Below are 117,856 nucleotides of genomic sequence, written 5' to 3' on the forward strand. Positions count from 1 at the left end.
GTAAATCAATGCATTGCTTCCTTCCCTGAGAAATTCTTACTTTGAAAAACAAGTCAGCCAAACTAAACAATGCACTTAGTGATATAAGTGAGTTACTTTCTGGTACAAGCTTCTTACCTCTTTGCAGTCCTGTCCAGACAGTTTAGAGACCATGCTTGGAGTGGCACTGGTTTAGAAAATGTCAAGTACATCAATTATCACATGGAGGTAATGAGTGGTGGAGAAAGAATTCCAACCCAGGTTAGACTGGGCTTTTCCCCAATATTGCACTATCTTCTTAGTATTCAAGGAGTGAGATGATGGCCTCAGCAAACAACTCTGCAAAATTTTCTCTCTCCACAGGGCTCTCCCTCCCATTCTTTGCAATAATTTCCCAGTACATAAGTTATATTAGAAAAACAATGACTACTGTAAGTGTTCTATTAGAATTTTAGAAGACAGGCCTGGTGCAGTGGTTCACACCTGTAATCCTAGCACTCTGGGAGGCTGAGATGGGTGGATTGTTTGACCTCCAGAGTTTGAGACCAGCCTGAGCAAGAAGTACCCTGTCTCTAAAAATAACTGGGTATTGTGGTAGGGGCCTGTAGTCACAGCTACTTGGGAGGCTGAGGCAAGAGGATCATTGGAGCCCAAGAGTTTGAGGTTGCTGTGAGCTGTAACGCCATAGCACTTTACTGAGGATGACAAAGTAAGACTGTCTCAAAAATAAATAAATAATAAAAGAATTCTAGAAGACTGTGATATTGATACATGGTAATTCACTAAGGTGAAAGTAAGAAATTAAAATATTGTCCTCCGAAAATAAAACAAATGAAGCCTGCACATATCATGGATACCCCTGACCATCAGTAGGCGTGAATCCAGAAACTGCACGAATAAATGTGTGGTTAAGAAGTGTGGAAACGGGCGGCGCCTGTGGCTCAGTCGGTAGGGCGCTGGCCCCATATGCCGAGGGTGGCGGGTTCAAACCCGGCCCCGGCCAAACTGCAACAAAAAATAGCCGGGCGTTGTGGCGGGCGCCTGTAGTCCCAGCTGCTCGGGAGGCTGAGGCAAGAGAATCGCTTAAGCCCAGGAGTTGGAGGTTGCTGTGAGCTGTGTGAGGCCACGGCACTCTACCGAGGGCCATAAAGTGAGACTCTGTCTCTACAAAAAAAAAAAAAAAAAAGAAGTGTGGAAACACCCAATACACTACCTACAGTGACCTGGCCACAACCCCAGGGAGACAGGCTTGGTTGTCATTTCAAAGCCCCAGTCTGCTGTTTTGTGCCCTGCATGGGTTGACTCTGTGCTTAGAATGGCAGTGATCGGCCTAGTGTGGGAAAGGAAGTCAGACACCCAGACTTGGCCGTGTTCATCCAGCGCAGATTGTTCTCAGTTGAGAGGCAATTGTGAGTCATCAGGCATTCCAGAATTCAGTGAAATATCTCTCAAAACTATCCCCTCAAGCCTGGAACGGTGGCACATGTCCGCAGTCTCAGGCACTCAAGAGGCTGAGGTGGAAGGATGGCTTGAGCCCAGGAGTTTTTTTGTTTTGTTTGTTTTGGCCGGGGCTAAAAACCGGGGCTAAAAAAAAAAAAAAAGAATGAGGAATCAGATGGCATGAAAGTCGAGAAAATTTAAAAAAATAAAATAAAATAAGGCTTGGTGACTGTAAAATAAATAAAAAATAAAATTAACAAAATAAAAATTTTAAATGTTGAGAAAATAGTAGCCTGTTTGTATTGCTCATTCACTTCCAAAACTAATGAATATGATGTCAAAAATGGCATAAATTAAACACTTTGCAGCCTTTTCCTATCCTTAAATTTGATATTTTCAGTGTAGAATCTGTGTAAGTAAAAGTTAAAAAAAAAAAAAAGAGGGCGGCGCCTGTGGCTCAAGGAGTAGGGCGCCGGTCCCATATGCCGGAGGTGGTGGGTTCAAACGCAGCCCAGGCCAAAAACCACAAAAAAAAAAAGAATTGAGAAAAGAGGTTGGGCATGTTGGCTCAAACCTATAAACTCAGTACTTTGCGAAGCTGAGGTAGGAGGATCACTTTGAGGCCAGATGTTCAAGATCAGTCTGGGCAATATCATGAGATGCCATTTTTTTAAAAAAAATTTTAAAAATGAGTCAAGCATAGTGGTGCCTAGCTACTCATGAGGCTGAGGCAGGAGGATTGCTTGAGTGCTGGAGTTTGAACTTGCACTGAGCTATGATTATGCTACTGCACTCTAGCCTGGGCAACCGAGCAAGATTTTGTCTCCAAAAAAAAATTATCATCATCATCATCATAAGATACAAAAGAAAATTGAGAAAATAATAGGAACCACATGGTTCAGAAAAGTGGCAAAAGGCAAGAATAAGCAAAGGCTTTGGAAAAGAATGAAAGTAAAACAATGTTGGAGGGTGACGGGGAAATTTTTACGGTGTAGATGGGAGACACTGTCACATAGTGATAGGAGGGCCCAGGAAAAATCAGAAGTACCCAAGATGGTCAGTGTTAAGAAACCGAGGCTAGGTAGTGCCTATGGCTCAAAGGGTTGGGCACTGACCCCATATGCTGGAGGTAGTGGGTTCAAGCCCGGCCCCGGCCAAAAACTGAAAAAAAAAAAAAAATAAATAAATATATAAAGAAAAGTTAGTTTTGGGTGGCTCCTGTGGCTCAAAGGGGTGGGGCGCCATCCCCATATGCTGGAGGTGGCGGGTTCAAACCCAGCCCTGGCCAAAAACTGCAAAAAAAAAAAAAAAAAGAAACCGAGGCTAAGGAGTGGGGATTAGGAAGGTAAAAGGCTGAAATTCAGTGACATGAGGATAATGGCTCACAGGCATGAAGGGGTTAGCATTTTCTTTCTTTCTTTTTTTTTTTTTGAGACAGAGTCTCAGTATGTCGCCCTCCGTAGAGTGCTGTACTGTCACAGCTCACAGCAACCTGCAACTCCTGGGATTAGGCAATTCTCTTGCTGGGACTACAGGTGCCCACCACAGAGCCCGGCTACTTTTTGTTGCAGTTTGGCTGGGGCTGGGTTCAAACCCATCACCTTTGTTTTTTTGTTTTTTTTTTTTTTAGAGACCAGAGTCTTATTTTGTCGCCCTCGGCAGAGTGCCTTGGCGTCACAGCTCACAGCAACCTCCAGCTTTGGGCATAGGTGATTCTTTTGCCTCAGCCTCCCAATAGCTGGGACTACAGGCGCTCATCACAACACCTGGCTATTTTTTTGTTGCAATTTGGCCGGGGCCAGGTTTGAACCTGCCACCCTCAGCATATGGGACTGGCACCCTACTCACTGAGCCACAGGAGCCACCCCCACCACCCTTAGTATATGGGGTCTGCGCCTTACCCACTGAGCCCAGGTGCTGCCCAGAAAAAGAATACCTACCTATATTCTAATGATTTTGTTGAGTGTTGAGAAAAATAGATGAGAAACGGATTTTTTTTGTCCTAACAAAGCTCATAACGTACTTTATAAAAAGTATTAATAGAATACACATGCTGTGGCTGGGCGTGGTGGCTCACGCCTATAGTCCCAGCGCTGTGGGAGGCCGAGGTGGGTAGATTGCCTGAGCTCAAAGGTTCGAGACCAGTATGAGCAGTGAGCCAGAGTAAGACCCCGTCTCTACTAACATCAAAGAACTGGATATTGTGGTGGGCGTCTGTAATCCCAGCTACTGGGGAGGCAACGGGAAAGAGCATCACCAGGGCGGCACCTGTGGCTCAGTGAGTAGGGCGCCGGCCCCATATACCGAGGGTGGTGGGTTCAAACCCAGCCCCGGCCGAACTGCAACAACAACAACAAAAAAAATAGCTGGGCGTTGTGGCGGGCGCCTGTAGTCCCAGCTACTCGGGAGGCTGAGGCAGGAGAATCACATAAGCCCAAGAGCTGGAGGTTGCTGTGAGGGCAGTAAAGTGAGACTCTGTCTCTACCAAAAAAAAAGAAAAAAAAGAAAGAGCATCACCAGAGGAAGAAGAAAATGAATAAAAAAAAAAAAAAAAAAGAAGAGGGCGGCACCTGTGGCTCAAGGAGTAGGGTGCTGGTCCCATATGCCGGAGGTGGCAAGTTCAAACCCAGCCCTGGCCAAAAAAAAAAAAAAAAAAAAAAAAAGAAGAAGAAAATGTATTTAAAAAAAAATGAAGAAGAATGAACAAGCAAGCTGAAATTAAAAATAAAATTTTTTTTTCTAAATAAAAAAGAAAGAATACACATGCTGTAATGGATCCTTTTCCCTTTTCTATTGAAGGCAACTTTCTTTGTCTGGAGTGTCCCTTCCATGAACTTGGTGCCAACACATCAGGTAATAGCAGCAATTATAGAGTAAGATTTTTTCCCCCCGGTTCATTAAGCTGGAAATGTTACATTTCTCTTTCATATCTAAACTGTGTTTTGTTTCCTGTCTAATTATCCATGTTGATGTTTTAAAGTGGGCAGAAGAATAGATTTTATTTATTTTGTTTGCAAATCTATCATAAGGGTAATTTCTTCTCGAGTAGAAAATGAGACATAGGACTTAGGAACCCTGGTAGTTTTCTGTCTAGGTTTGCCAAAAACTAAATATGAGTGATCAAACATCTTCTCATTGCAACGAGTTGGATTAGGTAATTTTTTTTTTTTTTTTTTAGAGACAGAGTCTCACTTTATGGCCCTCGGTAGAGTGCCGTGGCATCACACAGCTCACAGCAACCTCCAACTCCTGGGCTTAAGCGATTCTCTTGCCTCAGCCTCCCGAGTAGCTGAGACTACAGGCGCCCGCCACAACGCCCGGCTATTTTTTGGTTGCAGTTCAGCCGGGGCCAGGGTTGAACCCGTGACCCTCGGTATATGGGGCCGGCGCCTTACCGACTGAGCCACAGGTGCCGCCAGGATTAGGTAATTTTTAAGGGCCCTTCTTACTCTGATAATCTACATGAAGTGGACTAACATTCAAAAATCAATGACCAGCGGGCGGCGCCTGTGGCTCAGTGAGTAGGGCGCCGGCCCCATATACCGAGGGTAGTGGGTTCAAACCCAGCCCCGGCCAAACTGCAACAACAACAACAACAACAAAAAAAAAATAGCCGGGCGTTGTGGCGGGCGCCTGTAGTCCCAGCTGCTCGGGAGGCTGAGGCAAGAGAATTGCGTTAAGCCCAAGAGTTAGAGGTTGCTGTGAGCCGTGTGACGCCACGGCACTCTACCGAGGGCGGTACAGTGAGACTCTGTCTCTACAAAAAAAAAAAAAAAAAAAATCAATGACCAGCAACTTAAAAAAAAAAAAAATTCTACTATAGTGATGGAATATAGCCTTTTTTTTTGGCCAGGGCTGGGTTTGAACTTGCCACCTCCGGCATATGGGACCGGTATATGAGGCCGGTGCCCTACTCCTTGAGCCACAGGCACCACCCCTGGATTAAAATTTTAAATGCTTGAGGACTTAAAACACCAAAGTTAATATAGGATGTGTACATGCACTTGGATTATATATGTTCACTAGACAAAATCAGGCTGAGAATGCATCTAATAAACTTGGCACAAAACATTTGTTGAAATAGGTGACCTGTCTTCTCACTGGAACATGACTTGTCTTCATGGCCATTGCTTTCTACTGCACAGCCAAATTTTCTTACCCAGATTTCCTTACAGGCAGTGAAAGATTTACAACTCATGAGTATTATTTGCAACACCATTGACCAAAAGAAGCTTACAAGTGTAACTATCACATGGCCTCTGGAATCTAACTTAACAATGCTCTAAGGCTGGAGGCACCTGTAGCACAGTGGTTACAGCGCCAGCCACATACACCAAGGTTGGAGGGTTTGAACCCAGTCGGGGCCAGCTAAACAACAACCACTGCAACAAAAAATAGCCGGGTGTTGTGGCGGGTGTCTGTAGTCCCAGCTACTCGGGAGGCTGAGGCAAGAGAATTGCTTGAGCCTAAGAGTTTGAGGTTGCTGTGAACTGTGATGCCACAGCATTCTACCCAGGCGACATAGTGAGACTGTCTCAAAAAAAAAAAAAAAAAAGAAAAGAAAACAATGCTCTAAGGCAGTGGTTTTCTAAGTAGCAACGAAAATAATTTTATCGTGGGGGTCACCACAACATGAGGAACTGTATTAAAGGCTCGTAGCATTAGGAAGGTTGAGAACCACTGCTTTAAGGCAAGCACGATTCTTGTAAAGATTGAAAATAAAATGTGACACCATGTAAGTGCACAGCCTACAGAGGGAAGTGCAGTGCGGTCTGGGTCCTGTCACTATGTTTTGGTCAACAATGAACAGAAAATACAATGGAGGCCAGTGATGTAGCTATTGTAATGCCCTAGCACGATTACTTCATTTCTTTAGAAATTGAGTGCAGCCTAAGGGTACTGTGTTTGTGAAGTCTCCAGTAAGGCACAGTAATGTCCTAGGCCTTCACATTCACTCCCCAATTACTCACCCAGAGCCACTTCTAGTCCTGAAAGTTCCATTCATGGTAAGTGGCCTAGACAGGTGTACGATTTTATCTATTATACCCTATTTTTACTGTACTTTTCCTTGCTTGTATATGTTTAGATGCATAAATACTTTGTGTTACAATGGCCTAGTACAGTAACATGCTGTATAGGTTTGTAGCCTAGGAGGAATAGGCTGTGCCAAATAGCCTAAGAGTATAGCAGGCTATTCCATCTAGGTTCACGTGAGTACGTGCTGACGTTTGCACAACAGTGAAATTGTCTGACGACTCATTTCTCAGAGCACATCTTCTTTGCTGAGCAACATATGACTGTATTTCAAGATCTGTCACTAGTGATGGTCTTTCTGTTTAAGGGACAGAGAAATCAGGACCAGAAAGTTTTAGCTAGGATACATAAATTTTTGTTTTGTTTTTGTAGTGACAGAGTGTTACTCTATTGCCCTCAGTACAGTGCTGTGACGTCACACAGCTCACAGCAACCTCCAACTCCTGGGCTTAGGTGATTCTCCTGCCTCAACTTCCCAAGTAGGTGGGACTACACGCAGCTGCCACAACGCCTGGCTTTTTTTTTGTTGCAGTGTGGCCGGGGCCAGGTTTGAACCCGCCACCCTCGGTATATGTGGCTGGTTCCCTACCCACTGAGTCAAGGCGCTACCCAGGATACATAATTTTTTTTTTTTTTTGTGGTTTTTGGCTGGGGCTGGGTTTGAACACGCCACTTCCGGCATATGGGACCGGCGCCCTACCCCTTTGAACCACAGGAGCCATCCAGGATACCTAAATTTTTAAGAGTATCTCTGGGATGCTGGGTGTGGTGGTTCATGCTTGTAATCCCAGCATCTTGGGAGGCCAAGATAGGACAATTGGTTAAGGCCAGGAGCTAGAGGCCAGTGAGGGAACATAGAACCCTGTGTCTACCAAAAAACCAAAAATAATTAGTCCAGCATGGCAGTGCATGCCAGTAGTCTTAGGTACTTGGGAGGGTGAGGCAGGAGGATCCCTGGAGTCCAGAGTTCAGGGCTGCAGTGAGGTATGATCACATACAACTGCACTCCAGCCTGGGCAACACAGTGAGACTCTCAAAAAAAAAAAAAAAAAAAGTAACTTTAAGATGTGAAAGAAAGGAGAGGTAGAGGGAGGAAAAAAAATTAACAAGGAATTAATTGTGGTGCCATGTTTATGAGAAATATTATCAGGATTTGAAGAAAGAAATAAAAATTTGTAGTTTTGGGGGCTACCAAAAAGCATGACAAATAATTTAAAGACTATACTTTATACTGAAATATATTTAAAATTTTATGTAAAAATGTTTATTATTACTTTTCTTCTTTAAAACTTGTAGATTTGATTTAATGTTGAAAGGGGTGGCAGAATGTGCCACCCCAAAATATGCCACTTTGGCCTGAAGATTATTTTAAGCTAAAGGCATTTGAGAAACAGCAGATACAAGAGGGTCACTCTGTCCTCCCTGTACCAGAGGAAGTGATATTCTTGTCAACAGAGATGGGGAGTCAAGGCTGAGAAAAATTTGTACAAACAGACCTTGTTAAAGTAACTCTTATCTTCCTTTAGTTTTCCCATACACTTTAGTTACTTTTCCATGATCACCACTCTTTGTTGAATCTACTATATCAGCATTTAGGTTTGCCACTTCTTTGGGTCTTCATGTTCCTGGGGGGAACATGTAAAAATCTGTACCTTTTCTCTTATTAATCTCGCTTATGTCAATTGAATTCTCAAATCCAGCCAGGGACCCTACCAGGGGAGAGGTAAAGTTTTGCCTCCCTTACAATGTCTGTTTTTTTAAACAAAAGAAACAAAATCCATCCCAAAATATTGGTGGCAAATCATTTGACAATTCATGTCCCCACCCATAAAATGAGGTGTCTGGCTTAGAGTATCTCCACAGTCCCTTTTAATCTAATATTGTGTGTTTTGCCTGGAATGGTGAAATTGATTAAGTATTTACTCACTAAACAATTCTTTTCTTTCTTTTTTTTTTTTTTTGAGACAGAGTCTCACTTTAGTAGTAATGCCGTGGCATCACAGCTCACAGCAACCTCCAGTTCTTGGGCTTAGGTGATTCTCTTGCCTCAGCCTCCCAAGTAGCTGGGATTACAGGTGCCCGCCACAACACCTGGCTATTTTTTTGTTGTTGTTGCAGTTTGGCCGGGGCGGGGCTTGAACTTGCCACCCCCGGTATATGGGGCTGGAACCCTACTCACTGAGCCACAGGCGCCGCCCTAAACAATTATTTTCATACTTATTTATGTAGTAGCCACTATGTCATTACTATGGAAATGAAGTGGGGAACAAGAAAAAAATGATTTTTCATTGACCTAGTTTATTGTCAACTGGAGAAATCAACTGAGTGGGGGGGACTGAGTATTATAACAAATAATCTCCACAAAAAATGATGAAAATGTAGCTGTTAGGACAAAGGTAATTGTCTCTATGAGACAGACAAGCTCCGTTGCTGTTGTTATTAAAGAAAAGTAGTAAGGCTTTCCTATTTGTAAAACGAAATGGAGATCCAATTCAGAACACCTTTAAATTCTCTGAAATAAGATAGCTGTCAGTCACTCTCAGGATGCTGGGATAACATTAAAATATTTTCTCAAATAAAAAAATTCCAGGGTGGCGCCTGTGGCTCAGTCAGTAAGGCGCCGGCCCCATATACTGAGGGTGGCGGGTTCAAACCTGGCCCCGGCCAAACTGCAACCAAAAAATAGCTGGGTGTTGTGGCGGGCGCCTGTAGTCCCAGCTGCTCGGGAGGCTGAGGCAAGAGAATCGCTTAAGCCCAGGAGTTGGAGGTTGCTGTGAGCTGTGTGAGGCCACGGCACTCTACCGAGGGCCATAAAGTGAGACTCTGTCTCTACAAAAAAAAAAAAAAAACAAAAAATTCCAAATGGAAGCATGAAGATATGTTTTAGTTATAATTTTCTAGGCCTTTTATCAATATAACTTATGACAATATAGGTGAAAAGGGAATAAGGTTCTGAGCTAGATACATACTTCCCTTTAATTTTTCCAACTCTGTTGAGGAAACAGGCTCAAAAAAGTGAAGTAATCTAAATAAAGTCATATTTTGCTAAAGTGGTAAAAGGCATTAAAATCCAAGTTTGTCAGGATATAAATGATTACATTCTTGTCACTATACTTCTTCCAGTAAGGAACATTTTTGAAGCTGTGTTTACCAAAGTCTATTTTGTGGGACACTAAAGAGGCAAGATGTTCCACAAACATAAATAGATGTCATGGTCAAATAACTTTGGGAAAGCCAGGCCTATTAAAGGCAGGGAAGTATTACATTAAAAAAAAGTTCAATTTTATGTAACCACGCTTTTCCCCAAACTCATTTGAACATCAAACCCACATTTTTTTTCATTTAATTCTTGTCAACTTTTTGTTGTTGTTGTTGTTGTTGTTGCAGTTTTCAGCCAGGGCTGGGTTTGAACCTGCCATCTCCATCATATGGGGCGCTACTCCTTGAGCCACAGGCACCGCCCTCTTGTCAACATTTTATGAAACCAATTAAAATAATCTGGCATATGCTCAGTTAAATGACTGAAAGAAAAAAGGATTAAAACAGAGCTTTAAATTCAGTTTGCAAAGCAACTAAAATAAAATAGTTATCAGGTATGAGAGAAGCATTTTAAAAAGATACAGTCTGTCCTCCCAGTGTAGCTGGGAGATGGGGGTGGTGGGTGGATAAGAGTCAGAGGAAAAAAGGGAAATAATACATACAGCATATTTTCAGCACATGTTTTAAGCAATTCCTGTGGGCTGAAATTGAAGGAAAGATTTGGGAAAGAGAAGAAGTTAGAGTTGGCCCTGAGGGATGTTAAGATTTAGATGGGGAGAAGATGGCAGGAGACACTGAAAGGCAAAGCATGTCTGCAAGAGAGAAAAGAGAGGATTTTTAGGAACTAGGTAGGCAAATAAAATAGGACAGGTAGAGTTGGCTTGGATTATAGAAATCATGAGGGAAGGAAAAATCTGAAAAATCACGTAGAAAGTCAATTCATCTGGACAAGTGTGATTGAGAAAATTTTTGAATTTTACAACTGGAAGGGCTCCTGGAGCAAAACTGATAAATGTCTGTCTAACGAAATAGTCGATTCTCCAATGCAGTACCTCTTACCCTAAAGACCTGAGAACTAAAGCCCAGAGAGGTCCTAATGTCTGTCACACAGTTCACGAGAGCAGACCGGAGTTGATGACTCATGGCTTCTATCGAGAAATAAATTACTCACGGATTGAGCAAAACCGGTGCCAAAAAAAGGAAGTGTGGAATGTGGAGCAAGGCAAGGATATAAATCAGCACATCTGACAAAGGGATGGTTTCCGTTTGAAAAAGTCTATTTAAAATAATTAAGCGGGGCGGCGCCTGTGTCTCAGTGGGTAGGGCGCTGGCCCCACATACTGAGGGTGGCGGGTTCAAACAAAAAATAGCCAGGCGTTGTGGCCGGCACCTGTAGTCCCAGCTACTCGGGAGGCTGAGGCAAGAGAATCGCCTTAGCCCAGGTGTTGGAGGTTGCTCTGAGCTGTGTGATGCCACAGCACTCTGTCTCTACAAAAAATAAAAATAAAAATAAATAATAATAATAATAATAATAAAATAATTAAGCAACTGATTAATCCTACTGCAAAAGCGGTACTCTTGTGATTGTTTCCCTGCCACAGTTTAGCCCCATACCTATTGCAAACAATAATGATATATTTGGAGGTTGCTGCCAATAACAAAACAAAAATTATAGCAGAAAGAAAATTACATTTCTAAAAGGCAGCAATATCTCAGAAAGAATATGGGGCCAGGAACGATGGATCATTCTAGACTGTAGTTCCAACTACACAGAAGGCTGGGGTGGGGAGGATCCCTTGAAGCTGGATTTCCAGGTACACACTGCTCTCTGACAGTTCCTGTGAATAGCACCACGACTCCAGATTGGGCAACATGGAGATCCTGTCTTTAAAAAAGACAAGAAATAATAATAAATATATTTATAATTATCATTTAATATTATTGTTATAACAAATAATACAAAATTTAAAAATCACATGGGAAAAGGTATCAGAGAAGTATGACCTTTTCCCAGTCTACCGTCCATTAAAATCCTTTTATTGCCTACGTAACAATAGGGGCACATTCCCTATTAATATTTGTTTGAAACGTGCTGGGTGCTGGGACTAGCTTCAAAGGAGGATAGTAACAGCAAATAAAAGAAATTCCACAGAGAAACCCAAGGATGATCAATAAGATAACATTCATTTGGGGTTAAAAAAAAAAAAAAAAAAGCCAGGGCCGGGTTTGATGGGGTAAATTTTTTTTTTTTTTTTTTTTTTTTTTTTTTTATAGAGACAGAGTCTCACTGTACTGCCCTCGGGTAGAGTGCCGTGGCGTCACACGGCTCACAGCAACCTCTAACTCTTGGGCTTACGCGATTCTCTTGCCTCAGCCTCCCGAGCAGCTGGGACTACAGGCGCCCGCCACAACGCCCGGCTATTTTTTTGTTGCAGTTTGGCCGGGGCTGGGTTTGAACCCGCCACCCTCGGCATATGGGGCCGGCGCCCTACTCACTGAGCCACAGGTGCCGCCCGATGGGGTAAATTTTTAACAAAAAACGAGGCTAGGCTGCATGAGCATCGGTGGCCGTGAAAGCAAAGATATTGAAAAAACACAGGACAGGGATGGGGTGGGGAGCGTTTCTCCAGAAGTCTGGGGGTCCATTTTGGCATAAAAAGTTGGAGCACAGAACAAAAAACAAAGACCAAATGTAGCAGCCAGTAGGGAAAAATATTACCTCTTGGTCGCCGGCCGGCTAATCGCGCCCCGGGTGCAACCTCCACTCCCGACTCCAAACAGGGCGTGTGGGCGGGGCCGCCGGAAGGGCCCGCGCGCAAGGCACTATGGGATTCGTAGTCTTTCTCCTCCGCAGCTCCTGGTTGGAGAAAACTCTATTTTATGTAAATAATCCGCCCTCCCAACTTCGCTTCCCTCTCCTCCCTTTCCCTCCCCCACCTTCTTTCACAGAGAGTTTGAAAATTCCCGCGGAGCCGGCGCCCGATCCCGGAACCGTCGCGAGAACTCAGGGCTCCGCAGGCCGCGAATTCCCTTCCTTCTCCCCTCCCTCTGCGCCCTCTCCCTCCCCGTCTCTCTCCTCCCCCTCTGGGGCGTGTGGGATTCGGTCTGTCGGCCCAGGGTAATGCGCGCAGCGGACACGGCGCTGTCCGAGGCAAACAGCCCGAGTTTTAAAGGGGAGGACCCGGCACCGCGGCGAGAGCAGCGACTGCATTTTAACCGCGGAGCGGCCTGCGTGCCTGCAGCGGCGAAGACATTCTCGAGGAGGGCCGGGGGTGTGGAGCTGAGCCGGCCAGGGAGGTCGCAGGCGGAGGCCGGCGAGCGGAGCAACAGCTTCAGCGGGGCGGAGGCGGGGTGAGCCCTGCCGGTGGCGGCTGCGTCTCCCGGGAGATGCTGTGACGGACCCGCGCGGGAGGAGCTCGTGCCCGGCCTCGCGCCCCCCTGGACTCGGCCTGCGGCGGCGCCGTCTCCCGCCCTTCTCAGGTAGGGGGAAGGGCAGCAGGGAGGCTGGGTCCGCGCGGCGGAGGGTGGAAGGCAGGTCGGTGCGGCCTGGGCCGCGAGCGGCGGCTCGGCTTCTCCCGCCGCGCAGGGCCCGCCTCGCGCGGGGCCTAGGCTTCCGTTCGCCTGCCGAGGGGGCAGCCGTTGCCGGACTAGCGGGTCGGGCTCGAGGGGGCGGTCGCGGGCGGCGGGCGGCACCGCACGCTCCGGGGCGCCAGAGAACGTTACATAACGTCTTTGGCGCTGGAGCGGCGGCGGCACATGGCGTCTGCGAAGCGCGGCGGCGCTCACCTGGGGGGGTGGCCTCCGGGTCCTCTGCCACCCTGGGCGCACCCGGACCTCCGCTCTTTCTGCGACACGTTTGAAACCTTGGGGGACCTTTCCGTGGGGTACGTTACTGCGCCGTGAGACCACCTTACATTAGTATGTGCTGGACATGTTCCTGGGCCTGGCCGGGGTGACTCCAAGGCGGGGGAATGTGACTGGTTATTAGAAGTGTGCGGCACAGTTCGGTGGATCTATCAGATGAAGGAGGTTTAAATGAACAATACATCTTGGAGTGGGCATTCATTTGCGCCCACCTGGGAAGTTGAGGACAATTACTTTTGCCACTGGTTTACTTTTTTTTGTTGTTGAGGGATAGGTTAATTTTGTTGTCAAAGCCAACGAGGTTCATACTAGCTGAGTATAGTTAGATGGACGCTATTTTTATTTCTTTTCAAATAGTTGGGGATTTTTTTTTTTAAGAACCAGGTTAATTAGAACAAAACAGGTCTTTTGGAAACTCTAAATTTCAGTTTATTGTAAAAATATCCCAAAGAGCCTATGGATTTTTTTTTTTTTTTTTGCGGTTTTGGCCAGGGCTGGGTCTGAACCCGCCACCTCTGGCATATGGGGCCAGCGCCCTACCCCTTTGAGCCACAGGTGCCGCCCGAGCCTATGGATTCTTAGAACCGTCCTTTGTGAGCTTTTTACTGGTAGGTTCTGCAAGGAGCTAAAAAATTAGAGTGGGTTTACTTGGAGGATTTGACCAAAAATGACAAGCTCAGTTAAATTTAATAAGTGTATTATTAATTTATTAATACACTTAATGAATACACTTAAGTGCTATAGGGAGTCTACATTCTCTCTGTACCAATTCCCATTTATTTATTTATTTGTGGAAACAGAATCTCACTTTGTCGCCCTCTGTAGATTGCTGTGGCATCACAGCTCACGGCAACCTCCAGCTCCTGGGCTTGGGCGATTCTCTTGCCTCAGCCTCCCGGTGCCCGCCACAACGCCCGGCTATTTTTTGGTTGCAGTTTGGCCCGGGCTGAGTTTAAACCCACCACCCTCGGTATAAGGGCCCCGCGCCCTACCCACTGAGCCACAGGTGCTGCCTCCAATTCCCAATTTTTTAAATGTAAAAGATTGTTATACAGCAATTGTGGGCAAGACACATTTTCATTTACGGAAATACAATGTTTTTTTTTTTTTTTTTTTTCACTTCTAATGAATGTTTTTAGGGGCTCCGGGTTTTATGTTTGTTTTTCCTAGAATGAAGTATTGTTTCCTTTGTTAGCTCATCATTCCTATAGTAAGTCTATTCTGTCTAGCCTATGTGTTCACAAATCTTATGCTTCAGCTGTTTCAGAATCATTGCCAATCTAGGGCCCATTCTTTTGATTTTTTTTTTTTTTTTTTTTTGAGACAGAGTCTTGAGCTGTCACCCTGAGTGCCATGGTATCATAGCTCCCCAGCAACCTCCAACTCTTGGGCTCAAATGGGATCCTGTTGCCTCAGTTTTTCTATTTTTAGTAGAGATGGGGGTCTTGCTTTCTGCTCAGGCTGGTCTGGAATTTCTGAGTTCAAGTAATCCACAGGCCTTTACCTCCCAGAGTGCTAGGGTTACAGGTGTGAGTCACCTTGGCCCGGCTTTTATTTATTTATTTATTTATTTTCGAGACAGTCTTGCTCTGCAGTTCTAGTAGAGTGAGATGGTGTGGTAATAGCTCATTACAGTCTCAAACTCCTGGGCTCAAGTGATCCTCCTGCCTCATCCTCAGTAGTTGGGACTGCATGCGTGGGCCACCACACCTGGCTAATTTTTTCTATTTTTTGGTAGAGATGGGGGTCTCGACCGTGGTTCTGGCTGGTCTGGAACTCCCGACCTCAAACAATCCTGGCTTCTACTTTCCAGAGTGCTAGCATGGTGCATGGCTGCTGATGTTAAGCTCAGAAAACTATCTTTCTACCTTGCTTTCCCTTCCCAATACAGTGTTTGAGAAGTAGGGAAGTTTCTGAGTCCACTGATAGTTCACATTTAAATAATAGTTCTTAGTCTTTTTATTAGTCAAAAAGACCAATTAGAGTTCTGTTTTCTGAAGAATTCATTTACTTTGGCAATGTGTAATTTATAGAAAACTGATTTATAGTACTTATCTGTTTTAATATCTGCCCTAGTAATTTTGTGAATTTTGTTTTGCTTAATATTGAAACAGTGTATATTTAAATATAAATTGGGCCCACTATTGAGTATTTAAAAATTTACTGTATTAACATGTCTAGTCCATGTCCCTGATAGTATCCTGCAATATAGTATCCTGCTGTCCTAATTTGTACGTGTTTAGACCCTATTAGTTGCAAGACACTGCGACCTTGTGGAATAATGGAGAATGAGATTGATGATTTTTGCCTTTTTGGAGTGCATAGGGTAGTAGAGAAGACAAACACAAGTAATGGTTTTTTAAAAATCATGTTTAAGGGGCGGCGCCTGTGGCTCAGTCGGTAGGGCGCCGGCCCCATATACCGAGGGTGGCGGGTTCAAACCCGGCCCCGGCCAAACTGCAACCAAAAAATAGCTGGGCGTTGTGGCGGGTGCCTGTAGTCCCAGCTACTCGGGAGGCTGAGGCAAGAGAATCGCTTAAGCTCAGGAGTTGGAGGTTGCTGTGAGCTGTGTGAGGCCACGGCACTCTACCGAGGGCCATAAAGTGAGACTCTGTCTCTACAAAAAAAAAAAAAAAAAAAAAAAAAATCATGTTTAAGGTTGGTAACCAAAGTGAAGAGCAGTGAGCTCAGAGATGAGATTACACACGAGGAAGTTAGAATGATGCGTGGAACTTTGGCTAATGGTTGAGGAAACAGCATAAATAAAAGAATGAAAGTGCTAGGCAGTGGCAGAGGTAGTGAAGGAAGAGATTTTAGGAGACCAGACTGAAGGTAGCCTGGGCCTGGCAGGATATGGAGGGCTTTGATTGCCTGTGGCTAAGGTATCAATATGTAGGAGGGAGTTACTGAAGGTTTTTGAGGAAGGGAATGACATAATCCATCTGTGCTTTATCCAGGTGATGAACAGTTATTTTCTTTTTTCTTTTTCTTTTTTTTTTTGTAGAGACAGAGTCTCACTTTATGGCCCTCTGTAGAGTGCTGTGGCCTCACACAGCTCACAGCAACCTCCAACTCCTGGGCCTAAGTGATTCTCTTGCCTCAGCCTCCCAAGTAGCTGGGACTACAGGCACCCGCCACAATGCCCGGCTATTTTTTGGTTGCAGTTAGGCCAGGGCTGGGTTTGAACCCGCCACCCTCAGTATATCGGGCCGGCGCCTTACCGACTGAGCCACAGGCGCCACCCCTGAACAGTTATTTTCAATTTACAGCTAGTAGAATGTTCCTGCTCTGCCTTGTCTAGACTTTGGAAAGGAGTTGAAACTTTGTAAATTATAGAGGTTGCCAGTGCTACCATATTAAAAATGACTCTACTTGATTTTGTATTATATTGAACATAAATGCTTAATGTGTGTTTATGTCTTATGTCTTTATATGAAATATTCTTTCTACTATTTTAGCTTTTAGAAGTTCTTTTCAGTTGTGCTTAAATTTGAAAAATTTTGCCCTATAGATTCTAAGACTAACTTCTAACTTTCTAAAGGGTTTTTTCATTCATTGAACATTTTTTAAAATGTGCCAGGCATTATGATAACTTTGGAGAGATAAGTAGTCCCCTTTTCTAGATGCTTGAGTGTGAAAGGAAGGAAGATAGAATGTAGAACTGCAAGATTACAGGTATTAGTAAGTGGTAGAATATGGATTCAATGCCATTTATGTCTAATTCAGAGTTTGTGCCCTCCAATATTCTGACAGAGCCTGTGGTTATTGTACAACTTGCTATTTCTCAGATACTAAAGGCTTTGAGCAATTTTTTGCTCCTTAAATAAGGCATTGATATAGCCAAAGAAACTGCAAATTTCTTCGGCTAAGTAGAAGGCAGATCCAATTAAATTGTAGGACCCAGAAGTGAATTAAAACTGTTTTCCCAATACCAAGAAACAATAAAGTAGAGGGGAATGGTATGAAGGTAGGGGAACAGTTAGGGTACATACTGACAGTAGAGGGAAGCTGTAGTCAGCGTTTTTGTATGTCTAGCATTTTAGAATATAGTAAGCATTTTAGTATTGGTTGAATGAATTCAGAAATAGACTCAGAGTGATGAACTCTTATTGAATGTGGGAGACAAGAAAAGGGATTCACTAAGAAAGCAGAGCAGCTTTAAGAAGTCTAATTTACAGTCTTCTAATTTCTAAGTTTCTAAGGATGGCACTTGATACATTGATAAAATGTTAACCTTTTGGGATGTATTTATGATTTGGGTCATAGGCCAAATCTGTAGGTGTGCTTGGAATTTTTAAGATTTGAAAACATAAAATTTGGTTTAGCTCATAGCATACTGGTGTAGCATACTGATGTGGGTTCTATTTCTGATGAATCAATGCAGTGAATATTTCTGAATTCATTTTGGCAGAAGATACCAAAGAATACAATGAGAGACCTACTCACTGGTAAATTCAGAATTACAAATGTTTCACATAATATTATAGTTAGTTCCTTTCATTTTTGATTAACTATGGGTTTATAGAAATTCAGTTTCAAGCCCATCCTTCCCCCAGTTTAACAAGTTCTTGTTTCTTCAAATTGCTATCTCCTCCCTCTAAGGTTATGTTTTTTTCCCCTTGGATTTCTTCTTTCTAGCTTGACCATTGTTCCTTTCCTCAAAATTTTTTTGTTTCCATGTGTCAGTTTCATCTCTTTAACATTTATCTTTTGGGGGTAGACATTGAAGCAGTTTTTTCCTTGAAAGTAGTGTAGTGTGCTATACTCCCAAAGTGGTGGTACCATTGATAGGTGAGGTGGTCTACTTAAAACCACAAGACAGGGAGGCGCCTGTGGCTCAAGGAGTAGGGCGCTGGTCCCATATGCCGGAGGTGGCAGGTTCAAACCTAGCCCCAGCCAAAAAAACAAACAAAAAAACACAAGACAGATACCGGATCTGTCGTACTTGAAGATTTTAGTCTGATTAATGCCTACGATGTGGGCATCGTCTTCGTGGATTATAACTTTGTCCTTTTTGGGACTCTTTTCATCCATCTGTAATTTGCTATTTCTGTGTCATATTGAGGAAGGAATTTATTTTGTTTTTCAGAAGGGGTAAGTTTGTAATTTTCACCATGATTTGAATTATCTTTGTTGTAAGTTAAATAGTTAAGTTTCTGGTTATTCCTTTTTTTTTTATTGTTGAATCAATTAGAATCCTAATGTATTTATTATTTTAGTTTTGTACTTTGCTTTGTACAAAGCAGCCGTCATTGTTATTTGGCAGGCCTGGGCTGGATTCGAACCTGCCAGCTCAGGTGTACGTGGCTGGCGCCTTAGCTACTTGAGCCACAGGAGCCGAGCCTGCTCCAGCTTTTTAAATTAGTGGGAGCATGGTGTATCTTTACTATGGTAGTCATTAATTAGTAAATTATGGTAATACTGGGTTTAAATCTATCATCTTTCTATTTTTTTTTTTTTTTTTTTTGGTAGAGACAGAGTCTCACTTTACCACCTTCAGTAGAGTGCCATGATGTCACAGGACTCACAGCAACCTCTAGCTCTTGGGCTTCTGCGATTCTCCTGCCTCAGCCTCCCGAGCAGCTGGGATTACAGGCGCCTGCCACAACGCCCAGCTATTTTTTGGTTGCACTTCAGCCGGGGCTGGGTTTGAACCCGCCACCCTCGGTATATGGGGCTGGCGCCCTACTCACTGAGCCACAGGTGCCACCCTCATCTTTCTGTTTTTTATTTGTTTCATTTCATTTTCTCCTTTTGGCAGCCAACTTTTGGATTAACCTTTTTTTATGATGATATCCTCGTGATTGATTGTCTTTTCATTTTTTGTGTGTCTGAAAAAAATTCTTTATTTTGTCTTGATTTTTAAAAGGTATTTTCACTGGAGATAGAATATTAGGTTGACAGCTTTTTCTTTTTTCTTTTCAGAACTATAAATACATTGTTTTCACCTCTTCTGGCTTGTGCTGTTTGCAAAAAGAAGTCTCACATTCTTATCTTCATTTTTCTATGCTTTGTACCTTTTTCTCTGGCTCCTTTTAAGATCTTCTCTTTTTCTCTTGATTATGATATGTCTCGGTGTAGTTTCTTCATGTTTCTTGTGCTTGAGGTTTATTGAGCTTTTAGATTTGCAGATTATAATTTCCATCAAATTTGGGGAATTTTTGACTAGGTTTCAAATATTATACCATTACTTTTTCTCTCTCTCTCTCTTTAGAGCCTCTAGTTACACATAACTAGGGCACTTGAGGTCACCCCATAGCTCACTGATGGTGTGTTCTCCCAGTCTTGCCCCCAGAATCTTTTTTTCCCCTCTGTGCTTCATTTTAGTTTCTATTGTGGGTCTTCAAGTTCACTAGACATTTAATACGTTTCTAACCTATAGAAATTTGCTTTTGTCTTTTTATGTCTTCCAAATCTTTTCTTAACATGTTTATGTTTCCCTCAACCATCTTGAACGTAGCTCTTATGGCTGGAATAACAGATATTCTTGTGTAGTAATTCTAACTTTTGTGTCATTTCTAGATCTCTTTGTCAGTGGATTTTTTTCCCCATGTTGTGATTCATATTTTCCTGCTGCTTTGCATGCCTGACAGTTTTTGATTAGATACCAGACGTGATGAATTTTACCTTCCTGAGAACTAAATATTGTTGCATTTATTTACATATGAACTTGTTTTGGGATGTAGCTAGTTACTTGGAAATAGTAACTAGACTATATAGTAACTAAACTTGGAAATCATTTAATTCTTTTTTTTTTTTTTCTGAGACAGAGTCTCTCACTGTCACCCTGGGTGTAGATTACTGTGGTGTCATAGCTCACAGTAGCCTCAAACTCTTGGGCTCAGGAGATCCTCTTGACCCACCCTCCCAAGTAGCTAGGACTACAGGCACCCACCCCAGTGCCCAGCTATTTTTAGAGACGGGGTCTTGCTCTTGCTCAGGCTGTTCTCGAATTCCTGAGTTTTAAGTAATCTACCTGCCTCAGTCTCCCAGAGTGCTAGGATTACAGGTATGAGTCACCATTCCTGGCCTACATGTATTTTTTTATAGCTTTTATTGCTTAATAATATATTGTGATTTTGATTCGTATATATTTTTTTTTTGTAGAGACAGAGTCTCATTTTATCGCCCTTGGTAGAATGCTGTGGCGTCACACAGCTCAGAGCAACTTCTAACTCCCGGGCTTAGGCGATTCTCTTGTCTCAGCCTCCCGAGTAGCTGGGACTACAGGCGCCCGCCACAACGCCTGGGTATTTTTTGTCGCAGTTTGGCCAGGGCGAGGTTCGAACCCACCACCCTCAGTGTATGGGGACGGCGCCCTACCCACTGAACCACAGGCGCCGCCCATGATTCATATGGTTGCATAAAGCTATAAATCATTCTGATTGCTCCATTGAGTTTTTCCCCTGATGAGTTTTAATTTTTTTCTTTTTTTCTTTTTTTTGGAGACACCATTTCTTTGTCCTACGTGAAGTGCAGCAGCGTCATTATAGTTCACTGCAACCTCAAACTAATGGGTTTGAGTGATCCTCCTGCCTTAGCCTCCCAGATAGCTGGGACTATAGGCGCATGCCACCACACCAGCTAATTTTTCTGTTTTTTAGTAGAGATGGGCTCTCATCCTCAGGTTGATCTCAAACTCCTGATCTCAAACAGTCTGCCCACCTGAGCCTCCCAAAGTGCTTGGATTACAGGCATGAGTGAGCCACTGTGCCTGGCCTAAATTTTACTTAATTTTTAAAATTTAGAACTAATGTTTTCACATTTACTTGATAATTTTCTTCATAACTTTTTCAGTTTTTCCCTCAGTAAGTTAAATTTTTGATTTCCACATGTTAAACATTTATTTTCTGTTCTCTGGTAATTTCAATATCTGAAGTCTTTGGTAGTCTGATTCTGCTGGTTGTTGATCCCTGGTATCCTTGTATTTTTTTTTTTTTTTTTTTTTGTAGAGACAGAGTCTCACTTTATGGCCCTTGGTAGAGTGCCGTGGCCTCACACAGCTCACAGCAACCTCCAACTCCTGGGCCCAAGTGATTCTCTTGCCTCAGCCTCCCGAGCAGCTGGGACTACAGGCGCCCGCCACAACACCCGGCTATTTTTTGGTTGCAGTTTGGCCGGGGCCGGGTTCGAACCCGCCACCCTCGGTATATGGGGCTGGCGCCCCACCGACTGAGCCACAGGCACTGCCCTTTTTTTTTTTTTTTTTTTTTTGTAGAGACAGGGTCTCACTGTACCACCCTCAGTAGAGTGCCGTGGTGTCACACGGCTCACAGCAACCTCTAACTCTTGGGCTTACGCGATTCTCTTGCCTCAGCCTCCTGAGCAGCTGGGACTACAGGCGCCCGCAGACGTCCAGCTAATTTTTTTTTTTGCAGTTTGGCCGGGGCTGGGTTTGAACCCGCCACCCTCGGCATATGGGGCCGGCGCCCTACTCACTGAGCCACAGGCGCCGCCCCTTGTATGTTTTTGTTATTTTGACCATGAGCTCATTTTCTCTGGAACATCAGCTTTAAGAATTCTTTGAAGTTCCAGAAGGTGTATGGTTATTTCTGTGGGTTGCTTGCAGTATTACCAACCTGAGACTAATTTATAATAAATTATTCCCTTGAGGATTTTCATATAACAGCTTGAATTCTGGCCTCAAATTTGAGTGAAAGAAAAAAATTTTTTTTCTGAATAGAGACTCAGAGCTTTGGTTGTTAAGGTGGACAGCTTTATTACTTTCCTGTCCTGCATAATGAATGTTTCTCTTTCTTACCTTTATTTAGGGTTGTGACATATAGACCTATAGAATATAATGAGACTGATGGAAGGCTCTCACCAGTTCTCTTAACTCTAAGCTTTATCTTCTATGTATCCCAGAGTGCCTGAAACAAGATCAGAGACACCAGGATTGGATTTGGTAGTTAACCCATAAGGCCAAAGCCAGTTCATATGTCTCACAGAATTCCTTCCTTCTCATCACTTTTAGTTTTGCCAACTCAAATTCAGAAAGATACTTTTGTATTTTTTTTTTCTTTTTTTTTTTGTAGAGACAGAGTCTCACTGTACCGCCCTTGGTAGAGTGCCGTGGCGTCACAGGGCTCACAGCAACCTCTAACTCCTGGGCTTACGCGATTCTCTTGCCTCAGCCTCCCGAGCAACCGGGACTACAGGCGCCCGCCACAACGCCCGGCTATTTTTTTGTTGCAGTTTGGCCGGGGCTGGGTTTGAACCCGCCACCCTCGGCATATGGGGCCGGCGCCCTACTCACTGAGCCACAGGCGCTGCCCATGTATTTTAAGCAACATTTTTGGTTGTTGATAATGGAAAGAGTCATTCAGGGAAGCTAGTCTTCTATATATTAGAACTGACAGATAATTTTATATTTTTTCTATTCAGTGAAAGATATATACCAAACTCTATTTCTGAGGTTTCTGTGGATTTAGACATTTTTTAACGGACTTTCCTCCCCTTTTATTGAGTTAATTTCTTTTTTGCTTTTCTTTTTTTTGAGATAGATTTTCACTATGTTGCCCTTGGTAGAGTGTGGTGGTGTCACAGCTCACAGCAACCTCCAACTCCTGGGCTTAAGCGATTCTCTTGACTCAGCCTCCCAAGTAGCTGGGACTACAGGTGCTGGCCACAGCATCCAGCTATTTTTTTTTGTTGTCCTTGCAGTTGTTGTTTTGCTGGCTGGGGCTGGTTTTGAATCTGGCAGCCTGGGTGTATGTGGCTGGCGCCATAACCACTGTGCTACAGGGTCGGAGCCTGAAGAGTTAATTTCTAATGTATATCAGTTTTTTCTTTTGTGAGGAGTGATGTATTCCTTGGAAGTAAGTTAGACAATAAGATGAATTGCAGCGAACCAATTTTCAAAGACTCTAGGGAATAATGTATATCCTTAGGACATCTGGCTTAATGAATCTTCACTTTCCTAAGGCTGTTTGGGAAATATTTTCTTAGGAGGGAATACTTTAGACCAAGGTCCACACAATATGTGTTTTGTAACCAAATTTTAGTTTTACTTTATTTTGGTGTGATGGATTTTTCTTTTTTTTTCTGGTTGTAGATAAGCAAAATACTATAGCAAAGTATTATAGCACGAATGTATCATAATAATGCTATCCTTTAAAAATATTTACAGTGGAAGTATGCGTGACTTAATTGCTCAAGTGACTAGTCGTCTCCTGCATTTCCCAGAAGTGACTATTCAGGCCCTTGCAGAAGATGAAATAACATTAGATTCTGTGCTTCGTGGGAAGTTTGCTGCAGGTAAAGATAATGTTATGTTGCTGAACATTTACTAATATGATTGATTTGCAAGATAAGTAATATGTATATATTATAGTTTATTTAATGTAGAAAAATAGAGAAGAACAACCTGGATAGAGTGGTCTTATTTAAATATATAACATCTATAATTACATATTACAAACTTTAGAACACATCATCAGTGAATCTCTGGGGGTTAAATTTTCCTTATTAGAAATCCTGGTAACAGCCTAAATGCCCGCCAACCCAGGAATCTATTAACAAGTTGTGGTATATGTATACCATGGAATACTATTCAGCCATTAAAGAAGATGGAGACTTTCCATTCTTTGTATTAACCTGGATGGAAGTGCAACACATTATTCTTAGTAAAGCATCACAAGAATGGAGAAGCAAGAATTCTATGTACTCAATTCTGATATGAGGACAATGACCTAGTACGTGGTGGGGGCTGGGAGTAGGGGAGAGCAAAGAGTGGGAAGAGGGTTGGGGGCTCACGGTGTGTGGCACACCTTTGGGGGTGGGACACAATTATAAGAGGGACTTTACCTAACAGATGCAAAATCAATGTAACCTGGTTCTTTGTACCCTCAATGAATCCCCAACAATTTAAAAAAAATAAATCCTATGTATTTTACATCTTTTAGTGTTAGATATCAATATTTAGAAAATAGAAATAACATAACAGTTGTTTTTCTTCATCATAATCAATAAGTTTTATTGATGGTGAGTTTGGATTAGTACCTAAGTAGTCTTATGAATAGAACAGTCTGACTATAGGGCTCTAGGTAATACAAAATTTTCAGAAAATCTTACTTTCTAGTACCATTAATCTGAGCATGATCTAAATATGTAGTTTAGATTGTATAGGGCAGAAAGGAAGTGTACTAAAGAAGCCTTTCATTATAGATTTCAGTCTAATGAGGAATATTGCAGAAGGCTTTTCTAAAAATAAATTTTATAGCCATCTTCTCAGGAGGAAGGCAGCAAAGCATATGTATGTACCAGTCATTTAGCTGTTTACAATGCTATCCTCTGGAATGTTAAAAGTAGCAGTAATACTTACTAATTTCAGATACTGTAATGACTTTTCATTAAAGCAAGTGTAAAACTTTTCTACACAGGCACTGTTCTGTATAGCTGAGAATCAAACAGGTTAAGTAACTTGATCCCAATTACACAGATGGTGAGTGGCAGAAAGGAGCTTTGAAGCCTGGCATTCTGGGTTCCCACTGTGCCATCTTCCTTTCTTAAACTATGTAGCTTCCCTCACCTAGTTGGATGCATGATGGACATCTCAAATTTAGTAGTAAAAGTTACTACCATTCATCTGATACCTCAAGCAAAAATTAAGGGTTTGCTCTTGCTGCTTCTGTTATACTCACCTCTTTATATCTAATTCTTCGGCAAGCACATCCTGTTAATTGTTAATTGTACTTCTAAGGAATCTCCAGTCCATCTTTTCTCTATCCACACAGTCACCAACAGGCATCATCTCCTTACTTCTTTGTGCTCCTCCTGGTGGTTCATTCTTTGCTTAGCAGCTGGAGTAACATTTAAAAACATAAATCAGGTTGTTATTGACCTGCTTTACACCCACTGCTGACTTTATATTACAGGCAGAGTGAAATGAGTAGTGCGTTCTAAAGGTTCTAGTGTTTCCATTTTTATGCTAGTTGTGTCTTATCGTCTCAGTTAAATTGTGAACTCAGGGGCGGCGCCTGTGGCTCAAAGGGATGGGGCGCCAGTCCCATATGCTGGAGGTGGTGGGTTCAGATCCAGCCTCGGCCAAAAACCACAAAAAAAAAAAATTGTGAACTCAGGGATAGTCTCATGTATTATGTTTTATAACTGCCATATCTCCTGGCTTTAATCTTTTAGGGTATGATTGATATAGTAAAAGTATGCTTTCGAGTTAGATTTGGGATCTACTTCTGGCTGTGTTGTACTTTGTAACTGACTTTGTGCAGATTAAACTCTTTTAAGCTTTAGTTACCTTATCTCTGTATTGAGAAATGATAGGAATAAATGAGATAATTATTTAAGCACATAATGTGGTGCATTTACCAAATGATTACTTGATTATTGCAATAGTAGTTGCTCAATTTATTTTTTAATTTGAGGATTACTCTGTTCCATAAATGCTTAGATTTCAATTTGGGAATAATATGTAAAGTTTTATGTAATGAACCTGTATTTATATTTGTGTGTGTGTGTATATATGTAAAAGAGCTAACTGGTTATTGATTTTGTTGTGTTTGGACAATATTAAAGTAAGTAATATTTTTGCTTTTTTAATTTTTTCCTAGGAAAAAATGGACTTGCTTGCTTGGCTTGTGGTCCACAACTTGAGGTAGTAAATTCTGTAACAGGAGAGCGGTTATCTGCATACAGATTCAGTGGAGTGAGTGAACAGCCTCCCGTAGTTCTAGCAGTGAAAGAATTCTCTTGGCAGAAGAGAACTGGTTTATTAGTAGGATTGGAAGAAGCAGAAGGAAGTGTTCTTTGTCTTTATGACCTTGGAATATCAAGAGTGGTTAAAGCAGTTGTTCTTCCTGGAAGGGTAGGTATTATTAAAGGTATCTGGACATTGCACAGGTTGTTTACTTTGTGAAAATGCATTAAACTATACATTTATAATTAGTGTACTTTTATGTGAATGTGTAAAAGCTCAAAATAAAAAAGAGGTTAAAGATACATTATCCAAGAAACTCAACATTTAAAATGTTTAATTTTCTTTTTCTTTGTTCAAAAATTCCAAAGTAAAACTAGCAGTGACATCTAATGTTCTAATATGCTTTTTTGTGAAAAGTATCATCTGAGTCTTGTTCTTATCTCCAGATGTGTTTTGTGATGACACACACAATTTATAACATGTATTCATTGCTATGGAATTTTTAAGATGTTTTTTCTGTGTTAATTTGAGCCTGTAGTCTTGGAGCTATATGGAAAACATGTCACTATTGAATATGTTTGTATTTAAAAACATACTTAAATAATGGGTTCATTTATAATCACCATTAATTTATTCTAACATATGTGAGCTTTCCATATGCCAGATACCGGATAGTAATTATAGAAGTACTTTGAATTCTGGTTGTTTCTTCACCAAGTTTATTGCTGCTTTTCTGTACATGGTGAGAAAAAAGTATATGCTTAGAAACACACACACAACTGTAGAAGAATAGAATTTTTTCTTTCCATGGTGGGGGAAAGTGTGTACTTATACATAAATATATGTATGTATGCATTATGTAAGGTATATAATTATAGAATATAATTAAATCAAGTTATATGCTAGATTCTGGAGATAGATATATTAATTGAACTTGATCCATGCTTTTGAAAAGCTTATAGTCTAGTGGGAGAAAATAACAAGATTATATTGTAAATATAATACTTTGATTAATTTATGTATTTGGAACATGGAGAATATCTGGATAATTTTATTCTAAAGAAGTGGACATTTTAGGTAAAGAGAATGAAAAAAATAGCAGTATATGGAGCATTTGGGAAAGTAGACTTAATTTAAAAGGCCTAGGTAGAGGGGGAAGAGGAATTAAGGCCAGAAATGGTGACAGTTCAGATTGTGAAAGATCATGTTTATAATTAGGGGTCTTCTCCTAAAGTCTGTGGTGAAGGAGGCTGGCCTGGTGGCTCATGTGTGTAATCCTAGCACTCTGGTAGGCTGAGGCAGATAGATTGCTTAATCTCAGGATTTTGAGACCAACCTGAGCAATAGCAAGATTCTGTCTACTGAAGATAGAAAAATTAGTCAGGCATTGTGGTAGATGCTTGTAGTCCCAGTTACTCAGGAGGCTAAGGCAAGAGGATTGCTTGAGCCCAGGAATTCGAGGTTGCTATGAGCTATGATGCCACAGTACCCTAGCCTGGGTGAGAGAGCAAGATTCTGTCTCCAAAAAAAAAAGTAAAGTCTGTGGTGAAGTAATTATAAGTTTTAAGCAGAGCTCTCATGTAACAAGCTCCCTTGGATTGGGTTGGAGAGGGTATTGTGAGAATAGAAACCAGCAGACTGTTGTGGTACAGGTAAATAATGATGAGGAAGTGAATATCAAAGAGAAATGGAGAAGTTGGGACAGAGTCAAAATATATACCAAAGGGAATATGATTGGGGTTTCTTGATCATTTGGCTGAGTAATTGAGAAGAAACAAGTTTTCTGAACTGGTTGCTCAGTTGAATGGATGGTTGGTATCATGGAAATGGGAATATAACATCAGGAAAATATTGGGGAAGTATTGATAGATAACTTTAAAAGAACTGCCAACTAGCTTTAACTGTCTTCTAAAATTAGGAAATGTTATCAGTCACTTCTTACAGTGTTTGTATGAGGAGTGCAAACTGAGATTCCATACCCCTGACTGGGGATTTGACAAGAATATGCCATAGTGTTTATGGACATTATTTAAAATAATTAAAAAGGGAAAAAGTTGATGAAGCTATAGCTTTCAGAATTAGAAATACTATGTAATGTAAAGAGCCATTCTTTTGTCTGTAACAATAAATTATGGCCTGAAAAAAACTTATTTTGGGGGGGGGGGGGACAGAGGCTTACTTTGTTGTCCTTGGTAGAGTGCTGTAGTGTCACAACTCATAGCAACCTCAAACTCTTGAGCTTAAGTGATTCTCTTGCCTCAGCTTCCCAAGTAGTTCGGAATACAGGCACCCGCCACAATGCTGGCTATTTTTAGAGATGGGGTCTCGCTCTTGTTCAGGCTGGTCTCGAACTTGTGAGCTCAGGCAGTCCACCTGACTCGGCCTCCTAGATTGCTAGGATTATAGGCGTGAGCCACTGCTCCTGGCTCTGAAAAATATATATATATATTTTTTTATAGAGACAGAGTTTCACTTTGTGGCCCTAGGTAGAGTGCCATGGCATCACATAGCTCACAGCAACCTCCAACTCTTGAGCCCAAGCGATTCTCTTGCCTCAGCCTCCCAAGTAGCTGGGACTACAGGTGCCCACCACAACACCTGGCTATTTTCTTGTTGCAGTTTGGCCGGGGCTGGGTTTGAACCCGCCACCCTCCGTATATGGGGCCGGCACCTTACCAACTGAGCCACAGGTGCCGCCCCTGAAAAATATTTTTTATTTTTTTTTTTTGAGGCAGAGCCTCAAGCTGTAGCCCTGGTTAGAGTACTGTGGCATCACAGCTCATAGAAACCTCCAACTCCTGGGCTCAAGTGATTCTCCTGCCTCCATCTCCCAAGTAGCCGGGACTACTGGTGCCTGCCACAATACCTGGCTATATTTTGGTTGCAGCCGTCATTGTTGTTTGGTGGGCCTGGGCTGGATTCAAACCCCAGCTTAGGTGTATGTGGCTGGCGCCTTAGCCGCTTGAGCCACAGGCGCCGAGCCTGAAAAAAACTTTTAATGTACAAATCTTGATATCAGATTTTCTCTTTTCCTTGTAGTACGTTCATTAGTACCAGATGAGAATCCCTGTATCTGAAATGCTTGGGACCAGAAATGTTTTCAGATTTGGGGTTTTTGGACTTGGGTATTACATTAATAGTAGAAATCAAACAATTTATTTAATCACCATGTTATCATATCTAATTAATTTTCGTTAAATGCCGCGGACTGCCGGTCGATGGGCCTCAGTCCGAGGGTGCTCAGGGAGAACGGTACAGGTTGGTTGAGAGGTCGACGCAGGAAAATGACAGTCTGCACACAGCACTTGGTGAAGTAAGCAGCTGCAAATTTTATTGAGTTTAGAAGTTGGTATTTATACATTTTCTTCCCAAGGTTCAAACAATGCAATCTTTATTTTGCTTATGCTTGTAAATTATCTTTGTGTCTGCATATGTGGTTTATCATGCATTACATGTTTTCAAGGTTTTGCTCTCCGGAGGGAGGTGGTTTATCTTTAACACCTGGTTACTTCCCCTTATCTAGGAATGTCAAGGCTTGTGACTTCTCTCAGCTCTGTAATTGTTCTCAGTTTCTTATAATTTCTTTTAAAAATAGCTGAACATATTCTTTTACGTATAATGCTTGACTACTTCTATATATATTTTCTATATATTTTTACTCTTATTAGTAACTATACTTTGATTCATAATTAATTGTTTGTTAAACATTAAACTACTCTATTGATTTGTATTACATATGAAAATTAGTGAAGTAAGATGTTTTTCTAAGTAAAGTTTTATTGCAGGTGGTGATAGTGTATGTTATGTTGGAACATCTTGTTTGCTGTGCCTGCATTGTCTCAAGTCACTGACATTTATGGTAGGGACGTGCTGTTGTGCAGGCTCTCTTGGAGCCACTGAGTCTGACACAGCCATTCTTGCTGGTTTTAACCTGGATCAGTAAATCACTGTGTTTGTTTAAACTCTCATAGTTCATTCTGACAAGACAAACAAGTATTCAACAAACATAGAAAGGTTTGTTACCAACGTGCCATAGTTCTCTTGACTGATTGCGTTCATACAATAGTATGCTAGGCAACATTTCTGTCGCTGTGCACACTGGAGGTGCTGGGGGCTTCGCTCCCGAGAGCACTAACCACCTTTCCATGCGTTTTACAACGCGGACAGCGCCGCCTCGCAACGGCCACTTGCCAGGAAGCCGGCAGTTCCAGTTGCCGTGGGTACGGCAGTTAAAGTAATAGGAAACAGAAAGAAAGCTAAAATAAATTGTGGACGATTAGGTAAACATTTAAAATTTGTCACGAGATGATGGAGAAAAATGTGACTCCATAAAGTAGTTAAAGTAATCATACTTTAAATAACACAAATTGTTATATTAGTTATCTACTTACTGCCAAAGCTTATGTGAAGTCCATTAGAATATCACCCTTTTGGGCCAGGTGCAGTTGTTCACGCCTGTAATCCCAGCCGTGGGGAGGCCAAGGTGGGTGGATTGCCCGAGCTTATAGGTTCAAGACCAGCCTGAGCCAGAACGAGACCTCATCTCTGAAAATAGCCAGGTGTTGTGGCGGGTGCCTCTAGTCCCAGCTACTTGGGAGGCCGAGGCAAGAGAATCTCTTAAGCCCAGGAGTTGGAGGTTGCTGTGAGCTGTGACGCCATGGCACTCTACCAAGGGTGACAAAAAGAGACTCTGTCTCAAAAAAAAAAAAAAAAAAAAAAAAAAGAATATCACCCTTTTAAAGAATGTTAAGGCATAAACATCACTTTAAAAAATCTTGTTTTTTATTTCTTAAAGGGTAAACAGTAAAATTTTCTGCAATGATTTATTTGTTTTTACTCTTAGGAGAAGCAGCTATATATACAATCCTAGAGTAGCTGGTTAAGGGCTTTGGAGTGAGAACAGTTTAGGTTTGAGTTTTACACTTAATGATTGTATGGCTTCCATAATTCTTGGCTAATTTTTCTAAACTTCAAGTTATTTTATCTTTATTTATTTATTACTGTTTTTTTTAGAGACAGGGTCTCACTCTGTCACCCGGGCTGGAGTACAATGGCACAGTCATAGCTCATTACAACCTGAATCCTTGGGTTGAAGCAATCCTTGAATGTTGTGAACATTAAATTAACCAATTAGCACAGTGACTGGCACATAGTTGGCTCTTAGTAAGCATCAATTATTTTTCCAATTATATGATTTTATGTGTATTGAAATAATGATACAATAATTTATTTGAAGATTTCATTATATTATTCAAGTCACAAGAATCAAATTTAAATTTATGATTTTGTATTTGATTATGTTTATATTTTGTATAATGAATAGCCTTCATATAATGGATAACCTATTTACTTTAACTTCAAAAATTTTTGTGGTGTTAGTTGTGTTTTCTCGTTTTGTAGAAGAAAAGCAAATCATATATTCTGTTTTCTAGGTAACAGCAGTTGAACCTATAATTAATCATGGAGGAGCGAGCGCAAGCACTCAGCATTTACACCCAAGTCTGCGCTGGCTTTTTGGTGTGGCAGCGGTAGTAACTGATGTTGGACAGATCCTTCTCATTGACCTATGTTTGGATGACTTGTCATGCAGTCAGAATGAAGTAGAGGCATCAGGTAATTAGTAGTAATTTATTAGAAACCATTAGTTGAGCACCTGAATATGCACTTTTTAAAAAGTAGCTGATTTTCTTTTTTTAATATGAAACTTACTTATGTATCTTTGTTTCTTTTATTGTCTGAACCTGGGTATTGTAGATACTTCTTGCATGAGATACTCTTATTTTGTTGATAAAGTGTTCATAAACTAAAATAGGCCTTGGGAAAGATAGTGATACTGATTTGTTTCCAACTGTATACTTGAATAAGATTATTCATAAGTAAATGCCAGAACAAAGGCTAAATATAAGAAAATTTTGTCTTTATCAGCCAGTTTATTTTCCAGCCATGTAGATTTTAACTTAGTGTTTCTGGCATATTTATATTCCTCTGGTAAGGCTAAGATAGGAAAAAATGAACTAATTAAGAGATGACAGTAATTGAAAGTCCTTACTCACAAAATAAATCCTAAAATATAACTGATGCTTTTCAAATTTTATAAAAAGTGAAGAGAGATAATTTTTTTCCCTGTAAATGCTTATTATTTTTGTTAGTTTTTTTTGAGACAGAGTTGTACTATGTTGCCCTTGGTAGAGTGCTATGGCATCACAGCTCACAGCAACCTCAAACTCTTGGGCTTAAACGATTCTCTTGCCTCAGCCTCCCAAGTAGCTGGGACTACAGGCACCTGCCACAATGTACGGCTGTTTTTTGGTTGCAGTTGTCATTGTTCTTTAGCAAGCCTGGGCTGGGCTTGAACCTGCCAGCTTCAGTGTATGTGGCTGGCCCCCTACTCACTGAGCTCTGGACGCTGAGGGTATTTTTATTAATCTTTTTAAAGCATATTCAGTTTTGTTAAATTATGAGACTGCTTTAAGTAGAGAGGAAGAGCTAACCTAAAAACTCTAAAAAAGTGTGTATTTTACTTCTAAGTTTTTAGTAAAGAACTGTCCTGGAAAAGGTTTTGACTTTGAGGGCATTCTTGATTTTTAAAGACAGCCTAAAATATCAGTGTAGATCTTTTCATTTATGGATCAACTAAGAAAAAGATACAAAACTATCTCCCTATTTGCATTTTATCCAGTTTCTAGTGAACATAACTAATAGTTCAGTATCGGCCAAGTGCGTGGCTCATGCCTATATATTCCCAGTACTTTGGGAGGCCAAGGTGGGGATTCCTTGAGGCCAAAAATTTGATACCAGCCTGGGCAACAGAGCGAAACCTTATTTCTACAAAAAATAAACAGTTCGGGGGAATGGTGATATATACCTGTAGTCCTTGCTACTGGGGAGGCTGAGATAGGCACCTAGGATTTTGAAGCTACAGTGAGTTATGATTATACCACTGCACCCTAGGCTGGGTAGCTTAGCATGACCTTGTCTCAGAAAAAATTGTCAGTGTATAACAGTTAGGGCGGCGCCTGTGGCTCAGAGGGTAGGGTGCTGGTCCCATATGCCGGAGGTGGTGGGTTCAAACCCAGCCCCGGCCAAAAAAAAAAAAAACTGTAAGTGGGAGGAAAAGATAAGAACTTAACAGTTATGAACACTATTTGGGTGATAGTGCACTAATACCTCTGACTTAAGTATTGTAAAAGCAGTCCACATAACAGAAATATTTATACTCCCTTAATATTTTGAAATTAAAAATAAGCTGAAAGGGTAAAAATTATATTTGACTAGAAATCACTGAAGAACAAAATCAGTCTGTACAAAATTTTAATATGCAAAATACGACCTGTATAAATTGGACTTGGCAGAAAATCCTCATAGTGATAAAAGATATATCTTAAAATCTGGTATTTATAAATAAGTTAATATGGTTCTAGGTATAGTTTAAATGAAAGAATTGACTAGCAAAAACAATAAACCTTACTTTATAGAATTTTAGAAATGGCTTGACTGCTGTTCATAGAAAATTTAATCGAAGAATTAAATAAGCTTGATGAGCTTTTGTTTTAGAGTATGTTTTGTGGACGTTATAGATAAGACTAATTAAAATGCTTTTAGTCATAATGAGAGAGTACTCTACAGGTCAATATGGTAGAGATTAAAACATCCTTTATTTCAGAAGTCAGTAACCAAAGGCTGCGCCTGTGGCTCAAAGGAGTAGAGCGCTGGCCCCAAATGTCAAAGGTGGCGGGTTCAAACCCAGCCCAGGCCAAAAAATGCAAGAAAAAAAAAAAACAGAAGTCAGTAACCAGTAGGTACATAAGTATAATTTCATAATGAAAGTCTCTGGGATTGTGATCATAACTAATTCTGAATTTTGAGAATTAGAAAGCAATTGAATTTTGGGCAGCGCCTGTGGCTCAGTGAGTAGGGCGCCAGCCCCGTATGCCGAGGGTGGCGGGTTCAAACCCAGCCCCGGCCAAACTGCAACCAAAAAATAGCCGGGCGTTGTGGCGGGCGCCTGTAGTCCCAGCTGCTCGGGAGGCTGAGGCAAGAGAATCACATAAGCCCAAGAGTTAAGAGGTTGCTGTGAGCCGTGTGACGCCACGGCACTCTACCCGAGGGCGGTACAGTGAGACTCTGTCTCTACAAAAAAAAAAAGAAAGAAAGAAAGCAATTGAATTTTATAGCACAAAAATTTTAGGGTTTAATGTAAAATTTATTTTTTTGTTTATAAAATGTATTATCACAACTATTCAGACTTCACAGAAATAACACCAACACAGAAAATGAAGGTCTAATATAACAATTTTTCTTTTTCATCTTTCTAAATCACTGCATATAGAGTCTACCTTATTCTTTTGAATAAGTTTATAATACTCCATTATGTGAACTTTTTATTTTGGCCAAATGTAATCACTTGTTATTCTCCAAATAAATTACCCCCCTTCGTAACAAGGGAATCTGCTCTTACGCAACTTTTATATCAACATGGGTCGAATTATTTTCGTTTTTAGAAATTTCAGTCCTTTTCAATTAGATAAAAGAATATAAAAATTCCTAAATATCTATCGCCCAAATGCAGGTTAATTTTCAAGATATACCATAAGTGTGTCTGGTTTCTTTCATTTTTTAATTTCCCCCTTTCTTTTTTCCTCTGTTAATTTAAAGCAAATATGGAGGCTGGGCATGGTGACTCACATCTGTAATCCTAGCACTCTGGGAGGCCAAGGCGGGTGGATTGCCTGAGCTCAAGAGATCAAGGCGAGCCTGACTTGTCTCTACTGAATATAGAAAAAGTAGTCGGGTATTGTGGTGGGCACCTGTAGTCCCAGCTAATTAGGAGGCTGAGGTATGAGGATGGGTTGAGCCCAAGCGTTTGAGATTGCTGTGAGCTATGACGACATCACAGCATTCTACCCAGGGTGGCAGAGTAAGACTGTCTCAAAAAAAAAAAAAAAAAAAAAATCAGCAAATATGGAGGATATTTTACTACATAACCATAATGCCATTAATTCCTAACAACATTAATATTAATTATTTGGTATAGTCTAATATCCAATCCATAATCAAATTGTGGTGATTTTCAAAAACATCTTCTTACATTTGGATTGAAATTCAAACAAGAGTCACACTGTAATTATTTTTGACAGTTTTATCTCAGGTCTCCTTGAATGTACAGCAATCTTCTTTCTATCCTCTCTTTTTATTTATTTTTTAGTGCCATTGCCTTGTTGAAGAACTTAGTTATCAGGTATAGTGTCCCACATTTTGGAATTAATTACATGTTTTCACGTGATGTCGTTCATATTTTCTTTTCTCTGCAAATATAAATTAGCATTAATTATAGATTAAGATTTAACATTTTGGAGGTACTGGGAACTTCTTGTTTTGTCATATCAGGAGGCATAGTCATAGTGATCAGTGGGTTCAGTTGCTGACAGCATGATCCTTCCTTTTTTAAAGTTTTCTCATCAACCTTTTAAACTAGTGGTTCTCAGTCAAGGATGAAGTTTGTTATCTAGGAGATGTTTGGCAATGGTAGAAGACTTTTTTGATAGTTACTGTTGGAGTGAGATGGTGGTTCTGGCTGATAGTAGTCTGAGACCAAGCGCGCTGTTAGTATCCTACAGCATATAAGATAATCCTTCACAGAAAAGAATTATCTGATCCAAAATGTCAGTACATAGTCCTTAATTATCATTGATGAATATGTTCCAAGACCCCTACTGGATGCCTAAAACCTCAAATAGTACAGAACTCTATATGCAGTTTTTTTCCTTATAAATAAAGTCAAGAACTTTCATTCACTTTTTTATTTTACTTTTTTTTATGTTTTAGTTTTTTGTTTTTGTTTTTTGAAACAGAGGCTCACTGTGTCACCCTTGGACTACTGTGGCATCACAGCTCACAGCAACCTCAAACTCTTGGGCTTAAGTGATTCTCTTACCTCATCCTCTCAAGTAGCTGGGACTATCGGCACTTGTCATAATGCCGGCTATTTTTTTGTTGCAGTTGTCATTGTTGTTTAGCTGGGCTGGGCTGGAACCTGCCAGCTTAGGTGCATGTGGCTGGCACTGTAACCACTGTGCTATGGGCACCGAGCCAGTTTTTTAGTTTTTTGAGACATAGTTTCACTCTGTGCTCTGGGTTTAGTGCCATGGCATCCTAGCTCACAGCAACCTTAAACTCTTGGGCTCAAGCAGTCCCTTTGCCTCAGGCTCCCAAGTAGCTGGGACTATTGGCGCCTGCCACAACACCTGGCTAGTTTTTCTATTTTTATTATAGATAGGTTTCTCTCTTGCTTAGGCCGGTCTTGAACTCCTGAGCTTCTGTGAGCCACCACGCCTGGCTTCACTTTTTTATTTAAAGGAAGGACTTTACAACTTCTTGTTGGGATATCCAAATTTTGTGCATCTCTACCCTTATGCTTTGGGGCCATTATTAAATCCAATAAGGGTTACTTGAACACAAGCACCGCAACTCTATAATAGCCTGATAACTTAGATGGCCACTAAATAAATAAGGGTAGTAGCATGTGTAGTATACGTAACACTGAACAAAGGGGTGATTCGTATTCCATAATGGTAGGAGATTTTATTATGTTACTAGGCAGTGTGCACTTTAAAATTCATGAATTATTTCTGGAATTTTTCATTTAATATTTTTGGATTGTGTTTGTCCACAGGTAACTGAAACCGGAAAGCAAAACTGCAAATAGAGTAGCAAAACTGCTACTGTATTGCCAAGATTGAAAAACCCTACTTGTAATTGTTTCATTTGTTGAGATTGTTACATGAACTTCTTATTTCATCAAGGGCTGCAAAATGATGATTTTTAAATTCTGTCTGAAGAGCTTTCTCACTAACTAGGGCTGTTGGTTACCCCGAAATCCAATGTGTACAGAAAAGGCAAGATAAATATTTACTAAAAGAAATAATACTAGTAATACTAATTTTTTAAGATTTTTCTAATATTTTATTAGAAAATTTTTCAAACATATGGTACAATTGAAAGAATTATACAGTAATCACCTGTATACCCACCACATACATTAAAATTTTTTTTTCTTCTTGGGAGCATGTAGGGAATTTGTAGGGAAGACACAAGTTTTGTGTCCCTCATCACAGTGACCCCAGATTCTTGTTGGGTGTATTATAAACAGAGGAGCCATTCTTCAGGCCTCCCTGCTCTGAGTATACCAATAGTATTCATTTGCAGAGTCAGAGGGTGATAGCAAGTTCCTTCCAGTGTTTCAATATAAGGCCTTTAGTAAATGAGAGTGAGTCTTCCCCTTCCCTCATTGGTTAGAGTATCACGAGTCCATGAGGTTTAACATGTTTAATGTCCTTCATTCATTTTCATTGTTTTTGATGCTCAAAATGTCCAGTCTCTGCTAATGAGAGCGCCCTTCATACTATTTGACACGTTCCCTCTAGCCTTTAATAGCATCCTAGATTACTGGCATAACGTGTATCAGGCTCCTGTCTTACGTGTTTTCTTCCCCAGACCTGGAATCAGCCCTTCCACCAAGAAAAGTGTTTAGGTTGTACGTCTAAATGTCAATGAAGAAATAATCAGCTTTATTTGTAATTGTTTAAGAAATTGTTTAACCCTTTAAAAAAAAATTCTGCCTTATATAATATTTGAGATGTATTGACCTTTTAAAAAATTACAGAATTAAATTTATTTTTTAATCATAGCATTTAAATAGATAAGGATGGCTGTTTTCTAGTTCGGCATGCTTCGTTATCGCTAATCCTTTTATTTTAATTGAGTCAGTTGAGTTTGGGGCTTGAATAATGGATGACACATTTGCTTTTATTCCATTCATAGTTTTTTGATGTTGTTTGTCTAATTTTTGTTTTTATTTTTAATTTTTTTAATTTTTGTTTTTAGATCTTGAAGTTATAATTGGTATCCCAGCTGAAGTACCACACATCAGAGAAAGCGTGATGAGAGAAGGGCGCCATCTGTGTTTGCAGTTAGTAAGTCCAACAGGAACGGCCATTTCAACTCTTAGTTACATAAACAAGACAAATCAGCTTGCCGTAGGTTTTTCTGATGGCTATCTAGCACTTTGGAACATGAAAAGCCTGAAAAGAGAGTAAGTATATCTTTTTAAAAATGAGCATACTGAGAAGAGTAGAGTAGATTGACAGTTGAATGACTGGTTGAGTATGAACAAATTTGATATAATAAGGAGTGACTTAACATGAATTTAGGTTGATTCTTTTTAGTGTTATTTAAAAGTCACTGTATTTTGTTTGCTAATAAAGCATGACTCTGAAGATAAACTACTATATAGTCATGGGCCACATATGTGAAAGGGATCCCATAAGATTATTATTGTTTTTTTTTTTAGAGACAGGGTCTTGCTGTGTTCCCCAGGCTATCGTACAGTAGCTTAGTCATACTTTCCTGCAGCTTTTAATTTTGGGGCTTCACATGATCCTCTGATCTTCTGTCTCAGCTTCCCTAGTAGCTCTAAGATAGATGACCTTTTTTATATTTAGATACTCAAATACTTACCATTGTGTTACAGTTCCCTACAGTATTCAGTTATAGTGACTTGCTATATAGTTTTGAAGCCTAGAAGAAACAGGGTATATACCATCTAGGTTTGTATAAGTGTATTCTATGTGATGTTCACATGGTAACAGAATCGCCTAATGATGCATTTCTCAAAATGAATTGCTGTCCATTTTGACACATAACTATGTGTATAGTATGAGTTCTTTCAGAAAGGTTCTCCCTATAATCATCTATGGAAAGTGGCAGTTTAATAAAGTTCTCAGTTGATGGAAAAATAGGACTTTGAAAATTCAGTTATAAAATATGAATGTTCAAGTCTCACTATAATTATATTGATACTTCATCTATGAAGAAAATTGCCTATAACACTGAGAAAGGTGGCAAAGAGAGGTATTAGTGTTTTGTTTTTTTTAATTAATTTCGGTTAAGAATTAGGTTACCTAATTCTTTATTTGACACTTAAGTTGTGTATTTCTGTTAAGAATTAGGTTATCTAATTCTTTTTTTTTGGCCAGGGCTGGGTTTGAACCTGCCACCTCTGGCATATGGGGCCGGCGCTAACTCCTTTGAGCCACAGGTGCCGCCCTGGTTATCTAATTCTTAATTTGGCACTTAAGTTGTGTATTTATTTCTCCTTTTCTCTTTAGGCGTATTGGTGTACTTTCTTAAGTAATTTATCTTATAGGAAGTTCTTCATAACTCTGCTGTTAAACATTTATTAGCTTTTGTCTCTGAATTGCTCCTAAAGAAATACCTGAAGAACCGGTCTTCTACAGCAGTGTTTTCTCCTGGCTAATTATGGGGGCTCCTGGGAACTCTTCAGTTTACAACTCATCTTCTCTTTAATTCGTGGGGAAATTGACTCTAAAACCCAAGTGACTGGAATGGAGTATTATGGCAGTATTTTCTGTCTTTGTGGGGTACCACTCGTGGGACAGCAATACATAATTGTTGTAACTCTTTTTTTTTTTTTTTTGTAGAGACAGAGTCTCACTGTACCGCCCTGGGCTAGAGTGCTGTGGCGTCACACGGCTCACAGCAACCTCCAACTCTTGGGCCTACGCGATTCTCTTGCCTCAGCCTCCCGAGCAGCTGGGACTACAGGCGCCCGCCACAATGCCCGGCTATTTTTTTTTTTGTTGCAGTTTGGCCAGGGCTGGGTTTGAACCCGCCACCCTCGGCATATGGGGCCGGCGCCCTACTCACTGAGTCACAGGCGCCGCCTGTTGTAACTCTTTAGGAACCAGTTTACACATACATACATGCATGTACATTACACGTATACATGTAACTCTTCTTGGTTCTACCTGGCAGGCAGATGGGTGCCATGGCCACAGTGGTGATGTCTTGTGCCCTGTGCAATTTTGAAGATAAGGTGACTTGGCCATGCCCCTCAAATCGCTTAATTGGGGGAGTTGTATGAATAGTAGTTGCTTAACCAAAATTCTTACATGAGGCACCTTCTTCCTTTTCCATACAATTATAACTTACAAATATGAAATGTCCTAATTTTTGTTGGTTTCAGATATTACACACAATTGGAAGGTGGAAGAGTTCCTGTATATGCTGTTACTTTTCAAGAACCTGAGAATGATCCTCGTAATTGCTGTTATTTATGGGCTGTTCAGTCTACACAAGATAGGTAAATGTAATACATACATTAAAAAAAAAAATCGTCGGCTTGGCTCCTGTGGCTCAAGCGGCTAAGGGGCCAGCCACATACACTGAGCTGGCGGGTTCAAATCCAGCCCAGGCCCACCAAACAATGACGGCTGCAAGTAAAAAATAGCCGGGCGTTGTGGTGGGCTCCTGTGGTCCCAGTTACTTGGGAGGCGGAGGCAGGAGAATCGCTTGAGCCTAGGAGTTGGAGGTTGCTGTGAGCCGTAATGCCACGACACTCTACCCAGGGCAACAGCTTGAGGCTCTTTCTCAAAAAAAAAAAAAAAAAATCATCAAAACTGATACAATAGTTATTTTCTTTTGCAAAGCTTTGTTCTTGTCTTTTTTAGTGAAAGCAGTATAATTGAGTGGATTAGTGAGTGGTAGCTGAAATTATTTTAAAAGTTAAATGATTGATTCTACTTGTTTGAGTAATTCTGAAATTATCAGTAAGAAGGAGTTACAGAGTAGGCGACTTCTTTTTACCTTGGGCAATTTTTATGATAGTCTACTCATAAGAAAGAACATCTTTTCTTATTTATAATCTCATTTCTTTTTTTCTTTATTATAGTGTATTCCTCTTTTATATTTGTTTACTTCCACTTTGTTTTCTAGTCTTACTTAGCTTTTACAGTTTATATCTAGTATTAATTCAGTTAATCTTAACCTGTCATAAGCTCTAATTTCCTTCCACCTAAGGGTAGTGAGAAACCTCTCCTTTTCACTTTAATTTCTAACTGGTTAAGCTTACTTATTTCCAGTGCTAGAAAACAAAAGTCTTGATATTCTCTTATTCTTTGGTATTTAATTTTTTGATGATGAAACAGTTAAGTTTGAAGTGTAAATGCTTTGTTTGAAGTGTAAATGCTTTGAACCTCCGAGCTCAGGAAATCCACCCGCCTCGCCTCCCACAACGCTGGGACTACAGGTGTGAGTAGTATATTCTTTTCCTAAGTCCATCCTACTGTACAGATTCTAGGTACCTCAACTATAATCAGGTTTGGTTGTGTGTTGGCTGCCCCTTACTTTTATGTTTGGTCTTACCCAACACCGTAGTCTGTCAATGAATGAAGACTTGCTTTGCCACTTTTGAAACTTATCAATCTGGAGAAAACTGAAATGAACATGTAGAAATAGTTACTGGGATTCACTTCTTTGAGTTATATCCATATTCCTAGCAGGAGTGGGGAACTTGCAGCCTTCTGATTTCAAGATTGTTCTTATTTATTTATTTGCTTTCAATTTCAACTGGCTTTCACTCTTCTTAGTTTGAAGTAGTTTTTGTTGTTTTTCTGTTCTTCCTTTAGCGATTCTCTTCCCTTTTTGCCTCCCAGGTAGCTGGGATTACAGGTGCCCATCACGACGCCCGGCTTTTTTTTTTTTTGGGGGGTAGAGATGGGGTTTCACTCAGGCTCACTCGTGCTCATACTGGTCTTGAACCTCCGAGCTCAGGAAATCCACCCGCCTCGCCTTCCACAACGCTGGGACTACAGGTGTGAGCCACCACTCCCGGCCAAAATTGTTCTTTTTTAAGCACCAAAGGAAGCAAGGAAAGAAGCTCTATCTTTCTCTGCTGCATCCTGCAATAAAAGGATTTGTTCATAGCCGGGCGTTGTGGCGGGCGCCTGTAGTCCCAGCTGCTCGGGAGGCTGAGGCAGGAGAATCGCGTAAGCCCAAGAGTTGGAGGTTGCTGTGAGCCGTGTGACGCCACGGCACTCTACCCGAGGGCGGCACAGTGAGACTCTGTCTCTACAAAAAAAAAAAAAAAAGGATTTGTTCTGTAAAATTTGGATTCAGTCAGAAGGCTGTAGTTAAGGACCTAGAAGGTCGTATGTGACCTTAAGCCTACAGATTCCCCACCCCTTAAGACTCTATATCAGCGGTTCTCAACCTGTGGGTTGTAAGCCATAGGAACTGTTTTAAAGGGCCGTAGTTAAGGACCTAGAAGGTCGTATGTGACCTTAAGCCTACAGATTCCCCACCCCTTAAGACTATATCAGCAGTTCTCAACCTGTGGGTTGTAAGCCATAGGAACTGTTTTAAAGGGCCATGGCATTAGAAAGGTTGAGAACCACTACTCTGTATGGTGGGGAATGAGGGATAACTTTTACTGAAACAATCTCTGCATTCATTTCTTTTTCCTTGCAGTACTGTCTCTTGGGGTGATAAGTTCTATACATTTATTATTCTTTATGGTGGGTTTTTGTTCTCTTTTACTTTTTCCAGATTCCCACACTAAAGCCTAAAGGGGTTCCCACTTACATTTTGTAACATGGTGTATAAGTCTATATTCACTTTTACCATTCCACTCTTGATTTTATGGATTTTGTAGAGTTTTAATCTTCTTAGTTGTGTAGGTGATGCCCACTCTGTCTTAAAAGTGTGTATGCATTCTAAGCACAGACGAATTACAATGTTAAATATAGGCAAGTAGTTTTCTGTTTTGCTTTTGGTGATGCTCAGTACTAACTTACTCTTACTACCTGTAACACATTGAATGATTAACATACTGGAACAGTTTGAATTGTAAGTTGGATTGTTTATTCCTAAATTATTTACTTTGCATTTGTCAGTACTGTTGATGTGAGGTTTCTTTTGAGATCTGGTCTTTGGTTGAAACCCTTGAATTAGCGAGTCATGCACCTCATTGAAAATCTGGTGAAGGCTCTGATAAATATTTGTCTGTGTCTGTGTATATATGTAATGTGAATAACATTGTGTACAGTTTAAGGAAGCTCACAAACTGTCCTAAGTCTACCCATCAGACCTCAGATTAGAATTCCTGCTTTGAATCATTCTTAGACTAATCTCTTTTACTTTATGTATTCCCCTTTGGTCATTAAATCTCCAGTACCTTATTGGTATTAGTAGATTAAAATATAAGTATCTATGTTTAGGTTGTAAGTCTTAAATCAGGAAGACAGGTGGTATAGTCTTTTTTCATCCCCATCTGAGCAATCTTTTGAACAAAATAAAAGAGGAAGAAAAAATCATTGTAGAGTGAGTGTGTGACCATAAAATTATATGGGTATAGATCTTAAATTGTTGCCATAGTGCTCATTAATTATAATAAAAGCCACATTTAGTTTCATAATATGGAAAAGTGAATGAAACTGATTGGTATTCCCTTTCACCTTGTTTGTATGGAGCCTGTCCTATTACTTGGTTTTAGAGGCTATTTGTCTTTGCTTTATGGCCATGTATTTATGCATTTAATGCAATTCTTGAGCATCTACTGTGCACCAGTAATTGTTTTAGGGAATATAGCAATGCATAATAAGACAGATAAAATTTCTGTTCTTTTAGAGCTTATATTTCAGTGAGGAAGAAAGAGTAAATAAACAGACCAATACATTTATTTAATATAATTTCAGGTAGTGATGTTAAGTGCAGAAAAATAAAGTTGGGAAAAGGGATATAGAGTAGTGGAGTAGAGGGTACTGCTGTTTGAGCTGATGTAGCCAGAAAGACTTGAATGAAGTTGGAACAGGGAAGGGGAGAGCTATGGAAAGATCTGGAAGAGAAGGACACAACAGATCTTAGTTAAATGTCTCAAGAAAAAGTAAATCCAGTAAGGGTGGAACACAGAATAATTGTAGATGAAGTCAGAAAAGTAGAACTTGTTTACATATAGGAATATGTAGGCTAGAATAAAGAAAGTGTTTGAATTTGGTCTGGTTATCTCAGGCCAGTTAAGTTAATTTGTGATGGTAAGGCCTAAGCATTAGTATTGTACCAAAAGCTCCTCTGATGATTCTGATAATAAATAACCAGGGTTGAGAGCCAGTGGCCTGGATGAATGAGAAATACAGAAAAGAAGACAGCTGTAAACTAAGCCTTAAAACCTTCCAATACTTAGAGATACCTGGAGATTGAGAGTAAGAGGGCGAGGTAGCCAGCAAAGGACTAGGAGGAGATAGTATGGCAGGAGGAACGTTAGGAGAGTATATGGTGTGTGAGAAGCCAAGTAAAAGAAATTTTTTAAGATGGATCAGCTAGTAATAAGAATTCAGATTTATATCATGTGGCTCTAGAATCTGTGCTCTTAACACTTACTATATACTGTATACTTGAGTAGTACAAATTAATTTGGTATCTTTGCTTTGTGCCTTTATTATATAGCTCCTGTGCTCATGGCCCAGGGGAACATCTTCATTTAAGCAGAGTAGCAAGATGGAAAAGAGACCAGGAAGAAGGAGCAAAGGACATGTTGCCTCTTAAGAATAGTTCTTTGTAGTTGGCATGGGCTAATTCTGTTATATCCCATTGGCCAGTACTTGGCTGCAAGGCTACTGCATCTAACTACAAAGGAAACTGGGAAATGTAGTAGATATTTTTGGTAGCTGTGTGTCTAAAACATACCTGTTAAAGAAGGAATATTTGAGAAGGAATATTCAGTTATAGGCTCTGCCACATAAGATATCACCTATAGCAGTGGTTCTCAACCTTCCTAATGCCACAACCTTTTAATACAGTTCCTGTGGGTCACGACCCACAGGCTGAGAACCGCTGACCTAGAGTATATAAGTAACATGAGTTTAGCTAATTAGAATCAATGAAAAGTAAAAATCATTGTTTCAAAGGATTAAATTTTATGAAAACCAAATAAAGCTAAGTTTATTACAGTGATCTTAGTGTTAGACAGTAGGAGATGTTTAATGTATTAATATGATATTTAGTGTATTTCCTCTGTTTCTTTCAGTGAAGGGGATGTTTTGAGTTTGCATCTGCTTCAGCTGGCCTTTGGTGATAGAAAATGCTTGGCATCAGGACAAATCTTTTATGAGGTAAATGTTAATTGTATTATGGGTTTATATTACCATTTTGTTCATTATTTCCTGATTTTAAATGTTTCTGTTTTCAGATATTGAAAAGCCGTTTTTAACATTTAAGTTAATACTGTTCATAGTATAGTAGAAGTATTAAATTAGGGATCTTCTCTAGATCAGAATATCTAATGCATTAGAGGTCTGTTTTAACTGTTCACCATGGTGGCACTCTTCCCTAGGGATCATTTTTCTCTACAGTGAAGGGAATGGACTGGTCTCAAGCCGGTGGCTTTATTGATACTGAGGAAAAGTAATCCCACTTTGTTGATGTAATATATTGAGCAGTAAGTCCTGGAGTAACTTTAGAAGAGAATATATGCATCTAGACTTTTAGATGTCTATCTATTTTTCTGGCTGAATTCCAGAGGAAATAGTAGGGGTGCTGTTAATAGCCATATTTTGCCAATCCTTACATGCCTGCCTCCAAAATAGGCTTTTTTTTTTTTTCTCGAGACAGCCTTAAGCTGTCACCCTGGGTAGGGTGCTGTGGCATTACAGCTCACAGCAACCTCTAGCTCCTGGGCTCAAGTGATTCTCCTGCCTCCGTCTCCCAAGTAGGTGGGATTACAGACACCTGGCTATCTTTTTTGGCTGCAGCCATCGATGTTTGGCGGGCCCAGGCTGGATTTGAACCTGCCAGCTCAGGTGTATGTGGCTGGCGCCTTAGCCGCTTGAGCCACAGGCGCCGAGCCAAAAAACAGGCTTTCTTAATCTAGGTTTTAAGGGGTATATTGTTGGGTATCACATTATTCAAGCATCACATAAATCTCTGAATTATGTATGACATTTTTGAGATCATGCATTTTTCTTGGGATAGACTCATAGCCTTTTGTCATTCTTCAAGGGATCAATAAACAAAAAAAAAAAAAGCTTAAGCGCTATTCTAGAACAAGAATTTCAGTAAGAACACAGGAATAGGTTTGCTGGCATGAAGTATGTGCATATGTAAATTTGGTGGTTATTCCAGTTTACACTCCAGCTGTTAGTGCATTAGAGTTCCCGTGTTTGATAACAACTTTAGAAGGTTGGTTAGTAATTATTTTTGGGAGACTAAACCTAACTTAAATTTGTGTTTGAAATTGTGTAAAAATTTAGAGCCCTTTTAAGTGATTTGTTCTGTTGATCTAAATTTTTCTATTTCTTTGTATTGTTTGAAGAAAATCTTTAAATTTGGAGAACATTTGATTTTTATGTTTTTGTTTTATTTATGTTTTTTACTGGTGATACCTTTTCCAGGTATTTAATTTTAGAATGACCTTTTGCTTTGAATCCTATTAAGATTTATGTACATTTTATGATACAGGGTTTGGAGTACTGTGAAGAAAGATACACACTGGACCTGACAGATGGCATGTTTCCTTTAAGGGGACAGACAAGTAACACCAAATTATTGGGATGCCAGAGTATAGAGAAATTTCGATCTCATGGTGACAGGGAAGAAGGCATGAGTGAAGGTTGGTTAAAAGTACTCTGTCATGTGAAGCCTTGATTTATCTTAAGATTCATGCCAGGTATTGGTTTCTAGAGTTCATACTGCTGGTAGTTAAAAAGAATTAGAATACTAATTAAGGAATTTATTGAGGTCTGTATGAGATACTTGTATTTATTGCTCTCTAGATTGGTATGTAGAACTCAAGAATTGAGTAGATTAGGGCAATGACGGACCCTTTTACTTTAATCCAGCTGTCACAGTCTTAACTAATGCAACTAGTTTTGTTTTGCTTTTTTTTTTGAGACAGATTCTCACTATGTGGCCCTCGGTAGATAGAGTGCATGGCATCATAGCTCACAGCAACCTCCAGCTCTTGGGCTTAAGCAATTCTCCTGCCTTCGCCTCCCAAGGAGCTGGGACTACACGTGCCCGCCACAATGCCTGGCCATTTTGTTGTTGTGCAGTTGTCATCATTGTTTAACTGGCCTGGGGCGGGTTTGAACCCACCATCCGTGGTGTACGAGGCTGGTGCCGTGACTGCTGTGCTACGGGCACTGAGCCTAATGCAACTAGTTTTTGAATGATGTTTTCCTTTGTGTATTTTTCTGATCATAAATGTCAAAAATGCCTTGATTGTTATGAATTTTTTCTGTCTTTAATAGTGTCATCCCTTCTTCCTGATAAAACATGCTGGCATAGTAAAAGTTGCATAGATGTTTGAATTCAACATTGATTCAAATTCCAGCCCTGTGTTGACCTGTGACAAATGAACATTTCAGAGTCTTGTTTCCCATCTGCAAATAGGATAATACAATTATATCTTTTGCAGAGGGTGAATATGAGGATTAAATGAGATAATGTGATATACTGATATCGTTTTAAGAATGCTCACCGGGGCCCGGGTTGCATTTGTGTTCTTATTGGAATTCTTCTTTTTTTGAGACAGAGTCTCACTATGTCGCTTTGGTGGAGTGCTGTGGCGTTACAGCTCACAGCATCCTCAAAGTCTTGGGCTTAAGTGATTCTCTTGTCTCAGCCTCCCAAGTAGTTGGGACTACAGGCACCCACCACAATGCCTTGCTGTTTCTTTGGTTGTAGATGTCATTGTTGTTTGGCGGGCCTGGGCTGGATTCAAACCCGCCAGCTCTGGTGTATGTGGCTGGCATCCTAGCCGCTGAGCTATAGGTGCTGAGCCTTGGAATTCATTCTTTTTTTTTTTTTTTTTTTTTTTTTTTGCAGTTTTTGGCCAGGGCTGGGTTTGAACCTGCCACCTCTGGCATATGGGGCTGGCGCCCTATTCCTTTGAGCCACAGGTGCCGCTCTGGAATTCATTTTTACAGTGAACTCATCTAGCCCAGAAATGCCCTCTGTCCTAGTTGCCACATCTATATTTGTGATTCAGTTTTCAGACCCAATTAAGCAGGTCAAAAACAGAATTTGTCATGAGCTCTGTTCTTATTCCCCATTTACATCTTCCTCTTTCTGTTTCCACTTTGTAGTGTCTCAGAGTTTTACTCTTTCCCTCTTGATATCCCTTACTCTGCTCTGTCTTTCCATTCCACAGCTACAATCCAAGTACTTACCTTTTTTGTTCTTACCACGTGACTAGATCAGTCCTTCTTAACCAAGGTTTCTGTAAAGAATTAAGCCTTAAAGCCCAAAGGCATCCATTTTAGGTAGTAAATTAACTTTTGTAGTACTAGTTTTATACCATCCTTGGAAGACTGTTCATTCAGTTCATTTCCTACTTTCTGCCTTCAGTAACTCTAAGTTGCTCAGGTGTTAACTGAAAACAAGGCAGGATAAATGTTTTGAGTACTTATAAATAGGGTCCTAAAACAGAAAACCAGTCAAGATACAAGTGAATGAATCTCTTCTTTTTGTGCAAATGATAGAAATCTTTTTTTTCCTTTTTTCAAATTTTAATAGACTTAAGGAGTATAAGTTAAATTCCATTACATGTATATATGGTATAGTGGTGAAGTCTGGGCTTTTAGGGCATTCATTGCCTCAGTAGAGTACGTTGTACCCTGTAGGCGACTTTTCCTCTTCTTATCTCCTCCCCTCTAGAGTCTCCAGTGTCCATTATATTACTCTTTTTCATAGCCACAGTTCAGGTCCCACTTTATAAGTGAGAGCTTGCAGCATTTATTTTTTTGAGTTACTGCACATAGTACAATGGCCTTCACTTCCACGTGAGTTGCTTCAAAAGGCATTATTTAATGATTCTTATCACTGAATATACCTACCACATTTTCTTTATCCATTCATGGGTTGATGGGCATCCAGGTTGATTTCATGTTTTTTCGATTGTGAATTATGCTGCCATAAACATGAGTATAGCGGTCTTTTTTGATAAAATGATTTATTTTCCTTTGGGTAGATATCCAGTAGTAACATTGTAGGATCGAGTGGTAGACCTACTTTTAGTTCTTCGCAAAATCTCCATACTGATGTCCATAGAAGTTGTACTAATTTACATTCCCACCAACAGGGTATAAGCGCTCTTTTTTTTACCACATGTGTTGTTTATTAACTTTTTTTTTTTTTTTGAGACGGTGTCTCACTTTGTTGCCCTTGGTAGAGTGCTGGGGCATCATAGCTCACAGCAACCTCAAACTCTTGGGCTCAAGTGATCCTCTTTGCCTCAGCCTCCCAAGTAGCTGGGACTATAGACACCTACCACAACACCTGGCTATTTTTAGAGAGACAGGGTCTCACTTTTGCTCAGGCTGGTCTCAAACTTCTGAGCTCCGGCAGCCTACCCACCTCCTCGGCCTCCCAGAGTGCTGAGATTACAGGCCTGAGCCACTGCCACTGTGTCCAGCCCTGGCTTTTTAACTTTATAATAATGACTGTTCTGATTGGAGTAAGATGGTATCTCATTGTGGTTTTAATTTGTATTTCCCTAGTGATTTGTGGTGTTGAGCATTTTTCCATGTTTATTGGCCATTTGTATATCTTTTGAAAAGTGCCTGTTCATGCCATTTACCCAGAAATATGTTTGACCAATCAAATGAAATATGATTAAACCTTTTAATTTAGGAGGAAAATCTTGCTATAATGTTATTAGGAGTAATTTACTTTGAGATTCTTTGTTTTATGTTTTTAAATTATCTTTTCTTTTTCCCCCCAGCTCTGTCTCCTGACACTAGTGTTTCAGTCTTTACCTGGCAAGTGAATATATACGGACAGGGAAAACCGTCCATGTATTTAGGACTTTTTGACATAAATCGTTGGTACCATGCACAAATGCCAGACTCATTAAGGTATGATTCATTCTTTTCTCTTTTTTCTCTCTCTTTTCTCTCTCCTTTTGATATTTGTATGCATAGCTGATTAATAACTTAGTGATGTTTTAAATTTTCTATTTTAGATCTGGAGAATATCTACACAATTGCTCTTACTTTGCTCTGTGGTCATTGGATTCTGTTGTAAATAGGATATCTCCACATTATATCTTGGACATATTAGTACATGAGAGAAGTTTAAGTCGAGGAGTTCCTCCTTCATATCCACCTCCTGAGCAGTTTTTTAATCCAAGTACTTATAATTTTGGTATGTATTTCCTTAACATTACCTTTTGAGAAAAGTAACATGCAAAAGTGTGTAGATGTGTATAGTTAACACATGTAGTGTTATCTGTTCACATCTTGCTATTGTTAAACATACAGATGACCTAGGAAATTAATTTGATATATGTACATGAGAAATTGAATATGTTTTACAAAGAAATTATCACCCATTTTGAATTCACTAGAAAAGATATTAACTATTTCGTAATTTGTAATAAGGTTTGTTATCCTCAGGATGAAAATACTTGGAAAAGTTTATTTTTAAGTTTATTATATAATTGGACAACTTGCCTACAGTGCTGTTATTTGGATAAATCTTATAGTATTAATGCCATTTTAAGTATGATATATAAATGAATTTTTAAAAATCTCTTTTTAGATGCCACTTGTTTGTTAAACTCAGGAGTTGTTCATATAACTTGTACCGGCTTTCAGAAGGAGGTGGGTAACAACTAGCAATGTGGACTAAATATTTCTTAATTGAACTGAATTCATACTTTGGAATACAGTTGATTCATGTAACTAAGGTTTACTTAGTGTTAATTATATAGACTATTGTTTCATCTTAAATGGTATCTTCTGCTAGGTTTATGAGATTAGTAGCTAGTAGCATCAGTTACTACTGAAAGCTGTCAGAGGAGGCATTAGGATATTAGGATGTTTTTAGTAGCTTCCTGTGGGTGTTAGCTACTTGAATCCCAAGGAAAAGAGTGAAGTATATCATTGCTTTATCACAATCGTTTTTATCCTTCCTCTTTATTCTCCTCAGAAAGCTTGTGAGGAATTTTGAGTAATGCAAAGAAAGTATCTAGCACAGTGGCATAGTGCCTGGCACAGAAAAAAAAAGTACATTGAAAAATACCTGGCTTGGTGCCCTGTAGCACACTGGCCATGATTCCAGCCACATATACCAAGGCTGGCAGGTTTGAACCCAACCCCAGGCCAACTAAACAACAATGGCAGCTGCAACAAAAAATAGCCGAGTGTTGTGGTGGGTGCCTATAGTCCCAGCTACTAGGGAGGCTGAGGCAAGAGAATCGCTTAATCCCAGGAGTTTGAGGTTGCTGTGAGCTGTGTGACATCATGAAACTCTGTCTCAAAAAAAGAAAAATACCTTTCTAGGGAAACATGATGCAGCAGACATTTTACTTGGTTATCAGCCAGATAAGGATAAATGCCATATTTATACTTAATATCATATCTCTTTACATCAGACAAAGAGGAAGCAACTGCAGGAGTGTTTACATGTGTGTGCATTCATATGTGTGTTTGTCAAGATGTTACCAAGTCTGTCTACTTTACAGAAGATAACAGGGTTACCATAAAAACATACCTAAAATACTTTTTTTTTTTTTTAATTGCTGAGGAATCATTGAGGGTACAATGAGCCAGGTTATACTGTTTGCGTTTGCTGGGTGAGGTCCCTCTATTAATAGTGTCCCATCCTCAAGAGGTGTGTCACACACCGTGGCCCTACACCTTCATCCCTAAAGCACCCTCATTAATAGTATTATTCATAGCTAGTAAACATTGGTTAGTGCAGTAATCTATAAACCTTTTTCCTTGCAAGGAAATGTGGTCTTTCATAATTTTCACTTGGTATCTTAGTTTTATTCAGATTTTAAGTGTAAAGTAGAAGTAATTTATTGATTATTTTTAATTTTGATGATTTGAATGGAATATTGATTTGTGTCTTATTAATTTATCTATTACAGACTTTGACTTTTTTAAAGAAATCAAGGCAGTCTCTGAATGAAATCATTCCTGATGGTTATAATCGATGTCTCATAGCTGGCCTTCTCTCACCAAGACTTATTGACATTCAGCCTTCCAGTTTAAGTCAAGTGAGATGATTTTTAACTGTATTGTTCCTTATTTGTTTAATTACATTATTGGCTTTCTGTTATATAAAAACATCTATTAGATAATTTCTACAAAGGGTGAAGTAGAAATGCCCACTCTGGATGATCAGTACTGTAGTCTTGGCTTTGGGTTAAAATTCATACTCGTAAGTAGCCCTTAATTTGGCTGCAGTTTCACTTAGAAGGATATATGACAAAAAATCATAACTGCCTTAAGCATTCATGAATAGAAGTCCTTATTGCAGGTTAGTGGCCATTGTCCAGTCCCTAGAGAGAACAGCTTAGGTGCAAGAGAAGGAGGCCACATTAGTGGAAATCCTCTGTAAATTTTGCAGTTTATAGCAACAAAGTATCATTCCGGGCATCAGCATCACTTGGGAACTTGTTAGAAATGCAAAGTGTTGGTTTAGTTTCTACCTTAGAGCTGCTAGATCTGAAAGTCTGGGGTAGAGCCCAACAGACTTTGTTTTTACATGCCCTCTGTGCTGGTGTAGTAGTTTTGAGAATCTTTGCTGTGTAATAACCAGTCTCTTGTGAAAGCCTAACTGAAATGTTCCTTCAACTAAAGACGTTGTCAGTTATATAGGAATTAGACTCAGTTATCAGTTATAGAAGCCAAAATCTTTAACGTCCTAATGGAAGTTAATGTGCACTCAACAATACTACTAGTCCCAATCAGGAGACATTCTTAGGATAAGCAGAGTTGCCTGGTGGCACAGTGAAATTCACATTTATTTTAACTCAGTATTTACTAGCAAAATGTGTTAGAAGAAAGTAAAACTCAGAGGAAGATTTATTAAAAGTATTTTTCCCCAAGTAGTGTTTAAGTTATTTAAATAATCATATAAGGAGTTGCTAATAAGAGACTTTTAAATATCAGATGAAATGTAAATATTATTGCTGATAGTTTAGCACTCAATATGTGGAATTTAATACTTAATTTCATAGAAATACTATTAACATCAGGAGCTCTCCCCCCCTTTTATATTATTGTAGTTCTCTTTAAGAATTTTCTTTTTATGGAACCTCATTAGGCAATTGTTGTCTGTCTAGAGTTGCTCTCCTAATAATTAGCCTTTTAAATTAATTTTTAATTTCTATGAGCTTTTTTATTCTTTTATTCTTTTTCAGAGTGTTCTTGTTTGTATGGATAAAATGTTATATATGTTTAAAGTTTTTGTTTTCTGCATTATCTCTGTTTTCTCCAGAGTCATATTTATTATTTTCATCTTCTTCATTCCAGTACCTATTCTCAAGTGATTAGTAGACTTTGTGTATATGTAAAGTCAGTCAGTAAAAGATTAATATGTTTTATATTGGCCAGGAATGGTGGCTCATCTGTGTAATCCTACTACTCTGGGAAGCTAAGGTAAGAGGATTGCTTGAGGTTAGGAGTTTGAGACCAGCTTGAGGAAAAGTGAGACCCTGTCTCTACCAAAAATGGAAAAAAATAACCGAGGGTGGTGGTATGTGCCTGCAGTCTGGCTACTAAGGAGGCTGAGGCAGGAGAATTGCTGGAGCCCAGGAGTTCAAGGTTGTAGTGACCTAGATCGTGCAATTGTACTCTAGCCCAGATGACAGACCAAGACTGTCTTAAAAAAAGTTTTATATTGACTGAACTTCATTGAGAGGTATACTGTACTTCAGCATGATAGGTTGGATGTGGAGCATTTCAGTGAGGAAACTCCAAATGCCACCCTTTTTTCTGAGGTCATTGAGTTTTTTTAGAAAAAAAGGCTGGCCTCCATGGTTCTTGGTTGCAGGGTAACAGAAAGGGGCTGTCTGTTACGTATACTAACTTTTAAACATGCTGTCCAATCCCTTGGTTTTGACCATACTTCCCCCCCACATGAGTTTCTAAAAACTAAGCTTAATAGGATCCTGAGAGCCAAACCAGTCTTTTTCTCTTCTGTAATTCACCTCTTTGGGAACTTTAGGGTATGGTTCTCTTGCTAAATCAGTCCCCTTTAGTCATGACTGTTCTTCAGAAATTTCGTTGAGCTGACTTATCCCATGATACCCTCTCTTTGTTTTATTTATACCTTTTTTAAAAAATTAAAAATTTTAAAATTATGGGTACTATACAGATAGTTGAGTTCTATCTGTAGGGTACATGTGATGTTTTGATACAAATATACAGTGTGAATGAATCAAATCAGGATAATTGGGGTATCCATTACCTCGGGCATTTATTGTTACTTTGTGTTAGGGACATTCCAATTCCACTCTTAATTAAAGCATACCCTGTTTATACTTTTACTCTTAATATTTTTATAGTCAAACATGTTTTATACCTTCTTGCTTATCATATTCCTAATACTTAATATGTTTCTTTACCATTTAAGATGTTAATTAATCTTTATGTTCAGTTTTGCCCACCAGACGATTAGTTCAGCTGTGCTATATCATTTATGAAATAGAAAATAGAATATCCTTTTCTCTTGCTGTTGAAATACCTCATTTATCATCTGTGTTCATAGTACTAGGTTCTATTTCTGGAATTTTATTATGTTCCGTTATTTCTATGCCCTTATACTATCTTGATATTGTAATCTTTTTATATAATTTTAAAATTTTATTGTTTTTTTTTTTGTATTATAAGATGATTTTATCCTATAAGTCAATTGAAATTCTTTTTGAAATTTTATTATATTTACTTTTAGGGAGATAGAGGGAGACAGGGTCTTACTCTGTTACCCAGGCTAGTGTTTAGTGGTGTCATCATAGCTCACAGCAACTTTAAACTCCTGGGCTCAAGCGATCCTCTTGCCTCTATCTCTCTGGTAACTGAGGAACAGGTGCATGCCACCACATCCCGATAATTTCTCTCATTTGTAGGGGGAGAGGGAGTCTTGGTCTTGCTCAGCTGGTCTTATAACAGTCCTGAGCAAGCTGGGTTCTAGCAGTTCTTCCATCTTGGCCTCCCAAAGTGCTAGGATTACAGGCATAAGCCACCACACCCAGACTATTATATACTCATGTTAATTTTGGGAAGAATTAACATTTTTATAATAATAAATTTTCCCATCCAAGACTAAATGGTCTTTCCATTTATTCAGGATTTGTTAATATATCAGTACAAGTTTAAAGATTTTTTCTTATGTGTTTGTTTCTATTTTTCTAAATATATTGCAGTTTTTAAAAAATATATTACAATTTTATTTTTTATGAGCAGAATACTGACTGGAGATTGCGAGAGGAATGTCTTACTGTGTTCTCAGACTGACTTTAACTTCAGAACCCAAACGATCCTCCTGCCTTGGCTTCCCAAAGTCTAGTGAGCCAGTCTACCCAGCCTAGAATCATGTTTTCCTGGTTCGGGGGAAGGAGGGCACTAATTACTATATTGTAGTTTTCTCAGTTCTTTTTTGAAAATCTTCGTTTGCTGTTATAATGAATGAAATTCATAGATTTCTTTTGTGTTAAGCCAGAATTAATTTTTAAAATAACTTTATTGAGATATATTTGATATACACACCATTAACCTATTTAAAGTGTACAGTTTATTAATTTTAATATATTCACCAAATTGTGTAACCATCACTACGTTCCATTCTGGAACATTTTTATTACTTCTTAAAAATCCCTTGTACCCATTCACATTCATTCTCTCCTGTTTTCCCCTCTTCTCCCAACTCTGAATAACCACTGATCTATTTTCTGTCATAGATTTATCTGTTCTAGAAATTTTATATAAGTGGAATCAAATAATATATAGTCTTTTGTGACTGGTCTTTTCTTCCATTTAGCCTGTTTTAAAAGGTTCATCTGTTAAAGCAAATATCAGTACTTCATCCCATTTTATGTTTGTATAATACTCTGTGTTACAGTTATACCATGTTTTGTTTATTTATAGTTTATTTGGGTTGTTTCCATTTTTCAGTATTATGAATAATGGTGCTATGAACCTTCATGCAAACTTTGTGTGAACATGGTATTTTCATTGCTGTTGGATATGTATCTAGGTTTGGAATTGCTGGGTCATATGGTAACTCTTCAACATGCTGAGAAACTGCCAGACTGTTAGCCCCAGCGTATGTACCATTTTACATTCCAACCAGCAACGGCTATGAGGGTTCCATTTTTTCTACATCTTCTCCAATGCTTATAATTGTCTCTCTTTTTTATTTTAGCCATCTTAGTGGTCATAATGATTTTTTCAGTCTTTAAATTTTTTTATTCTGCATAGAACTTGCTGCCTGTAATTTCATATAATCTTTCTGTTTCTCTCCTTTTTTAATTCATGGTTTAGGAAGAACAGTTACAAGCTATATTGTCAGCAGCAATTCACACAAGTTCCCTGGGACTTTTAACTGGTTGTATCAAAAGATGGATAACAGAAGGTAAGCTTCTGATTTTTAACAATTAAAATGTTTTATATATTTTAAATGATCAATTCACTGTTGACTGGTTGTTTTCAGTAAAACTTTTTATTTTAAGGTATTTGTAGGTTTATGTGCAGTTGTAAGGCATAGACCTCTTTTCCACCCAATAGTATATTCTGACGCACTCCAGTGTGTCACAGTGGAGCCCTCATGTTGCTTTTTATAGCCATACCTACTTCCCTCAACTCCAGCCCCCACCCCCCGGCAACCACTAGTCTCTTCTCTAATTTTATCATTTTAAACATGTTAATAAATGAAATTAGACAGTACATAACCTTTGGGATTAACTTTTTATACTCAGCTAACTTCTCTAGGGATTCAACCAAACTGCGGTGTGTATCAGTCTTACTCATTGCACACACGGTCTCGTTGTGAACCAGTTGAAAATAAGATATTATGCTTCTTTATTCATAAATATTTCAGTATTATTTTCTTCTAAGAAAAAGATACCCACTTACAAAAGCACTTGGGGATTATAAAAAAAAAAAATCAAAATTAACCCTGATATCTAACCTAGAGACCTTATTGAAATCTTGCCAATTGTTCCAGTAATATCCTTTGTAGCCATTTTTTGAGAGTTCAGAATCATGCCTTTAAATCTTTCTTGTACAATTTCTAAGTTAACTTTTAAAATCTTTATATGATAAGGGTATGTTATTTTGTATACTCTTTGAATTTTGTGTATGTTGATCCTTCCTCACAATTAGATTCAGGTTTTACATTTTTGATTGTGGTACTACCTAAAAGTGATACACTCCAAAGGGTACATTTATATCAGTTTGTCTTCATTAAATGTTAACTTTGTCCACTGGGTATGGGTGCTGTTTGCTAGGTTTTTTTTACTGAAAAGTGACTAGTCTTTTATGTGTGTAGTTAAGAATCATTTATTATTTGTTTCATATCAATAAATAAGAACAACCAAATTCTGCTACCAATTTGCGCTTTGTTCTTCAATGGACATGGAATAAAGTGGTTCTCACCAAAGAGGAGTTCGACAGACTGTGTAAGTATTATAAATCTAGATTTAGGGCATAATTAATATTAAAAAATGAATCTCGAAGCTTAAGTACACAGTAATGTTTTAATCATTATGAAACTGTAAACTTTTAAAGTTTGCAAAAGTGTCAGAAGAGGGCAGCACCTGTGGCTCAGTGAGTAGGGCGCCGGCCCCATATGCCGAGGGTGGCGGGTTCAAACCCAGCCCCAGCTAAACTGCAACAAAAAAATAGCCGGGCGTTGTGGCGGGCGCCTGTAGTCCCAGCTGCTCGGGAGGGTGAGGCAAGAGAATCGCGTAAGCCCAAGAGTTAGAGGTTGCTGTGAGCCGTGTGACGCCATGGCACTCTACCCGAGAGCGATACAGCGAGACTGTGTCTCTACAAAAAAAAAAAAGTGTCAGAAGAAAACTTTATTTTTTTACATTAAAGTGACAAAAGTAATTTTTGACCCAGATTTTGCAACAAATGGGCAATATGCTAATATGCACAGAGTAGATTTTAGCATTATACTGTATCTTTTGGTTTTAGGAGTTTAATTTGTGAAATGGTGTTAATGGAATAAGTTGAATATGCTAGTAAACCCCAGAAGCTCCTCTACTTAACTTATTTTTTGTTTTAAAATATTGATAGAAGTTGAGTGCAGTGGTTTACACCTGTGATCCTGGCACTTTGGGAGGCCAACTTTGAGATAGCCTGGAAAACATAGTGAGACTCTGTCTCTTAAAAAAAACCTAAATATTGATAGAAACAATGCCGTTGAATGGCAGAGTAAAAGCGTGGTACTATGTCCTCCACCCATAGATGTCACCATTTTTCTTCTTGACTGTCTTGCTAATCTGTTGTACACTTTTAAGTTTTGAGCTGTCTTAAATATTAACCTGTTGTGTTCAGTTAGTCCAAAAATAAAGTTAAAAATACCGTTAATTCGAAATATAATGGCTCCATAAATGAAAGTTAAATTTTATTTAGATGTATGCGTTTCACTTTCTTTTTTTTTTTGTAGCGACAGTCTCACTGTACCGCCCTTGGTAGAGTGCCGTGGCCTCACATGGCTCACAGCAACCTCTAACTCTTGGGCTTAGGCGATTCTCTTGCCTCAGCCTCGCAAGTAGCTGGGACTACAGGCGCCCGCCACAACGCCCAGCTATTTTTTTGTTGCAGTTTGGCCAGGGCTGGGTTTGAACCCGCCACCCTCGGCATATGGGGCCAGTGCCCTATTCACTGATCCACAGGCGTCGCCCGCATTTCACTTACTTCTTTTGTATGATAATGAACAAATGGACTTTTGAAGACATTTGTCTATCAATAGCTTTTAACGCTTAAGTTATTCTTAGTGGAAGATTTAAAATTTGATAGGCAGATGTGGAATTATAGTACTTTTAGGCTTATAGTATTTATGAAACTATAAATGTGAAATAATTTTAAGTATTTCAGTAATCAGTAAAGTTTAAGTCTAGAAGAAACCTAGGTAATTCAGGATTAGGATAAAAATTATTTATTTTTTAAGAAGAAAAGGTTTGAGGCCAGGCGTGGTGGCTCATGCCTGTAAAATCCTAGCACTCTGGGAGGCTGAGTTGGGTAGATTGCTTGAGTTCGGGAGTTCAAGATCAGCCTGAGCAAGACCCCCCCCCCTCTAAAAATAGCTGGGCATTGTGGCAGGTACCTATAGTCCCAGCTACTAAGGAGGCTAAGTCAAAGAGGATCACTTGAGCCCAAGATTTGGAGGTTGCTGTGAGTAATGACACCATAGTACTTTACCAGGGGCAACAAAGTGAAACTGTCTCAAAAAACCAAAAGGTTTACTGGAGCTGATTATATGTGTTTTATTTAAAAAAATTAAACAATTTATTAATTGGATGCTATTAGGTTTTGAGCATAATGTGGCATTTCAGAGTTGAACTTGGTAGCTGACTTGAGCTTTGTTATTGGTTACTGGAATTTTTTTAAAAACCTTTAAGAATAATTAAAATACATGTTTAAAATAATTAAAATAAGTGTTTTAAGTGTATATAATTAAGACAATTTCTTTCTAGGCCAATAACGAATGATTTAATTACACTAATAAAGTATATCTCTGTCTTTTGCTGTAAAGGGGTTAGGCTCTAGGTCTTCATTGAGTTCAAATTCTCTTGACTCTTGATATTTTTATATTCAAAGTACCTTTTATGTTTCTTGAGGGTATTTGCCATTTCTAGCATGTCTTTAAACTTCATAATGTATAGAATAATTCTTTTGAGTAATAGGAATTTGAGAAATTTGCATTTGTAATTCTAATTCATTTCAGATTTGCTGTATGGAAACTAATCTTTTTATTTTATTCTTGAAAGGTACACCATTATTTGATGGTTCGTGTCGTTTCATCGATCCACAAACTATACAGTCTATCCAGCAGTGCTATTTGCTTCTTAGCAACCTACATACAGTCATAAGCTGTTTTGCAACAGAGGCTCAGGAGATCACTGAGAGAGGTGTGCTCTTTGTTTTATACAGACGAGTGTTTTATTTAGAATTTTGCTTTTTGACTTAGAGAAAGGAATAAGATTTTTATGTCCCAAATGAGTCATTATATAAAAAGGACTTTAGTTTTTTAATGAAAAGCTACAGAATGTTGGTAGATGTTGTGCTGTGGGCTCATGCTTAAATGAGCTTGGGAAATTCTGGAGTTAAAAGTTAATGATTGTTAAGATTTGCATACTTCCAGTAGAATTTCAAGTTGTTAAATCTTATAGTTTTATTCAAGGAAGTCATTATCCTTTTTTTCTGTTCTATAGTTTCAACAAAACATATTACACTAGTTTGTACTGATATATGAATGTGACTTTGAAGTTAGCTAAATTAAAGTATAGCTATAAGGGAAGCATGTTTACCTGGAATGTCTCCTTTAGTGACTTATTTTAGGATTTCGGACCCAAATAAAAATGTAAGCTAATTTTTTTTCATTATATTTAAATACTATTAAAAATCACTAAGAAGTTAGTTTTTAAAAACTGTTGAGCATCTTTTCATTTATGGTTGATAAATGAGTAATCAACTCATGTTAACTCTTTATAGGGCTGGTGGAATTACGCAATAAATACACAGTTTCTCACCTCATCTGTCAATATGCACAAGTGGTTCTTTGGTTCTCTCATTCTGGACTTTTACCAGAAGGCTTAGGTAAAATTTACTTAATTTATAACATTAATTGAAACATTATTAAAACTTTATAATTTTGATGTTGTGTTCTGATGCTTCAGGTTTCTTTTCTTCCACCTCGCTTAGGTTTTCTTCCACACGTACCTTCAGTTGTGTTCCTTTCTACTTTGTATCTTCAGTGCTTCACCCGTTACCTAATTTATAGGTGTTCAATACTTGTTTATTGTATTGAATAACAGAAGGAAAGCACATTTGAGAAAACGTGATTCTTGAAAATGGGTTCAGCAGTATCACTCTGGAACTATGTATGGTTTTTATAACCCAATCTGCTGATTTCTTTTCTTTTTTTTTTTTTTAAGAATTCTCTTAAAGTGGTTACTAACAAACATTATTTGTCAACAATTAAATATCTACTTTTATGTAATGATTCTAGCACCAAGAATTAGAAAATTCTCAGTACTGACTTTTACTATGTTTGTGCCTAAGAAATAAAATGACAGTTTTAAGCCATTGTCCTTGTTACAGACTTTCATGAGAATGTTTTCTCACTTGTGTATCTATAAATAAAAGGATGTGTAGTATTCTTTGCATTAAATTTAGCAAGCCTACAGATTAAACAGTATTAGAAAATTACAGTAAAATATCATTCTGCGTAACGTTGTTATTAAGATATTTTGGAATTATTACTTGCTTTTTCCCGAACTCTTAAAAAAAATCTAGATGACGCTGTTCAGTTGTCAAGGTTATACTACAGCTATCCTGTAATTCAGAACTACTATACCAGTCGTCGACAGAAGTGTGAGCGTTTATCAAGGTATTGTACATCCAAACCTTCAAAACACATTTTAGAAACTTTCTGTAAGAAGTCAAACTCCCTCAGGTAGAACAGAATTCATCATGTTACAAAATGATTAAATGAGTGGAATTCTTCAAGTAAAATATCAGAATTTGTTACTAGTATTACTATGTTATAATAGTTGTATTATTTGCCCTGACCTAATGGTATAAAACTATTTACAATGACCTAATGGTATAAAACTATTTATTAGGGGAGAGCCTAATACCTAATTAGGTGGTTTTTTTTTTTCCTGAGAATTCTTATTCAGAAAAAGCCTAGAAGCTATTTTTCATCAAAAAAGCATAAATATATCACATTACAGTTATTTTACATTCTTTCCATTAGCAAACACTTAAGCCACCTTTGTTGTTCTTGTTTCTTTCTTTTTTTTTTTTTAATTTTTTTTTTTTTTGTAGAGACAGAGTCTCACTTTATGGCCCTCGGTAGAGTGCCGTGGCCTCACACAGCTCACAGCAACCTCCAACTCCTGGGCTTAAGCGATTCTCCCGCCTCAGCCTCCCGAGTAGCTGGGACTACAGGCACCCGCCACAACGCCCGGCTATCTTGTTTCTTTCTTTAAAAAAAAAAAAACACACATTAATAGCCTGGTTGGTTTCTTTGAAATAAAGAAGTAATAGAAGAAAGTAGTATTTAGAGATTTGGCTCTACTTCTGTAATTAAATATCCTTTTTCTTCAAGTTGTCATGACAATTGTAGAACAGCAGATAATGTTTAAAATAATGATTCTTAAACCATGATTCCTAGTTTCTTACATCAGAATCACCTGGGAATCAGTACGTTAAAGGCTGTGTCAGCTATATAATTCTGATGCATGGCAAATTTTGGAAACTAGTGCTTTATGATAACTAATCTAGGATCGTGAACATGAATTTGAGAAATTGATTAGGTGTATTTTAAAACCTAGATCTTTTTATTTCCTAAGTGTATGTCCTTGGGCAGATTTATTAAGCTTTCTAATCCTATTTTTCCATTAAGTTATACACTTTAAAACTAATTTTGCAGCAGTAGTAACTGCTGTTAATAATCAATAAAGAGGGCGGCGCCTGTGGCTCAAGGAGTAGGGCACCGGTCCCATATGCCAGAGGTGGTGGGTTCAAACCCAGCCCCGGCCAAAAAAATAATAATCAATAAGGAAATAGACAGGAACAGTATGTACTAAACCACATTGTAGGTGCTCAGTATTTTTTTAAATGATGAAACAAACTATCTCTTTGACTTTGGACTATAGTATTTATACTGCACAAGGCTGTCATACTCTGAAAATTTGCCAAAAATGGTGAAAAACAGAATAGTTTCAGGTATTTGGCTGGCTAGACCACATTCTGCCCTGAGACCTGACCTTGACTTTCTGGCTTGCTGATGACTGAACTTGAGGCAACTTCAGGATTTATCTCCTTGATGTCTGGAGTTCTCATGACGCTAAATGGTGTCCAGTTCTCAAATCACTTCTAAGAGTTTGGTGATTGTTGTTTTGATAGTAATTAATACAGATATTACATCTTAATTTTTCTCTTATTGCAGAGGGAAGTGGAACCCTGATTGCTTGATGATTGATGGAATGGTTTCACTGTTAGGAGATCGAGTTGAGAAGTTGTGGAAACGGGATGAAGGAGGCACAGGAAAATATCCTCCTCCTAGTCTACACGTAAGTTTGCAGTAGTGTGCTATCGCTTAAGAGAGTCTGTAAACCTGGGGAGGGAATAGATGCTTAGCTGTATCAAACTTGGGAAAGACACATGAATGACTGTATAAAATATACTGAAGCATTTGTTTCTTTTACAGGCACTGTTTGACATATACCTATTAGACAACATTTCTGAAACAAGCAAACATTCTGTTGTATCCTTTAAAATTTCACCAACTATTCCTATGTTATCAAAATCATAAAATTTCAGAGCAGTAGAAATCTCATATAATTAATCTAATCTTAATTTCAAAGTTGATTTTTTTTTTTTTTTCTTTGAGAGTTCTTGACCCAGGATCTGTCGATTGGGTTCTGATGGCCTGTGATTAAACTAAAAATGTATGTGTTTATGTAAAGCTGTATAAAATCTTACATGTACATGTATATGTATGTAAAAACTATGGTTAATCTAAGAGCAAAATTTTTTTATGTTTATCTAGGGGTAGCATTCTTGGCTTTTATCAGATTCTTAGATGTATCTAAGTCACTTGAAATAGTTGGCTCTAAAATATTGCTGGCAAGTAGTCATTCTCAATGTGTGCTAAAAATCAGTGTATTATAAGTCAGGTCATAGTACCTTAGGCATTGAGTCCTGTCACCTTTCTGATTAAATTTTTCTGCTAATGTTAGCTTTTTAGTCTAAAATGAGTAGTTGCAATAATTTGCAAGTGGATGATGTGTTTTCTGAATAACTTGTCATACAGCTTTGTTGCTTAAATTTGCCAAGCTGCTAACTCCACGAAGAAAGGATGCCTTAGTTTCTCCTTTGTGGTGGTGGTAATACAATATTGAGAATGAATGAAGTTAGTAAAGAACTGGCTGTACCCACATTTTATAAAACTATACTGAATATTCATGAAGACTTTCTGAACACTAAAAACAAAGTCAAGCCTCTTCTGCTACATTCTGTTGCTACTTATTCTAAATACACATGTAGGACTTTTTTCATTGTTGTTTATTGTCCTTAATCCTCTTTCATGAAGACTATTTATTTGCTACTCGATATTATGTATTCCTTTCCAAACAAAACAGAAACTGCTATTGAATCTTTTCCAACTGCATTTGCCGTTTCTTGGGGCCAGGTTAAACTTATTCAAGGGTTTTGGCTGATAGATCATAATGACTATGAGGTAAGTCTGTTAGTTCACCTAGAAGGTAAGCTTTTGTAAATTAATAGAATTTTAGAAACTCTGCGTAAGTAGTTTTAAATTGATATTGAAGATGTGATAAAATCTACTTCTAGAGGTAATTTTAAAAAGACTCAGTTTAACCATTACCTTCACCAAACACTGTCCTAGGCAGCAAGACTACAAAGATAACAGTTCAGGACCCCAGGTTCCTTACTGTCTACAGAAGGAAATGAACTAATGAACAGTTCTGAACACTGCAAATTTAGACATGTTCAAAGTGTTGGGTGAACCATAGAAGTCAAGATTTGGCATTGATAAATATAACTGGTGATGAAAAGATATTATATAACAAGGTCTCAAAGGTTTGAGCCTTCTGATAAGGTGGGGTTTTTGTTTTTTTATTCTTTAAAATAAAATACATCTTAGCACTTTAGGAGGCAGAGCCAGGTGGATTGAGACCTGAGCTCAGGAGTTTGAGAACAGCCTGAGCAAGAGTGAGACCCATGTTTGCACTAGAGATAGAAAAACTAGCTGGGCATTGTGGCAGCTGCTTGTAGTCCCAGCCACTGGAACCGAGGCAAGAGGAGCTCTTGAGCCCAAGAGTTTGAGGTTGCTGTGAGCTGTGATGCCACGGTACTATACCAAGGGTGACAAAATGAGATTCTGTCTCAAAAAGTATAAAAAAACAAGTCATTCCTGGGTTTCTGCAGGAGGTTGGATCAAGGATTCCTGAAGGTAACAAAATTCATGGATGCTCGGTCTTTACTTAACGTGGCACACTATTGAAACATATCCTAAGTACATCCTCCTGTATACGGTCAGCTCTCCATGTCCATGGGTTCTACATCCATGTATTCAACTAACCACAGATCAAAATATTCAGGGGAAAAAATACATCTATACTGAACATATATGGACTTTTTCCTTATCATTTCCTAAGTGCTGCAGTATAACTATTTACATGGTAGTTACATTTTATTGGGTATTTTAAGTAATCTAGAGACGATTTAAAGTATATGGAAGGTTGCATGTATGTTATATGCAAATACTATGCCATTTTACATCAAAGACTTGCATATCCTTGGGTTTTTATATCCCCTGGGAGGTCCTGGAAGCTAGGTCCCTGTAGATACTGAAGAATGGCTATACTTGAACTCATCTCAAGATTACTTATAATACCTAATGAAATTTAAATACTGTATAATAGTTGTCAATAGTTGTTTTATTTCCCCCACAGATAGTCTTGCTTTGTTGCCCAGACTGAAGTGGAGTGGTGCAATTATAGCTCACTATAGCCTCGAGTTCCTGGGCTCTTAAGTGGCTCTCCTGCTTCAGCTTTCCAATTAGCTGGGATTATAAGTGCATATTACCACACCCAGTTAATTTTTCTTATTTTTATAGAAGCAGGGATCTCACTACATTGTTCAGGCTGGTCTCCAACTCAGCATAATTATTCCTCTTGTCTCAGCCTCCCAGAGTGCTGGAATTAAAGGCATGAGTTGCTGCACTTAGCCTTTGCCTATCTTTTTTAAAGGATAGCTACTTTGTCTATACGTAAAGGATTACATTTAGCACTTTTCATGTTATTTTTGCAGAGTGGTTTGGATCTTCTGTGTCACCCAGCTACTGCAAAACCTATGTCATGGCAACATTCAAAGATTATTCAGGCCTTCATGAGTCAAGGTGAACACAGACAAGCCCTTAGATATATTCAAACAATGAAGCCAGCAGTGTCCAGTAATAGTGATGTTATCCTTCACGTCACTGTTTTGCTTTTTAATAGGTAAGTATGTCTTTTGAAAATGTACACTCTTGGGCGGCGCCTGTGGCTCAGTCGGTAAGGTGCTGGCCCCATATACCGAGGGTGGCGGGTTCAAACCCGGCCCCGGCTGAACTGCAAACAAAAAACAGCTGGGCGTTGTGGCGGGTGCCTGTAGTCCCAGCTACTCTGGAGGCTGAGGCAAGAGAATCGCTTAAGCCCAGGAGTTGGAGGTTGCTGTGAGCTGTGTGATGCCACGGGACTGTACCGAGGGCCATAAAGTGAGACTCTGTCTCTACAAAAAAAAAAAAGTGTACACTCTTGATCATTTGTTAATAAAATTGATGTAATAAATTGATGAAATAGTAACAGTATACAGTTGATCTTTGAATAAAACTGGTTTGAACTGCAGTGGTCCATATAATACTTAGATTTTTTTCAATAAACATAGTCAGCCCTCTGTTTTGGTGGATTCCACATGTGCAACCAAACGTGGTGGAGCCCATGTATATGGACAGCCAGTGTTTCATGTTCACCTATTCCATAGGGCTGACGTCAGGACTTCGGCATGCAAGGATTTGGGAACCTGAAAGGTCCTAGAATCAATGCCAGTGAGGATGCTGAGGGACTGTATAGTATTTTACTTCTATTGTGTTACTTAATGTTCGTATGCTTATTGACCATTCAGTGTTAAGAAAACCACACACCACCTTTTAGAAATAGAATAAAAGTAGAAATACCTTGAGTAAAAGGGGGGCCGCCCCAATTGATTGGCAGTTGTACCTACTGCTGATCGACAACATTGGCAGTCTTCTGCATGGACAATTGAGGGCTGAATATGCTGGAAAGGAGGAATAAAAAGAGTTGACAAATGGCATTCTTTGATGATTTATATTCATTATTGGTCCTCTAATATTTTTGTTAATATTGTTCGATCATTCCAGTTCTTTACATTTGAATTTTGTTATTTCATTTGCTGTTACATTCTCATAGTAAATCTTGAAGCATATTTTTCTTTTTTTTTTTTGAGCAACCCATCTACCACACCCTCCGTAGTAGCTAGGATTATAGGTGCATGCCACCCTGCCTTGCTAATGTTTTTTTTTTTTTTTTTTTTTGAGAGGTGAAGTCTCACTGTGTTTCCCAGGCTGGTTGCCAATTGCCTTAGGTGATCCTTCTGCATTGGCCACTCAAACTGATGGAATTATATGCATGATCCATCCCATCAGCCTAAGGATATGTTTGAATGGTATAAGAAAATAATCAGATTTCATGTCTTAGTACTTTAAGTGGATTTGAGTGAGTTATCTCTTTGTCTTTTTCCCCCCTTTGGTAGTATTTAATTATGATGTATTTGCCATTTGTATTATAGCAGGACAGGTTGAGTGTGGTGACTCATGCCTATAATCACGTCACTTTGGGAGGCCAAGGTAGGAGGATTACTTGAGCCTAGGAATTTGAGGCTGTAGTAAGCTATGATTATGCCACTGCACTCCTGTGTGGACAACAGAGTGGGACCTCATCTCTATAAAAAATTTAAAAAATATATCAACACATACTGCTATAATTTCTCACCTGTAGAATAATTGTGACAAGTCAGTTAACATGATTAGAAATATGGTGGTCTGTTTATTTTCTGTTTTCTCCTTAACTAAGTTTAGTTAGAGAAATTGCTGGGACCTGAAATTTCTTACTAGATTGTAACTAGGTGCAGTTGTCACTGTAGTTTAGCTGGCCTGGGCCAGGTTGAAACCTGCCAGCTTTGCGCTATGTGGCTGGCTCCATAACTGTTGTGCTACAGGTGCTGAGCCTATCTTTCTGCTTCTTTAACAATTGGGTGCTGGTAGCTTTTCACTTTTATAAGCCTTTTTATGAATGTACATCATAGCTATGGCTTGGCTTTTGTGCTTGCAAATTAACCGTGATGTACTATATAATGATAGACTTGAGACACTGAACTGTTAACATTGATTATTCAGTCTTAGCATCATAAAAGTACAAAAGAGCCGGAAAGTACATTTGTATAGGCATAATTATTGTCTTCATTGTTTTCTTCTTTTTTTTTTTTTTGTAGAGACAGAGTCTCACTTTATGGCCCTTGGTAGAGTGCCGTGGCCTCACACAGCTCACAGCAACCTCCAGCTCCTGGGCTTAAGTGATTCTCTTGCCTCAGCCTCTCGAGTAGCTGGGACTACAGGCGCCCGCCACAACGCCCGGCTATTTTTTGTTGTTGTTGTTGTTGTTGCAGTTTGGCCGGGGCTGGGTTTGAACCCGCCACCCTCGGCATATGGGGCCGGCGCCCTACTCACTGAGCCACAGGCGCCGCCCCTTTCGTTTTCTTCTTTATGTGAGTTTATTCTGCTGTGTCTTTTTTTTTTTTTTTTTCTTTTGGAAACTGAATATTACTCTATTGCCCAGGCTAGAGTGCCATGGTGTCAGCCTAGTTCACAGCAACCTCAAACTGCTGGGTTCAAGTGAGCTTCCTGAGTAGCTGAGACTATAGGCACATGCCACAATGCCCAGCTAATTTTTCTTTTCTTTTCTTTTTTTTTAATGAGATACAGTCTTGCTCTTGCTCAGGGCTAGTCTTAATCTCCTGAACTCAAGATATTCCCCTACCTTGGCCTCCCAGAGTGCTAGGATTATAGGTGTGAGCCACTACATCTGTCCTTAAATATAAATTTTTATGCATTTTTTCTCTTATTTCTGTAGATTATATTTCTTGCTTTGGGACTGTTGGGTCATAGCCCATGTATAATTTTTTTTTTTTTCCTTTGGTGTATATACTTGAGCCTCCAAGGATATGGTTTAACACTTTTTTTTTTTTTTAAGCTCTCATAATCCATACCTGATTCTGGGAGACTTCTGAGTAAGAAATACTGCTTCAGGCGGTGTCTGTGGCTCAAGGAGCAGGGCGCTGGTCCCATATGCCGGAGGTGGCAGGTTCAAACCTAGCCCCGGCCAAAAAAAAAAAAGAAATACTGCTTCATTTAAATGGTTTTAATGCCCACAGAAGAACCTCTCAATACCTCCACATGGTGTCTAAGACTGTCAGATTTGACCCAGATTCTCCAATCACCATGAATCAGTCAGAATCTACTACTAAGCTATGCCCTTCACCTCCTTATAAAGACAGTGGGCTTGTTTCCACTATAGGTCTTCACTTATGCTCTTTTCTGTTCTGTCACACCATACCAATCTTTCAGTTCTATCCAGGCCACGTTAGTTTTTTGTTGTCTTTGAACTTGTATGCAATTACTTTGCTTTGTTATTATCTTACATTTAAAGAGCAACATAAAATTCTGTAAAGATGTCTTACTGACACTTAAAAATGTCAGATTCATTATGCAGTAATGAGTATTCAGCAAATTTTTTTTTGTTGTTGTTTTTTTTTTTGTTTTTGTTTTTGTGGTTTTTGGCCGGGGCTGGGTTTGAACCCGCCACCTCCGGCATATGGGACCGGCGCCCTACTCACTGAGCCACAGGCGCCGCCCAGTATTCAGCAAATTTAAGTACTTTAAATTACATGTATAAAATATCTTGGAGATTGTATAGGTAGATTACTTGCTTTGAACATTTAAATAGCTTTTCTAAAATTAAACTTTGATAAATAATGATTTCAGGTGCATGATTGAGGCCTGGAGTTTTTTGCGGCAACATTCTAATAGGTTGAATATGGAGAAGTTACTAAAGCACACATATGAAGTCTGTCAGGAAATGGGCTTAATGGAGGATTTACTGAAGTTACCATTTACAGACACTGAGCAGGTAATTACTTGCCAATGTAAATTGTCAGAAATTCAGGATAAATGGATGGTTTATAAATCTATTTTGTTCTTTTTAGGAATGTTTAGTGAAGTTTTTGCAGTCCAGTGCCAGTGTTCAGAATCATGAATTACTTTTAGTTCATCATTTACAGCGTGCCAATTTTGTTCCTGCTTTGAAGCTGAACCAAACTCTGAAGATCAGTCTTATGGTATGATTAAAGTTGTTTTGTTATAGGGAACAATAAAAAAAACTGCAGACTTTTTTGGTTTATTATGTAATAGCTCGCAGTTTGATAACTACTATACCTTACATTACCTTGAACTTGGAGAATCCTCTATTCAATCTTTGTAACACAATTGGGAACAGGGTATTATTACTTATGTAATTCTTTTACATATACCATTTATGTTCTGATATCTGCCTAAAACTTGCCAAACTAATCATTTCACTCAAAGAAAGCAAGAAAAGGTAGAAGACAATAGTAAGAGTATATAACTCCTGCATATATACAGAAAGCATTGGACACTGAGGCTCAGACCAATTCCTAATTTGCTCTGTGTGCTGGGGACATAATCTGAGGTTTGGTCTCCTCACCTATAAAGTTGTAATATGTATAAGGCTATTGAGAATGCTCGGGTGTGCATGAAGTAGCATTTTTCCTGAATAAACAATAGCCATTGTTTTTATTGTAAAGAATCAAGGTTTAGTAGTAGAGATTTGGAATTTATTGGTGGGTAAAGATTGATAAAGCATACATGGATAAAGTCCTTGGTTTTTGGGAAAATGGATGTGTAGGCAGGAAGAGGATATTTTTGGATAAAATTTTATTTTAAATGGTGAATACATAACCATAGCACCTTACATTTTGAAGATTACATTTTTACCTATTATGATTTATCCAATAGAATGATCGTGATCCTCGTTTGCGGGAGAGATCCGTGGCTCGAAATTCTATATTAGAGCAATATGGGAAAATCCTTCCTAGAGTCCAGCGAAAATTAGCCATTGAACGAGCTAAGCCTTACCATCTGTCAGTATCATCAGTTTTTCGAGAAGGTAAGGTTTCGTCAAAGTATCATAAATTACTAGACTAGAAAAGACAATGAATGATTACTTTTATGAAACTACTGGTATCTTAAGTTTAGCTCACTTTTGCTGATGTATATGGGCATCCTTTGGAGATGCTGTGAGTTTGCTTCTAGACCAACACAATAAAGTGGGTTGGGTGACCAACCCTTCTGAATTTTTTGCTTTTGCAGTGCATATAAAAGTTATGCTTATATTTTAGTCTATTAAGTGTGTGACTCTTACGTCTTAAAAAAAAAAGTTCCTGCTTTAATTTTTAAATTCTTTATTGCTAAAGACTTGAGCCTATAGTGAGTCATAATATTTTTGCTGGTGGAGAGTTTTGCCTCCATGTTGATGGCTGGTGACAGATCAGATGGTAGTTACTGAAGGTTGTAGTAGCTATGGTGATTTCATAAAATAAGACAACATGAAGTTTGCTGCATTGATTAACTATTTCATGAATGATTTCTCTATATTGTGTGGATGATGTTTTAATAGCATTTTACCCACAGTACAACTTCTTTCAAAGTTAGAGTCAGTTCTCTCAGATTCTGCTGCTGCTGCTTTATCAACTATCTTTATGTAGTATTCTAAATCTTTTGTTGTCATTTTAATAATGTTTATAGCATCTTCACCAGGAATAGATTGCATCTCAAGAAACCACTTTCTTTGCTCATCCATAAGTAGCAACCTCTTATCGGTTCAAGCTTGTAGCAGTTCAGTCACATCTTCAGGCTCTATTCCTAATTCTCGTTCTCTTAATATTCCAGTCACATCTGTAGATACTTCTTCCGCTGAAGTCTTGAAAACCTCAGTCATCTCTGAGGGTGACTTCTAAACTCCTGTTAATTTTTTTTTTTTTTTTTTTTTTTTTGAGACAGTCTTTGTCACCCTCGGTATATAGTGCCATGGTGTCACAGCTCATAGCAACCTCAAATTTCTCTTGCCTCGGCCTCCCCAGTAGCTGGGACTACAGGCCCCCGCCACAATGTCCAGCTATTTTTAGAGACAGGATCTTGCTCTTGCTCAGGCTGGTCTCGAACCTGTGAGCTCAGGCAATCTACCCACCTCAGCCTCCCAGAGTGCTGGGATTACAGGCGTGAGCCATTGCGCCCAGCCCTAATGTTGATATCTTGACCCCTCCCATGACTCATAAGTGTTCTTAATGGCATCTAGAATGGTGAATCCTTTCTAGAACGCACCCTATTTCACCCAGATCCATGATTCATGAGAGGATTCACTATTTGTGGCGGCTATAACCTTATGAAATGTATTTCTTAATTGATAAGACTTAAAAGTTGAACTTACTCCTTGATCCATAGGTTCCAGAATGGATGTTGTACTACTAGCAGGTGTAAAAACAACATTCATCTCCTTGTAAATCTTCATCAGAGCTCTTGGGTGACTAGGTGCATTTTCTGAGCAGTAGGTTTCAACTGTGGGGTTAAAATACTCAGTAAATCATGTTTCCAACAACTTGCTGTTATCCGTGCTTTGTTTCATTGATAGAGGAAAGGCAAGTAACTAGCATAATTTGTAAGGGCCCTAGGATTTCAGAGTAGTAGATGAGCTTTGGCTTCAACTTAGAGTCAAAGTCACCACATTAGCCCCTAATGAGAACGTGTGCTGTACTTTGAAGCTGGGCAGTAACTTCTCTCTAGCTATGGCATCTTAGATGCTATCTTCTTCCAATAGAAAGCTGTTTCATCTACATTGAAAATCTGTTGTTTCTGGGCAGTGCCTGTGGCTCAGTGAGCAGGGCACCGGCCCCATATACTGAGGGTGGCGGGTTCAAACCCGGCCCCGGCCAAACTGCAACAACAACAACAAAAGTAGCTGGGCGTTGTGGCAGGTGCCTGTAGTCCCAGCTACTCAGGAGGCTGAGGCAGGAGAATCGCTTGGGCCCAGGAGTTGGAGGTTGCTGTGAGCTGTGTGACGCCACGGCACTCTACCGAGGGCGATAAGGTGAAACTCTGTCTCTACAAAAAAAAAAAAAGAAGAAGAAGAAAGAAAAAAAGAAAAGAAAATCTGTTGTTTAGTGTAGCCACCTTCAGCAGTCATCTTAGCTAGACCTGGATAACTTGCCGCAGTGTCTACATCAGCTCTTGCTACTTCACCTTGTGCTTTTATTTTATGGAGATGACTTCTTTCCTTAAAACTCATGAGCCAACCTCTGTAGCTTCCTCACCTCTCTCAGTTGTCATAGAATTGAAGAGAATTAGGGCCTTGCTCTGATTTAGACTTTGGCTTAAAGGAATATTGTGACTGGTTTGATCTTTTATCCAGACTAGTAAACTTTTTCTGTGTCACCAGTAAGGCTATTTATGTATCATTCCCATATTCACTGGAGTAGCACTTTTCATTACCTTCAGAATCTTTTCATTTACAGCTTGGCTAACGGCTCATGTTTTTCTCACTAAGCTCAATCATTTCTAGCTTTTGATTTAAAGTGACATGTGCAAGTCTTCATTTTACTTGAACATTTAGAGGCCTTGTAGGGTTATTAATTTGCCTTACTTCAATGTTGTTTTGTCTCAGTTGAACCGAGAAGTTTAAGGAGAGGAAGAGGAGGAAGGGAGGAGCAGGGGTGGGGGAAGGTAGGACAGCCAGTCTGTATAGCAGTCAGAAAACACATTTGTGGATTAAATTTGCATCTTGCATGGGCATGGTTCATGAAGTTCCAAAATAATTAAAATAGTAACATCATAGATCACCATAACAGATACAATATGTAATAATAATGAAAAAGTTAAAATACTGTGAGATAAAATATTTTATCTTCCTGTGAGCCCATATTGTTTTATTTCTTTGTTCTGTAGTTAAGCTAAATATAATTTTAATACTTATCATGTGATCTGTTTTCTAATCATTCGTTCATATTCTTTTATTATAATCCTGTTTATTAGAAATGAATTAAATCCTACATTCTTCATTTTACAGTTTCCAGACCCAAACCATTATCAGCAGTTCCAAAGCACTCTCTGAAAGGAACTGTACTTTCAAGATCTACTTTCATCTATAATGTGTTATCTAAAATTGGAGAAGTTTGGGGAAATGATGAGCCTAATGATAGCCTCCCACTTTATAATAGGTATGTTTCTCTTGTGCTTTCTACTTACTAATCTTCCCTAGACATCAACAATCTACCCTTATTGCCTTAATTTATTAGTGTATATAAAAAGGAAAACCTGACTTTTTTTTTTTTTTTTTTTTTTTTTTTTTGAGACAGGGTCTTGCTCTGTTACCCGAGTTAGAGTGCAGTGACATGATCATAGCTCACTGCAAACCTCAACGAGAACCTCTTGGGCTCAAGCAGGCCTCCCAAGTAGTTGGTACTAGAGGAATGCATCACTGGTTTCTAAAATTTTTTATAGAATCAGAGACTCACTGTTGCCCAGGCTGGGGAAAAACTCTTTTTATGTTGTCTACATTTCTATGTCTTTACATTTAAAGTAACATTTTCTTTTTTTTTTTTTTAAATAATGCAGAAATACACGGAGTAAAAAATGAAAACCCCTCCCCCTCCCATCTATACCACCTTGCAGCATTTTTATTGGTGTTCCTTGTGATAGATACATAATCAAAATTCAAATTTTTATTTTCTTTGTAGTCCTAAAATAGGAGGGCCATCTCCTATAATGTATTCGCTCCCAAATCCAGGGCTACCTGAGGCATTCTTTGGAACACCAGCTTCAAAAGCATCACAAAAAATTTCTAGGTAAGAGTTTATTAAATTTTTCTTAATGACACAGATTTAGGTGGTAATTACAACTGTAATTTTTAATTATCTTTAAAATTTTACAGATACTATTGAAAATTCTTAAATATTTTAGTGCTTGCTTTTATAATTTGGACAGCAGTATAATTTTAGGAAATTTTATATCTGCTAGTAGTATACTTAAAATTTCTGCTTAATAATTTCCGAATGCTTATGAAAAGGAAGAACAAAGTTTGTTTTATTAAAATCTGACCAAAATAAATGGTTAACTTTAACAGTTATCTCCTTAGTTGATCTCTGAATGACAATTGCCTTTATAATTAATTACTAATTAATGTTGGTTGGCTGATAGTAAAGCTTTCTCCAGTCTACTAAAACATCTTGTGTAGCTCCAGATACAGTTGTATCTTTATATCTTACCTATACTGTTAGAAAAATAAAGTTTTATATACAAGATGAAACTGATTCTAAGTAATTAGGAACATTGGATAGTTTAAAAGTGTTATCAGTAGCAAAGAATAAAATGTCTCTTGATGTATTTTTTTCAATAATAAAAGTCATCATTATTACTGAATTCTCTTTTGCTACCAGTAGTCCTAATTTTTTTCCACTTGTCCCCTTTTCTTGGTACATTTATACTTGAATAGATCTGGGGTTTAGCAATGATAGAAGTTTAAAGATCTTTGACTAATGGCCAGGCCTAAAGAAGCATGAGAATGCTTTGTGTTTGTTTTTGAGACACTGTACTCTAACCCAGGTGACAGAGTGCAGTAACTGATCGTCTCTCCTTGCTACTCAAACTCCTGGGGTCAAGCCATCCTCCTACCTCCCAAGTAGCTAGGAGTTCAGGTATGCACCACCATGCCTGGCTGATTTTTTTAATTATTTGTAGAGATAGAAGTCTCAAACTCCTGGGTTCAAGTGATCTTCCTCCCACTCTGGCCTCCTACAGTGCTAGGATTACAGGCATGAGGCACCACACCTGGCCTGAGGACCCTTTGTATCCAGTATTTTTTTTTGTTTGTTTGTTTGGTTTTTTTCTTTTTTTGCAACATTAACAGTAAAAACATGACCTTGTAGATGCTTGGCTAAAATGTTAATGAATATATCTATTAATTGTGTCTTTTTTTTTTTTTTTTTTTGACTAATCACATTGCTGATGCTCACTTTAATTGTGAGAGTATAAAAGTAACAAAGAGAAACAGGGGAGCTGAACAGCTATTTGAAGCAATATCCTCTCTGTTCTCCTGAACTGCTGGCTTTTCTGTAAATAAAAGTAGAATTGTTGATCTCTTGTCTTCTTTTTTTTTTCCCCACCCTCCTCCCTCCATCCCTCTTTCTGCTTCCCCCCCCCATAACCTTAATTGTCATTAATTGTCCTCATATCAAGATTGAGTACATAGGATTCATGCTTCTCCATTTTTGTGATGCTTTACTAAGAATAATGTCTTCCACGTCCATCCAGGTTAATACGAAGGATGTAAAGTCTCCATTTTACTATTCTCCATTAATGGCTGAATAGTATTCCATGGTATACATATACCACAGCTTGTTAATCCATTCCTGGGTTGGTGGGCATTTAGGCTGTTTCCACATTTTGGCAATGGTAAATTGAGCTGCAATAAACAGTCTAGTACAAGTGTCCTTATGATAAAAGGATTTTTTTCCTTCTGGGTAGATGCCCAGTAATGGGATTGCAGGATCGAATGGGAGGTCTAGGTTGAGTGCTTTGAGGTTTCTCCATACTTCCTTCCAGAAAGGTTGTACTAGTTTGCAGTCCCACCAGCAGTGTAAAAGTGTTCCCCTCTCTCCACATCCACGCCAGCATCTGCAGTTTTGAGATTTTGTGATGTGGGCCATTCTCACTGGGGTTAGATGATATCTCAGGGTTGTTTTGGTTTGCATTTCTCTAATACATAGAGATGATGAACATTTTTTCATGTGTTTGTTAGCCATTCGTCTGTCGTCTTTAGAGAAAGTTCTATTCATGTCTCTTGCCCATTGATATAAGGGATTGTTGGCTTTTTTCATGTGGATTAATTTGAGTTCTCTATAGATCCTGGTTATCAAGCTTTTGTCTGATTGAAAATATGCAAATATCCTTTCCCATTGTGTAGGTTGTCTCTTTGCTTTGGTTATTGTGTCCTTAGCTGTACAGAAGCTTTTCAGTTTAATGAAGTCCCATTTGTTTATTTTTGTTGTTGTTGCAATTGCCATGGCAGTCTTCTTCATGAAGTCTTCCCCCAGGCCAATATCTTCCAGTGTTTTTCCTATGCTTTCTTTGAGGATTTTTATTGTTTCATGCCTTAAATTTAAGTCCTTTCTCCATCTTGAGTCAATTTTTGTGAGTGGGGAAAGGTGTGGGTCCAGTTTCAGTCTTTTACATGTAGACATCCAGTTCTCCCAACACCATTTATTGAATAGGGAGTCTTTCCCCCAAGGTAAGTTCTTGTTTGGTTTATCGAAGATTAGGTGGTTGTAAGATGTTAGTTTCATTTCTTGGTGTTCAATTCGATTCCAAGTGTCTATGTCTCTGTTTTTGTGCCAGTACCATGCTGTCTTGAGCACTATGGCTCTGTAGTACAGACTAAAATCTGGTATGCTGATGCCCCCAGCTTTATTTTTGTTACAGAGAACTGCCTTAGCTATACGGGGTTTTTTCCGGTTCCATACAAAACGCAGAATCATTTTTTCCAAATCTTGAAAGTGCGATGTAGGTACTTTGATAGGAATGGCATTGAATAGGTAGATTGCTTTGGGAAGTATAGACATTTTAACAATGTTGATTCTTCCCATCCATGAGCATGGTATGTTCTTCCATTTGTTAATATCCTCTGCTATTTCCTTTCTGAGGATTTCATAGTTTTCTTTATAGAGGTCCTTCACCTCCTTTGTTAGGTATATTCCTAGGTATTTCATTTTCTTTGAAACTATGGTGAAGGGAGTTGTGTCCTTAATTAGCTTCTCATCTTGACTGTTATTGGTGTATACAAAGGCTACTGACTTGTGGACATTGATTTTATATCCTGAAACATTACTGTATTTTTTGATGACTTCTAGGAGTCTTGTGGTTGAGTCTTTGGGGTTCTCTAAGTATAAGATCATGTCATCAGCAAAGAGGGAGAGTCTGACCTCTTCTGCTCCCATTTGGATTCCCTTTATTTCCTTGTCTTGCCTAATTGTATTGGCTAGAACTTCCAGCACTATGTTGAATAGTAAAGGTGACAGAGGACAACCTTGTCTGGTTCCAGTTCTAAGAGGAAAAGCTTTCAGTTTTACTCCATTCAGTAAAATATTGGCTGTGGGTTTGTCATAGATAGCTTCAATCAGTTTTAGAAATGTGCCACCTATGCCTATACTCTTCAGTGTTCTAATTAGAAAAGGATGCTGGATTTTATCAAATGCTTTTTCTGCATCTATTGAGAGGATCATATGATCTTTATTTTTGCCTCTGTTAATATGGTGGATAACGTTTATGGACTTGCGTATGTTAAACCAGCCTTGCATCCCTTGTATCCAGTATTAACTCAGAGAGAAGAGAGCCCATTGAGATGTGAATAACTTTATCTTCCATAAAAAAATCATTGCTTTCCCTAAGTCTGTAATTTTTATTATTGGTTTGCATTACTGAATAGTGAATAAATATAATGTGTTCTGACTAAAATAGATAATATCAGTGGGCACTGCATATAGTAAGCGTTAAGTGCTAATTTATGTTGTGTTTTTGTGTGTCATATAAAATCTATTTCCTATTTGGATCAGGGCCCTAAAAGTTTTTGAGGAAATCCTAAAACTTAGTGTAATATTTAACATTTTCTTTTAAAATTTTCTTGATACTTTTTTTAATTCTAACTTAACTAGATTAAGTCTTATTAGTGTAAGAATTTTGGTTTGACCTGGTAGGTTCCATTTATTACACAGGCTCTGCTTGTGAGAAATAGTCATTCCAAATAAGCACCTTAGATGTAAATACTAATACAGCCCAAAGCATTGAGCAAAATATCCATCTGGGATAGTTCAATATAAAGGTGAGCAAACTGTTTATAAGTACAGAATTTGAATTCAAATGAAGTAATGAAGGAAAGGTTGGAACAGAAAATAGAAATGTCTAGCAGCCTGATTGAATATTCGTGGTTTGGTGGACAGAGCAAGACAGTCTCAGAAAAGAAAAGAAAGTGCTTCATGTAAATATTTACCTTTTGGGTAACAGGTTGGGTCTTAAAGCACCTATGATCTGTGTTGGCCTGCCACCCCTAATAGCAAAAATCTTGACTGAACATAAAGAATAGAATGACAAGGAAGGCACAGCAACTAGATGTTTTTATCTCTGAGCTCCGAAGCATGCTGCACTTTCCTGGTCAGCTGAGCCACACTGGCATTTAGAGGACTTAAAAAGGCATTATTTTTATCACTGGAAAATATAGACTATTTATTAGGAAATTGAGAAAGGACTGACTTATGCAAGTGGTCCATTAGAAATTATCTGTAAATTAAATGCTTAACAGAAGTCATCCTTGATGTCAGTTTTATCATTTCATATAATGGGGACTGCAATTATGGAAGACCACTTGGACTTAGTAGAATGTTGGGATTCTGATTTGTCTACATACTCATTAATTGAACAAAATTAACTTTTTGTCAGTCTAATCTTTATTGTGATTGGAAGATTAGAACTAAAAAGGTCAAGTAAACCAATGTTCATTGTGTTTATCACATAGGTGAAAGGATATTTCATGTGTTGATGAATATGAATTTTGGCAAATGCACTGCTAGGGAAGTTTTGTCATCTTTAGTATTTTTATGTCGTTAGCATCTTCATTTGAAAATAAATGCCCAGCACATAATGAAGGCTTAGTAAATATTGCTAAAAGTGAGGGAAGAGGACTAGAACTCAGTTATCTGCAATTCCTAATTTTCTTTTTTGCTACTGAATTAATTATCTGACTTTTTTGCACTCATGGTGACAGTATGGCTTACATTAATATACTTGACTAAATTTATACTTTCATGTGGTTACACTATTTACTGGTGAATGTAGAGATCTGAATAGAAGGACTAACTGGAACACTAAATTCTTTTGGGGTTTTGTGGATTTTTTTGGTATAACTCAGTAATTACCAGGATTTTTCTATTCATGTGTCTGTTCCGGTTACAGACTGCTGAATTTGGTTGTTCATCCTGTTGCCCAGCCTTCTCAGTGTTTGGGATTTCTTCAGCAAACCCCACCATCAAGATCTCCTTTGTATCTAGAATCCAACTCATTGCCTATAAGTTCACAATTAAAAGGATCACATCAGAACTCTTCCAGGACTTCAGAATTACATTTACTAGAAACTCCTCTTGTAGTTAAGGTTGGTATTACATATCAGGCATTCATAATGAATCCATGGACTTCTTTTTTCTCTCTTTTGCAGTTTTTGGCTGGGGTCAGGTTTGAAGCCGGCGCTCTACTCCCTGAGCCACAGGCCCTGCCTTATTTTTCAAGTAGTATGGAGAAAATAAGTTATTTATAAGTGATATCTCTTGGTAATAAATAGCTTTAAACTTTTTTTTTTCTTATTTAGGGATATCATTCCAAAATGCTTACAGAATTGGTTAAATATACTCTTTTCTGTTTAAATTTAATAACCACATTGCTGTCTTGGCTCTTATCTCATTATTACAAATAGGCTTTTGTCTTTTTCAAAAGACTTTCAAGTTCTTGGGTTTTTATTTTATTTTTACATAAACTCTATTGCTGATATCATTATGCTGTTACTTGTATCATGCTTTTTAGTTTTTAGGTTTATTTTTATTTAAATTTTCTGACTCCTATGATAACTGTAAACTATTATTCCTTCTTACTATACAGATTAGTTTGTCTTTAAGTTGCCTTTTCCTCTACCTCCCTCCCCCCACCTGCCCTATAAGTTATTAACTGAGAAACCAAAACTAATTGGTTTATTGGTTATTATTACCTCCTCATTCATTTATTCATGGATGGATGTATGTTCTGTAGAGATGGGGCTCTTACCGTATTTATTGTACAGGCTGGTCTCACGTGATCCTCTCCCCTTGGTGTCCCCCCCCAAAGTGTTGGAATTACAGGTGTGACCCATCATGCCTGTCCTCCCTCCTCGTTTTCATGTTATCCCCCGAGCTCCTTATCCAGTGTTCTGGATTGAATCCCAGAAGTTTTCTTCCTTTCTTTTGTATTAACTTAAAAAAAGAAAAGTTTTTTTTTTTTCTGGGTTCTCTGTTCTGGATATCCAGCATTTATGGTGAAGCTAGGGAATCCTTATTTTATTACCTTTCAAGTTGAATAAAAGACACTTCAATAAATGCTATTCCTATAATAGTTACTGCGTTTCTTAAACTTCAGTATTTATTTTTTAATCTGTGATCACATTTTGTATGCTCTATAGCTAAGTTCAAATGAAATGAAATTGAGGGATATTGCCAAAATAGTCTAGGAAAAAAATCAGTTTAATTTTGTAACGTGCCTAATAGAAGTCACTAGTCTAATGGGATTTGATAATCTGTATACAAGGCCTTCACAGGACAAGTGAAGGAATTATTTCTATTAAATAAGTTTTATTTTCAAATTATTCATTAAACTAAATCGTCAGCGAATTCTAGTAAGTAATTTGGTTATTGTGAGATTCATGTCATGGACTTTTTATTTTACAAGTACTAGTTGTACAATTCTACTTGCTCTTTTGTCATAGAAAGCTAAAACTTTGGCCATGTCAGTTACTACTTCTGGATTTGCTGAGTTCACTCCCCAGTCCATCCTAAGGACTGGTGTTCGAACAACACCTTTAGCATCGCCTTCTTTATCGCCCAGAAAGTCTGTTACTCCTCCTTTACGACTGAAAGAAACCAGAATTTCATTCATGGAAGAAGACACGAACACAGAATGGAGTGCTGGGGTAAGTTTGCTAATAATTAGGAGAAAAGAGTTAAACAGTTTAAAGATACCACTAGAGAGATTTGTATACAGTCATGCAGATAGTTGTGTAATCAGAGAAGAAAAATGCTGCAAGAAGCATTAGAGCACTAAGTGAAACTCAGCATTTCACAGTAGGGCTCAGAAGCCCAATAAGTTGCCTATAGTCAACTTTTTGGTGGCAGAAATGGGACTAGAATGCAGATCTCTTAATCCTATGTGTTTTTTGTTTTTTGCCTTAATTACATTGTGTTACTTTTTTTATTAAGTTCCTAATTGGTTGTCTCTTTAGGGTTTTGTTTTTTTTTTCTTTTTTTTTTTTTTTTTTTGAGATAGTCTGAAGCTGTCGCCCTGGGTAGAGTGCCATGGCGTCATAGCTCACAGCAACCTTAAACTCGTGGGCTTGAGCGATTCTCTTGCCTTAGCCTCCCAAGTAGCTGGGATTACAGGCACTCGCCACAAGGCCCAGCTATTTTTTTTGTTGCAGCTGTTGTTGTTTTAGCTGGCCCAGGCCAGGTTCGAACCCACCAGCCTCAGTGTATGTGGCCGGCGTCCTGTCCACTGAGCTACAGGCGCCGTCTGGTTGTCTTTTTAGAAGGGTGTTTTTAGACCTCTGCTGTAGGTTTAATAGGAATCCATTAGGTGATTGCTCATCTAGCCTATTCTATGTTTTAGTCTTCTGAAAATTTCAGTTAGTACCAATTAGGGAACTATTATCCACTATTATGTATCTGAAGAGAATGGATTCTGAATAAGTGAATTTTCATTAAGGAGAGAGTTTGGAGAAATACAGAGTATGGAAAAGATGGCTGAGATTGGAATGGAGAGCTTTGAAATAGACTTGACTGTGATATTTACCAGTTAATTTTTTTCTTTTTAAAATCGAAATAACAGACTGCCGATGACAACAAAACAAAACTATTTGCTAATACACCTTTTCAAAAATATGGAGTTCCAGCAGAAACCAAATGGCTGAAGAACAAAGACAAGACCTCATCTTTCCCCCTAAATAGCCCTGAGACTGACCCTGAAGAAGTGGACATGGAGTCACAAGATGCACCCTCACAGGGTACGAGCACCCTGGATGCGAGCAAAGAAAACAGCACTAATTCCACCCAGTCAGATGAGACCACCTTAGAGTACCACGATGCACCGTTACCAGAGGAATTTGCAGATGCTGGTTTTGTGGCCTGTAAGGCAACAGACTCTTCCACTGAAATGATTACAAATTTAACTGAACAAACAGAAAAGGACAGTGAAAAAGATACATTTAAGTCAAAAGTAACTCCTTCAGACTTAGAGAAAGAAATGGGTAAGAACTCATTTTCAAATATTTGAAATTGTTATTGATAATTCCTCAATAAAATTTGTAATAGAATTTTTCCACTAGGAGAAAAGCATCAGGATTAAATAAATTAGTGTATGTTCACAGGGTGTTAGGTCCTAGATATAATATACAAGTCTATTTTTTCAGCTTATAAGTTTGGGTTAACATTATTTCATAAGTATGTATGAGATTTGATAGATTTTTTTAATTTGACCATAAAATTTCGAAAACAGCAGCAGTGATGAAGAAAATGTAAGATGTCAGAATCAGACTTGAGGCACCTTCTCTTAGCTATAAAAAATACTAATTTTACAGACTAGATTGTTACTGCAATTTTTATCAGCATATTGAGTCCCTAATGCACGGGCTCCTGTTAGCTCCTCCCGTATGTGCATGAAGTATTGAGGGCTGGTCAGTAAAGTAGTTGTCAGTGGAGCACGTTCCCACACACCTGCAGTGATGCACTTTGATTAATGCCATACTGGGAGGCATAGAAGGGGCCAGAAGAACACCAGGGAGAGGAGCGACTTAGCCTGGAATTAGTCATTCAGAAAACTAAGCTGTTCTTGTTTTTCTTATATCACAGTTTTAACAAGTTTATTTAAAACTAACTCCTAACTTTAAATCTATAAAACCACATCTTTTACAAAAATCTGTCACAAGTAGTTTCTTTTGGGAAATATTTTCTGCCTAAGGTGAATTAAATTTTCTTTAGATGTGAGTCCAGTGAAGATTGTACTATAATATCTTTAATAAACATATGCATTAATTGCTGTAAGAACTCAGAATTAGCATGTCTAGAAATTTGCATTGCTCTTTTGATGTTTCATGTTGTTAAAATATTTAAATGGTAAATATATGAGAATGTTCATAGCAATATCTTCATTGATTATTCTTAAAATGTTAGATAGTGTGAAGTATTTTTTTGTTTGTTTTTTTGTTTTCAGTTTTTTGGGTGGGGCCGGGCTTGAACTGGTATATGGGGCTGGCGCCCTATTCCTTTGAGCCACAGGTGCTGCCCTGAAGTAGAATTCTTTATTGTTTTTGTGAGGAGTCATATAACAGAAAGTTTAGTGTGAAACAGACTAAATTTGAATCCTAGCTTAGCAATACTCACTAAATAAAGTAAGCAGCTTTGTGACCTGGTGGTAAGCGGTATACACTGCTGTTCAGTTTTTGCATGTACCCCTTTGGATGTTGAGTATTAAGTCAGTTGATAATGTAAAACACTTGTATCGGTGTCTACTAAGCCAGAAGTGAAAAGTGATAGATTGATGGGGGGCTCTTGATTTAGGCTCAGAGATTGGAAGAGTGATGTACTGGAAGTCTGATAACATGGGAATAAAACTAAATGAACAAAAAAGCAGACCCAGTAATTTTTTAAAAGTAATAATCCAAGACTACTAGTAATTGCTAAACGTTTCTCACGAGTAATATTCTTATCTGTATGATATGTAGGCTCTTTAGAAGATGCAGAAACAAAGGCTCTCTTAGTGGCAGCGGATGCATTTCCAGAACTAAATCACGTAAGCCCCGCTCCAGAAGTTGAAGCTTCTCTCGGTGTTCCATCAAGCCATGAAGGGTAAGTTTATGGAGAAAAATTTAGATACTTTTTTAAAAAGCTTAATAAAATTGTGAACTGGTAGTAAAATAGTCTATGCACATTAGGTCTTATTTAAATCTTTGGCATCTCCATTTTGATGATGTCTGTTCTGAAAGAAGTTTAGTGTGTGACTGTATTATTCAGTAGTTATTATAAAATCTTATGATGCTACTAAACATTTTCCGGAATATACAAAGACATGAGTTGAAACAGAACTCTTCTAATATTCTTTAGTGATTCTATTTTTATTGAGGAGCAAAGGTTTCACTCACTAATAAAGCATTCCGTTATGCCTTTCCCCTTTCAGTGGTTTCAGGACAATAAGGCACAGAACTCCAGTAAGTCTAAAGCAGGCATTGGAACATGACTCAGACAGCTTTATATCCTACCGTTTATTAGATACAAGTTTTTATTTGTTTTTTTAGTGACTAATTGAAGTATTGTGCTCCCACATAATTTCATTGATATTTGGACCAGGAAAGGCAATCTGCTAGATGTGCGTATAGCAGTGCTATTCGAAGCATGGTCTAGTAGAGTGGTGACTGCTTCAGACATTTTATTGTCTGCAACAAGCAGCTTGCGTTGGAATATAAATCAGTATACTGCTTCCTTTACTGAAAGTCTAATCAAACTTACCAGTATGATTAGTGAAGTAATTGATTTCCCCTTCTGGCAAAAAGTCTTGTCTCATTGCAAGGCTGGGCACAGATTTGTGTATAAGCATTTTGAGTAGCACTTTTGTAGAGGATACAAAATGACAGCTTCAATTATCAAGAAGTTGTAAGAATAATTTAGTGACATTACCCACATAAAACAATATAATACATTGCTGTATTAAAGTAATGAAAGTGAATTCACAAACCACTCATAAAATTCAGTGTCATATAGTCATCTCTTTTTTTTCCTGCAGTTTTTGGCAAGGGCTGGGTTTAAACCCACCACCTCCGGCATATGGGGCCAGCGCCCTACTCCTTTGAGCCACAGGCGCTGCCCATCATCTCTTAAACATTGAATTCAATCATGTGCTTCACTTCGGAGAAGAGAAATCCAGATTAGCCTGGAATCTTTGCCAGGCCTTCTTGGCAGAAATAGGGGAAACTAATACGAAAGAATTATCATTTATTTTCCTTTTTTTTTTTTTTTTTTTTTAAGACAGAGTCTCACTATGTTGCCCTTGGTAGAGTGTTGTGACATCACAGCAACCTCCAACTCTTGGACTTAAGCAATTCTCTTGCCTCAGCCTCCCAAGTAGCTGGGACTACAGGTGCCCGCCACAACACCCAGCTAATTTTTGTTGTTGTTCTTGTAATTGTTGTTGTTTGGCAGGCCTTGGGCTGGGTTCAAACCCGCCAGCCCTGGTGTATGTGGCTGGCACCCTAGTCACTGAGCTACGGGCACCGAGCCTCAATTATTTTCTCATTCTAGTGTTTTTTTGAATTTAAGTGAAAATTAGGGTTACTTATTGCAATGGGTTTGATGGATAATTGCAGCAGCCACAAAGCAAAGAGCAATCACGTGAGAAGAGACTTTGTGGTCATCAGTGAGAATCCAGGTTCATATTCACTGTTATGGCAAAAGAGTTCCTTTTTAAATGTAAGTTCATTTGATATTTTGTGGAGATTTATCACTGGTTGTATTACCCTTACTATAAACATAATGACCAAGATAAGTCTTTGAAAAATATGTATATATTCCAAATGCCTGCTTTTCCTTGAATTTATTTTATAATATTATCTGTCTTATTTTAAAATCAGCATGCTTTAGTTGGGTTTAGGGGAAGGGCCAGCCCAGAATTAGTAAAGGACCATTGTCAGCATGTTCCAGAATTTATTTTCATCACATGGACTAATGTAGGTTTCATTGGTCTCCCATTCTGAGTCTACTGAGTATGTAGGAAATATTCTATAGTACTTCACAGACTTAGAGGAAGAATCGTGCCAGACATTGTCATTTCATTTGTACTTGAAGGTCATCCCCTTGTTTCCAAAAAAGTAAAATATTAGAGAATAGGAAAAACAAGTACAACATAGTCTGTTTCTAAATTTACTTTTAATTTTTATATTATTCAAAATGAGATTGAAGGTATTGATTTTTCTTAATAACCTCAGTTTTCATCAGCAGAAAGACAAGCAGGTAAGGCGGTAGGACTGAAGCAGTCTAGAGCAGGTGGGACCGTCTTACATGCTGAAGCATATATTTCTGTTTCTAAAGGACAAGTCTCACCCTGAAGTCCAAGGTACCACTTTTGGATGAAGGATTAATACCTGTTGAAACCAGTACCTCTACATTTAAAGCAAATAACAGTAAATGTATGTATTATTTTGACTGTAGGATTATTTCATTTTAGTGTTTTGAGTAAAAAGTATTCTAGTCTTTAAAAAAAAAAGAATATTCTATTATACAGGTTTGGTTTTTTTCCTCAGTTGTTTCTCTCTGGTCAGCTTTCCTGGCATAAAAGAATTCTAAGATGTTTCAGCTATTAGAACACTGGATTGCCTTTAAGGCATTCTGTGGCTCTAGTAGTCTTAGAATTATTTTGTGGATATATTTCTTTGTAACATGAAACACGAGCACAGTAAATTCCCAGTCTGCAGCCAGACTGCATACCTGCTGTTTGATCTTCACTCAGACATGTCATGGGGCAACTTTAATTTTAATCCTCTGTGTTAGTTTCATTATTAGAAAATAATCACAAATGACTGAATTTACTCCAGGGAAGTTTAATAACACATGGAATGTGCTTAATTTTTTTTTTTTTTTAATCTAATGGACTTTTTGAGTGCCTATTCTCAGGCCCTGCCTATACTGAGATGAGGAGGGTACATTTTTCTCACTAGTTTATGATTAGATTTAGGGGAAGCAGATACCTTGAATGTGTATGTCCAGAACTTGTCTGTGCATTTAACCCTCACAGCACTACGCTGTGACATAGTTTTCTTATTCTAGAGCCCATGCTTGTAATAGTTATGCCTTGGTGCCTATCACATTATGGATGGGGCTTCGAGCAAGCTTGAGCAGACCTGGTTTTGCCAGATTAACAGTGTAATATATGCTTATTATAAAATAATCCAGAGAGAATTGTCTGACATTTAAAAACCTGGTTATCCATTTCAGGATTCCATAATTAAAGTGGTTTTTTTTTTCCCTGAATTTTTCTGTGCATGTTTTCCCTCTGTTGAAAGAGGAGATAATATAATGGCAAAAGGGTTCGTAACAGTTCTGAACTTACTAACTATAAAACTGTGAGCTATACTTTTTTTTTTTTTTGGTCTGTAAAATGTTGATAGTTTTAAATAGAATTAATACCATATCATGGGTTGTCAGGGTTAAGCAGGTTGTAGGTAAAGTATTTAAGTGCTTGGCACTTAAAGTTTAATAAATGTTAGCTGTTCATTATAAATAATTATCATTACATTATTGTAGTACATTATCAAAACAATTTATGTAATATTTATTTTTTCATGTCGGTTATGGATGTTCTGTGTGCTTAATTAAATTGCTTAATGGTAAACATTTGGGCTGATCACCTTTTTGGGCAGTTTCATTTCTGCAGTGAATATTCTCGTGTCTTTGCTTATTCTGTCACTATTTCTATTGGATAGCAACAGCATGGATTTGCTGGGTCAAGGAGTATATGCAGATTTTTAATTTTTTATTGTTTCCTCCAATAAAAATTATATACTATTGATGAGTAGAAGGCAAAGTCTCCATTTTCCCATTCTCTTTGCCAAACACATTTTTCATTTCATCAGTGTTTCCATGTTAGGGCTAAAATAGCCCAATTATCTGTTAAAAGTGAAAATTTTCTTTTATAGTTGGTTTTGTTAAATACTGAGGATATTTTTATTGTTAGTGATCTTTTTGCTGCCTCAAAGTATTTTGAGTTTTGTATCATTTGCAAACTCTAAACCCAAATGTGATTGCTAATGACATTTAAAACTTTGGCAAAGAGGAAGAAAAACGTATTTTTTTTTTAAGTGAGCCCCCCAATTTTTTTTTAACTGATAAGAGTACATTTGTACCCAATTGGATGCTTTCTTTCAGAAGAGAGATCCCGTTCTTTTTCATCAAATCAAATTGCAGATTGCATGGCCGTAATATAATTCTATAATGGCTCAACATGGAGAGCTGGTTATCTGATAGTCACTAGGTGAATATAATTTTCAGATGAAGAAACATCTGAACCACCTCAAAGCAGTTTGTTGTCATGTAAGTGTCATGAGAAGGGCAGGAATTCTATCACAGTTGAGAAAAATCAATGTCATTTTTAAACGTGGCATGTATCTTCTGTGTTTTGTCTTTGTGGAAAACAAGTATGTATTTTTGAAACTGAATGATAGGGTGCTGAAGAAAAGAGGATTTAATACATAAATCCTCAGTCTTTTCTCCTTTAAGATAGTACAGACTGGCAATATGACAATTTGTTAAAATACTATTCTTAAGTGTAATATAGCCTTTTCCTTTCTTAATGATGTATAGATCTGTTTTTCTGTTTTTTAGTTAATCTGTAAAAGATTAACTCTGATTTTTCTTTCAGCTATGGCTGATGTCTGTGGTGGTGGAACGTCGGAGCTTACTCTCTCTGAAGGTCCTATTATCTCTGAACGTAGGCTTGACCAGGAAATAGCATTGACCTTAAAAGAAGATCATGAAATAGAAGTTGATGTACTAAAAGAAAGTGTTGACTTACCAGAAGAAAAGCCTCCAATTTCTGACAGTCCTCCTGATACTCAAGAAATTCATGTAAAAAAAATTAATTTTTTACTTTTTTGTCAGTCTTTAGTTTTGGTTTAGTCACGACAATGCTCAAACCTGATATATTATTTGACTGCAATATAAAAACCTCTTTACAAAAAATCTGCATTCAAAAAGTTTCAAGCAGGGTGCTGTGGCATGCACCTTTAGTCCCATCTACTTGGGAAGCCAAGGCAGGAGGATAGCTTGTGCTCAGAGTTTGAGACCAGCCTGGGCAACATAGAAAGAACCCCATCTCCAAAAAGAAAAGAAATTGATTTTCACGAAAGCCAAAAGGCTCTGATAAAGAAGCCATAATTTTAACTATTTATGTTTGCTTATGATCTAATTCAGAGGAAAGGGGTTTTTAGTCACATGAAAATAGATAATGACTACTACAGAGACAAGCCTGATATTTAGACTATTCAGAGTGTATGTTGTGGGTACAGTTAAACAGTCCCCAATGCATCCTCAGGGGACAATGATGTTGAATTGAACCCTAGAAAGGATTTGATTTTTTTGATACTTAATATGACTTTTTAAAAATGCCATCAAATCTTTTTATCAACAGGCAACTTTTATATGATACATGAACTTAAAATATAAAACTATCTCTTCTAGTTATAGGAATCTAATTATATATTATAGAATTTGGGAAGTTTCTTAAAATGTCAGTTATTCATATTCAACCTAATGAGTATTCACTGTGAATATAGATGGATAAATTCCTATTTCTTCAGTTGGAAAGCTAATAAAAATTGTGGGCGTGGTATAAGTGGGAGTCCTCATTTCTAGGTTATTTCCAGTCTGTCATCTCACTGAATGTTTGGGGAGTGGGAAAATGTCATTGTGTAGGTGGGTGGTAATGTTCTACCTTCTTGGTCAGGAGATCTCTCTGTTACTTTCTACCTCCTCCTTTTTCTCCCCCTTCCCTTACCAAAAGGTAAATGCAAGGACCATTCCTTCTTCCACCAAACCCTTGCAGGAGAGGTACTGAACTTGAAAGCCTTAGGAATTTCATGGTTTATGCAGCCCCAGCAAAGGGAAGAGGATTGAGTCTAGCCCAAGGGAGCTTATGTAGGTGAATTGTTCTTCAACCTTATGGGGATCATGCTGTTTAGAAAAGTGTGAATAGTTAGGTAATTTGGGGATTAACATTAAAACACAATATGGGGGTTGTTTCCTTTTTCTCCAGTTAATTTTTTTTGCCTTGGGTGAGAATAGAGTAAGTCCTTAATTCTTCTCACAACTGTTAGCATCATAATTTTTTAAATTTTGTTAAGATTTCTTTTTAGCTAGGGAATTGTGGAATTTCTAGTTTAATTTTAGTCATAATCTCAAAATTTTTTCTGTCTAGTTATTTTGACTAAGAAAGTCTGATTGCTTAAATGAATATTTTATAAAGTAAACCCATAAGTATATGCCATTGTAAATGTAGTTTATGTTTAAAAATGCAACCCCACGGGTGAGATGGTCTCTAAAAACTTGTGATTTGTTAAATATATATTAAAATTCTTTAACCAGTCTTTTTAATTATTTTTAGGTGATCGGATATGAAAAGTCTGAAGCTCAAAATACAGAAAAGGCTAGGAATCTTACATTTAATGAGTTGTATCCCTCAGGAACTCTAAAGCTTCAATATGATCTCGGTACTATTGAACAACAATTTTGTGACTTGCCGGAAAATAAAGACTCTGCTGAATGTGACATTGCCGAAGTAGATGGAGAACTTTTTGTGACTCAGAGTAACTTTACCCTGATACTGGAAGGTGAAGAAGGAGAAATGGAGACAGGTGATTCTGTATCATCTAATGGTTTGCCGAAAGCAGCTAATACAGCGACTGAGGAGAAACTTGTGTCCTGTGGGGAAAATGATAATCATGGACATATTGCTGATTTGCCTTCCATCATAACTAGTGACCACGAGTCCCAAAAGACTTTACCATATGTGCCTGAACCAATTAAAGTAGCAATTGCGGAAAATTTATTAGATGTAATTAAAGACACAAGAAGTAAAGAAACTACTTCAGATATAATGGAACAGTCCATTCATGAAAATATACCTTTAATTAGCCAAAAGGTAGTGAGTTCCACTAAGGCAGTAAAATCTACACCTAAGACTGTTCAGGAAACAAGTGTCAGCCAGGTGGATAACACTGTATCTTCCAGAACACGCACAAGAGGACAGCGTGTCCCAAACCTGAACATGAAATCAGCACAACAGCAAGAGTCAGTGGATGTTGGTACTCCTAAGAGGCTGGGGCTATCAGTCATGAAGAAAACTAGGAAAACAAAAATTTCTGAGACTTCTGAGCATACTTGTTCTGATGTTGAAGGAATATCTCAGAACCAGCATATACCTCAAAATTCTATTACTCCTAGAAGAGGAAGAAGAAAAAGAGAGATTAATCAAGATATATTAGAAAGTATTGATTCTGTGGAACAAGAATTACAGGTCACTAAAGGCAGGGAATTAAGAAAGTTAAAATCATCTCAGCTGCTGGAACCAACAACTGGAGAAACTTCTGAAAAAGAAGTTAAGCTCTCATCTGTTACAAAAACTCCTAAAAGAATTAAAAAATCTGTAGAAAATGAGGAAAGTATTGATATTATAGATGACCTAAAAGTTAGTAAAGTAGCAAGTCCTAGCAGAACTGTCAGAAAATTGAGAAGTGCTAATTTAGATGCTTCTAAAAATAAAGGACATCAGCAAGATGAAAAATCCAGTGACCAACAACTGTCTATCCAGTGTAAGAAAAGGGTCAGAAAGGAAGAGGTTAGTCCACCTGGTATCCCAGAAGACTCTAAAAGTGATGCATCCCAGCTAAGTCTGAAAGCAGAATTTGATACACCTGTCATGCCTAGGAGACGTGGTAGACCAAGAAAAGTAAATCTGTCTGAAGATGTAGGATCTGAGGCTGTTCAGGAAAAGAAAAGTCCCAAGAAGAAACAAGCTCTCAGCATCCAAAGAAGATCTACAAGAAACACCCCAGCTAAAGGTGGGAGTATTGATGTTGGAGAACCAGCTTTAGAAAACTCTGTTTTAGTGCCAAATGAGGAACTTGCTGTGGCAGTGAGCTCTACGAGAAAGCTTACAAAACGGACTACAAATCAAGGCCAAAAACGATCATTATATTCAGTATCAGGAGAACGCGCAGACGAAGCGGCTCACACAGAACCAAGTGACGGAGAAGAAAGTTTGCTTGCCACGGCTACTTTGACTAAGTCGTCCTGGAGCACGAGGACCAGGTCGAGGAAGACCATCTTGTTGCCAGATCTTTCTGAACCAACAAATGAGGCTTTTTTATTTTCTCCTCCCGTGTCAAAGGTTGCAAGGAAAGAAAAAGGTACTTATTTGTCCTAAAAATTATTTGTAATTACAGGGGATTTCCCCCCCTCAAAAAAGAGAAAAACTGTGAAAGCAAAATTGATCTTTTAGTTGTAAAATTAATAGATTTCATGTTTCGAAGTGTGTGTGGAGGTTTCAGAATTTAACATGGTTCAACATGGTTTTATAAATTCTATAATTCACTTGATAAAAATTATTTAAAGTACTATAATTCCTTCTGCTTTTATATCATATGTGACTTTTAATTTTGGTTTCTCCCCAAATACAATCAGCATTTTTTTATCTCCTGGGCACAACTGTTTGGTGTACGCCCAGTGATATCCACAACCCTAAATTATTTTGGAGGGAAGCATCAGTGGCTGTTTATTGGCTAGGAGTAGGAGACAGAGATTTAAATCCCTATTCACTATTTAAATCCCTATTCACTATTGGATTTAAATCTCTGTCTCCTACTCCTAGCCAATAAACGGACCTGTCTGCATCCCCTTATCCCTCATGTTAGTGATAACTAATTATATTGTTTTGTTGGTAGAAATAATATCTTCTCAACAGGACTGATCTCTCACCCAAAAGACTGAAAGTATCTTACTATTTTTATATATAAAGCACATATATAACAGTGTAACAGTACAATTTCGTGGGAGAAACAAATTTCAGCGGGGGTGGCATTTTAAAAATTTCTTACAACGCAGTAGAGTGAAAAAAGGGTAAGACACAGGTGTAGGTGAATAGATCTTATCAGAGAAGCTCCTTTGTAAAGATAATGGTTAGATAAACAAAATGGAGCTGTTTACAATTTTATTTAATTGCATATTTTAAATATTTTAAATCAATTCTTAATTAAGCCGTTTTTATTTATCTACGGAATATTTTCCTATCACTCTTTTTTCTGTATTACTTTCTCTGTTTACTTTTCCCTTTTATGACAAGACCTTTTCTGTTGTTCCCCTTGACTGGAATAAGTAGCTCAAGGTTTGAGTCTCTTTGGAAATAAAAATTTACTTTGTAAATAAAAAACTTATCTCTAGAATAGTAGGAATTAGGCTACAGACTAACTGAGGTTGTATATGGGATTAATGCTTTCTCTGCAGAATGTTTGAGGAACAGGAAGGATTAAAACTAATGGACAAGCAAGAGGGACTTTACCTACCAAATGCAATCAGTGTAACCTGGCTTATTGTACCCTCAGTGAATCCCCAACAATTAAAAAAAAAGAAGAAAAAAAAAAAAAAAAAACTAATGGACAAATAGCGTTTTGTACTTGCTTTCAAATTCTGTTTTTATATTGCAGCACTCTTTGGATTGAAAGATTGACTATTCCTAAACATTTGGTTACCCAAGTGAGGTTGAGAGTTTTTCCTCTCATTTCTCTACTAACATGAATAATCGGGTTAAGCTATTAAAGTTTTCCAGGTTGGGGGATGTTGCCAACTTTCTAAAGTACATTTGTTCCAAGTTACTGTTATTTTTATATACATAAGTGTATTGGTGTAGTGCTTTGTTTTGTTTTTCAACTGACTAAAAAAGCTGAATGTGGATCCATTTCAGATTTATCTTCTCGGTTTGTTGCCTCACCCCCTGCTTTGAGGACCCGGCAAAAAAATACATCCGGAACATCCAAACAGGTACACAGACTGGTGAGGAATGCAAGATTTTATTTGTATATTTGTTAAAACATGCTTTTTTTTTTTTTTTTACAAATGTTTTATTTATTAAATTAATTTTATTTACTTTTCAGAGCAAATATTTTCTAAATAAAGTTGTTTATACCTTTGAAGACCTTGCCTTTCAGAAAGATCTGTGGTGTAGGGCGGCGCCTGTGGCTCAAGGAGTAGGGCGCTGGTCCCATATGCCGGAGGTGGCGGGTTCAAACCCAGCCTCGGCCAAAAACCACCAAAAAAAAAAAAAAAAAGAAAGATCTGTGGTGTATATCTTATTAATGATATATTAATGGTGTACTAATGATATAATACTGGCAGATACAGTTTGGATTATGTTAGGGGAAAGGTTTTTAAATTTATCTGCTGGAGTTTGAGATGTAGGTCCCTGAACCCCCGAGTGTTATTTATAGAGCACACTTGGATTAGAAAGACTGCATTTCAGATTCTGTCATGTAATTGCATATAACCCTAAAATAGGAACAAGTCAGAGATTGTGAGTCCCTTCTATTTACAGACATTAATTCAAAAGCATTTACTATCAACTGTGAGTCAATTACTATATGTAATGACAAAAGCTTGCACAACAATAATTCAAGCAAATTCATTGTCTTTTGGGCACTCACATCTTAACTGAAGAGACAAAAATGCAAATGGTTATTTCACAAAATGTTAAGAATTATTTATACCCAAATACCTCAATAGACAGGAGGTAGAGGAGACAGGCATTCCTGGCAGAGAAAACAGCGGATGCAAAGGCCCAGAACTGTGGCAGGTGGAGGGGAGCATTCACAACTAGCAGTATTCAGAAAATAACAGTCTCTGGTAGCCTGCTCCCTACAAGATGTGAGCTTGGATTTGTACAAAGGCAAGAGGAATAGAAGGGCAGTGGACAGTGGAGGCATTCAAAAATAAAACTGAAAACAACTTGGTGATTACTTGAAATGTGGGAATAAGGAATGAAGAGCAGTTCACTATAAGGTTTTTACTTTTCAAAAAAGTGTTCCTTTCAGATTTACTTAGTTTGAATTCCTTAGCAGTGTTTGGCTATAATATTCCTGAACTCAGGATAGAACTTTTAAATTTACACTTAAATGTTTAATTACTTAAGATTTATCTTTTTAAATTTTTAACCTGTAGGAAGATGATGATACATCAGTAGAAACTGTGGGAAAGCAAAAGGTGAAAAGGATTCAGACTGCAAAAATAAAACAAGCTGGAAGGTATGACCTTTCGTTCTATAGTTTTTGTCCATTTGTTTCTCAAAATGAGATTTGAGGTGACTTGGTTTTAACAGGGAGATTAAGCTCATCAGGAAGGATAATTCTTAGGGACATTTACAAGCACTGGCTTCTTGGCATTGTTAGATCTTGCTGCTGAGGGCGGCTTTCTCCATATACCATGAAACCAGCTCATCCTTTTTTTTTTGAGACAGAGTCTCACTATGTCACCCTCGGTAGAGTGCTGTGGCATCACAGCTCACAGCAACCTCAAACTCTTGGGCTCAAGCGATTCTCTTGCCTCAGCCTTGGGACTTCAGGCACCTGCCACAATGTCCGGCTGTTTTCTTGTTGTAGTTGTCATTGTTTTTTTTTTTTTTGTTTGTTTGTTTTTGTAAAGACATTGTCTCACTGTACCGCCCTCGGGTAGAGTGCCGTGGCGTCACGTGGCTCACAGCAACCTCTAACTCTTGGGCTTACATGATTCTCTTGCCTCAGCCTCCCGTGCAGCTGGGACTACGGGCGCCCGCCACAACGCCCGGCTATTTTTTTGTTGTTGTTGCAGTTTGGCCTGGGCTGGGTTTGCATCTGCCACCCTCGGCATATGGGACCAGCGCCCTACTCACTGAGCCACAGGCACCGCCCGTCATTGTTCAGCAGGCCTGGGCGGGCTCGAACCCGCCAGCCTCAGTGCATGTGGCTGGCACCGTAACCACTGTGCTACAGGCACCGAGCTCCAGTTCATCCTTTGTAACAGATGGTGGTTGGGTGGGGGAAGTTTTTTGCAGTGGATGGGGGAGGAAAGAGGGATGGTGCACCATTTTATTGGTGAAGATAGGTGACACGTATTGTAGCAGATAGGAATGTGTTCACCATGAGCAGGAGAGAAGATTTCATGTGTATGCAGAAAAAGGTGGCCAGCACGTTGAGAATTTGTAAAATTTTGTAGTGAATATTTTGTAAACAAAAGTACATTTCCTATTTTCCTATATGTATGGTGACTTAGGAAACTATTAATAAGGAAAATACTTAGAAATTTTGCTATTATTTCCCTAGTAGTGATAAAACTACATCCATGGGAAAGTTACTCCACTTCAGATATATTTGTTACACAATATCTTGTTCACGTTGTGCTTAGGCATGGTTGAATTTAATGAAAGTACAAATGAACCTGCTGGGCTCTTATCCCCTGGACTAACTGCTAGTACTTTGACCCATGCTTATAATCCAGCAGTTAATACATATGAAACATTAAAGAAAAATTCACTTAAAGCAACAGTTATTACTTTTTTTTTTTTTTTTGTAGAGACAGAGTCTCACTTTATGGCCCTCAGTAGAGTGCCGTGGCCTCACACAGCTCACAGCAACCTCCAACTCCTGGGCTTAAGCAATTCTCTTGCCTCAGCCTCCCGAGCAGCTGGGACTACAGGCGCCCGCCACAGTGCCCGGCTATTTTTTTTTTTTTTTTTTTTTTTTTTTTGGTTTTTGGCCAGGGCTGGGTTTGAACCCACCACCTCTGGCATATGGGACCAGCGCCCTACTCCTTGAGCCACAGGCGCTGCCCCCGGCTATTTTTTGGTTGCAGTTTGGCCGGGGCTGGGTTTGAACCCGCCACCCTCGGTATATGGGGCTGGCGCCTTACTGAGCCACAGGCGCCGCCCACAACAGTTATTACTTTTAAATATCTAAATCGAAAAGGAAAAACTTAAAAGCTAAATCATAATTCTGCTCCTAATTACCTTATCTGACTTGAAGTTTCACCTCTCTTGAAACCATTAACCTCTTTTCTAATGAAAGCATTAGGCAAGGTAATCCAGTCCCTAAGGTTTCTTGGAAAATGTGGGGAAGGCAGTTACATTTGATAATATGTGTTTATTCTTACTTGGTTATATTTTTCAGAAACATAGAAGAAAGTTCTTGGTCACCGCCTCCAGTAGAAATTAAGCTGATTTCTCCTTTGCCAAGCCCAGTTGATGAAGTAAAGAGCAAACCAAGGAAAACTGCAGAAGTAGCAGGAAAACCTCTTGGGAGGAACAGAAAGAAACTGTCTTCCTACCCAAAGCAAATTTTACGCAGAAAAATGCTGTAATTTTGTTTTTTAAAGTTTTAATGTACACCTATTTGTAAAGTCATCAGAATAGTGTGGATTAAAAACCGTCTAATTTGGAAGAAAATAATTTATATAAATGTTTATAAACAGGAGGTCTTAAGTAAAATAACTCCATGTGGAGTGTGATTCTTTAGTCCACGCAGTTTTTTCTATTTTATATTAAGATTTTGTACATTTAAAAAAAGGAAAGAAAAAAAAACTTTATACATTTATATAATATGTAAATAAGGCTTATTGCAATGTTAAATAAAGTGTATACATCACAGTAGTTTGTGTCTGTTAGATTTTTGAGAGGATTTCTGTTTTAATGATTTTTATATGCTAGTAGGCATTGATCCCATTTTCTTTAAAGTTGCCATTTTATAATTTATGCACTTTCATTCTGTGATTAAGATTTCAAGTCAAAAATGTATGTTTTAGGCTATTACTATGTTGACATTGAATTCTGGGCATGTTATATTGCCATCTGTTTGTAGTTTTCACAAATTTTGTGTAATCTACCTCAAATGAATAATTTTCCAAGTAATGCATTGGTTAACTATGATGTTGGTATTTCTTGATCAGCAGTCTTAAAGGCTGTTTATGTCTAAAGTCTCTTAATTATTCAGAGACTAATATCCAGGTTAGATTGACCGGTTCACTGCTCACTAGCAACCTCATAAAAGGGTTTGAGAAGGGAAATGTAAAATAAGTGTTTTGTGGATATTCAGTGCACCTGTGTGTGCCTGATACTGATAGGATGAGAAGTCCGTACAGATTTTATTGTAATACTGATGTGAAAGAGCTTGCTACTGAATCACAGAAATCCCTTAATATTCAGGTTTTAAAACTGACAAGTAATCACAGGACCTCAGGCACAGATTATTGAGGATGGGGAGAGTGTGAGTAGATGTGGCAAAAGAAAAAACACAACACCCCATTCTCTGCAGTCCGACTGCACAATGAAGTGATGTTACTTGATGTGGGCCGTAATGTTCATCAATAAATAAGTGTTGTAAAATAATTTATAAGAGGTAATTGATAGCGTGCAATGAATGGACCCTCAATAATTGATCATCTAGAAAGAAGCTGCTCTTGTTAGCTAAGCTTTTCATGTCTTAATGTGAAGCATAAGCAGTGTGCTTTTTCTGCATTATTTTTCTACCAAATAACAATATGGATAATGAGAAAATGAAGAAAATGCCTTTGCCAAGTGTGGACTGTGTGAAAGTAGCAGTGCGAGGGCGGCCTTTTAGTCATGTTAGTGATAAATGTCACCTTGCCTTGTTGAAAATTTGACTTTGATTTTATTAATTTTTTAATGATAGTTATCAAACTTGTATTTAAGATGCTTGTCATTTATGGAATATTAAACTTATTTATATGAACTTGTTAAATGAATAAAGATCTGAACATAATTTAGTGAGCAATTTCGTTCCTTTGTGCAAGTGTCATGATAAAAAATTGATAAGAAATGTAAACTGTGAAGTTAGTAATTTTTTACATCAGTGCAATTTGGTGAATATAGATATGAAGTACCTGTTTCTCATAAATGGATTCCTCCCCCATAAAAGCAGGTCATAAGCAAACAAGTTGTCAGTGTTAAACTATATATAGACCTGTATATTTTAAGTGAATTTATGTATTTATATATAAATTATATAACTTTTAAAAAAACACCACTCATTAAAATGTGTTGCTACAACATTTTAAAATAACACATGAATTCTACTCATTCTAGGACCCTGTAGCAACTGTATGTCTTTATCAATGTATTGGCTATGTTGTAAGGTAATTCTGAACAGCGGACCTATTCAGCAAACTTCTGTCTGCTACCAATCCAGCACTAGACACTGAGAACACAGCCGGAAAGCCGTTAGTTCTCCATCAGCATAGTCTTACATAATTAAATCTCCTAAGTAATCTTAATAGGCAGTTACTATCATAGCAGTAAGGTGAGTAACATACCCAGAAAAAGATCATACACAGTTAATTCTGCCTGATGAGATGTTGAAGGCTTCCTAGCTCTGGACAGAAGCATTTGAGATGACTCTGACTATCCGTAAGAGGCAGGTGAGGGCATGCTCTGTGGCCACCTGCTCCTGAGCCGCCTGCAGTGTGATGGTGACCTTGTCTGAGCCTTCCTCCCACTGTACCACTCCGTGCATTCACTCTGTTGTCCAACACTGCTTTGCAAATGTCCAGTTGGTATCAGTTCTTTACTGTGCCTTTACATTCATTCAGATTGTGGAAAATATTTCAGCAGCCAGGCAACTATAGAATCAGGTAGCTTTTGTTAATGTGTATAATTAGGCAACGTAAGTGTAGCAGCCAGTGAGGGCTTCTAAAGTGGCATAGTTTCTTAGACAACTGATCAAAAATGTCAAATTATTTTAACTTACGACCAGAAAATTAAACGTTTTGGCCCCCAAAAAGGATGAAGAAATAAAACTATTTTAATAAAACTTTCAATGGCACTGAAAGTGTTAATTCCAGGAGTTATCTTCCCTGGCCTCCAATATCACTAGAGTAACTACAAGTTTTTTTGTTTTTTTGTTTTTGTAGAGACAGAGTCTCACTGTACCGCCCTCGGGTAGAGTGCCGTGGACTCTCACAGCAACCTCTAACTCTTGGGCTTAAGCGATTCTCTTGCCTCAGCCTCCCGAGCAGCTGGGACTACAGGCGCCCGCCACAACGCCCGGCTATTTTTTTTTTGTTGTTGCAGTTTGGCCGGGGCTGGGTTTGAACCCACCACCTTCGGCATATGGGGCCAGCGCCCTACTCACTGAGCCACAGGCGCCACCCGTAACTACAAGTTTTAAACAACTAATAAAAAGGAGTTGTAGGAGTAGGCACTAAAACAGGTGTTTACAGAACCTATAGGCTGCTTTACACTGAAGTTCACCACCAAAACAGATTGGCTTAGACTAGAATAGTAGTAAGGAAGAAACAAGATGACCTCAAGAAGTAATTTGAAGGAACAGTAGTCCCCCTTTTTCCACAAAGGATACCTTCCAAGATCTCCAGGGGAATCCTGAAACCATGCATAGTACCAAACCCTACATATCCTATTTTTTCTACACATACAGACCAAGGATCAAGTTTATAAATTAGGCGCGGTACTCTGTTAAGTAAAATAAGGGTTACTTGGACGCATGGCAGTGTCACAGCCCACAGTCACTGTGATAACGGAGGTGGGTGCTCAATGAACATGCGTGGATATGGTGCCCAAAGGGGCGATTCACATCTGAGGGGACCAGCATGGGCTGGCACGAGACTTTAACACACCAAGAACAGTATGCAGCTTAAAATTTAAACAAATTATTTCTGAAATCTTTAATACTTCAGATTCTGGTTGACCACAAGGTAATCAACAACAAAAAAGGAAAACTGCTAACAAGAGGTGGGGGCTACTATAAAGAGTTGTAGTCACACCTAGACAACTGCGATGCTCCTACATGAGCCTGCTGCCCCATCCGTTCTCTACCTAGCAATAAGGAAAATCCTCAAATTACTATTTGTAACTCCTTGCCCAAACCTTCCCGTACTTAAAATATCACACAGTTTACAGGGCCTCGGTGACTCTGATGTTTCCTAATTTTTCATTGTGACATCAGAGAACCAACTTTACACATAGGACATCTTTGTTACAAGAGACAGCAAACCCTATGACTTCGTTGTGAGAGGCAGTATGTAGTCTCTAAGCCTCAGTCTGTCTGTCTGTAAAATGGGGATAACTTTACAAGGGCTAAAGGAAATATATGTAAATCAGCACAATCCCTGGCAACTATAAAACTACGGGAGGTGGCGATGATATGTTTTTCTAATACTTACAGTCCAATTTCCCTCTATTGTTATGGTGATTTTACCTACAGACACTTAGAAAATGCTAATTAACCCAACGCTTAGGTAGTTCCTATTTTCTTATTTCCTCTCTCCTTCTATCCTGTGTTTTTAACCTTCTATTTTCCTGGCTATCTGGGGATAACCAGAGTTCAAAAGCCAAAAAACCAAACCATCACCATCACCACCACCCCTCCCCCAAAAAAAGCAGCCAGAGAAAACCATGCTTGGGTCCTTAGGAGATACAACTCTTTCGTAATTATAGCATGCTTGTAATCTTCATCAAGACAGCAACAGCTTAGGATTCATCTTAGCTTTCTCACGATACTCATTACACTGCCTGGTATCCAGGGATGTAATACACATTCCTGGAACAGAATTTCAAAATGTTCAGTTTGGCAAAGCCTAGGGTAATAGCTAAACCCTGTTCTTTAGCTCTGCCATTGCTTAGCCCTGAGCGCCCATCACCTCTGGGGCTTAGGGTCATCAGGACAGCTCCACAGGAATCTACAGAACTGTTCTGCCAGCACTATTTCTTGAAAAGGTTATTCTTTCCCCATGGGATAGTTTTTGACAGATCTATTGAAAATCAATTGGCCGCATAGATATCAAGGTTTATTTTTGGACTCTCAATTCTATTACATTAATCTCCACGTCTATCCTTGTGTCAGCCCCACACTTCTTTGATTACTATTGGTTTGTAGTAGGTCGTGAAATCAGGAGGTGTGAATTCTATGATTTTCTTCTTTGTCAGGATTTTACCTATTGTGAATTTCTTGTAGTTTCATATGAATTTTAGAATCAGCTTGTCAATTTATGAAAAGTCAGATGGGGTTCTGATAGGGGTCGCATTGAATTTGTACACTGGTTTGGGCAGTATTGCCTTCTAAACATTAAGGCAAAACTTCTGAACCACGAACAGGAAGGATGTTTTTTCACTTGTTAGATCCTCTTCAATTTCTTTCAACAATGTTTTATAGTTTTATAGGGTTCAGAGTGTGCTTTACACACTCTTATTTATCCCTAAGTATTTTATTCTTTTGATGCTATAGGAAATGGAATTGTTTGCTTAATTTCATTTTCAGATTGAAGTATTTAGAAATACAGCTGATTTTTGTATATCAATTTGTATAACAATGGCTTACTGAAGTCATTATTAGATTTTTTAGTGGAGTCTTTAGGATTTTCTATATATGAGATCATGTTATCTACACACAGAGATAATGTAGCCAGAATCTTTCTCTGCCAGGTCCTTGGTCTGAGATTTGAAGAATGAATCCATGGACCACCACAAGTAAGCAAAAGGACAGATTTGTATTGATAAGGGGAGAAAAAAAGAAAAAGCCTCCACCCCAAAGGGGCATTCTGAGCAAGTAGCCCATGTGGGCAGTCTGGGGGGTTTATATACAGCTCTTCCCTAGGGAGATGGAATGTCACAACTATTTGCCACCAGGGGTCAAAGGGCAGAATTTTAAAACTGCCCTTGTATAGTAGGAATGCAGGGTCTTGTTTTGTTTAGGATGTGTTCTCTGCTTCAGGAGTGGCAGCTTAGGGGAGATGCTGATCCTGCTGGCTCTTGGACCTGCTTGGGTCCAGAGAACATGGTTGAGCTTGCTTAGGCCTAAAAATGGGGTTCATGTCCATTCCACAGGGAACAGGCAAGAACCTGCACCAGTAGTTTATGCTTCTTCCTTTCCCATCTGGGTGCCTTTTATTTCTGTTTCTTACCTAATTGCCTTGGCTAGAATCCCCAGTACAATGTTGAATAGAAGTGTCAAGAATAGAAATACTGGTCAGGTGCGGTTGCTCATGCCTGTAATCCTAGTGCTCTGGGAGGCCAAGGCAGATGGATTACTTGAGCTCAGGAGTTGGAGACCAGCCTGAGCAAGAGTGAGACCCCCATCTCTATTAAAAATAGGATAACTAGGCTGGCACCCGTAGCTCAGTGGGTAGAGCGCCAGTCACATACACCAAGGCTGAGGATTCGAACCTGGCCTGGGCCAGCTGGACAACAATGACAACTGCAACAACAACAAAAAATAGCCAGGCATTGTGGTGGTGCCTGTAGTCCCAGCTATTTGGGAAGCTGCAGCAAGAGAATCACTTAAGCCCAAGAGTTTGAGATTGCTGTGAGCTGTGATGCCACAGCACTCTATCGAGGGCGACATAATGAGACTCTGCCTCAAAAAAAAAAATAAAATAAAATAGAAAAAGTAGCTGGGGGCATAGTGGTGCAGGTCTGTTGTTTCAGGTACTCAGGAGGCTCAGGCAAGAATATTGCTTAAGTCCAAGAGTTTGAGGTTGCTGTGAGCTATGGTACCACAGCATTCTATCCAGAGTGAGACTCTGCCTTAAAAAAAAAAAAAACAAAAAAAAGAATAGAAATACTTGTTCCTGATCTTAGGAGAATAACATCAGTCTTCATTTTGTAGGAGGTTAATTAGCTGTGGCTTTTTCATTGATATCCTTTATCAGGTTGAGGAAACTCCATCCTATCTGTGGTTAAGTGTTTTTGTCATGAAAGGGTGTTGGATTTTGTCAAATACATTTTCTGTATCTATTAAGATAAAGTGTAATTTTTGCTTTTTATTCAATTGATGTGATGTATTACATTAAATCATTGTCTTAAAATGCCCTGAGGATTTGCTGTAATCAGATGTGGTAAGGTGACAGACAAGGGCTTTAGTTCCCTGGAGGAGAGGGCACGAGCCACGTTATGCCACAGGGGGGGAATACCAAGACTGGATTCAATACCAGAAGGATCTACAGGAAAAGCACATAGCAGAGCCTTTATCAGGATTCCTGTGGGAAGGAATGGGCAAGGCAGGGTAGGCAAGTTTCAGCAAGTTTAGGGTCGGGTATACGAATAATTTTGGTGTGCTGTGCCTATAGAAAATGGTGTTTAGTTTTCCAGTTCCTGGTCTTGGGGGTGATTTAGTGGATAGGTGCATGAGAATTAGATACAGGAGGTGGTTGGGCATATGGCCTTTGGATTGTTTGCATGTGACAGGCAAGCTGTTTGCAATTTCTAGGAATCGGATAGCCCTGGGAGGGGCAGTCTCTTCAGGGCCCAGATGTCAAAGCATCGTAAAATATAGTTGTCCATAGGATGCCACAGTCATGGAATAGTGGGAAAACATAACCACTCATAATGATGACATAATTTGTAACTGGTGACAAGGGAAAGTAAATAAATGTCTCTAAGTTTAAAAATATATAAAAAGAGAAAATTTAAAACATGATTAATATAATAATTTTCCATTGTTGAACCAACCATGCCGCCCTAGGATAAATCGCATTTGATCATGGTGTATAATTCTATTTATATATTACTGGGTTCAGTTTGTTAATGTTTTATTGAGGGTTTATATCCATATTCAAAAGAGATAATTGGTTTCGGCTCAGTGCCAATAGCCCAGCGGCTAGGGTGCCAGCCACATACACCGAGGCCGGCAGGTTCGAATCCAGCCGGGGCCCGCCAAACAATGACAACTGCAACCAAAAAATAGCTGGGCGTTGTGGTGGGTGCCTGTAGTCCCAGCAACTTGGGAGGCTGAGGCAAGAGAATCAGTTAAGCCCAAGACCTTGAGGTTGCTGTGAGCTGTGACGCCACAGCACTCTACCAAGGGTGACTTAATGAGACTGCCTCAAAAAAAAAAAAAAAAAAAAAAAAAAAAAGAGAGATTGGTTTGTAGTTTTATGTTCTTGTGATATTTTTGCTTGGATTCAGTATCAGAGTAATACCAGCTTCATAAAATGAAGAGATTGTTGGGCAGCACCTGTGGCTCAAAGGAGTAGGGCGCTGGCCCCATATACCGGAGGTGGCGGGTTCAAACCCAGCCCTGGCCAAAAACTGCAAAAAAAAAAAAAAAAACAAAAGAGATTGTGAAGAGTGGCTATTCATTTTTATTTAATACTTGGTAGAATTTGGCAGTAAAACCATCTCAGCCTAGGCTTTTTCTTGTGGGTAGTTTATTTTTATTATTACTTCAATTGCTTCACTGATACATCTGTTTAGAGTGTAATCTCTTCTTAAATCAGTTTAATAGTTTCTGCTATTCTAGACATTTATTCATTTTATCTAAATTATTTATTGTTCGGGTCATAGTTTTCCTTTATAATCTCTTTTTTGACCATGGTTTCCTTTTGTTCTGTGAATATATTTATAGTGGCTACATTTGAAGTCTTTTTCTTTTTTTTTTGTGGTTTTTGGCCGGGGCTAGGTTTGAACCCGCCACCTCCGGCATATGGGACCGGCGCCCTACTCCTTGAGCCACAGGCGCCGCCATTTGAAGTCTTTTTCTTGTGAGATACTGTGGCTCTGTCATCTCAGCACTTTGGGAGGCCAACGCAGGATTGCTAGAGATAGGAGTTCAAGACCAGCCTGGGAATCTAGTGAGACCTCTGTCTCTACAAAAAATTAAAAAGATCGCCAAGCATGGTGGCTTATAATGTAGTCCTAGCCACTCAGGAGGCTGAAGCCCACTGGTTTGAGGCTGCAGTGAGCTGTGGTCATACGGGTACGGCTACACTTCAGCCTGGGCAACAGAATGAGCCCCGATCTAAAAAAATTTAAAATTCAAAGTCTTTTTCTGATGACTCCCATAGCTGCTCAATCTCACAGATAGAAAAAACAAACAAACAATAACTAAGTGAACGGATCAGACTTCCCTATTTCTTAGCATGTCTCTTAAGTTTTTATTAGAAACTGGACATTGAAGCTACAGCACCTCGGGGTACTGGTCCTCCCTTCTCTCTGTGGCTTGTTATTTTTATTTGCTGGTTTATTTATTTAGTGACTGGTGAGACTGTTTTAGCGAAGTCTACTATCCCCATCCCACTACCCCCACCCCCACTGTTGCTCCTTAAAGAGCCCTGGCTTTGAATGCATCCTGGTCTCTCTGGGATAACCGCCCATCTAACTCCCTTCCTCTCTTTTCCAGGACCATGCCCAGAGGTTAGCCGCTTGAGCCCCAGGCGCCAAGCCTATTTTTTTATTATTTTTTGTTGTTGCTGTTTTGTCCGGGGCAGGGTTTGAATCTACCACCCTCGGTATATGGGACCAGTGCCCTACTCCCTGAGTCACAGACGCCACCCCCAGGCTTAATTTCTTTTTTTTTTTTTCTTTTTTTTTTATTGTTGGGGATTCATTGAGGGTACAATAAGCCAGTTACACTGATTGCAATTGTTAGGTAAAGTCCCTCCAGGCTTAATTTCTTACTAGGTATGAATATGCAGGAAACAACTTGAATAAGAAAAAAACGTAGTGATTAACTCTGACTTTGTAACTTGACTATAGCAAGAGAAGAATTGTGGGAGCAGATATGTGATTTCCATGCTTTCCAGAATCACCATGCCCTTGGCCTGTGCTGAACTTTTCCATGACCTTGGCAGGGGGGTTCTGGAGAGCGCTTGGCAAGGCTATAACGCTACTCTCCTGGCCTACGGCCACACTGGCTCTGGGAAGAGCTATTCCATGGTTGGGTTTGGTGCAAACAAGGGTATTATACCCAACGTGTGTGAGGAGCTCTTTCACGCAATGGAGAACCAGGAGAAAAATCGAGAATACCAGGTATGTACTTTTTCGTTGTGGACCCCCTCTCCAAAATCTCTATTTTAGGATACTGTTAGTTTTCCATACCAACATTTTTATGATTAGAAAATCATGTTGCGGTGAAATCAGATGTTGAATTTTTCCAGTTTTATGGCAACAGATCCAAGGATATATTTTTAAAAATCACTACAGGTATCCCAGAAGCAGAATTTTTTTTTTTTTGAGACAGAGTTTCACTCTGTCGCCCTGGGTAGAGTGCCGTGGTATCATCATAGCTCACGGTAACCTCAAATTCCTGAGCTCAAGCAATGTCCCTGCCTCATCCTCCACAGTAGCTGAGACCACAGGCACCTGCCGTGACGCCTGTTCTATTTTTAGTAGATGAAGACTGTTACTTTGCCTCCCCCTTGCCCTAGCATAGAACACCCAAGACAATTTTAAATTTGGTGAAGGTTGATGACATTTCCAAGATGAAGTGTAGCAACTAACAAATTAGCTTTAACACAGGGCAGTAAAATGCCAGCAAAGCATCGTCTTAAGTTTTTGCGTCTCAAATGCAGAACAGTTTACATTCATGTGACGAAAGTTCAATAGTGCATTATTTTTTATCTTAATTATTTTTCTGATTTTATTTTTTTTCTTTTTTTGTTTTTGGCCTGTGCTGGGCTTGAACCTACCACCTCTGGTACATGGGGCCAGCACCCCACTCCTTGAGCCACAGGCACGGCCGTATTTTTCTGATTTTAAATGTAAGGTGTTCGAGTTAGAGGATAGAATTCTCAATCTCATCACCTCAATGCCATTAACATTCTAATTTTCAATTAAAATATTTCTTTTTTTTTTAAGAGACAGTCTCATTTTGTCGCCCTCGGTAGAGTGCTGTGGTGTCACAGCTCACAGCAACCTTCAGCTCCTGGGCTTAAACAATTCTCTTGCCTCAGCCTCCCAAGAAGCTGGGACTACAGGCACCTGCTACAACTCCTGGCTATTTTTTTGTTGTTGCAGTTTGGCCAGAGCCAGGTTTGAACCCACCACCCTCAGTATATGGGGCCAGCACCCTACTCACTGAGCCACAGGTGTTGACCTAATTTTTAAATTAAAACATTTTCCGCTCCCGCCATCATGAACGACACAGTAATTATCCGGACCAGGAAGTTCATGACTAACCGACTACTTCAGAGGAAACAAATGGTCATTGATATCCTTCACCCTGGGAAGGTAACAGTACCAAAGACAGAAATTAGAGAAAAACTAGCCAAAATGTACAAGACCACACCTGATGTCATCTTCGTATTTGGATTCAGAACTCACTGTGGTGGTGGGAAGACAACGGGCTTTGGCATGATTTACGATTCTTTGGATTATGCAAAGAAAAATGAACCCAAACATAGACTTACAAGGCATGGCCTGTATGAGAAGAAAAAGACGTCAAGAAAGCAGCGAAAGGAACGCAGGAACAGAATGAAGAAAGTCAGGGGGACTGCGAAGGCTAATGTCGGTGCTGGTAAAAAGACGAAGGACTAAAGACTCTACAGTGACGTTATTTGCAGCCATTGTATAGATGTTTCACAAGAGGATTAATAAAGACTTTTCATGTGTCAAAAAAAAATATTTTCCAAGGAATACAAGTATAGCTTTAATTCATTTTTGTCTTTTAGAGACAGACTCTCACTTTGTTGACCAGGCTGGATGGCACTGACATGACCATAGCTCACTACAGCCTTGAATTCTTGGCTTCAAGTGATCCTCTTACCTCAGCCTCCCAAAGTGCTGGGTTTATAGGTGTGAGCCACCACAACCTGATACAAGCACAGAGTGAAAACGCAAATACTCAAGGGAAAGGAAAGCACATGTCCACACAAAAACTTGTGCATGAATGTTCCAGAGCATTGTGTTTACAATAGTCAAAAAGTGGAAACAACCCAATGTCCATGAACTGATAAAATGCGGTGTAGCCAGGCACAGCGGCTCACACCTGTAATCCCAGCACTCTGGGAGGCCGAGGCAGGTGGATCACTTGAGTTCTGGAGCTCAAGACCAGCTCTGGCACCTATCTGTGTGTGCATTTTTTGAGAGTCTCATTCCATTGCCCAGGCTAGAGTGCCATGGCATCATCATAGCTCACAACAATTTCAAACTCCTGGCCTTGAGCGATCCTCTTGACTCAGCCTCCCCAGTAGCTGGGACTACAGGCACCTGCCACAATGCCCAGCTAAGTTTTTCTGATCTTAATAGAGTTGGGGGTTGCTCTTTCTCAGGGTGGTAACCAACTCCTGAGCTCAAGCAATCCACCTGCCTCAGCCTCCCAGGGTGCTAGGATTACAGGCACGAGCCAGTGTGCCCGGCCTGTATTTTGTGTATATTAAGAGCTTCCCCACATCATTACAATTGCTTGAGAACCCCATATTGCATGTTAAAATAGAGCTTTTCTACATTTCATATTAGCTTTTCACTTCGTTAACATTTTTGGTGTCTCCATATCACTGTATTTCAAATTGACTGAAGACAACGCTTACTTCATGCTTTTCTCCGTACAGGTTACGTTCAATATGCTGGAAATTTACAATGAACAGGTAACAGATGTTTTCTGTCACACATGTCTGAGTGACTCCGCAGTGTGATAAATGTCAGGGATTCCCACTCTCTCCCCTGCCTTCAGCCCGGCCTGGACTCCATCGTCTCACAGTCCTTAACCTGCCCACTCCAGGTTTTAACCTCTGTTCCTCCTTTCCACATCTGTTTCCTTCTTCCATACATCTATCCTTTCCCTGCCCTGAAAGAAACCAGTGAATTTGGCTCAGCATCCATAGCTTATTGGATAGGGCGCCAGCCACGTACACCAGGGCTGGCAGGTTCGAACCTGGCCCAGGCCAGCTAAACAACAATAACAGCAATATCAAAAAAACAGCCGGGTGTTGTGGCGGGCACCTGTAGTCCCAGCCACTGGGGAGGCTGAGTCAAGAGACTTGGGCTTAAGCCCAAGAGTCTGAGGTTGCTGTGAGCAGGGACGTTACAGCACTCTACAGAGGGTGACAGAGTGAGACTCTGTCTCAAAAAAAAATAATAATAAAGATAAATAAATAAACCAGTGCATTTAAGATCCACTTCAAATATCAGCTCCTGTTTCCTGAGGCAGTTAGCATCAGTCAGCATGATGTTGTACAGGGGGTGGCAAACTTCATCTCCCAGGGCCAGGCAGAGATCTGCAGGCTCTGAGATTCCCGCTGTTTGCTGCAACCACCCTGCTCTGCCGCTACAGTGCAGTGGGGCCACCTGTGTGTGAATAGGTGCAGCTGTACGCCAATGAAACTTTGTTCGTGGACACTGAAATTTGCATTTTAGGTCATTTCCATCTGCCCCAAAATGTTACTTTTCTTTTGATTAGTTCTAACCCTGTAAAAATGTGGAAAAGGGGCCTGTGCTCAGTGGGTAGGCTGCCAGCCCCATATACTGAGGATGGCAGACTCAAACCCAGCCCCGGCCAAACTGCAACAACAACAAAAAATAGTCAGGTATTGTGGCGAGTGCCTGTAGTCCCAGCTACTTGGGAGGCTGAGGCAAGAGAATTGCCTAAGCCTAGGAGTTGGAGGTTGCTGTGAGCTGTGACGCCACGGCACTCTACCGAGGGCGATAAACTGAGACTGTCTCTAAAAGATAAAAATAAACTAAAATAAATAAATAAAATAAAAAGGTGGAAAACATTCTTAGTTCAAGGTTCATACCAAAGCATTGTGGACTGAATTTTCCCATTCCTTGAACAGTAAAGAGAACATGGTTTTGAATCCCAGCTCTGTCATTCATTAGCTGAGTGACTTTGGAAAATATCACTTTAATTCAGAGTTCAATTTGCTCATTCCTAAGGTGGAGAATTTAAAGAAAGATACTCTGTCTTAAGGCATGTTCTTTCATTGTTACTTTTCCCTTTGCACTTATTACATTCTACTGTTAACTTTTAAGCCTGTGGCCCCATATGCCGAGGGTGGTGGGTTCAAACCCAGCCCCGGCCAAACTGCAACAACAAAAAAATAGCCGGGTGTTGTGGCGGGCGCCTGTAGTCCCAGCTGCTTGGGAGGCTGAGGCAAGAGAATCACATAAGCTCAAGAGCTGGAGGTTGCTGTGAACCATGTGAGGCCACGGCACTCTACTGAGGGCGGTACAGTGAGACTCTGTCTCTACAAAAAAAAAAAAAAAAAACATTTGTATGTAATGATTTTCAAATAGTGATTTCCATGTGAGTACCCTTCTATCTTCAGGACTTACTGCAACATTTGGTCTAGAATGTGTGCGCCCTAGATGTTCACTGAATGGATAAACTGACAAATATCTGTATGTTTCTTACGGGCAGAGATCATATCCAAACAGCTTTTTTTTTGCGACAGAGACTCACTTGGTCTCTTTGGGTAGAGTGCTGTGGCATCACAGCTCACAGCAACCTCAGACTCATAGGCTCAAGGGATTCTCTTGCCTCAGCCTCCCAAGTAGCTGGGCCTACAGGCTCCCATCACAATGCCTGGCTTGTTTCTCTGTTTTTAGTAGAGACGGGGTCTCACTCTTGCTCAGGCTGGTCTTGAACTTCTGAGCCTGAGCAATCCTCCTGCCTTGGCATCCCACATCCTCAAATGTTTCATCCTGCTACAAAAGCAGTTTCTCTAGGCTCTGATATGAAGCATATTAAACATGATTTTTTAGCTTAGTGCCAGTTACACAGTGCACACAATGACCATTCATTGGCTGCTGCGCATCATGAACTGTGTTAGAATCTACAGTAAAAGGAAGGGCAGGACCCCGGGCAGTGCGTGTAGCTCAGTGAGTAGGGCGCCGGCCCCATATACAGAGGGTGGCGGGTTCGAACCCAGCCCCAGCCAAACTGCAAACAAAAAAAAAAAAAAAAAAAATAGCCGGGCCCTGTGGCAGGCGCCTGTAGTCCCAGCTACTCAGGAGGCTAAGGCAAGAGAATCGCCTAAGCCCAGGAGTTGGAGGTTGCTGTGAGCTGTGACGCCACAGCACTCTACCAAGGGCAATAAAGTGAGACTGTCTCTAAAAAAAAAAAAAAAAAAAAAAGACAGGACCCCACTCTTGGGGAAGTCAGTCTGGTTGGAGTACTCTAGTACATACTTGAGAATAAAAAATGTTTCCAAAAAGTAAATCAAAAATTTTTTTAAAAATAGGTCTCTGACTTCACTAATTACAACAGGATTCTCTTTCTTGCTGTTTCCCTACTTCTTATGTAGCTAAATTATGAAGTCCCTCCAGACAGGTACTGTTCCTTCATCTAATAGTTATTGACCTGCTGATACATTGTTGGCAGAGATACAGCAGACTCCCCTGCCTTCTTGAAGGTTACATTACTCTTTTCCCCACAGATAAGAGATTTGCTGTCTGTGACCAAAAAACCTGGAGGGCTCAAAGTAAGAGAAGACCAGCAGCTGGGCTTTTACATGGAAGGGCTGACGTCCATGCCGTGCGAGAACTACGCACAAATCGAAAGGCAGATGGGACAAGGAACAGAAGTAAGGACCACAGCTTCCCATGAACGCCAGCAGCAGCCAGTCCCATATGGTCATCAGCATCCAGTTCAAGCAGGTGAGATTCAGGTGAACACCACTGTTCTCCCGACAAGGCTGGTCCATGGGAGGTTCCCTAGTGGCAGAGTGGGCTGTGGGGTATTATGGAATCCTTGCAGATTTGACAGGTGGATTCAGGTGGCTCTTCCAACCATAGATTACAGGGTCAGAAGCAGAAAAAAGGGAGGCACCTGCTCTTTTACTGACCCCCTTCCCACCTTAAAATCCATGCCCAAACTGGCTAGATGAACCCAATACTAACTAATAAGTGGAGTGGCAGTGTGGGTTACCATGTACCCAGAGACTCGTGGAAGTAGGCTGTTCTCCCTCATGTAAATTCCATGCTCTGAGGAGTGGACTTTGACCCTACATTGATCAAGGAGCAATCTGTGATGTGAGAGTGTCCCCGCGGTTTATCACGGAGAGTTAGATCAGTGGTGGGTCTGGGTATCACCAAGACGATGACCGGCTTTTCAGATCCATGAGCCCAGGGACCACCAGATACTAAGTACCTTTTCTTTTTTTTTTTTTTTTTTTTTTCGTGGTTTTTGGCCAGGGCTGGGTTTGAACCCGCCACCTCTGGCATATGGGACCGGCGCCCTATTCCTTGAGCCACAGGCGCCACCCACTAAGTACCTTTTCAATGGTTGGAAGTATTAAGACAAATTCTTTGAAACCAAGTAATCCAGGTAACATTCCGCTAAGGTGAGCCTGAAATATTATCAGAAGAACCATTTAAACATGTGACTAGAGTGACTCTATGCACCTGTCACTTCCCTAAGAACATGTGATCTGTGGTGCTTTTCTACAGGTTTTCCCAGACAGAGACCTCACCAAACAAGCCAGTATTAATTTGGTGGCCCTACAGGAAGTGGAAGGCAGAAATCTTCAGGATCTGAAGGAGACAGATTGAAGGAAGGATCACCAGTTAACTTAAGTTTAACCAATTTGGGAAATATTATCAGGTAAATAATCACTAGTTAGCCGGGCGTTGTGGCAGGCGTCTGTAGTCCCAGCTACTTGGGAGGCTGAGGCAAGAGAATCGCTGAAGCCCAGGAGTTGGAGGTTACTGTGAGCTGTGTGATGCCACGGCACTCTACCGAGGGCCATAAAGTGAGACTCTGTCTCCACAAAAAATAATAATAATCAGTAGTAAGGTATTGTGCATAAAAATGACCTCAGGTATAAAAAATTGGATTAATTACAACTCTTGTTGGGTTGGCTCATGCCTGGCCCTAGTATGTATGTATATGTGTGTGTGTATATATACATACATGTGTGTGGTTTTTTTTTTTTTTGAGACAGGGTCTTATTATGTTGCCCTCGGCAGAGTGCCGTGATGTCACAGCTCACAGCAACCTCCAACTCTTGGGCTTAAGCAATTCTCTTGCCTCGGTCTCCCAAGTAGCTGGGACTACAGGCACCCGCCACAATGCCCACCTATTTGGCTATTTTTTTGTTTCAGTTGTCATTGTTTAGCTGGCTCAGGCCAGGTTCGAAACCACCAGCCTCGGTGCATGTGGCCAGTGTCGTAACCACTGTGCTACGGGAGCCAAGCCCCTAGTATATATTTTTCATTACAACCCTTAATTCATGATGCACTGCCATTGTTGGCTCACACCTGCCCCTAGTATATATTTTTAATTAATTTTGAAATAAGATAACACAGCACCACCCAACCCGAGGGCTGGTTGGTAACCCATTGGAGGTAACCGCCATCTTAAATTTTATGTTGCCTTTATCCCCTCCTTCCTCCTTTCATATCTTATCACACATGATTATTATTTAGTGGCACTCATTGTGGAACTTTATACAAAGAGTAAAGGCTATATTGTCTTTTGGGACTTACTTTTTTGAGACAGAGTCTCACTCCATCACCCCAGGATAGAATGCACTGATATCATAGCTCACTGTAATCTCAAACTCCTGGACTCAAGCAATCCTCCTGCCTCATCTCCCAAGTAGATGGGGCTACAGGTGCACACCACCATTCCCTGCTAATTTTTTCTATTTTTAGTAGAGATGGGATCTTGCTTTTGTTCAGGGTTTAGGCTGATGTAGAACTCCTGGCCTCAAGTGATCCACCTGCCTCAGTCTCCCAGTGTGTTAGGATTACAGGTATACGCCACTGCACCTGGCCCAGGGAACTTACTTTTTAAAAACTTTTTCATTAAGGTATAAATTAAAGTACACAAATCATAGCTGTTCAGCTGAGTGAATTTTTGTATATGTATATATCTAAGTTAGATGACTATATCATTGTGCAAACATTGTAGAGTGACTAAGACAGACCTCGATGGTACAGCCCACGACACACCTGGGCTCTTGTTCCCAGGCTACAGACCTGTTCAGCGCGTTACTCTACTGAACCTTTCAGGCAATTGTAACACAATGGTATTTGTGTATCTGAAGGCAAACAGTTTTTGTTCGCCTGAAGATAATCTTTTTTCCATTTTATTCCTAGCTGCTTTAAACTTTTTGGTTTTAGTGTCATCCAATTTCACTCTGTTGTATTTGGTGTAAACTTATGTATTCTCCTTGGAATTCCTTTGCCTTCATAGCTCTATGGATTAGTGATTTTTGTCAAGTCTGGAAAATTCTCAGCCATAATTTCTCCCATTCTGCTTCTGCCCATTTTTTCCTTCTCTCTTCTTATCTAGAACTTCAATTAGCCTATTCAAACCTTCTAATTCTGTTCTCCAGATCTCTGAACCTTTCTCTCATTTCTGGGCTGCAATCTGGATAATTCCTTCTGAACTATCTAGTTCACTAATTCCACAGTCTAATTTGCTGCTAAATTTATCTACGGTGTTAATTTCAATGATTTTATCTCTCCTTTTTGTAAGATCATTGTTTCTTTTGCATGTGTGCTAGGTGAGCGTCACAGACCTCGTCCTTTGCTTGTGATGATTTCTTACAGATGCAGGCCCTCCCTCCTTCCCCATCTCTCTGCAGTACCAACACGGCTTCCTTTGTGGGCCCCGGGAACAGGCTGGCAACTTCTCATTCTCTCTTACCCTGAGGCTGGAGTCGTGAGGTCCTAATTAATGCAATCTAAGACTGTGTGGACAGAAAGGAAAGAACGTACAGCCATCCTTCAACCTATCTTCACAACGCCATGCCCGCCAGCCTCCTCTTTAGACAGCAGCCTATTCTGTATACACAAACTCCCCGAAGCCGCAGTCTGTTCGGCTTTTCCTCACAGGTTGTAGTGTGTTAGCCTCTCAGATCTAGGCTTCCCTCTCTCTGTACTGTTTGCTCCCAGGTTGATTTTGAAGTCAGCAGTCCATGGTTAGCCGTCTCTCTTCAGTATCTTCGTACAGGTGTCTATTCTACTAGATATTACGTGGGGTCAAAGAGAGGAGCCGAGAGCTGTTCCAACGTCTCCAGGGAGACAGATTTCTCTCTCTCTCTCTCCCTCTCCACTTCCCTCATCCTCTATTTGATGGTAAGATTTCTTTTTTTCTTTTTTTTTTGAGACAGAGTCTCACTCTGTCACCCTGGATAGAATGCCGTGGTATCATCATAGCTCACAACAGTGTCAAACTCTTGGGCTCAAGTGATCCTCATGCCTCAGCCTCCCAAGTATCTGGGGCTACAGGCGCCCACCCCTATGCCTGGCTAGTTTTTTCTATTTTTAGTAGAAATGGGGGGGTCTCACTCTTGCTCAGGCTGGTTTCAAACTCCTGAGCTCAAGCAATCCACCTGCCTTGGCGTCCCTGATTGCTAGGATTACAGGTGTGAGCCACTGCACTCAGCTGTAAGATTTCTTCTTGATACGTTCTTCTGATTTGTTGTTTTGTGTTTTCTTTTCATGCAGCGCCCCGGCTGATGCAGCCTTGGGGAAGAAAGTTTTGCACATTCCCTACAGAGATTCTGTTCTGACCAAACTGCTGCAGCCAGCTCTGGGGGGGAACAGCAGAACTACTTTGGTAAAATGACTTTCTTGCTTTTCACACTGACCCAGCTATTATTGTCATTTTGATTGAAATTATTTTCAAGACACCCATAATATAGCACTTTGCTCGACACAGCATGTTCTTACATATTATGTCATGAAGCCTGGTACTCTTTATTACAATGTTCAAATAATATTTCTAATATTACTAATTTTTTATTTTTTCCTATAGTTTTCAGATTCTCTGCAAGGAACATATATTATTTTTATTATTAAAAAAAACTAGTACCATTTAAAAAATAACACTGACAACCCCATGTTATTCTAAATCAGCAGTTATATCATGGCAAGTTTAGAAATCAGTGTGACTGTGTTAGAGGCAAGGCAGGTGTTTGACTTGGAGAGTAGCTGAATTGTGTCATCTCAGTAAGGACTCTGGACTCTTTAACTGTTTGCCAAGGGGCTATCACATGGAATGCGTTAAAATCAGGACTCTGCCCTTTATCTTTAACTGAGGGGAAGGACAAGACTGGGCAGACTCGGGCAGCGCGTGTGGCTCAAAGGAGTAGGGTGCCGGCCCCATATACCAGAGGTGGTGGGTTCAAACCCAGCCCCAAACCAAAAAAAAAAGAAAAGGAAACTGGGCAGACTCTATCCCAGCCCTGGCCTGGCCTCCAGTCTGCTATCCTCATTAGGAGAGAAATGTTCCCTGCAGGGACCTGTCACATGTGCCTCTCACCAAAATTCATAGCAACATCCTTACTCTTAATTGTTTAATTTTGCCTATTTTAAAATGCTTCCTTTTAAAGTCTTTTTAGTTGTCTGTTACCTGTGGGCCTCAATGGAACATCCCCCGAGAACCTGGAGATGGTACAAAAGATGCCCTCTGACCGTGAGGCTGCCAAGTTCAATCGAACGGGTCTTAGCAGATGTGTGCAGTCACCAGAGACCCAGAGGTGATGTCCACTCTGTAAGATTTGACAAGGACTGAAGGCATTACAATGTTTTAACAAAAACAAGCAGAGTGGGAAGGAGGTAGTGGGTAATTGATCATCTCAGCAAACAAACGCAACAGACACGCCACCAGGCCAACAGCCAAGCTCCATACGCAGGCGTGTTCAACCTTTTTTCTTTTCTGCTGCATACTAGAAAAATAAGAGTTGTCTTGGGCCACGCAGCAAATGCACAAACATTAGCAGAAGCTGATGGGCAAAAGAGAAGGCCCGTGCACACTTCTCATGATATTCAACACGAATATCTTAAAATCTCATTTTCCTCATTTCTAAAGATAATATTCACTTGAAAATATTGGTGATGGTTAAATGAGGAAATAGGAATGAACAAGCTTTAAAAGGTGTAAAGTTAAACTGAAAATAATTATTCCCTAGGGTCTGAGGGCCCTGGGTCCTGAGCTTCCAGGCCCACAGGTTGTGTGTTGGGCAGTCACCCCATCACCTCCCTCAGCCACCCTCAGTGACCCTGCCTGCCTTCAAGTCATCCAAAATTGGTTTCTGATTTGAAAAGTTCATTTTCTGGATTCTGGAACAATTGATCCAAAGTCAGTAGCCAGACCTGAAGCCTGGGAAGGGACAGGTTGTGCTAGTCTCTGCAGTGTTCACATTGGGCTGACCCTCCAGTTCCTGAGAAACTGCCGAGGGAGGTCTGCGAGACAGGTGTCAGGCAGGGGCGGCCCAGCCCCAGTCT

At 39.2% G+C, this 117,856-nt stretch overlaps 2 protein-coding genes and 2 non-coding genes across 6 annotated transcripts; 3 read left to right on the forward strand and 1 right to left on the reverse strand.

The window, feature by feature from the left end:
• Nucleotides 1-1,709: 1,709 nt before the first annotated feature.
• Nucleotides 1,710-1,844, forward strand: LOC128597974 (small nucleolar RNA SNORA13). The gene has a single exon (XR_008383506.1). It is a non-coding gene; the product is annotated as a small nucleolar RNA SNORA13 (small nucleolar RNA).
• Nucleotides 1,845-12,915: 11,071 nt separating this feature from the next.
• AHCTF1 (AT-hook containing transcription factor 1) lies at nt 12,916-98,711 on the forward strand. 3 transcript variants are annotated; one of them, XM_053606746.1, is made up of 36 exons: nt 12,916-12,972; nt 23,486-23,613; nt 25,923-26,176; nt 31,441-31,621; nt 37,892-38,099; nt 40,053-40,169; nt 44,889-44,973; nt 46,319-46,469; nt 49,584-49,716; nt 49,824-50,005; nt 50,402-50,463; nt 51,738-51,866; nt 56,137-56,227; nt 57,183-57,272; nt 59,592-59,732; nt 60,316-60,420; nt 61,120-61,213; nt 62,780-62,903; nt 63,041-63,097; nt 63,926-64,072; nt 65,668-65,855; nt 69,455-69,599; nt 69,676-69,807; nt 70,505-70,655; nt 73,608-73,758; nt 74,278-74,385; nt 79,541-79,736; nt 81,093-81,296; nt 82,208-82,625; nt 84,099-84,222; nt 86,455-86,552; nt 88,781-88,986; nt 90,521-92,324; nt 93,875-93,963; nt 95,125-95,207; nt 97,104-98,711. In XM_053606746.1, exons 2-36 carry the CDS (start codon nt 23,493-23,495, stop codon nt 97,291-97,293), a joined length of 6,759 nt encoding a protein of 2,252 aa, XP_053462721.1. In that variant the 5' UTR covers nt 12,916-12,972; nt 23,486-23,492; the 3' UTR covers nt 97,294-98,711. The 3 variants fall into 3 exon arrangements, with proteins under 3 accessions (XP_053462721.1, XP_053462719.1, XP_053462720.1); XM_053606744.1 differs by lacking the exon at nt 12,916-12,972 and adding an exon at nt 13,267-13,376; XM_053606745.1 differs by lacking the exon at nt 12,916-12,972 and adding an exon at nt 13,267-13,376 and having other exon boundaries at nt 93,875-93,951.
• On the reverse strand, nt 37,072-37,197 carry LOC128598019 (small nucleolar RNA SNORA11). Its single transcript, XR_008383540.1, has one exon. It is a non-coding gene; the product is annotated as a small nucleolar RNA SNORA11 (small nucleolar RNA).
• Nucleotides 98,712-107,812: 9,101 nt separating the features above from the next.
• Nucleotides 107,813-108,214, forward strand: LOC128596905 (40S ribosomal protein S24-like). The gene has a single exon (XM_053606747.1). The coding sequence runs from the start codon at nt 107,813-107,815 to the stop codon at nt 108,212-108,214; it is 402 nt and encodes a 133-aa protein (XP_053462722.1).
• The last annotated feature ends 9,642 nt before the right edge of the window (nt 108,215-117,856 follow it).

Source organism: Nycticebus coucang, chromosome 10 (assembly GCF_027406575.1).
Source record: "Nycticebus coucang isolate mNycCou1 chromosome 10, mNycCou1.pri, whole genome shotgun sequence".
NCBI lineage: Eukaryota > Metazoa > Chordata > Mammalia > Primates > Lorisidae > Nycticebus > Nycticebus coucang.

What these genes read in the sequence shown, in the direction of transcription:
- AHCTF1 (XM_053606746.1), top strand. Translation starts at nt 23,493, where the DNA reads ATGCGTGACTTAATTGCTCAAGTGACTAGTCGTCTCCTGCATTTCCCA. An exon ending in CATTTACAGACACTGAGCAG is followed by an intron (nt 69,600 to 69,675) that starts GTAATTACTTGC and finishes TGTTCTTTTTAG; the next exon opens with GAATGTTTAGTGAAGTTTTT. An exon ending in AAACTCCTCTTGTAGTTAAG is followed by an intron (nt 79,737 to 81,092) that starts GTTGGTATTACA and finishes CTTTTGTCATAG; the next exon opens with AAAGCTAAAACTTTGGCCAT.
- LOC128596905 (XM_053606747.1), top strand. Translation starts at nt 107,813, where the DNA reads ATGAACGACACAGTAATTATCCGGACCAGGAAGTTCATGACTAACCGA.